Genomic DNA, 144,179 nt, shown 5'->3' on the forward strand with positions numbered 1-144,179 from the left:
TAATTGAAACAATAGCCTCAATATGCTTGCAGATATAAAATAAATTCATAAAAACTAACATTTCTATATTACATCAGTCAAACCTAGCATGAAGAGGCAGAGAAATTCCATTTAAAATTATTATTGTATGTCTGAAATCTTTAGGAGTCTTCCTTCTGAAATATGTGCACCCATACCACTGTTATAGCCAAAAGTGACCAAAGAAAGAAATGATCTTTTATATAAAAAATATTAACAGTTCTTTTTGTGATGACTGAAAACCAGAAAGATACCTATTAATTGAAGAATGGCTGAATGAGTTGTCATATAATGTAATACAATACTGTTGTGCTTTAAGAAATGAAGAAATAGATGATTTCAAAGAAGTCATGGAAAAAATTTATTTTAACTGATGCAGTCAATACAGTGTGATACAATTTGTACCGTAATAACAATTTTCTCCAAATGAACAAGTCTGAGGACTCTGTAAACTCATGAAGAATGAGATGAGCAGAACCAAGGGGAAATATTTTACAATAACAACAACACTGTAAAAGCATCAAGAACCATTATAAATACAATGAAAGGCCATTCCTGTTTCTCTAGGACTGATGATAAAACACATCATCCGTTACAGAGAGGTGATTGATTTGGGGTACAAAATGAGACTTACATTTTTGTATACAGTCATTGAGGAAATTTGTTTTTCTTGACTATGCATATTTGTGATAAATTTTTTCTTCATTTTTATGTGGTAGGGGATTGCCTCTTTTTGTATTCCTAGCAGTGTTTAGCACCTGGTAGGTATTTAATTGATTGTCTCCTGTATTGCTTTCTCCTTGAGCATGCCCAGTAGAGAGAGTCGGTAGTCACTTAGTAGCAAGTAGCAAAGTCTGAGATAAGTAGTGGTCTGGGAAAAGGAGTGAGTACCATTTATTTTTTATTTTTCTATAAACCTCCAAATTTTGTCGAAGAATAAGACCGGTTTTTTTTTTGGTTAGGTACATGGGAGGGAAAGATAAATACAAAATAGTCCCTGCCTTCAAGGAGGTTATATTCTGTCAAGAGAAACAACATGTGCACAAAGAAATATACATAGAATATGTACAAAGTATATAAAACGTATTTTGCCATGGAGAGATACTAGCAGCTGGAGTCATCAGAAAAGGCCTCATGTAGATGTGTTGATTGAGATTAACTTTGAGAGAAGCTTAGGATTCTTAGAGGCAGAGGAAGGAGGAATATGTTCTAGGGAAAGCTGGTGTAAAGGCACAGAGACAAGAGATGGTCAAGTGTGACGAAGATCTAGAAGGTCCATTCAGTTTGAGTAAAGAATTCATGAAGGGGAATAATCTATAATAAGGCTACAAAGGAAGGCTGGATCCAGACGGTAAAAGGTTTTTAAAAGCTAGAATTTTTATTTTATCTTAGAGGCAGTAAGAAGTCACTAAAGCTTCTTGAGCAGAGGAATGACAAGGTGCTTTAGTAATATCTTCATAAAAATATGTACAGTAGAACCTTGGTTTATGAATTTAATTTGTTCCAAGATTCTGTTCATCATGCAATTTGTTCGTATTGCAAAGCGAATTTTCCCATAGGAAATAATGTAAAGTCGGGGATGATCGGTACCACATGCCCAAAAATATTCATATAAAATAATTATTTAGAATTTTAAGTAAGTTTTTTGTCCCTAATGCACCTGAAATAAATAGCAATGATTAGTACACAATATAAACCAAAAATAAAACAAATTAACCTGCACTTTACCTTTGAGAAGAGTCATGGCTGGTGTGAGGGGGGTGAAAGGGAGAAGGAAGAGGAAGGGTTATTTGCTTGGAAGGATAATCTCCTATGAGAACATTGGGGATTTCAACATCAGGAGTGTTCTCTCTTATGCTACTTTCACTAAAAGTAAGACTGACACTACTGCCTTCCCTCATTTTTAGTTTTTTAGAATCACTTTTGACTCATTGATTTTTTTTTCTTTACATTCGCTTCTGATTAGGAATCTGAGGACACGTTTTTATCATTTTTCAGAATGCCACGGAAATGTGACATTGCATTATCGTTAAAATTATTTGTGGCTTTCATTGCTATACTTTTATTTGGGTGATGTTTTTCAACAAAATTTTGCACTTTTCCCCATGTCTGATAAACCTCCCTAATCTCACTTGACATGAGGGATTCCTCTGACCTCTCAACTGCCTTACCATCTAAGCTTGCTGCTTCACCATACTGTACAGCACTGTGGATGCCACTTCTCTTTTTGAAACTATCAAACCAGTCTCAGCTAGCCTTGAACTTTCTTCCTCTGAAAAGGAGATCGGCATGCAATGCCCTTGCCTTCTCTTCTCACAGATGATATTCGTGGTTATGGTATCACCTGCTAACTGCTTCTCGTTGATCCACACGAGAAGCAACTTTTCAACATCTTCTAGAACACATGGTCATTGGCTTTGATATTCTCATGACCCCTTTTGCTGCATCCACCACATTTATTTCATCCATCTTCAAAATGGTGTGGATTGTAGATGCACACTGGTTATAAAACTGTGAAAGGTCAGTCACGTGCATACCACATCCATGCTTCTCAATGATTTCTTTTTTTCATTTCTAACGTAATGGTCTTCTTCTTTGCACCTTCCTTTTCAATTTTCTTCTTCTGTGGGGCCATTGTTACAATATTTTCGTAGACCACAGTCACTACTGTACCCTTTTACAAAGTAATACCATATGTATGCAAACACACATGAACACACTTGCAGTGCTACTGTTAAGAGCAAATGATGCTGCCTTCATGAAGGGTCAACATTGGATGAGGCTGATTAGGCAGTATACCTACCTGATGTTCTTTTGTTTGACATATGAAAGCAAAAAAAAATAATTGCCCTAGTTAAGCATCGTCCCTTCATGAGCTATTCAAATCCAAACATGATGTTCGTACTGCGAATCTTTGTTCATCCAGCAAGACAAATTTTGTGAAAAAATTTTCCTTGTCTAGAAAAGCATACGTAAACCAGGTTACTCATAAACCAAGGTTCTACTGTATTTTAAATACACACACACACATATATACATATGTGGGAGGTGTATACATACATATATATCAGATAATGGTTGCTATACTAACATTTTTTATATATCTGCTATGTGCTGGGATATTAAGTATTCAGAATGTGGGCTATAGTTGCTATCCTTTAGGAAATGTGATTCAAGCTTTCACTTACCTTCTTCTGACAAATACTGATAGATTTATTGCCACATAGCTAATAGGCCTTAATTATTAATTACCATGCTTTGTAAAGTGAGATCTGAACAATACATTATGGATCTCCAGTTCACAAATTTATCTTAAACCTTCCATGAAGCTGTTATATTTAATGTACCTTTCTGGAATTTAGGCAAAACAAGTTACCTAAGTTCCTACCTGCCACTATAAAGCAGAACTTCCTTTAAATTGTTTCCACTCACTTCCTGTGTTTAGCCCAAATATGCCACTTATGAAGTCACTTTTACTTGGATATTTTTTCGCCAAAACAACATTTAAATTGGCAATTAATCAAAAGACATTTATCAAGTACCTACTATGAACCAAGCACTGTGTTATGCCTGGCAGGTACAAGTCCAAAGAATGAAATAATCCCTATTCACAAGTACCTTGTATTCTAACGCAGAAATTTTATATGTAATACTTTTTACATATACACATTTATATGTACTTATATATATATATATATATAGTATAAATATAAAGTTAATATAAATAAATGAAAACAGTTAAATAGGTTGTTTGGGAGAGAGAGATTCTATATGAGGACCCTGTAAGGCAGAAGTAAGAAGGTAATATTTTTCAGTAATAGAGATTAGCTAGTACAAAGCAAAAGGGACATAAAAGTGAGCATTGTATAAGAAACAGAGGAAGATAGTGTGTCTGGATTGTAGCAGGTAAGATAGAAAGTAATGTCCATTGAGGCTAGATAGGTTATTGCCAAGTTAAGGAGGACATTAAAAGTTAAACAAAGTAATTTATATTTTCTTTTTGAGGCAATAGAGAAGTCTCATGGTCAAATATTCACTAAAGTAAAATTACTTGGGCAACAGTGGGTAAGATGGACTAGAGTGGTGAGAGACTTGAGGTATATAGTTACCAATTAGGAGGCTACTGCAATTATGCAGATGAGGTTCAATGAGAGAAATGAACTAACATGGGCACTATGTGAATGGAAAGTAGGGTCCATTCCCAAAACATATGAAGGTAGAAGGAGCAAGATTTGGCAACTGATTAGCTATGTGGGGAAAGAGCAAGTGCTTAGTCCAAGGTAATGCTAAGGTTATAAATCTGGAATACTGGAAAGGTGGAGATACCTTTGACAGTAATGGGGAAGTTTGGGAGGGGAGATATTTGGGGGAGGGGTGGAAGAGTGAATTCAGTTTGGGATGTGTTAGGTTTAAGTTAACTCCAGGACATCTATTTTGAAATGTCCAATAGGCAATTGTTAATGTTTTATTAAAGGTCAGAGGAGAATCTGAGACTTGGTACAAACACATTTGTCTGCATATCTTTGTATGTATATATCCAGTTTGTATGTATATATCCAATCACACAATACACACACACACACACACACACACACACGTGTGTGTGTGTATATATATACACATACATACATACACATATATATACACATATATACATATACACACATATATCTATGAATCATCTGCATAGAATCAATAGTTAAACCCATTAAAGTGAATAAGGTTTCCAAGAGAGAGTGCATTTAGAAGGAGAAAGGATGAAGGACTAAGTATGAACCTTAGGGAATAATTACCATTAGGGAGCATGATATGGAGATTACCCTGTAAAGGAAACTGAGAAGTCAGGCAGGTAGCAAGAGAACCAGAAAGGAGTAGTTTCATAAGAACTTAGAGGATAGTATTCAAGAGAAGTATATTCAACACTGCCAAATATATCAGATATTCCTAAAAGAATGAAGACTGAAAAAAAAAGTTTTAGATATGTCAATTAAGGAATCAGTGGTAACTTTGCAGCAGAGATCAGTATTAGTTGAGCAGTGAGTTCAGAGGCTAGACTGTAAAGGGTTGAGGAATAAGTTAGAGGAGAGGAAATGAATATAGCAAGTATAAACAAGTTTTGTTTTGTTTTTTTCTCTCTAGGAATTTGATTAAAGAAGAGAGGAGAAATCTAGGTTGATGGCTTGATGGATCTAGAAAAGGTTTTTGAAAGATGGAGGACACTTAGGTCTGTTACTCTCTCTAAGTCAGAGAAACTGGGTTTCATGAAATGGGAAACTGACTTTGTAGTATCAAGATTTATGAACTTTCTTTGTCCACCAGGGAGAATTAGCCTGGCATGCACCAGAAAACTGTATTTTCGCTGGAGAGAACATGTAGTATAAGAGCATTTTGTGTAGGTATGTCTATTCCTACATTAATGAGTACTGAACCACATAGAATTTGAACTGGAATCTTCAATCTCTGCTTAGCTGCTAATTATATTTCCATTGCATAGTGGGCAAAATTTGGCCCATTGTGTTTTTTTTTACATATATATCTTATTCTGAACTTAAGAAATAAAACAAGAGGGGGCAGAGCCAAGATGGCCACGTGAAGGCAGCGTCTTACCAGAGCTCTCTCACAAGGTCTGTCAGATTCCTATAAAAAAGTGAATTTGAGCAGATTTGAGAGAGTCAGAAACCGCGAGGAGGCTGCATGGGGCAAATTTCTGAGCCGGGAGAGTCTGAAAGGCCGGAGGCACGAATCTGTAGGCTCGGAGAGGACTCGGTGTGGAGCTGCTCCAGACCAAGGCGGAAGCGGCTGGCCGGGAAATTCACGTGGGAGATGGGCTGGGAGAAAGCTGGGCGCCCGAAACCAGCGGAGATCCCCAGGCCTCCCAACACAGGACGGCAGTCTGTGGAAGCGACGAGAGGCAGTTCAATGCCACTGGCTGTGAAACATCGACTCCTGAGGCTTGCAGCCCAAATGTATGAATCGCAGCTTCTTGAACTTCCGGGAGGCATAATGGCCAGGTAAAGGGCTCTAATCCCTCCCCTCCCCACCCAGACAATTCCTCGGGGGAAAAAAAAAAAGAGCGCTGGAACTGAGCAGAAAGTAGTGGGGCTTCAGTGGTCAAATAGTAGAAGTTCATCAGTTCCAGAGGGGCAGAGTAGGCAGGGGTCAACGCCAACAGCCCAGATGTAACCTTGTTCCCCCAGGGGAAGTGCCAGACATCAGCTCAAACAACAAACAGCTGAGACCATTGCTGATAAGCAAGTGCTGGAGAGCACCCATAGGGAGTGAGAAGCCAGGGAGCCAGACCCCTCCCCCACACCTCAGGAAACTGAAGGCTATAATTCTAGACTCACAACCCCCAGAATAAGAAAGCTGGGACAGAAAGCCCTGAGGCCCAAAGGTAGAAATTCATTGTAAAGTCAGCAAAAGGCAAACCAACATGAAGAAGAACACAAAAAAACTGAGGACAATAGATTCTTTTTATGGAGACAGGCAGGATCAAAATACCAATATGGAAGAAGAAAGTAATGATACTGTAGATACATCAGATACCTCAAAAGGTAATATGAACTGGTCTCCAGCCCAAAAAGCATTGCTGGAAGAGCTAAAGGAGGATTTTAAAAACCAAATTAGGGAGCTAAAAGAAAATATGGAAAAAATGGAAAAAAAATCCACTGATGAAATCAAGTCCCCTAAAGAAATAAAACAAGCATTTCTGTAACATAAGAAAATAGAAAAAAGTGACTGCACATGAAACTGCATGCCTATTATGTATAATTTATTATTCTTTTTAACTGTATAATAAAGTTATCATGTAACTTTATTTTTTCTTTTTTCCCTGCCACTCCCATATAACTTCTACTAGACCCAAATATGTCTCTGTATGTATGTGTGTGTGTGTGTGTGTGTACATCTATTCATCAGGTATTTCTCTGGATGCAAATAATGCCTTCCTTCATAGGTCCTTTGTAGTTATTTTGGGTTTTTGTAATAGTCAAAATTATTTAATTGCTCAAAGTTGTTCTTAAAACAGGATTGCTATTAATATATGCAACGTTCTTTTGGTTTTGCTCATTTCACTCGTGTACCTACCTACGTTTCTGTACTACATATGGCATAGTAAAAAATCCTGATCTGGTCTGAATCTTGGCTTTATCCATTCCTATCTTGAAGATTTTGGGTAAGTTTCTTCATCGAAAAGTGCCAAGGTTGAAATAGTTCTCTGAGAACTCTTTCAGCTTTGAATCTTCTCATCTTTTGATCATTATAGAAGGACTCAATACCATAATAGTAGATGTAGTACTAGCAGGAGCAGCAGCAAAAGCTAGCTGCTCTTTATATACCATTTTAAGTTTTGTTTTATATACACTGTTTTGTTTGATATCCCCATTTTAAAAATAAGGAACTGAGACTGATAGAAGATAAGGACCCAGAGTTACACAGCTAGCAAATGTCTGAACCAGCATTCAGACTTAAGTTTCCTTGATTCCAAATCCTGTGCTTTGCTTCAAAAGGAAGAAAATAAGAGTATAGGCTTTATAAGTTTATCACTGAAACAAACAAACCAAAAAATATTTTGAACATCCATTTACTGGTGATGTTATATGATTACATAAATCATGGAAATCACAATGGAGAGCTATATCGTGGGCATACCTAAAGAACAGCATGTTGTGTATAACAAATTGTCTATAAGGTGGTGTAAAGGATCTCATAAGAGATGTTTAAGTGTGAAGGGTGTATTGAGCGTAAGTTATAACACCAAAAGGTATTCTCACAACATGAAGGCACACAGAGGATTGCGTGTGAAGGTCATGAATGTTTCAGGGAGGAGGTGGGCTCTAAAATATTTATGAGAGGACATGGTCACAAATCACTGTAAGTCATAGTCTGCACAGTTGGAGCTGGTGACTATATTGATAAGATAACAGATCCATTAAATAAATAGTGAAGTACAAACTTGCTTAAATAAATGCTTGAGAAAGTATAGTTAAGATGGCAAAGTGAAAGGTCACAACTGCCAACCCCCCAAAAAGTAAATCTCCTGCAAAATGAACACAAAAAAGCATCAAACAGAATTCTGAGGAGGAAAAAAAAAGTCATAGTTGTTTTTTCCAGCCCATGGCAGCTTAAGAAGATAGAAAAAGAGGTCTGCGGATGCTGGGGTAGGGACTGGCTGGGTGCACTGGATGGCAAACAGCATGGACTATGGGCTGTGGAGCAGCAACACTGCTGAGGGCCAGTAAGGAGATTGAGAACCTGGTCAGAAAGAGAAACCAGAGGACCACTGGACTAGCACTAGAAGCAGGATTGGGTATGATTTGGTAGTTCTGTTGTCCATTACTCAGTTCTACTTCATAGTTCCAGGACTGAGAGGAGTAATCCTAGTCACTAGAATAGTAGAAGCCAAACCTGTGTGAGGACCAGTGTGCACAGAAGGGTAGTGACCAGATCTCTCCATGGATCACACCACATTGGAATCACCAACAACTCACATGCCCTCAGATGGATCTGTGAAAGCAATATATAACAGACAAAAGTTCAGGCCAGTCATTTTCTCCCCCCAGAGGTAAGCTGAGTCCCACTCTAACAAACAGTCAAGGAGTAGACTGGAAAAAAGTCAGGAAAGCTGAAGCAAAAGAAGAGGAGGAGAAGGAGGAGGGGGAAGGTGAGGGGAAGGGAGAGGAGGTAGTGGTGGTGGTGATTGACCGTGAAAAACTACTATTGTGACAGGGAAACTGAAAAGAAGACAGTGACTTGAAAATATCTATAAGCAAATTTTCAAGAAAAATACAGACTGGACACAAACCTAACAATAATTCCTAGAAGCATTTTTTTAAAAAAAAGTTTAAAAGAACAAAGATTAGAACATGATTTTTAAAATTAAATTAAGAGTGGTAGAGGGAAAAATGGAAAAAGAAATGAGCAATGCAAGAAAAATTAATGAAGGGATAATTGGTAGGTAAAAAAAAATACTAAAAGAAAAAAAAAACAAAACAAATCAGAATTGGTCAAATGGTAAAAGAGGTGTAAAACAAAATTCTGAAGAAAATAAATCCTTAAAAATCAGAATTGTCCAAATGGTTAAAGTTCAAAACCTCACTGAAGAAAATATCTCTTCAAAAATTAGAATTGGTCAAATGGAAGCTAATGACTCTGTGAGACATCAAGATACAAGACAAAGCTAAAAGACTTAAAAAAGGCAAGTATTTGATTGGTCCAATATATCATGTATTTATAAATAAGAATCCATAAGTAAGATTCTCATAGGCATTGCTAAATATCCTTGTTGCATTTGCCCTCTTTTCACTTAAAATAAAAGGGAATTTGATAGCATTTAATAAATAACACCCTTGTCCTAATGCATAGAAGCAAAATGTGCAGGTTCAAACTCTCATCCTTTTATTATTTTATTAACTGAGTCAAAGTCAGATGTCACATTTTAAAAAATGAAATACCAAGAATGCGAAGTGTTCCCAAAGCAAGTTTTGAAAATGGCTCACCCCTTCTCCCCCACCCACCCCCATTTGAAATGCATCCTCAAGCTAACTTTGGCTTTGAATTTTTAATATAATTCAATCAGTGTGATGTCACAAAATAAACACCTGTGTACCAGGAAAAGAAACCTTTTCTGAAATTAAAAACAAATACATTTATTAGAAGCAATATTAAATGTATCTTGTTACATACATTTTTTCTCCTACTCCCATATTGAACTCTAGATTGTTCCATATCTTGTCTTCCCCAAAGTCCAGCTTAGCTTATGTGGTAAGATCTCTTGCCATTCTTATTGAGGGACATTATTTATATAGAAACTGAAATTCATTCAGTTAAATAGAAAAAAAAGTTCTTATTCAAGTGTTTCTGCTATGAAGTTATTCTGACATGTTGGTAAGGGAATAAAGAACACAAACAGTCTGGAGGTTATTGTGTACTAAAGGTTAGGATAGTATTCATTTGTTGATTCCACAAACTAGAATGGCATTCACTTAATGAATCCTCTGGAGACATATTCCCATGTGTAGCTGCTTGTGTCTGAGCTTCAAGTGGCTTCAATGAGTTATTTCTTAGATTAATCTATGATGAAAGCCCCACAACCAACTATTTTTCTTGTCTCTAGTTCACTGGGACAATAAACCAATTAGTTGTAGCTGGAAAGATGACTATTTCTTACTATTTGAAAGGCATACTAGAAATACAAAGCTGTTTACATATTTTAGGAGTCAGCATTTCCAGTTCATTATTATTGCAAATGAACATTTCTTCACAAGCAAAGTGTGGTGGTCAAGAAGCCCTTTTACTGCATCTGTTTGAAACAAATGCCAAAGTAACAGGTTTGTGAACATTTGAGAAAGTTGCATTATGGGAAGAAGTGATTGTTAAGTATCATTCACAAAGCACAGTTGGCCTTATCTAACAGAAAATTGCTGATAGTCATTAGTTTTCATTGCTTGGTTGTACTTATTTCTTCTAAACTGTAAAACTGGCCGAATGCATTAATTTTAAGTTTAAAATAGACTTGCTGAGCTTTCATCTCTTGAGCTCAGCTAGTCTCTTTTTGAAGCCCTGCACATCTACCCTCCAAACCAGTATAAGTAATAAGGAAATGTGAATTTCTAGTTTAGTCATTTGAGTTTTCACAAACTTCCATGGGCAAATCTGGCTCTGAGAGGGGTTATCAGAGTCCCACTTCTTGCTAATGTATCTTTCACTTAGCCTATTCATATACTTCACAGAACTTTTGAATCCAGAAAAATGCCAACAACAACACAAAATTTTGTATGAATGTGTAGAATTTCAAAGTCAGAAGAAATCTCGGGTGTTATCTAGCCCAACCCATTCCTATATATAATCAAATGCAAGTCAGCGTGTTTCTTAATTGTGTGCTATATGTGAGGCACCATGCCAAACACTGGGCATCCAAAGATGATAATGGCCTCTGCCATAAAGAACATAATATTTATGTATAGAATTTGAACACACGATAGAATGTGATAAAGGTAAATGAGAGATCTAGAAAACTTTAAAGGAGAGAACCCTTCCAGGGAAGGTTTCTTTGTTAACTTGAATTAGATTTTAAAAGAGTAAAAGTATTAATAGGTAAAGGTGAAGGGGAGGGCAAAAAGAATGTTCAGAGTAAATGTGCAGATGTAGGAGATGACTTGTTGAATCTTGGGAATAGATAGTTGTCCAGTTTGACTGGAATGTCACATTCATATGAAAGGCAGTATGGCTTAATGGCTAGAGAGCCAACTTTAAAATAAAAAATCCTAGGCTCAAGTCCTCCTTCTGACACATAATTGTTGTGTGCTCTCAGGCCAGTGGTATTAAAATCAAATAGAAACAGATCCCTGAGGGCCCCATATTGACTTACAGAATCATAAATAAACATTATCTATGTTCTATTGTGTTTTTATTTACTTTGTTAAATATTTCACAATTACATTTTAATCTGCTGCACTAGGGAGTATTGTTGCCCATTTTGACACCTCTGCCCTAGGCAGCTCAAGAGTGGAAGTTGCAGTTGATAGAGGGAATTCTCTCTTTTGGGAGTTCCCTGTACCAATGAAATCACAGGTCTAGTCTCCAGCCTATAGACTTCATGAAATAGACTTATATGAAATAAGTCTAGAAATATAGGTTGTAGTCAAAATTAAGTACTTACGTAGATTCCCAGAATAGAGGTTCCCCCAGACTCTACTTGAAAGCTTCCAATGATATAGAACTCTACTGCCTAAGGCACTCATTTTCTTTTTTGGGCAGGTCTCATTGGCAGGATTTTTTTTTATTATATCAAATATTCAAATTCAAAAAGCATTTATTAAAGTATCAGATATGCCAAAGTCCTATTGTTGGATGTCATCTGAGTAAATGTATTAAATTTAGTCCTGGTCACTAGCTTTTACAGACATTTATAAGCTAGAGAGTGTCTAGAAGATGACAACTAGGATAGTAAAGGTCCTTGAGTTCATGAAATATGAGAGTTAGTTGAAGAAATGAGCATGTTTAGCCTAGAGAAGAGTTTTGGTAGAGGTTGAGTTTTTTTGTGGGGGGGAATAGAGTCATCTAATTCACAGGTAATCATGAAATAGGGGATTCCATTTGACTTGAGCTTTTGTACCTCTATTTTATCATCAATATAAAATCCAATGTGTTGACTTTTGCCTACCAAACCTTTTCATGTTTGAATACTAATGACCTAGAAGCTCACCTCTCTCTTTGTCATAGTTATGATAAAATAGTAATGTTCATATCATTGGTTCACAAATTGTAAGATCACAGGATTAAGAGCCAAGAGAGATAGTCATTCAGTCCAAAATTTTACAGATGAAACACTGAGGCCTAGAAAAGTTGTCACTTGTCTAAGGCTTATGAGTCTTAGGAGAGGAAGAGTTTTATGCCAGACAAATAGAAGTAGGATGTTACTTTCAAAAGAAGCTCTAGTTTTTCTAGCAGAACCTAAATTTGTTGATACGTATGATGTAGTAGATAATTCATCTATTTAACCTTTGGTAGTGGTGGAATTTGAAAGTTAATTGGTTTTTAAAATATGTAACACTACCCACTAGACTGCTAGGTAACACAGTGGATAGAGCAGAGTCAGGAAGACTCATCTTTGTGAGTTCAAATCTGACCTCATGCATTTACTAGTTGTGTGAAGGGAGTCAGTTAACTTTGTTTTCCTTGGTTTCCTCATCTGTAAAATGAGCTGGAAAAAAATGGCAAACCACTCCAGTATATTTGCTAAGAAATCCCCAAATGGGATCACAAAGACTCAAACAGGGCTGAAACAACTGAACAACAAAAATACCACTTCATATTCATGTTGTACTTTAAGGAGTTCCCCCCATCATCCCCAAACGAATTAGGTAGTGCGAATCCTATCCCCATTTTATAGATCAGAAAAATGAGGCTCAGAGAGTTTCAGTGGTTTGCCTAAGTTGATACACTGATATATGGAAGCTGAATTATCCTGTATCCAGGTCCAGTATTCTTTTTTATAATAGCATCCTTAATACTCCAATCAAACTCTGATATCATTGATGTAGGTACTTATCCCCACAGAGATACAGGTCACAATCCTTCCATACCTTCCTACACTCTATAACTATATATGTAAAAATTATGTTCTTCTTCTGGGCCTCTCAAATTTAGGGGATATAAATGCAATATGTGTTTCTTTTTAATCTCTTTGTGGCTTCATGGTCAGATCACTTGAATTCAAATTCTGTCTCCATGAGTCTCCTAAATTACACTTGCTTCTATATGGTAGCAACCAGTTGCTGCTCCTGAGGATTTAGCCAAATTGGATTAGGATTATCCCTGACGAGGAGTTAAGTAATCAAGATTTGATTGGGTTGATTGGGTTCACCTCTACCATTTGGATTAAATGGAGATTTAGTCTTTTGGAAATCTTTGAATTGTGGTGAAATCACATGTGTTTATTGGGGTTATTGGGTAACAATTTAAGGCTAAAAAATCATGACATAGTAAACAATAAAAACATGACAATTATGTTCCTATTATACAACACAAAATTCTTGAGCCAAAATATTTGATAATGAAGATTATGTAAATAATATGCATGATTGACATTATTTTATGTGGAAGTGGAATTACTGATGATTGGCATATTGATGTGAAAGATGTACTTTTCTATATCTATTTCTGTGTTCAAAATATTTATGGATTATAAGATATAAACTTTGGATGAAGGCACTTAGGTGAAAAAGAAGACAGAAACATAATAAGTATTTTTACTAATGTCCCTAGTAGGATTATATTATGTAGAGCTGGAAAGAACCTCTGAGGTCATTCTCACCTACCCTCTAATTTACAAGTAAGGAAACTGAGGCCCATAGAGGTGGATTGTCAAAAATCATAGAGATAGTTAATGAAAAAATGAGACTAAAATTAATGTCTCCTGAATCAAGATTCAGTGATTATTCCATTTTACTATGCAGCCTCTTATGTTCATTCATTAATTCAGTCAAAAACATTTAAAACCTGCCTACTGTGTCCAGAGTTGTTATGTATTTGTTCTACAAATTCTAGTGGCTTAGCTAACAAATTCCAGTGGCATCTTATACTTTTGACCATGATGTAACTTCTTTAGGCTAAGGAATACTCATTATGAAAACTCCCTCCATTGCTACAGATTAGCAATTTTCATAAGCTATAGTCTTTCAGAGTTGCCTGGGGAGCACTAATCCAATAAGTGTCTTTTTCAATCTAGTTACATAAGTATTATGTGTTAGAGGCATGATTTGAACCCAGATTTTCTTAACTGCAAAGGTGACCTTCTATCTCCTACGCTATGTTACTCATAATGAACTATACTCTTCCAAGTTGTAAGCTACTTTCCTGGGTCAAGCAAATAGGTTTTTGTATTAACTCTTTTTTTGTTGTTGTTATTGAAATTTTAAAAAGCAGCTATTCTGAACTTGGCAATTACAAACATTTACATATACAAAGAAAATTAGGAAAAGTAGATTTTATGTAAAACTGCAAATCATATTATCTATTACATACATATGTATATGTATGTGTGTGTGTGTGTGTGTATACAATTCAGAACCTTGGTTCCAAAGCTCTCATTTGTCTATGTTACTACTGAATTTCCTTTTTACATCTTCTGTATATTTTCTTTAAATACTTCATTGATACTCTTTTTTTCTTCTTTCCTTAATTTGGGGTTGCTATCATTAGCTTCTCTCTCTGCCCCACCCAAAAAAATTCACATGTAACAAATTAACATAGTCAAGCAACACAAACCTACATATTATTTTGTTTTAAGTAAAATAGAAGGGTCCCACTGAATTTATAATCAAAGGTTAAATATATTGACCTAAGAGAAATATAAAATCATTTTCAAAAAGCCGTGAAATTCCCTCTATATTTATAATCCCCTTTCCTATTTTCTCTGTCAATTAAAACTCTACCCACAATAAACAGAGAGTAAATTAGATGTTTATTAACTGCCTACTATGTGCCAGGCTTTTTGCTAATCACTGGGGGTACAAAGAAAAACATAAAATAATCCCTGTCCTCAAGGAGCTCACAGTCTAATTGGGAAGACGACACATAAGAAAAAGCTAAAAGAGGTTGGGGATATCCATCACCAAAGAGATAAATGGTGGGAGGACGATGAAGTCCTACATGTGGAGTGGGTTCTGAGGAGGTGTGGTTTACAGTTAATTTTTTCTTCTAAGATGGTGATTGAAGCAGCAGGACAGGAAATGATAAGGTGAATGCCCAAGGCCTCCCTCTTTAGATGATGGTGAATCTGGGAAGAGTTCTCCATCCAATGTCCACCCTCTACCCTCTCCAATCAGAGAAAAGGAGGAAGGGAGGGGGCCTATAGGCAGGGGGTACTGAGGAGGTAGGAGTTTGAAGGTTGATGCAATCTTGAAGAATGATGAGTTTCTGGAGATCCTGAAGTGGAAGGTAGCAACCAGGTTGGAAATAAATTATTGTGATTTTGATAAATAGCATTTATGTGGATTTTTAAGGTATGCAAACTGCTTTACAACTGTTGTCTCTATTCCTTACAACAACCTTGAGAGGTAAGTACTATTATCACCAGTTTGTGAACAGGGAAACCGAGTCAGTCAGAGCTTATCCAAGTTTCCCAGGGAAGCAAGTATCTGAGACTGAATTTGAACTTAGGTCTTTCTGACTCCAGGTCCAACACTCTGTCCCAATGCCATCCAACTACCTACTGGGCTACCTAGCTTAAATGAAATTTCTACTTAATTTTCCCTAATTCCTTTTCCTTAACCCTCTCCCTGCCATCATTAAACTAGAAGTTGTCTTGTCATTCTGTCAATTCACTTTATTTGTACCTCTCATGCAATTTCATATTCTATTTTGTCTCAGAAACTTCTATATGTATGTCCTATATCTCATAATCTGTTAATTCTTTGAGAATAAGGAATAGTGTCTTACTCTTTCTGTGTCTCTTCCTGGGCCTGCCATGGTACTTTTTACGTACCAGGAATTCAGTATATGTTTCTTGATTGATCAGTTCAATTTATTGAACTGAATAAAAATGTCTCACTTCCTCTTACAAGGTAATATATGCACTAGGAAGATCTGTTCCTTTAAAATACCATTAGCTATGATTTTATTCCTTTAGAACATTCTGGTAGGTCACATCTGTTTAGTCATATTGAGAGGTAGTAATGTGAGTTTTATTTCAGATAGGATGCTATTGACGTGGTCCAAATTTAAAAAAAAAACTGAAAACTTGGACCTGGAATCAATTAGAGTAGATATCTCTGGGCAAAGATATCTTTGGGACTCAATCTCCTCATTTGTTAAATGGAAATTATAACAACAATAACAATTGTTATTACCTTCACTGCAGAGTTGTTTTGAGGATCAAATTATATAAAATGTTTTTAAAAAAATGATAATGCTAGGTAGCACAGTGGAGAGAGCCTCTGGACCTAGTGCCAGAAAGAACTGAGTTCAAATCCAACATTATGCATTTACTAGCTATGTGATCTCAAGCACATCACTTAACCTGTATCTGCCTCAATTTCCTTACCTTTAAAATGGGGATGATAATAGTACCTATCTCCCAGGATTGTTTTGAGGATAAAAAAGATAATATTTGTAAAGCACTTCGCAAACCTTAAAGCACTGTATGAATATTAGCTCTTATCATCATCATCATCATACATTTTTATTATAGCAATTGTGGAAAAGCTCCTCAAATGGGAGCCTTTTGTAGATGGCTAGCAAATTTGCCATTCAGGTTTCTATAAAAGACAAACAGATCATACTATTTCCATCATACTGATGAAAGTGTGTGTTTTTTTCTTTATCTCTGTGATCATATCAAGATGTAATTTAATAAAAGGCAAGCAAGAGAGAAAATGTTTTCTCCAGGGAAGTTAGCCAGTAGCTGTAATTTAGAAATTGCATAAGTTTTACAATTACCCTCAGGGCCAAAACCAGTTCAAAAGTTCAGAATTCAAATGAGACTTCTTTCTCAACACCCCCTCTACTTTCAAACCATCCTCTATTTCTAGTTCCAAATGGTAAAAGGCAGAAGGGAATTCAGTAAATATTCTGCATGTCCAAGGAAGTGAAATTACCACAAGCATTTTCTTAGGAAAGAAGGAATTGGAATTTTTCACTCAGAAGGTTTGTCTAGACATCATTTTGGTTCAGGAATCAGTAGACCAAAGGGGGACAGAAAACCCAGTCTTTTCAGAGATCAAAGAGATCACTGTAATGCTATAATCATCTTTCTGATCTGAAGATACTTGCTCTTCAGTTTTATACTTAGCCAACATTGAGACGCTGAAATGGACTGAGCTCCAGGATGAACTGTTACTTGTTCTGTGTCTCATGATCTTTATTTGCTAAAATATTAATAATTTGAATCTTCCTTTGTGGCAAAACTAGATCATTGGATTTAGAGCTTGGAGATGATCTAGTCCAGCTCCATCTATTTTCAGATGAATAAAGGAAGGCCCAGAGAGATGAAATTCTTGCTCAAGATCACACAGGTGGCAAAAGGCAAAGCTAGGATCTGTACTTTGTTTTCCTGTCCCTTAAAGGAGCCCTATTCTCACAATATTATGCTGCCTCTCTTCATGATACTTCATTAAAGGGCTGGGTTGATTATTTTGTGAAATAGTAATTTGATTGTAGTGGACTTAAGTAATTAAAGCCTAGGAAAATAAATTGTGTTTTGCTTACTGAATGGCTAGGATTTGGGATGGGGTGGACGTTGTTTGTTTGGTTCTTTGCCTCTCTTTTTTGAAGGATCCTCTGGATAGTGCTGCTGAGGAGTAGGCTAGGAAAGTTACCCTCAGACAGAAAAGGAACTCTTTGGAATGACTTTATACCTGTGGATGAAGAAGAATGCAAGGAAATTGTCCCTGGACACTAGTGAAAGTAGCATACATGTCAGATTGGAACTGGATAATACTAGAGACTGGGACATCATTTTAAAATTCTATTACAGATTTGATTAATAAGATAGAGTAGATATTTTCCACATAACTCTCCAATCTTAAAATTTCAAGATGAAATATATGCCAAATCTATAGTAACTAAAGCTCAATGTACAAAGTTAGAAGGCAAAAATACTATACATATAAGATAAAATCCTAATGGAATAACATCAAAGAAGTAAAATATTATCCTGCCCATCTTGCCTACTTTACATGTTAGACACAGCTGATAGCATAAGCAAAACTATAGGCTTGCATTTCACAGTCCACCTGAGGTGGTCTCTAAGTCTCTGGGGGTATATGTCCTCTTGCTCTCATGAAAGTGACTGAATTTTAACCAAACAACACATCACATAGGAGGTAGAAAATATTGATTCTGCCCAGCTGTATAACAAAAAAAAAGAGTATAGCTAGGAAGGAGAGAAGGTACAGCAGCCCAGAGCCATCTAGAGGGAAGATAACATTTATTCCTTAGGAAGAGAAGAAACATAGATGGTTTCTAGAAACAATCTTCCATTTATTTTTTAAACATTAGCCTAGAAATATGAAGAATTTATTGTTATTTAATTTTTCTTTGTTATTCATCTTTTTCTTATTAGTGATCAGTCCTAGTTTTAGAAACTAGGTTATTTTAAAATTCACTTTGAGCTCCTTTGCTCCTTAGAATTTCCTATTCTTTTCGTTTCTATGATTTCCAATTATCCCACTTCCCATTACTCTGAGAATGATCCAGTCTATCCCTCTGAAAACTCCACAACTGAAGAAAGCTATACTGTCCACAGAAGTGGAAGAGTTGGTGGGGTCGAAAAGTTAGGAGGAAAGCCAGAGGCAAGTGCTTGTCAATACAAGTAAAAAAACAAACAGAAAACCTAAACGATACAAAGTCCAACAAAGACAGACTAGATACAAGCCTAGCTCCCAAGCAGACAGACCCAAGTTAAAAAAAAAGAAGTACATATTGAACAGATATTTTACTGTGAAGGAAACTGACAGATTTCAAATTCAAAAAAGTAGAAGAAAATCTGGCATAAGATTAACAAAAGAAAAGAACTTTGAAGGAACACATGCTTTCTATATAAGGCAAAGTGACTGACCTTGAAGACAGACTTACTTAAGAATGACAGGTCTCCTCCATATTCCAAAAAGAAAAGAAACAGAACAACTACAACATTATCAACAAAAAATATCATTTTAAAAACTATTGCAAGAAATAACACTAAAAAATTACAAAATGCAACAAAAAGTGATGGAGTCTGCATCAGCAAATCTGAGTTTAAATCCTACTTCTGCCTATTACTGTCTTTGTGTCCTCAGTTTTTTCATCTTTAAAATCAAAGTATTGGCCTGAACAATTTCCAACGTCCCATCCTAGCTCTAAATGAACAATCCTATGAAGTACTGATTGATTGGATCCATAAATCACTACCAGTGCAAAACCCCTCACATTTGAAACTCCAGGGTTTCTAATGGTTTGATTTCAAAAGAAAGACCTTCAACTATGAAAGAATCTAGATTTGAATAACCTAGGATGATACTACAACCATGAGAAATCATGGAAAAGAAAAGAATAATAAATTCCAAGAAGCAAAGAAGCTTAACTCAAACTCTAAAATAACCTACCTTCTAAAATTGAGACTAGTCAATAATGAGGAAAGATGGATTACCAGGAAAACCTAAGTGAATGGAATCAATTCTCTCATAATTCTAGAATATTCATAAAAATGGATGGAAGATGAAAAAGGAAACAAAAAAGGTATTATCAAGGAAAAAAATCTAAGGAGATAGAGATTCAAGGTAATCTTAAGTCTGGAAAAGCAAAATAGGAAGAACTGAATTCTTTGTGGACCTTTCTATATTCTCTTGTTGGAGGAATACCAAACAAAATTGTTGTTCAAGTCTGGAAAGAGGGAACAAGAGACAGATATGCTAGAGTTGCATATCTACACAGACTTCACAGAGGAAGAGCCTATGGCAGTAGACTTTGATCAAAATAGTATTAAAAAAAAGGAATTAGAGAAACAAAGTGCTGATTTAAAAGGAAATAAAAAAACAATAAAATCAAAACAAAGAAAAGAAAATATAAGCCATAACCACCAAAACTATATGGACTATGGGATCCTAGAAAAAATTATTTAAATTTTTGGTGCCATAGAAATCTCTCTAAGATTGGATCTGAATCAAAAGAGGGAATTTTTGCATTAGGAATTTCCTACGTATATTAAATCAAAGGTCCAAACAAAACCCCAGAACTCCCATTCAGTTATATGAGAATTGTATAACTTCAAATACAATGAAAGACAGTGGCAAAATAAAAAAACAAGACCAACAATTTGTTATTCAGAAAGAATAATTTTTAAAATTAAAAATGCATATAGAATTAAAATTAGGTGAAGAAAAATTTGTTATGCATTAGGTGATCCCCCCCCCCAATTAAGCCTTACAATGATATTTGCAGACAAATCAAAAGTAAAAATTTTCAATATCAATAGATAAATAGTTAACTACATCATTCTTAAAGATATAGACAGTGGATCAATATCAGCATTCAATGTACATGCAGCAAATGTCATAGCATATAGGCAGTGAGTTACCAAACATTGTCAAATGGTTCAACATCAGAAATGGATATGGTTTTGTTAATGACAGTAACATACAAAGTTTCATTATCATCTACCTAGTCTCTGCATCCTAAGAACCATGAGGCCTTTCCATCAACTTACACCTGAAACCTTTATGTGCCAAATCCTTCTGTTAGAATGTGAACTTCTTGAGAGGAGGAGGCTATCTTGATTTTCTATTTGTTTTTCTTTTATCTTTGTGTAATGCTTTGTACATAGCACTTAATAAATGTTTTTATACATTTATTCACTTATCAATAATAAAAAGATAAACATACCTGAAAGAAAGGAGGCGAGTTAAGCACAGTGGCTGGCACATAGTAGGTATTTAATAAATATTCATTGATGGTGACAATAAAAAATAAGTGATATAAAGACTACTAGTTGCTTTCTTGAATGAATGTCCTTGTCTCCCCATCCTTAAAACACCTTCACTTGATCCATCAATCTCTGCTATCATCCTTTGTCTCTCCACCATTTTGTGATTAAATTCCTTGAAACGGAAGCCAACTGCAATAAGCATCTTCCTTTCATTTTCTCTCATTCTCTTCTTAACTCTCTGTGCCTTATTATTCTTCTGAAACTTCTCCAAAGTCATCATTGATCTCTTATTTGCAGAATAAGCGTCTTCAGTCTTCATTCTTCTTGACCTCTGTGAAGCCTTTGACATGATGATGCTTTTCTCCTTGATATTTATTCTCTCTAGTCTTTTCTTTTACTGCTCTCTCCTGATTATCTTCCTGTCTGACTGCTCCTTCTTAGTCTCCTTTGCTGGATCTTCATCCAGTTTGAGCCCAGTAACTTTGGGTGTCCCCCAAATCTCTGTCCTGACTCCACTTTTCTCCCTATATACTATCTTGATTGTTGATTTCATTGACTCCCATGGATTTATTTTTCATCTCTGTGCAAGATTCTCAGGTCTATTTAGCCAGTCCTAACTTCTCTCCAGAACTCATCTCACAGGTCCTCTTGCCTACTAAATATCTTGCATTTCACAGTCCACGTGAGGTGGTCTCTAAGTCTCTGATCTATTGATAGCTTAAATGCAACATACCCCAAAATGAGTTCATTGGTTTTTTTCCCCCAAAGTCCCCCCTTCTGAAATCCCTTTTATTCCTGCAAGGTACCACCATCTTTCCAGTTACCCATAGTTCCCAGCGAAGTATTGTCCTCAACTCATCAATCCTTCAAAACCTCTGCTATTGAAACTGTTGCCAAGTCCAGTTGCTTCTAAATTCATAAAACAAGCAGCAGAGAATTGATTGATATCCTGTTGCATTTCAGCTTCAGCGGCTGCATTGAGTGCACAATCATCTGCAAACAGAAAATCATGCACCAGCACTCCCTCCACTTTGGTCTTGGCTTGTAGCCTTTTCAAGTTGAAGAATTTACCATCAGTGCAGTAGCTACCTTTAATGCTATGTTCATCTTCATTGAAAGCATTTGACAACATGGCTGAAAACATCATGCTAAAAAGCATGGAAGCAAGCACACAGCCTTGTTTCACTCCATTTGTGCCTGGGAAAGCACAAGAGCATTGTCCATTGTCTAGAACCCAGGCAAGCATGCCATCATGGAATTGATGGACAATGCTGATGAACTTTTCCAGGCAACCACATTTTGACAAAATTTTCTATAAGCCCTCATGACTAACAGTATTAAAGGCCTTGGTCAGATCTACAAATATTATGTTCAGGATGCTGACTTTTGCCCTGAACTAAGTGAATGATTGAGATATGTATGATATATATGTGTGTGTGTGTGTGTGTGTGTGTATGTATGTGTGTGTGTGTTTGATTAAAGATTGTTGACCTCTTTAAAGTTGATTTCCTTTAGAAAATCAGATCAAAGAACCTGTTGTAGTAGCCCTCCTGTGTGCTGGTGTTGTTGGTCTTACACCCCCACAGCAGCTGCAAGTAGCATTGTTGTTACAGCCATATAACCTGGAAAATTTCAGTCAGCTTTTGTTCTTTGATCTGCTTTTCTAAAGGAAATCAACTTTAAAGAGGTCAACAATCTTACTTTAGTTAAATACATATGTGTGTACACACACACACACACACACACACACACACACACACACACACATCATTTACTTAGTTCAGGGGAAAAGTCAGCACCACGAACTTCAGAGAAAACACAAACAGAAATTACAAGCACAAATTATATAAACAGAGCAAATGAACCCCCTACCTCGTAAATGTATGAACAGTGAACTCCCTACCTTGTAAATCTCAGCTGGAATAGAATCAACACCAGGTGCTTTGCCACATGAAAGAGCCAAATGGCATTCAAAACCTGTTCTTCAGTTGGAACTTCAGCTAGGGAGGGATTGACTTCAACCTGAGGTAAACAGTCAATGGTCTTAGCATTGATTGATGATGGTCTGTTGAGAACACTGGAAGTGTTTAACCCGTCTCTCTAGGATCATCATATCTTTATCAATAATAAATATGATTTCATCAGTACTAAGTAGTTGAGATGCACCATAGGTCTTTGGCTGGTAAATAGCTTTCAGGACATCATAAAAGTACTTTGGATTATTACTATCAGTATAAAAATGAATTTCATATGTTTTCTTGCTGAGCCAAGAATCCTGCATTTCCTTAAGCTTTGCTTGTACTTTAGTTTTGATGGCATGAAATGCTGCCTTCTTCGAGACGATGAACTATCCTGCTCTTAAATCCTTAAAGTTCTCATTTTTCATTAGAAGCTTCTGAATTTCTCCATCATTTTCATCAAAACAGTCTTGGTGTTTGTGAATGTTCCATCAGTTACAGCAAATGGAGAAGTTTTGAATGGTATGGATAAATTCACTTACCTTGGTAGTGTACTTTCCAGAGATCTACACATTGATAATGAGGTTGACACATACATTGCCAGAGCTAGCTCAGTGTTTGGGAGGCTGTGAAGGAAAGTATGGGAGAGAAGAGGCATTAGACTGACTACTAAACTGAAGGTCTACAGAGCTCTTGTGCTTACCTCATTGTTGTATGCCTGTGAAACCTGGATGGCATACCAGTGCTATGCCAGGAAACTAAATCACTTCCATTTTATTTGTCCTAGGAAGTTTATGAAGATAACCTGGCAGGATAATGTACCAGGTATTCAAACTCTGCTTCAGAGAATGCACCTCTGATGGGCTGGCCACGTTGTTCAAATGCAAAACACATCCTTGCCAAAAAGACTATTCTGTTGGGGCGGAGCCAAGATGGTTGCTGGAAAGCGGGGACTTGCTTAAGCTCTCCCCCAAATCCCTCCAAACACCTGTAAAAAATGGCTCTGAACAAATTCTAGAGCTGCAGAACCCACAAAACAGCAGAGGGAAGCAGGTCTCCAGCCCAGGATGTCCTGGATGGTCACTGGGAAGGGTCTATCGCATGGTGCTGGGAGCGGAGGGCAGCCTAGCATGGGCTGCGCCAGGACAGACCAGACCAGGAATCAACCAGAGCAGGCCTTAGGGCCATGAATCATTGTGCTGTGGCAATTTCCAGACTTCTCAACCCACAAATGCCAAAGACCACGTAGCAGGTTAGTGGGTGAACTGCCAGATGGGGTAAGAGAGCAGTCTGGCCACCAGCCCTTGGGGTAGCAGAGGTGGTGCGGCAGTGGAGCTCTAGTGTCAGCTGCTTCCGGAGTCCCTGGCTTACAAAGTGGAGGAGTCAAGCAGCAGACCAGAGTGGGAGTGCAGTTTGATCTGCTTGGGTCTGGGCCGCAATCCTGGTTGGCGGTTCTTGGGGGAGGAGGAGCACTGCTGTGGCAGAGCTTGTAGTGAGATTGGAGTAGAAGTAGCTCTGAAAACAACAGCACAGCCCCTCAAGCTTCAGACAAAGCACTCTCTACAAGTTTTCATACCCTGACAAAAAGCTCCAAGGTTAAGTAGCTGGCTGGGAAGATGGCCAGGCAGCGGAAAAAAGGATGCAGACTCAGACTCAAACTCTAGAATCTTTTTCTGGTGACAGAGAAGATCAAAACATACAGCCAGAAGAAGTCAACAAAGTCATAGAGACTACATCAAAAGCCTCCAAGAAAAATATGAATTGGTCTCAGGCCATGGAAGAGCTTAAAAAGGAATTGGAAAATCAAGTAAGAGAAGTAGAGAAAAGTTGGGAAGAGAAATGAGAGTGATGCAAGAAAATCATGAAAAACAAGTCAACCACTTGCTAAAGGAGACCCAAAAAAATACTGAAGAAGATAACACCTTAAAAAATAGACTAACCCAAATGGCAAAAGAGCTCCAAAATGGCAATGAGGAGAAGAATGCCTTAAAAGGCTGAACTAGCCAAATGGAAAAGGAGGTCCAAAAGACCACTGAAGAAAATACCACCTTAAAAATTAGATTGGAGCAAGTGGAAGCTAGTGTCTTTATGAGAAATCAAGATATCCTAAAACAGAATCAAAGGAATGAAAAAATGGAAGACAATGTGAAATATCTCATTGGAAAAACCACTGAACTGGAGAATAGATCCAGGAGAGACAATTTAAAAATTATTGGACTACCTGAAAGCCATGATTAAAAAAGAGCCTAGACATCACCTTTCAAGAAATTATCAAGGAGAACTGGCCAGAGGGTAAAATAGAAATTGAAAGAATCCACTGATTGCCTCTTGAAAAAGATCCCAAAAAGAAAATCCTAGGAATATTGTCACCAAATTCCAGAGTTCCCAGGTCAAGAAGAAAATATTGCAAGCATCCAGAAAGAAACAATTTGAGTATTGTGGAAACACAGTTAGGATAACACAAGATCTAGCAGCTTCCACATTAAGGGATCGAAGGGCTTGGAATATGATATTCCAGAGGGGATTAGAAGGAAATAAAGAACATACACCAATAATCAAGATTTGGAAAAAAGAGAAGAGTAGGAGGGTAATGGTGTGGAAGCATAGTGCTTCAATTATAGATCAATAGTTTTGATTATATTTCTTCTCTTACACTACCTTCTTTTTTGTAAAGAGCAATCAGGTACCAAAGAAAGGAAAGAGTGTAAGGATAGAATAGATGGCAGATATACAATTATCAGTCTTATCTATGAATGAGTTGAACTCACCCATTGTAACAACAGTGTTACTTGTAGCTACTGTGGCTTTGTAAGGCCAATTACACAAGCACACAGGAGGGCTGCCAGCATAGGTTCTTTTATCTGCTTTTCTAAGGAAAGGGGTTTACAATCTCACTTTAATTAAACATACATATATCAGGGGAAAAAGCACCCTGAACTTCAGAGCAAATACAAACAGAAATTATACACAGAGAAAATAATACAAATAGACAGGCTTCTCTTTGACCACAGCAATACATATGTAGTTACCAGAAAGAGAAGTACCGTCATCTGAGTTTTCAAAACCAGGGAGCTCCTTAACATCTATCCAAAGTCTCATCACCAACACTCTTCCAATGAGTGAGCCCCAAACAAAATGCTGATTTTAGAGTATTTATACAGTTCTTCAGGGTCAGAGTACTTCATACCTCTCGAGGGTTTCACACCTCTCGTGGCCTAACTAGCAAAAGGTGTAGGCCTAACTACAAACAGGCAAAACTCAATCAAAGGCACTTGATTGCCTTAGTGCTGAGAAGCACTCCAAAACAAAAGACAACAAAAAGTCCCACTTTGCCACCATTATACCCATAAAAGTATAATAATTGAGAAATTGAATGGACAACTTTCATACCCAGAAAATTTTAACAAAAAAGATAAATAAGAAACAAGTAAAGGACCTGAATTAAACTTTAGAAATTCTGATAAGATCTATCTCTGACAACTACTGAATGGGAACAGAAAGAGGCATATACATGTCTCTTAACCGTATGTTATATTTTTTACAAAAGTTAACTATAAGCAATGCTTTAAAATCACAGCTACAAGTGAATGAACAAACATATTAAATACCCTATAGTAATCACAACACATACAAAATTACATTCATTTGAATATGTTTATGTATACTCTTGAATGGAGAGTAAATAATTCAATTTTGAAGAATTGGAGGGCCAAAAAATGTACCATAAAAACAATAGATAATTTCATCAAAGAAAATTATGATGGTGAGAAAAGAAACCAAAACTTTAGTGATACCAGCAGGGATTCACTGGAACCACATCTAACAGGCTTGCAAGCCAATTGTTAAATTTTCAGTGTAAGCATTTTTACTTTAAAAACAGACAAACACTAAAGACCAGGGCTTCATTTATTATTCCATTGATTTTCTAGTAGACTTAAGAAAGTAATGGAGAAAATATTAATAATAAAAATTAAGCTTATGTATATTTGTATGCATGTACATTTTTTTCCAGAAATCCAGTTGTAGCTTTGGAGATAGCTAAAGTAGTCTTTAGGGCAAATTTTATGGCTCTGATCACTTGAATCAACCAAAGAGAAACAGAAGATATCAATGAATTGGACATAAAATTAAAGAAAAATAACAAACCGAAAGAACAAGTGAAACACTTGAACACAAGAGTGAAAATTAAAATATATACTAAAATTAAAAGCAAGAAATGCAAACTAAGACCTTTTTAAATAATAAAAATAGATAAATCATTATTTTATTTCATTTGTAAATAAAATAATAAGACCAAATTGTATATTAAAATTTTAAAAGAATTCAAAAAAAATCAAGGTAAAATTATGGAAGGGATTAAACCAATTTTCCAAATTGTATTACCACAAAATGGTAACTTTAACACAAAGGTAATGTTAATAGAATAAGAAACAGAAAATTTAAGCATAACAATCTCAGAAAATAATATTTTAAAAGCCATAAATGTATTCCCAAGGAAAACACCAGGAACATATGGCTTTGCAAATTAATTTTATAAAATATTCAAAATAAATATAATTCTAGTATTATATAAATATTTTATAAAAGTAGAAAATGGAAGAATCTTATCAAATTATCAAAAGGTGACCTTGACACCTAAGCTACAGAGAAAAGGAAGTAAAAAAAAACTATAGTCAAATAAAGTTAATTAATTTTAAGGAAAAATATTGAATACAATATTAGCAGAAGCTACAATAAAATATTACAAAGATCACATTCTATAACAAGTCCAGATTTATTTAAGGGATAAGTGGTTGATTTAATATTAGGATAATTATAGGTACATATGACAAAGACTGTATTAACCATATGCAAAAAAACTATATATCAAAAGATAGAAAATGCTTTTAACAAACTATAAGAACTATTTCTGTTAAAAAGGAAACATTATTGACATAAGAATAAATAAACATTTCCCCAATATGGTAAACAATACCTCTTTAAAAACCAAAGGTCAGCTTTATATATGATAAAGAAAAGCTAGAGGACTTTCCTTTAAGATCATGGGATAAGCAAGAAAGTTCATCATTATTACTATCAGGTTCTAGAAATGTTACCTAAAATACAAAAATGAAATGAAGGCATACATATATGTAAAGGGAAGACAAATCTATGATTTTTTTAAAAAATCATTTTTTTGCTACGTAGCAAACCCTAGAAATTTAGCTAAAATAAACTGAAACTATAGCATCAGCAAAGTAGCAGGATATGTTACATTTTGAAATTAAATGTAAACTAAGATACAATAAACTGAGCAGGATCAATTTATTAGTTAGGCTAGCAGTAACCTATAAATTGGGTCAATGGCCTTTCTCAAAGAGGTAGGGCTTCCGAGTCTAATCTTAACTTCCACTATGAAATGGATAGAGTACCTGAAATTTAAAAAGATGAAGTGACTTTCTCAATTGTACACAATAAGAAGACAGTTTCAAAGATGGAACCAGAGACTGTATCTCTTAAAATCCTGATTAATAGCTTTTACTTCCTTTAATTGCTGCTGCCTAAAATCTTAAGCTCTTTGGGGCAGGGTGTTTATTGAAAATATCATATATATATATATATACACACACATATATATATACATATATATATATTTTCACACATATATATGCATACATACACACATATACATATATTCTATTTAATTTCTTTACTTATTTTTTGTCCATTGCTTCTTTCTTGACATAGGATATTTCAAAAGGAAATTTCAACTTGCTACACCCTCAAAAAATATGTTAGTAAGAAAAAATTAAAATAGATTTTTTTTGTCTCTCACAAAGTTGTGACTGTGTCTCTTCACAGATAGCAATTGTAATATAACACACCAATCCATTACTTCCAACTGTCTTCATTAATAATATTCATCATTTCAGACAAGTAGGCAAAATTTGTATTGCCTTTACCACAGTTCTTTTGTGGGTTATATATAGACCATAGCACAATGTGAGATAGATATTTTGGCAACAACAAGTTAATCTTTTCCATTTAATGTTAGCTGTTTCATTTGTCTTGAATTCTTTCCATCATTTCCTCTACTTCTTGAAATTGCTAGCTTCCTTCTAAACTCACCTCAAGTGCTATTTCCACCAGGACTCTCCTGATTGCCTTTTATTAATGTTATTTATTATTATTAACATTAGTTAACATCACTTCTTCCTCCAAATTATTTTGCCTTTCCTTTGCCTGATTTATTTATTTATTTATCTGTATATATACCATTTCTCCCAATAGAGACTGAAGGCGATTTCTGTTTCATTTTTTACTTTTTGTATCCCCAGAACTTAGCACAGTATTGTGGCCATGGGAGACACCTAATAAGTGCTTGTTGAATGTTCCATTTCAGGTAGCATTACCCTCCAATTTTCTGTACATATAAACCCAGTTTTATGGCAGTCTCACTCTGCTTATTAATCATTTTGTCATTCTTCCTACCCTATAGGAGCATGGCCCTTCCCCTCCCCCACACCCCAAAAAAGATAAGATTTAAAAAAGGAAAACTGAGCAAATGATGAGTTTAACATAAAGTTTTGATGGAAATTTGGGGAGTCTACACTGCAGATATCAAAGCCAATGTAAGCCCATGATGTTTCTTTTTTTGTCATTGTCTTAGATGATATCATGTATTAGATCTGGAGCTGAGTCTGTTGAATACTTAGATACTGAAAACTCTGAGTCAGAAAGCAATTCTCAAACCATGCATGAATTTTAGTAGCCTTCTGAATGTAAATATTTAAGGCTATAGCACCATAATAAGATATTTTATAGAAATACTTTAAAAAACACTACTGGCGATTAGAAATCATCTGCAGAACCTAATTTTTTCTATAATGCTTTGATCATTTCCCACTCTCTGTTCACAAATACACGCACAGAAAAAGGAACAACTAAATAAAAATATCGATCGCTTAGTTAGAGAAGTCAATTTAAAACTTATACGAAGCAGAGTGAGTAGAGCCAAATAGATTGTCATTGTATTTGTAGTGCCTAATGGGCTACATCATTTATGCTATTGGAGATCAAAGATTAACAAGGTTTTCTAAGAATTTTTAAAACCCCGATCATAAGCTTGCAGATGTAATATATTTTATTTAGCTCTTTCTTCCTTGTAATTTGTTGCACCTCTGAAAATGTGATTTTAGTAAAACTGCTGTTTATCATAATTATTATCAACAGAGTGGTAGCAGAATTAATTTATTAGCTGATGATAGTATTTATAATAATTGATTGTGTGCCAGTTTTGTGTATACATATAATATGAGGAAACCTCTGCAAACACAATATTTATTTTTCTTGTCTAATGTGCCATAGTGTTTCCACTATTGCTGTGCTGAAAAAGAAGGTAATGTTTGATAGGGCACATTGAACTGGTCCCCAGAGATTCCCATGCAATAGCATGTGATAACTTCCAGGGTTACATTTGAATAGCAGTGAAATTTTCTTTAACATTTGCCTAGCTCTAATACAAATTAGGTCCAAAGAATAAAATGTATAACTCTTATTCTGAACCTATTGTTCCATTTTTTTCTAGTGTATCTTTCTCCTGAAATGTACTTCCTCTTAGAAGACTAGACTACTTCTGTAAAATTATGCTTAGCACTTTTTAAAAATCACATTCCTATTTTTGATTTTATATTTGTCATTTGGCACCTTCGGTCTTTATGTAACACAACACAGAATTGGAGGCTTTTGTTTGTCACTTTAACGGATACCTATTGTTTTCTATAGGCAAATGAGAAAGTCCTGGGAAATTGGTTACTGAAAATTGAAATGGGAATGGGAGAATCCATTCTGAAACCTGCCTTGTGGTGTTTACCTCAAAGCATGCGTTGGGGTGCTTGCTTGATTTACATTCAGCAATATCTAAGTGCAAATAGTCATCATACACCAAAGTAAACCGGACTATGGGCAATTGCTTCCCCTGTTTCTTCAATTGCAGTTGCAATCCCATAGATTTCGATCTTGACAGGTAGCATAATTAGAAAATTCTCTTTGTCTTATTAAATGTGACTCTCCTCAATAGAATTCACTTCATTGCAGGCAAAGAACAGAAAATATACTTCAAATCTAAAATGGGAAATCAAGGGGGACTGTTTTATTTTTATCTGTCTTTGTGCAAGCGACATTATTATCAAAGGATATTGTAATGCTGAAAATGTACTTTGGGGATTTAAATCACGTATTAGCCTGGAAAGCAAAAAATGCTGTAGGGCCCATGCAATATATTTTCTCATTAATCTGATTGAAAGATTATCCTTCCTATAGCTATGAAAAGTCTAATACCCATATATCCATCTTTTCTGCTAGTAAAATTCAGCTTTGTGCAAAGTCATTGTCTCTTGTGTCTGAGGTCCGATGCTCTTCTTCATTGCTCTATATAAGCCTGTCTGTATTAAAATAAATTCAGAACAGGCCGCCATTTCATGCACACATTTTGATTATTTCATAAGCTGCTGAGGGAAATGGAAGTATCAGCAAGGCATGCAGTGTGCGGGTAATGTAATGCTGTCATTACCTCAGTGGTCACGTGAAAAAGTTTAGCTATAGTAGTATCGTTGACAAATGTTAAGTGAGTCAAAACAGTGCATTTAAATGAAATGCAGATATGAATGAGCCATTATTACAATCACAACTCCAGCTTAGAGATTATTAAATATGAATATATACACTTGCACAGGAACCTGACATTTGTAATACATAACTAGCTGTGCATTCTCTCCACCCAATCCTCCCCCCCTCCCAACCTTCCCCCAGAGTCAGAATAAAGGAAGTCATTTTGATCAGAGACTGCATGCAGTAATTGAAGACACTCCTGATGATTTCATGCAATCAGAGCAGCATGTTATTTGTGATGAAAATTAAGTAAAAAAAAAGAAAGAATGAAAGCAGATTTATAGATTGCCTTGCTTATGGTCAGTCGTCTTTACAAAAGATGAACAGTACCATTTTTATCCCATCCCTGGCCCTTACAACATATACCCTTTTACACATACCAGACTTGCTGAAAATTTCCCTCTAACCTTAGTCATAACTTGCAGCACTGCATGATTTTAAGCTTTTAATGAAACTACAGAGAAATGTCTCAAACAGAATTATTTCTATTCAGACCTCTTTGAGTGCTGATAGCATGAACAGTATAGATGGCTCCAGCCATAACTGTCACACAGATAATATTCTTTTATGCCTCAAGACACTAAGATGGTGCTGGAGATAACCAAAAGAAATAAGCTGCCTCCATCACTAATCTACAGCTTTGAAACAACTATAGCTTTTGCATGGTTAAGAGAAGGTAAAATAACCTATAAGTGTAATACAGAAATCATTCTTAAAATGAACATGGGGCCTGAGGAATTAGGGTTTTCATATTTATTTTGTAATCCATATGCACTGAGGATCAAATCATCCATATCCCTTTTCATGTGTTTATGTATGACAATTGAAAATGCAAAATATGCTGAAGACTTTATATTCCCCCAGGATATTTTTTTAACTCATGTAGTGAAGTGAAAATCTAAAGAATGGTTGGCCTTAGTGCTCCTTTTAGAGTTTTACTTTTGAGAGCCTAAGTATGTCCTTATGGCTGGATTTGTAATACATGTAACAGACTGGCATCTATTATGATATTCAGCTAGATCTACCTGAGGACAAGTTGGGAAAAATATTGGTTTTTCACCACCTATACCAAGTATTACTGAGGATTATTTCTTTGTTTGTTTTTCACAGTAGTGAAATTTATATTGTATCCCATTGTGTTCTGTGCTTTGTCCAGCTCTCTCCTGTATTATGAGCCTGGGGATTAGTGAAACAAATTGTAACCAAAGTTTGCTGAAGATTTTTGTTTTTAAGTCAGAGTGGGAAATGCCTACCTTGAAATTAATTTATTGCATGCTTTTCACTTCATCTGGAGGTAGGAAATCGTTCTTTCAGACCGCCATGGAGAGTTCCTTCACTAACGCATACTAGAAATCTTATTTTATTTGTTCTTATGGGAAATGAAATTTATCATATCGTAGCATTAAAATATACAGGGGAGAGGGGACAATTTTTAAAACTAAAACAATTTATCTGTGAGCCAGAATCATTTATTCTCCCTAGATTTTTAGATTTTTTTTGCCCACCTTTAGTTTAGAAATCCCTAATCAAAAATCCTATTGTTCTGAGAATACAGTCTGACATGAAAGTGTCAGGGAAGCAGCGAAGGAAAAATGATGACCTAAGCATCAGCAGAGTTGGATCCACCATGAAACCATTTCTTGTGTATTTTTAAAGACAGTGGGAGCTTTTCAGAGAAACGAGAGCTTCTACTTGAAAGTGGAGAACAATATGCATGATTTTTTTTTATTGAACACAAGAACTATCAATACTAATCTGCTAATTTGTGCCCCAAAATGCAATCATATTGTTGGGACAAAAACACAAAGCATGCAGGAAGCTATTAAATGCACAGCAGTATTTGAAATCGAACCACAGTGACTTGTTGTTATGGCATGCTGACATTATTGGTTCTTGTATATAGTTACATAATGATCTCTGAAGCCAGCTTTAAAAACTGTTCTATAAAACCAGTTAACAGATGTCAAAATCTGGCTCTAGAGTCAACTCTCTCAGATCCTTGCTAAGCTGGTCTTAAGATTCTCTTGAATATAACAAATTAAAATGAGTAAATCATGATGTCCTTTATCCTCTTCAAAGAGGATCTGTCTTGCACAAGTGACATTTTTGTATTTATTTGCTATTAAAAATGGAAATGGGATCATTAAATTATATTGTGTGTATACATGTATATACATATACATATACATATACATATACATATACCTTCATAAGCTTTATCTGAGGAGAATATCAACTAAAGTGATGTGGATATGAGAAAAATTGTCTATCATTTATCCTATAAAAGTATATTCCCGTCTTTCATACAAATAAAGCATATGCTTTTTAATATGGGAATAAAGATTGGGGGTGTATTATGTGGGTATTGTTTCATCTATACAAAAGACAATAACATATTCAGAAATAATTATTAACTGCGGTATTTTTACATAGCTTCAATTGTTTCTTGCAGTATGATATCTTACATTATGACAAGATATGACAATGCGAAGGAATCTAGCAGAGGTGATATAATAGACTATACAATCACAGTTAGATATTTATTTTGGGAAGTAATCATTTGACATGAAACTAGGGACTTGGTTCCATATTAGAAATTTATTGGAAAAAATATGAAATTATAAGGGCAAAACAAATCGTGTGACTCCTTGACACCCCTCCCCATTAAAGGTTCTATGTAAGAGAAGTAAAACAACATATGGAAAATAAGAATTTAAAGTTTTCAGCATTTTGTCATGTTTCCAAAGTAAAACAAGATGGCATCCAGAAATAGAATTGCCATCAAAGCCTATTCCTGCTCAGTAAGCCCTCACTAATAAAAATGTGTAAATGAATTGATTCAACTACCCCTATAAACCTACTGCTCCTGCCCTTGCAGCTCAGGGCAATACAAGTGATTAGTTGCATAATTTTTAATTCATATATTCTGAAGTATATGAATTTTATCCTGACATGAGATCACATGGGATACTGAATGACTGGGACTATTTGAGGGGATGGGAGGTCATAAATCATTATGTATGATTTATACAAATATTTACTCAGTTTATATGGATATATTTGGAGGATTGGGAGCTCCTATAAAAAGGAATAAAATCCCACGGACCATAATTTTATTTTATTTTATTAAAAAAATTTTAAAGGCATGATTCACCCCATGGAATCACCCCAAGTTGCTCCCCCCAAATTTTACTATCAGGTAAGAGATAAGTAATTTGAGAAGCCAGATGATATAGTGGGGTTTACTGTCTTAAGACTGGGATTCCAGTCTTGCCCCTGACATTTATTACCTGTGTGTCCTTGGGCAATTGACTTATCCTCTCTTAGCCTCAGCTTCCTCATCTGTTAAAAAGGTTTGTAAATTAGATGACCTCTAAATTATCTCCCGACTTGGAAACTATGATGCTATGACTTCAAAGAACTATATTTTTCCCCCTTCAGTCCCCGTTTAGGAAGGAGTCTGATAGAGCAACTGAAGTCTTTGAAGGAACTTGCTGACTTTCCCAAAGTAGAAAGCTTTCCCTGGAATACTAATGGAACATTTGTGAATTTTAGCTAGGCTCAAAAGAGAGCATTTGCATATGAAAATCAATCATGCTATTTTGGGTTGAACATCAGAATTACTTGCTTAAGGTTAGATCCTTATAATTTCATATTTCTAAGTAATCTTGAAATGTCAGAGAAGTCTTTCTAAACCCTTATGTCTACCTTTCCCCAGAAGGTCTGGCATGTCAATTTGAAGAACTGTGCAAGCTTCAGGAAGTTTTGCAAGGAGCTTCATCATATAATTTAAACTACCTCTTGTATTAGTGTTACCAGGATGCAGTTTTTTTGGGATAGAGTTCATGTGTTTAAGTATAAATCTCTCATAATTGAGCCAAATTAAGATTAAACCACCACAATGCTTATCAGGTGACTTTAATGTTTGATTTCCATAAGTCACACAAAAAAATTTCTCATTATTTAATCTACCAGATACTAGTCACTTTTCAGAACAAATACACTGAGACCACAGTGTTGCACTCAAATTTAGGTCAAAGATCTAGAACAATAGTTCCTAACCTTTTTGGTTTCATGGATTCCTTTGTCATTCTTTGGTAAGTAACAGTCTAGTGATGACCACCCACAATCTGTTCTTCAGGGACACCAAGATTTGAAGTACCACGTTTCTCTATGGATTGCTGATTTTGCTCAGGTATCCAAAAGTGAACAAAAAAGCCCAAGAGATAGATCATGTGGTGGGTTGGGACAGGGCCCCTTGCCTAGACTACAGAGACAACCTGCTTTACACCAACACAGTCCTGGATGAGACCCAGAGATTCATCAACTTCTTATCCATGGACCTGCCTGGAGCCATTTCTCAGGACACCCATTTTTGTGGTTACTTCCTATCCAATGACACCCACATAATCCCACTCTTAGTCTCCACACACTGGGACTCTTCAGTTCAAAGACCCAGCATGTTTTGACGTAACCAACTTCCTTGATGAGAAAGCATACCTTTTGCTACAGGGAAGCACAACAGGCTTGGCCCAAGTGGAGATCTTTCTCTTCCTTACCACTATCCTCCAGCATTTCCAACTGATCCCACTGAAGAAGCCTGAGGACATAGACCTGACCTGTCAGTTCACAGGCCTGGGCCATGTGCCCCTGCCCTGTGAGCTCCACGTGCTAGCCCTCTGAGCTCCTACCCAAGGGGATGCCTGTGATCCCTCCTCACTGTGTCTTTGGTCTAATAACCCTTACCTAAAAGGCAAAAAAAAGTCTTTGGCAAAGCCAGTATACCTTTTCAGAATAATGCTTTTAATTGCATAAAATAAAATACACAGGATTACAAAAGAAACCAAAAGTTCATCAAAATAAATATTTGTTCCCATCAAACTTCATGAACCCCCTGAAATCTATCCATGAACACTATGGAAGTATATGGGCCCCTGGTTAATAAATTCTGATGTCTAGACAATTCTTCTCCAAATCTGGTTGATTAACTTGATATTTCATTTTGTTTTCTTCTTATTTTTCTGGGCATTTACTGCTTTAAGTAAGATTTAGAGTTGGAAAGGGCTTTAAAGATTATCAAGGCCAATCTTCCAATCTCTTCCTTTTTTTAGATGGAGAACTGAAGCCCAAAAAGAGAAAGTGAAAGTGACTTGTCTTGATGTGGAGCTGTTATTCAACATCCTTCTGTGTAATTGTAATTTTAAGGAAATGTTGTCAAATGGAAAGAGCAATAGATTTGAAATTAGAGAATCTTAAGTCCAACTAATCTGTGCTATACACTTAGCTTATCTGGGCTTCTGGATCCTTGACTATAAAACGCAACGGTTGGGCTAGGATCACAGGATTACAGATTTAGAGGTGAAAAGGACCTTAGAGGTCCTCTAGTCTAACCTCATTTTACAGTTGGGAAAACTGCGAACCAAACCAAAGTGACTTACCCAAAATCAAATAAATAATATGTCTCAGAGGTTGAATTTGGACTTAGAATTGACTCCAGATACAGAACTATTGCCAGTGTAACATGTTGCTTCCCTCCATCCCCCTAATGATACAAATTAGCATAAAGAAAAAACTCAGGACTAGAAAGGAATAGGCTAGTATTAAAGGTTATCAAATAAGTAAGAATTCTAATAAAGCTTGGAACACACTAAATTGAATTTCCACTCTAGTTTTCTAGTAACTAGTTTCCCCTAATCATCCAGTGAAGCCTAATTGTAATCAAGTAAACATCAAAGTTCGAAGGGTGATGAAAAGTATTTTTGGCATTAGGTTATTTATTTGCTTGTTTTTTATGTATTTGTTTTTGTGGAGCATCCTGTTCCTAAGAACCTTGTGAGATAGTGTGTATATATGTGTGTACATGTACACACAAGCAAATGCATGTATGTATATATTATCCCCATTTTGCACATGAAGAAAATGAAGTGAGCCTTTAACTGAGGACCTCTAACTCCAGATCCAATTTTTTTTGTACATAATAACCAAAAGAGAGAAAGAATATCAAAATGGTTGTAAGAGTAGTTCTTTCTATTAGTAATCTACTCATTTTACATGTAATCTTAACTAACAGTCTCTGATTTAAAAACAGTGCAGAACCATCAAGAAAAATGTTCAATTCAGGATGAAATTATAGCTAACGATATTCTCACCACAACCAGCTAGGTTGGCTGTGGGGGCTTAAGATCTTCTTGAGTAATCACATGCCTCTCAATCAGATGTGGCCATGAATTAATCAGATGGTACTTTTGGAAGCTGAGATAGTTGAAAAATGGTCAAATTGTCTTGGCTAGCAAGACTTGTAGATAGACTTATGAATCACATGATCAACAAGATAGAGGACTAGATATTTTCTTTAATCCCTACAACCTCTCAAACCTCTTCAAAATAGAAATTATGCACCAAAGGTAAAGCAACTTCAGTGGTCTCCATGTTCTAGGACACTCAGAATCCAAAAGAAAGTTAAAAACACTTCCAGATCCATGAACTAGTTCTCAGTGACCCTGAGCTCAGTTAGCACTTCCTCTGCCACCTCTCACACTACCAGTACTAAGGCTGAACTATTAGACTGAAGGACATGAGAGGCTTACAACAAAACCCACTCCCCAGACTGTGGTCTCTTCCTCCCTCTTTGCAGTGGTATGTAAACTCCAGATTCCAGGCTGAAGAAATTTGCCCTGCTCTAGACAGGTAAGTTGGTGGCCACAGCCCCACAGGAGCAAAAACTAGCCAGGGGTCATAACCCTATAGAACCAGTACTACAAAGCTGTGGCAGATTTCAATTTGACTCTCAGCTGTGCTGGGACAGACAACTCTGTAGCACCAGCAGAACAGAAGCTGGGTCAACAACCATGTTGCACCAGTGTTGCAAAGCTCCAAACTGCCAGTGCTGGGCCAAGAACTATGGAAGAGAGTGAATGGAACAGAATATCAGCAAGTACACTCTGTATGTAGGGAGGGAGGAAGGCTGTGCAAGCACTCCAATCAATTTTAGGGAAAGAGCTGAACATCCAGCTGGGAGCAGTTCTGACCACACAAAAGTCATTTGGTGAAATGAAAACAATCGCCCAGACATAACAATGTTGCATTAAAATTTAAGAACAGTGGTTTTAATAGGTGTAGCATACCACTCATAATCTATAAAAAATACATAGAATCAAAAAGTCTTCAGTGTATCTTTCAGAGAAGATTAAGTCATGAGAGAATAAAATGAGCCATATATCATTCCTGTTATTCAGTAGCTATCAGAATTGTGTTGAAGATGTTTTCTGTGAGCTTCCAGGGGATAAGTTTACATCCTAATACTTTCATTCATCTTCAAAAGGTACCTATTTTATCCACCTGTGCACGAGTCCATAAAAGACTGAATATAAAGGAAATTCTTGATATACTAAATTGACAATTGAAAGTAAAAGCCAAAAGTTTAAAGTGATGCAAGGAGTCAGAACAGTAAAGAAAGGAAAAAAAGAAAAGAAAAAAGAATAATATAAATTATTTAAAATCAATCCAAAACTATACTATAGAGGAAATATTTGGCTACATCCCCACAGCCCTTGCCAATTGTTGGGGCTACATTGCATATGGGAAATTACAGAATTCTATTAATGACCCCCAAAATAAGAAATGAAGGTTTGTCTTTTTAACGGTGATATTCTTCCAGGAATGTTGCATGATTGTGACTCATGTAATACTAGAGTGCCTGAAAAAATCAAAAGTAAATGTCAGTCAAAGGGCAGTGGAGAAGGGAGTAGACTCATATAACAAATAAGGACAATGAAGAAGAAATGGAGTAAGAATGTCATTAAAGAAATGTATGAAAAAAGAAAATGGGGTAGTCATGCAACGAAACCAAGGAGTGTTAGATGGGCCATTTGCTGTTGGAGTATTGACAGCATTCACATGTTTTTTGTTAGTTGTTAAGTCTTTTAACAATTAGTATCTACTCTGCTTATTTTTTCCCATGATTGATAATGCACATTCTGCATTCAATCTTACTAATTCCTCTCAACATTATTACCTATACAAGAAGTCTGAAAATACAGTTCTATTTAGGCTTATGTCACATCTCAGAGACCTACCTGGTCTCAAAACACAAAGTAAATTGTAGATTCTATATGACTGTGCATAACCTGGAGAGTTTCCAAGTTTCACCTTAGCTAGGTATTAACAATGTGGTCATTATTTTTAAGTGAATTTCCCCAATAAAACACTCATTTAAACATAAAATTTAAAAAGTAATTTCAAAGTGAAATATGAATTATTTTCATTTTGTTTACTGTTTCATATTACCAACACTTCCAGTGGTATAGAAAATTAGGAGGTGACTATATAAAGAGTAAGAATATGAATCAGTATGGTGGCTTGCTGGAACAGAAGAAGTATTATAGTAATTTAGCAGAAAATTCAATAGGTGCTTTTGGAGGAAGACAGATTCAGTCTAAAGAAATTGGAACTATGACTCACAGTCTGAGGGCACATGTATTGCCGTTGTTGGAATGTTCTGTTCAACAAGTACTGTTCCTTCCACACAAGAATGTGGAGTAGTTGGAACCAATCAAGTTCAAAGAAGAAAATTTGGACATTGTCTGAAAATTACCTTAAGTTTCTTGATTAGTTTCTTTTCCTATGTGTTTCTGTCCTCAGTCTACCTTATCCTTAGTAGCCAGAATTATCTCACGTAAATGTCATTTTGATTTCATGGTTTCTTTTTTGAGGTGAGGCTGGAGGAAGGGATAGAAATTACCTTGAAAATTGAACTTTAAACTCTTAATTATGATTTCCAAGGTTGTGTCCTATTTGTCCTTTCTTGACTTAATGTTCTCATTTTCTACAATTTAACCTTTCACTGGGGACAAACAGTCTTACCACAGCCTAGACAATGCCGAAGCCAGCTTCCTTCCTGCCACATCTAAAATGTCCAACTCGAAAACAAAGGACAAACACAACCTGTGAGTACACCGAGCTGTCTGAAAGGGGACCCAGCTAGTTGGGTAACTCATCTCGTTCTCTCCCTCTCCCCCTCCTTCTCCTTCTCCTTTCCAATGGAAGGTAAATTTTGATGGCCAGAATTTGCCTATTTAACTTTGGGCTTTACTGGCTAGATTTCTTTCTTTCTCTTTCCTTCCTTTCTCCCTTTCTTCTCTTCTCTTCCTTCCTTCCTTCCTTCCTTCCTTCCTTCCTTCCTTCCTTCCTTCCTTCCTTCTTCCCTCCCTCCCTCCCTCTCTGTCTCTGTCTCTCTCAACCTGAAACCCGGTTCACTCTGAAGCTCATAGATTGGACCACAATAGGTCCCTGCCCAAGCTCCACTCAATGGCTTTATTTTAGACTCTCCTGCCTTGGAGTGAATGTCAATGGAACTTTTTCTCTTTGGAACAGCAACCCTGAGGGTCTTTCCCTCCCAGCTTGATTTTTTTTTCTTTTTTTCTAACTAAAGGGGCCATCTCTTATCTCACTTCTTAAAGAGGCCTATTCACTGAATGAGTATTATTTCACTCTAATTGAGTACATGAAAAGGCCTGAACCTAAAAGGGCCAGGGTCCCGCATTGCATTCTGGGTCATCCCCAGTCATTCTGATGAATATCACATTAGTGGATCTGGATGGCTCTGGAGGAGAAAGGGAGGCTGGTGACCTTGCACAGCCCTCTCTCACTCAAATCTAAGTCAATTGTAAGTCATGTGATCATTTCCCTGATGTCATGGTCCTCTTCGAAAACAAAGGACAAACACAATAACAACAACAAAGTGTCCAACAAGCCAGGATCTTTTTATCCTTTCAAATTTGCCACCTCCACTAAACCCTCTTAGGTTAAACCAAACTGGCTTCTGGTATTTTAGTGGCTACACCACTTGCTTTTATTGATAGCAATATGGTATAGAGTTGTCATCATTGATGTGACCATCATCATCATCATCCTTATTATTATCAAGAAATACTGACTTAGCCAACATTTGCTATATGCAAGATATTTTGCTAGCCACTGAAGATACAAAGGGTTTTCCAACACATATACTGCCCCTAAGTGCTTACAATCTTATTTAAGAACTAGGACATATCTCATCCAAATAAAAAGATAAATAGCAGTTCAAGGTAGAATAATGCTCAATGCCACATGAATAGAATAGACATAAAGTAGAATAGTTTTAGAGGAAGGAAAGGTTACTGTCACTTGAAGCAGTAAAGGAAGACTTCAAGGAGAATTGGAATTGGATCTGGGCTCTGAAGGAAAGGTAGGCCCTAAGTTAAGTAGTGAAAGAAATTAAGGCAGTGAAGTGAACAAAGAATCTGAAATGTGAATTTCAAAGGTAGTATTTTAGCAAAATCTGAATATCACATTAGAATAGAGAAAGATAGTCAGCAATGAGCCCAAGCAGGAAACTATTTTGTTATACCAGGCATGAAGTTATCAATTGGGCTAGAGTGGTAGTAATAGAAATGTAACATGAGAAATGGATTTACCTGTGTTTCTATGAAAATGTCACTCAGCTTCTCTGGGCCTTAGTTTCCTTATCTGTTAAATGAGGTAGCTGGACTAGATAACCTTTAAGGCCCCATTCAGCTCTGGATCTATGATTGGAGATACTTTGAAAAGGAAAAATGTTTACAACTTGATGATCAATGATCAGTTAGGTTGGAAGAGAAAGGGAAGAGTAACAAATAACTCCCAAGATTTCAGCATCTCATGGTTGAGGGGTGAATGTCATTGTTAGAAAGAGTAAGCCTGATTCCTGCAGGAATATAATGAACTTGGCTTTTAGAATTGTCTTCAATATATTGCCTTCAAGACAAAGAACCATTTATGATAGTCATAGTAATATGTTTCTTCTTACAACCATAAGGACATGAATTTCTATAAAATAAATGACACAGGATGCCACAATACTGACTCTCATTCAACCATATTTATACATTCTGAAAATGGTCTAGGAGGAACACAGAAGAAAGTTGATTGGAAGACTAGAATTGTATTACATGAAAAATTCATTCAGCCCAAACCATTTTAGCATTAATTAGTAGGGCACTGTAGATATTTTGATTGGATAAATAAGCTGTGAGGAGCCATGGTTAAATCTATATGTGTCTTCAACCTTTGGAGTCACTGTTAAGCTGATCAGCATTCATTCACTTTATTTGTAAACATGGATGCTTGTCCACTAGAGGCTGAACTCACATCACTAAGACTTTTAGCATAAGCCACTGCACAATCATAATGCAATAATTACTTCCAGATTCTACTTGCTAGAATAGGACTTGAATCTGTGCTTGGAGAGTAAATTCTCTGTAGCCAGTACCAATTATCTGAGTCATTCAGTCTTCAGCTAAAAGATGTCCAGGGCTTTTGACTCCTATGCCAACAAGAATTTTGAGGGGAAAGAAAAGTTAGAAATTGTTTGGTGGTTACTTAAAAAAACAACAATAAAGATCTCTTTTTTGGGTAAGCCACATTACAGATACATTCACAAGGATTATCCATTTAAGGAAAAAGAAAGTATTTTAAGAAAACAAAGCTTTAAAAAACAGACTATACCCAATAATATGCTAATTCTTAAAGGTCAGAGAGAAAGAGGAAGAGACAGAGAAATAATGAGAGAGAGAGAGAGAGAGAGAGAGAGAGAGAGAGAGAGAGAGAGAGTGAGAGGAAGGATATCTACCAAACAAATATTCTATTCTTTGTAACCTGAGTGTTTTCATACATAAAATCCTTCCAAATATCAAATGTTCCTTTTTGAGCCTTTTCTCATACCACTGGGTACATGAATAAAAACCACTTTCTCCTAAAACGTGGCTTTCTTAATCTTTTTCTATGCAACAGTAAGCTCACTGTAGAAAAACACCATTACTACAGTGATTGGAGGAACTGTTCAGTCCTATTGCTATCTAGAGAAGGGAAGGTTGCAAATATTTGGGAATGCCCTACTGACCTAACTTTTAACAAGTAGCTAAAGTAAAAAAAAACAATTCCTAGTTTAAGACAGAAACAAAACAAATCACCCCTTCCAAATACTTGACCAAGAATCAAGTTGAGTTAGTGCCCAAACTGAGGAAAACTGTTATTAAGCATCTCAAATTGTCATATATAAATAGAGTAAGGAATACTGATGGGAAAGACCTGTAGCCAGCTCCTCTGGATATTCCTCATAAGTCATCCTTCTTTTACTTGGATACTTTTATAATAATTTATAAGAAAATATAAATATAAATATTATTTCTAGTTCCTGTTTAATATATTCACCTCTATCAGAAATTCTGTCATATTACAAATGAATTATCATTTCCTTGATTTGTATCACAAGTTTAACAAAATCAAACTGCAATGTTGTGATATGTGTGTACCTGTTTATCATCATCAGTGTGTTTTGAAGCCAATTGCATTATGTCTCTATTTCTTGATTCATGAAAAAGCACATCAATTAGTGTGAAAGCATAGTGTTGATTATGGAATATGGAAGAAACAACATTATTAAAAAGGAAAATATGTAAAGTTAAAATAATAAAAAAGTAAATGGCACCAATTTTTAAAGATCTGTAGTATCACTATTGTAAGCATTCCCTTCACAGGTACAGATGGCAATCCCTCCAAGCTTTTCGTAAATAGTTTAATGAGTTGCTGAAAGTAAAAAAAGTATCCCTGTGTCTATAACTTTCTTATCATCAGTCTCTATAGAAATAGGTTGCTTTAGTCATAGGATCATAGATCTAGAGCTGTGTGGGTAGGATTCAAATTCAAGTGCACTGGCTGTAGAGCCTTTGTTCTTTGCACTGTACCACACTCAGACTCCAGCAATAACATATCATCAGGCCAATTGTTGAATCCTCAGCTTGTTATGACCTGCAAGATCTGGTACTACACTTATTCAGATTATCATCACACCATAAAGAGGCACCAGAAGGGACTGCTTATTACAATATCTTGAATTCATACAGTGCTTTACAGTATACAAGGTGCTTTACTCATAGTAACCTTGTGAGATAAATAATGAAAATATTCTTATCCCTAGAATACAGATGAAGAAACCATGACTCAGAGATATCAAATGACTTACCAATGATCAGGAAGCTACTAAGTGACTCTTGTCTGGGTCTTGATATGAGAGGAACATTTATAACCTGGAGAATGTCAAGAGAAGGGCAACCAGGGTAGTAAAGGGTGCAGAGCTCAACATATATAAGAACTAGTTGAAGGAAATGGGCATATTTGACTTGGAGAAAAGAAAATTTAGAGAGGACATGATAACTGTATTCAAGTATTTGATGAGCTATCTATCAACTAAAGGAGAAATTAGCCCTGTTCTGTTTGGCCCTGGAGAAAAGGTGGGAGTTGAAAAGGATCAACTGGTGCTTGATGCCAGAAAAAAACTTTAATAATTAAGGCTGTCCAAAAATGGAATAAATTGCTTCAAGGGGTGGTAGAAACTCTTCCTTGTAGCTCTTAGGCAGATGCTGCTTGCCCACTTGTCAATGATTTTGTAGTGGAGATTCTTTCATGTTTGAGTTGGACTAGATAACTGCTGAGGCCTCTGCTTATTCTCAAATTCTCTGATTCTGTGATCCTGGAAGGGTCAGGATCAGAACCAAATCTTCCATTTCTAAGTCCAATGCTTTTTTCTTTATACTTTATTCTAATTTTTCATCTTACATGATCATTGCTACAACTTTTCACACTCATTGTAAATAATAGAAGAAGATTTATCACTTTATTCAGATAAATAGAAATAGTCTTACACATAAGGTCCTTTTTCTTTTTCATTACTGCCCTGAGATTATGAAACTCAATCTTATTGGATAATCAGCAGCTATAGTAGAGAGTATAGCAGGAATCTTTCCTCTTGTTTAGTCTCCATTTCTTGATTTCATGGTGAGATTGTGATGAGTGACTCCCATTTACCCTTGAGCTCAGCATTAAGGTAATTACATAATAAACCACAATCAATGAGAACCCTTAAATATGGCCACTTTGTGTTCAGATGTTATTGTTTTTCAAAACACAAATCTTGACAACCAATTCTGGCTCACCCACATATGGAATTCAGAGTGTAAAGGAGATTTGTTGGCAGGCAGGAAACCTGAAACCTGATTTATCTCTGTTATTAGACACTGTATTAAAGGAGATATTTACATTCTCTTGCATAACTGAAGGTTAACACTAAGAAGGATCTGTGTTTAATTTAATAAAATGAGTAAGCAATTGATCACCAGTTCATATTTCTCATTTTACTCCCTTTTGTTTATTTCATTGCTTCTTTTATTTTCCCATGGTCCTGTTGAGGCTTGCCTGTCAGAAAATATGCTCTAAGTATGAGCCAAACCACAGTAAAATGATTCTGCCTAACCCTAAGAGTTCCAGCCATTTCATTTCATATTTTATAATAAGATATGACATGTCAATTTAAACAAAATACACAATATTTGCTGACTGCAGTGAAAAGTTTATATTAAAATAATGTGTTGCCATCAAGGGTGGATAATTGAACATCCAGTAGGTAATTTCTGGCAGAGTACATGAAATAAGTAAAAGCAATGTCTCTTAACAAAGGGTAGATTTGTAGATAATGTTACTATAGTCAGTAACTAGAATTTTACAGTTCCTGATTTAGGTTCTTATGCAAGAGAAAATTAACTAGAAGCATGTATATAGCCGTTAAACTCAAGTTGATCCAAACTCTCACAATAGGACACAACCTTTGATTGGATCCAGTTCCGACTGATATGTGACTACATCAATTTCACTCTGAATTGTAATGAAGTCTGAAAAAGCTCAAGAACTCAAAACAAAATTTAGCTAAAACTGCCAAGTTTTCAGTGTAATTGGTAGGGATTTGAAGCTAGCAAAATTCATGTGTTCTTAAACAATTCTCTCTCTCTCTCTCTCTCTCTCTCTCTCTCTGTCTGTCTCTCTCCCTCCCTCCTCTCTCCCTCCCTCTTTCTCTCTCTCCCTCCCTCCCTCCCTCTCTCTCTCTCTCCCTCACTCCCTCTCTCTCTCTCTCTCTCTCTCTCTCTCTCTCTCTCTCTCTGTCTCTCTCTCTCTCTCCCCCTCTCCCTCTCCCAGCCCCATTTGAAGAACTTACCATATTCTAAGATGCATACCCTTACCCAAGTTTACAGGAAAAAGGCAAGACATAGCATTTCCCCAACAAAGATATTTCTCAAAGCATTCCAGTTGATCCCTTGATTCTGTTCTGCAATTTTGGCTAGTATGGGTACCATTTATCAGCAAGGTGGTCTTCTTGCATCCAGACAAGAATCACAATGCTTTCGATGATCACTGTATAGAAGAGAATGAAAAGTTCCAGCCATTTCTCTAAGGAATCAACATTAAGATATATAATTCATTCAACATTGAGTCAATCTCAGGATATATTTTAAAACTCCTTTTCCTGTTTAGAGAATACCAAGTATCCTATCAGCTTTGTATACTTTTAAAAATTTTGTATTGCTATCTAATGCTTCCTTACCTGAAATGAATGGAAGTGGACACAGTGTTCAATGTAAAGCATTTGGAGAATCCTAGGAAGTAATCTTTATTCTGTGATTACAAAGGGAAGGACTAGAGATACTTTGGAGGAAATAAATTATCTACAGTGTAATGTTTAAAATAATGTCTATCATGTTGTCTTGCGATATCCAAAATTAGCAAGGAGGTACATTAAACTTTCAGTAGCTCTATCTCAAAAAGCAGACTTTACCACTATCCTTAAATACACAACCCTATTTTGCCATTTAAGTCCTCAGTCACAGTCTTTCTGCCTGTTTATACAATTACAACAAAGTCATATACCCTTATGTTTTAGATTGTTTGGGGAATGAGTCAAGAGTTATCTTTCCCCAGAAGATAGAAGCCACATTTGAAGTATGATAGAGGAATCATTCCAGGCTGATTACAACCCTGATACAGAGTATATGCCAGCCAAATCAGTCTTCTTGCTGTTTCCCATAGACAATAAGCCATCTCCCATCTCCCTTTCTTTGTTCAGGCTCTCTCTCTGCCAATATAACGTGAGTGTTTAAGTTACAGTGAGAGACACAGGCATATACATAGACGCAAAATGTAACCAGGTTCACAATGTGAAATGTCATATAATATATTTGTATTATATATAATGTAATATAATATATTTTATATATTCAATGTCATATAATATATTTATTTCATATCTTAGTTGATAACACCTTACTTGATAACTCTACGGTGGCTCATTTACACCAATTGGTCTAGTTACTGGAGATAAACCACCACTACATAGTTACATTCAGACTTTCTCAGAGTCCTAGGGCTAATCCTGATGATGGAAAATATTTGCCCACTTACCACTCTAGCTTTTTGAGCCTCCATTAAATATGAGAATATATATGCATATATAGATACACACATATACGTACACATACACACATATATGGGATATATATGTATACATAATATATGTGTATGTATCTACACATATGTGTATGCATGTGTGTATAAATGTGTGTGTATAAAACTAGTCACTCCCAAGGTAACGTAACTACAAAACCATGATATTTACCCACCAGGTACTCATAATAATCATACTTTTAGATCTTAAACATAACAATTTACTTCACAAAAGGTAAAATAAACAATAACATAATTGATGTCAATGTATTAAAAAGTCAATACATAAAGAAGAAAATATATCACAATCCATATATAAATCTGGATGACATTTTTCCACCAATGCATTCAATATCTATAGTGAAGAGTGGGTGCGTGCCTACAAGAGCTTAGCAGTGGAGAGCACATAAGGAAAGAAGACCCATGAACATAGTGTGATTCACAACTATTGCCTTTAAGCTTCAATATTATTGGTGCATTCAGGAACATCAGTGCCACATGAAATCTCTTCTCTGCTTAACTGCTCACTCTTTAGCTAAACAAATCTTCCTTTCTTCTCCATCAGCTGCTTTCTTCAGTTAGAATGCAGCTCATAGCATCACAGCTCAGGTTGACTTTTTAAGCCAAGCAAATAAATTTACCTACATTCCTAATACCATTGTTGTTGTAGTTTGTCCTTCATTCTCTAAGAGGACCAATGACATCAGGAGGGTGATGTCCTGATTTGCAGGTAAATTGGATTTAAATGAGGCAGGGCTATGCAAAGTCATCAGCCTCAATCCTCCAGGGTCATCTGAGTCCAGTGGCAAGACATAGGTCAAGATGACTGGAAGTGACCCCAAATGCAGTAGGAGACTTTGGCCTTTTTAAGCTAAGGTCTTCCCCAGGTCTCAGTTTGTGTGAGGCAACACCCATTCAGTTTTTAAGGCTAGATAAGAAATGAGGCAAAAGGTGGCTTAGTTTTCTATTAAAAAAAATCAAACTGGGAGGGAAAAACCCTCAGGGTGTCTGGCCAGAACAGAAACAATTGCTATTTTACACTCACTCAGAGCCATCAAAACCAAACAATAGCCAAGTGAGGCTTGGGCTAGGATCTATTATTGGCCAGTCAGTGACTGCCAGAGTGATTTGGGTTTAAGGCATGGTCAAGTAGCTCCAACTGCCAAACCCTTTCTGCTATTCCTTTAGCAGCCAGAGGTGGCAGAAGAGAGTAATGGGCCTTAGGAGAAGCTTTACCTCTCATAAACCGGGTGATGAGGTGTATGTGCTATTTAGGAAGGGCTAGCACCTCTAGTGTGAGGGCTTGATGAACTCTTTTCAGGGTTGCTCATCTACATTTGATGTCCACCTGTCACCCAACTTTCACCTGTGGCTCCCAGAAGCTACAAAATCCTCTATCATACTTCAAATGTGGCTTCTGTTGAAAGATAACTCTTGACTCATTCCCCAAACAATCTAAAACATAAAGGTATATGTCTTTGTTGTAATTGTATAAACATGCAAAAAGACTGTGACTGAGGACTTAAATGAAAAATAGGGTTGTATATTTAGGGATAGTGGTAAAAAGTCTACTTTTTGAGACAGAGCCACTGAAAGTTTAATGTACCTCCTTTCTAGTAGTCATATCCCAGCAAAACCATCTAAGCAAACAGGCTAAACCAGGTTGAGGATAAGCATTAGCTCTCAAACCTGTTGGTGAGTTGGGGGTGGGGGGGGGAAATGTCTACCTCAAGCATTTGAAAACTTCCCACTGCAGAATGGACAGATGAGAGTAATTTGTCCCAATGGATTGTGAAGGACGCTGAGGCAGGCACCGTGGAGAGCTTAGAGCTCAGTTAGACATGAACACTCCAGGGCCATCCACTGTGTCCCAGGCCATCACCAGTTGTCTTGACTTTTGTTTTGCCATTGAACTTTGACTGCTTTGAAAGAGAGAGTGAGGCTACCATCTTTATGCAATTTTCTCTCTTTTTTTTAAATAAATAAAAGATCTTGCTTTGCATCTCGAAAATATCAACCTATTCCCACACAAGTAGGGTATTATTCTACATTGTATATAATGCAGTTTTATTTTTTATATGTATGACATTCACTTGTTTTTCAGTTGTGTCCAGCTCATCATCATCCCATTTGGATTTTTCTTAGCAAAGATAGTTGAGTGGTTTGCCATTTCCTTCTCCAACTCATTTTACAGATAAGAAAACTGGGGCAAACAGGGTTAAGTGACTTGCCCAGATTCACACAGCTAGTATATGTCTGAGGTCAGATTTGAATCCATATAAATCACAGTTAATTTTCTGTTCAAAATTTTGCAAACCTAAGAGTCATACCCATGTATTGGCAGTTTATTTTAAAAAGAAGTAGTTTTCCTATATGATCATGGGAGAAAGGGGCAAGGGAAAGGAATAGTTATTTATAAAGTGACTACCAAGTGCCAGGCACTGTACCAAGAGCTTTTATAAATATGATCTCAGATGATCCTGGGAAGATGGTGGAATAGTTCAGAAAATTCCAAGCTCTCAAGATTTTCCCCCAGAAAAGAGATAAAATAGCATCTCAGGGCAAACACAGCAGTAAAAATAAATAAGATTAGGGGCAGAACAGGGGTTCTTCTAGGATGAAGATCTGAAGAAAAATCCCAGGATGAGGTTTGGTCCCTGAGAAGAATAAACACCTCCAGGGCAGGACCACTTAAACAACAAGCAGAAAGTCCTGGGCTTGGCTGGGTTGGGAAACTGCCTTGGCCCAGCCCCAGGAACTTTTACCCCCAGGACAGTGAGGGGAGTTGGGTATCTGAGCCAGGGAAGATTAAGTGAAACCCTGCTGACAAGGAACACCAGACCCAGCTCTGCTGCAGACATGTGGCCAGGGGCAAGAAGGAACTAGAATAAGCATGTGAATGCAGAATCCGGGAGCTGGGAACACCTCGGGCTGTAGGCACTTACAGGATGCTGAAGGTCTTGGTTTACATTCCAGGCCAGAGGGGAGAACTGAAGGAGGATCTGAGGCCAGAGGCACCACCCTCCATTCCCCATGACTAGAGGTGATTACAAAGACTAAACTACTACAATTTTTTTTTAAATGCACAGGCAAAGGAGAAAGAATCCAACCCCAGAGAGTTACTGTGGGAATAGAGAAGTACAGGGTTTGTCTTCAGAGGAGGATATTGAATCAAAGAAACTCTCTTCTACCCCAGAGAGAAATGTTAAATGGTCACCTGCCCTAAAAGAATTCATAGAAGAACCTTAAAAATCAAATGAGAGAGATTGAGGAAAAACTAAACAAACAAACAAAAATGAACAATCCAAGAAAAACAAGAAGATTATGAAAAGAATGTCAGCCAATTAGGAGAGGAGATCTAGAATCTTAAGGAAGAAAACAACTCTTTGAAATTCAGAATTGGGCAAGGGGAAGCCAGAGAAGGTATAAAATATCAAGAAATAATCAAACACAATATAGAGAATGAAAACATAGAAAAGAATGTGAAACATCTCATAAGAAAAACAACTGCTCTGGAGAACAGATCAAGAAGAGAAAACCTAAGAATAATTGGACTACCTGAAAGCTATGATCAAAAAAAATAATCTTGATACAATAATACAAGAAATAATTAAAGAAAATTGTCCTGAAGCATTAGAACAAGATGGGAAATTAGAAAAAGAAAAAAAATCCACTGATCACCACCTAAAAGATATCCTACCAGGAAAACCCACAGGAATATCGTAGTCAAATTCCAATACACCCAGCTCAAGGATAAAATATTACGAACAATAAGGAAAAAAAAACAATTTAAATATGGTGGTGCCACAATTAGAATCACGCAAGACCTAATAGCAGTGACGCTAAAAGGCCACAGGTCTTGGAACACTATATAACAAAGAGGAAAAGAACTGGAGTTGTAACTGAAAATGTCATACCCATCAAAGCTAAGAATAATCCTGAATGAAAATAAATGGATATTTAATGAATTGTCAGACTTTCTGGACTTCGTTTAAAAAAAAACTTGAACTTAATAGAAGATTTGACAGAGAAATATAAGGTACATACCAAAGACTAATTACAAGGGACTCAATAAGGACAGAATGTTTACCTTTTGTGTGTGTAAAATGTAGAACGTATGTCTAATATTGTTATTAGTAATTGAGTAGATCGTAAGAAAGATTGGGGTAGACTTGTGTATGGTATGACTTCAAAAAGTAAAACCATTTAGGAATAGCTAAAAAGAGTAATTATCTTATACAAATGAGGTATAAGAGGAAGAACTGACACAAGAATTAGATGGGGGGAGAGCTGTTCTGAGACCCACTTTCATTGGGAATGGGTTCAGAGGGAACAATATATACATACATACATGTACGTGTATGTATGTATGTATACACACACACATATATGTATGTATCTAGAAGAGTATAAAAGTCTCCTAAATTCAGAAAGAAATAAAATGCCAAGGGGATAGGGAGCAGGGGGAGTACAAGGGATGGATCTCTAGAGGGGAGGATGAGGGAATAGATCAAAGGAGGGGTGGTATAGAAGGGTGGTTAGATTTATGGGAATGGGAGGTTGCAAGGTGATGGGGAGTAGTAAAGTAGAGGAGTCAGGAAATAAGTGATGTACACAAACATGAAAACAAAGATCAAGAGTAGAACTTGTTAGGGAAAGTATATGTCTATATATGTATTGTGTATATATGTATGTGTGCATGCATATATATTTATATACAAATATATCTGCACTTAATTGTAGCCTTTGGGGGGTGGTGGGGAGGAAAGGGGGAAGAAGAAAAAAGTAAAAATCACATAGCAGAGAACAAAAGAAAACATAGAAGCAAAGAAAATATGGACAGGTTTCAATACCACGTGTAGTATTTATTACGTAGGCTTTCTTGAAATGGAAATTTATTACTATATATTTTAAATTCTCTCTTATGTTCTGCTGTGCATATGACATGCTTTTTTTCTTATTTTGTATTTAAGTTTCAATATTTAAGTTTATAATATGTTTCTTTTTTTCATTGTGCATTTAAGTTTTAGTATTTAAGTCTAAATTTTTTTAAAAGTCAAAAATAAATAAATGTGATCTCATTTGATCCTCAAAGAATCCTACAAGATGTATCCTATTATCCCCCTTTTTACATTTAAGGAAACTGAGTCAAGCAGAGGTTAAGTGATTTGCTCAGGGTCACAAAGTGACCCTGTGTCTGAGGTGAAATCTGAATTCAGATATTCCTGACTCTAAGCACAATGCTATATCCACTGTGCCACCTGGCTACTTTCTATTAGAGATAAAATAAAGAATATATACCCAAAAAAGTCCAGTGGAGCCACATCCTACTGTGTATTAGGTTCTAAAACCACATACAGCAAAGGTATCCCTGGAAATCCCTGAAATCACCCACAAAATATCTTTAAACTGTTACTAGAAAATGACTAGGTCCTCCTTAGTAGATGTTCAGTGTCAGAGAGCAGCAGATTGCAATGGAAACAATGGAATTAGAATGTAAATTTTATCTGTCATCATGGCCAACTAAACTTCTGATCAGGAGACATAAATGAGAATAAAAATTATGGAAACAGAAAAAAAGAAAGAAAAAACAAGCAAGGACAGATGGCAGGAAGACTGCGGATTAGGTTAAAAAAATCTTGAAGGGGCTTTCTAGGTAAGTATCTTATCTTATATGGTGGTCTCTCCCTCTCTCTCTCTCTCTCTCTCTCTCTCTCTCTCTCTCTCTCTCTCTCATCTTATATGGTGGTCTCTCTCTCTCTCTCTCTCTCTCTCTCTCTCTCTCTCTCTCTCTCTCTCTCTCTCTCCCCTCTGTCTCTCTCTCTCTCACACACACACACCATTACTATTTCCTCTTCCTCATTCCATAGAAATGACACAAGGAAGTCCAGAATGAAGCAGAGGCTTTTTAGGTGACAAAAATTCTGGTAATGCCAAAGAATCATATCTTTCTCATTAGCTATACCCACATAAACAGAACTAATGGATGGTAGATATAAAGAGGATATTATCTGGAGTGGAAAGATCCTCACATTAATAAGAAGCTTAGGGGAGAAAAAAAGCAAATTGAAAATCCCCAATTAAATACCAAATTAGAAATACTGAAAATCAAAGGAGAGATTAATAAAATTGAAACCAAGAAAACTATTGAATTAATAAATAAAAGAGCTGGTTTTATGAAAAAACCAATAAAATTGATAAACCTTTGGTCAATTTGATTAAAAAAAAGAAAGAAGAAAATCAAATTACCAGTATCAAAAATGAAAAGGGTGAGTTCACCTCTAATGAAGAGGAAATCAAAACAATAATTAGGAATTATTTTGCCCAATTGTATGCCCATAAATTTGACAACCTTAGAGATATGGATGAATATCTACAAAAACATAAATTGCCTAGGTTAACAGAAAAGGAAGTAAAATTTCTAGATAACTCCATCTCAGATAAAGAAATTGAGCAAGCCATCAATGAACTCCCTAGGAAAAAATCTCCAGGGCCAGATGGTTTTACATGTGAATTCTATCAAACATTTAAAGAACAACTAATTCCAATACTTTGTAGACTATTTGGGAAAATAGGTGAAGAAGGAGTCCTACCAAATTCTTTTTATGACACAAATATGGTACTAATACCCAAACCAGGTAGAGTCAAAACAGAGAAAGAAAATTATAGACCAATTTCCCTAATGAATATTGATGCAAAAAATTTAAATAAAATATTAGCAAAAAGACTGCAGCAACTTTTCACGAGAATAATACACTATGACCAGGTAGGATTTATTCCAGGAGTGCAAGGCTGGCTCAATTTTAGGAAAACGATTAGCATAATTGACCATATCAACAACAAAACTAGCAGAAACCATATGATCATCTCAATAGACTCAGAAAAAGTCTTTGACAAAATATAACACCCATTCCTATTAAAAACACTAGAAAGCATAGGAATAAATGGAGCCTTCCTTAAAATTATAAATAGAATCTACCTAAAACCATTAACAAGCATTATTTGTAATGGGGATAAGCTAGAGGCATTCCCAATAAGATCAAGGGTGAAACAAGGATGTCCATTATCACCCCTACTATTCAATTTGGTACTAGAAACGTTATCTGTAGCAATAAGAGAAGAAAAAGAAATTGAAGGAATTAGAATAGGAAAAGAAGAAGCTAAATTATCACTTTTTGCAGGTGATATGATGATTTACTTAGAGAATCCTAGAGAATCAAGTAAAAAACTATTTGAAATAATAAACAACTTTAGCAAAGTCACAGGATACGAATTAAATCCACATAAATCCTCAGCATTCCTATACATTACTAACAAAGCTCAACAGCAAGAGATAGAAAGAGAAATTCCATTCAAAGTTACTGTAGACGCTATAAAATATTTGGGAGACTATTTTTAAGACAAACCCTCGGCCTATATAAACATAATTATGAAACACTTTTCACACGAATAAAGTCAGATCTAAATAAATGGAGAAATATCAGTTGCTCATGGTTAGGCCGAGCTAATATAATACAAATGACAATTTTACCTAAATTAATCTATCTATTCAGTGCTATACCAATTGAACTACCAAAAATTATTTTACAGAGCTGGATAAAATAATAACAAAATTCATCTGGAACAACAAGAGGTCTAGAATATCTAAGGTATTGATGAAAAGAAATGCTAGAGAAGGTGGCCTAGCCATACCAGATATTAAACTGTGCCATAGAACAGCAGCCATCAAAACTACCTGGTACTGGCTAAGAAACAGAGTTGTAGATCAGTGGAATAGGATAGGAATACAAGATGGAGAAGTCAACAACTATAGCAATCTACTCTTTGAAAAATCCAAAGAGGCCAGCTTCTGGGCTAATAATTCACTATTTCACAAAACTGTTGGGAAAATTGGAAAATGGTAGGGCAGAAACTGGGCATAGACCAATATCTTACACCATATACCAAAATAAAGTCAAAATGGGTTCATGATTTAGGAGTAAAGGCTGATACTATAAGTAATTTGGGAGAGCAAGGCATAGTTTATTTATCAGATTTATGGAAAAGAAAAGAATTTATGACCCAACAAGAGACAGAGAGCATTACAAAATGCAAAATGGATAATTTTGATTATGTTAAATTGAAATGTTTTTTGTACAAAAAGAGACAATGCACCAAAATTAGGAGGGAAGCAGAAAATTGGGGAGAAAATCTTTATAACTAGTGTTTCTGATAAAGGCCTCATTTCTAAAATATACAGGGAACTGAACCAAATACATAGGAATACAAGTCATTCCCCAATTGAGAAATGGTCAAAGGATATGAACAGGCCATTTTCAGAGGAAGAAATTAAAGATATCTATAGGCATATGAAAAAATGCTCTAAATCACTACTGATTAGAGAAATGCAAATCAAAACACCTCTTAGATACCACATCTCTCCTGTCAGATTGGCTAAAATAACAAAACAGGAAAATGATAAATGCTGGAGAGGATGTGGGAAAATTGGAACATTGTTGCATTGCTGGTGGAGTTGTGAGATGATCCAGCCATTTTGGAGAGCAATTTGGAACTATGCCCCAAGGGCTATAGAAATGTTCATACCCTTTGACCCATCAATACCACTTCTAGGGTTGTATCCCAAAGAGATCACACAAGCGGGAAAAGGACCCATATGTACAAGGATGTTTATAGCGGCTCTTTTTGTGGTAGCTAAGAATTGGAAATCAAAGGAATGCCCATCAATTAGGGAATGGCTGAACAAGCTGTAGTATATGAATGTAATGGAATACTATTGTGCTATAAGAAATAGGGATGATATGGACTTCATAACAACCTGGAAAAACCTACATGACATAATGCTGAGTGAGCAGAGCAGAGCCAGGAGAACATTACACACAATCACAGATATATGGATTCTGTGAGGACCAACCCTGACAGACTTCGCTCTTCTCAGCAACACAAGGTACAAAGACAACTCCAAAGGACTCACGATGGAGAATGCTATCTACATCCAGAGAAAGAACTATGAAGTGTGAATGCAGATTGAGACACACTTCATGCTAGCCTTTCCCCCCACCCCCTGCTTTTTTTTTTCTTTTTCTCTCTTTTTTTTTGTTTTTGGGATGGTTTTTTTTTTTTTGGTCCTGTTTCTTCTTTCACATGATTCATTTCGTTGATCACAGTTCTTCTCCATAACTTGAGTAGTGTGTAAATTAATTCAATGCGAAGTTATATGTGGAAGCTATATGGCATTCCTTGACGTCTTGGGGAGGGAGGGAAGAAAATCTGTAACTCAAAATTGTGTAGAACCGAATGTTGTAAACTAAAAATAAAAAAAAAAATAAATTAAAAAAATTTTTAAAAAAAGAAGCATAGGGGAACTGAAGTTGACCAAGAGATCAGCAATTTCAAGTCTCTCTTCTTATGTTCAATCCCCAGATAGTCTCATTGGGTGGGAAGTTGGGCCTAATCTCACAATACTGACTCTTTCTTGCTCGGTCTGTTCTCTCATAAAACAAGGAGGGATTGGCCTGGATGACCTTTATGTCCCTTCCAGTTTCACATCTATGAACAACATCATTGGGAATGGTCATTAACAACTAGGTGGGGAAGGAGTCAGAGGATGAAGATAGGCTTTCTGTAATGGTACTTGAATCTTCAAGAAAGTAAGGTTGAGAAGAAATATATCCTAAGCTTGGCACATACGATGGCACAGAGAGAGATAGAAATGTCAAGTCTAGGAAAGAGCAGCTAGGAGAGTTCGACTGGGATATCAAGTAAAGGCATGAGCAGTAAGCCTGGAAAGGTAGACTAGAGTAAGACTACAAACAACTTGAAATGCCAAACAGAGGTTATGTCTTATCCCAGAGAAAAGGTGGAGCTGCTGGAGGCTTTTTGTACAGGGGAGTGACATGGTTCAAGCTTTGCTTCAGGAATACCATGCTGTCATTTGCATGATGGATGGAATGGAAAAGGTGGAGACTTCTGTCAACAAATAAATTAGGTGACTATCACAGTAGTCCACATGAAAAGGAATTGAGGCTTGTTTTCGACATGTTGATTTTGACATGTCTTTGGGACATGTAGTTGGAAATCTTCAGCAGGCAGTTGGTGTATACCATGTGGGCCTTGGTTATCTACTCTTTCTCTAGAAGTTTTTGTTCTTACTAGAGGCCAGGTGTTTGTGGTTATATGACCTTCCTTCAGTCATTTTAATGCCCTATTCTCGAAAGTGCCCTATGAATCTCAAATGCCCCATTGGTGGAACTTCCCTTTCCAAGCTGGGCTTGACAATGGAGCATATGTGTGTTGTCTTAAATGTAGCTAAATTCAGAAAGGCCATTACCATGTTAGATGTAGGATGGTAATTTTTCCCAACCATAGCAATTTTATGAAAAAAATTGAAATACTCACTTTCATTACACGATTTATTAGTCCTCTTCCTCAGTCAGAAAGTCAACAAGCATTCATTAAGCACTCACTTACTATGGATTAGATACTGTGCTAAGTGCTAGGAATACAAATACAGTTATAAAGATAGTCCTTTCCTTAAAGGAGTGAACATTCTGTTAGGGGAACCAACATAGAAAAGAAAGCTGAAAAAGTCCAAATTGCAGCCTGGATATCCTCCTTAAGCAGGGATTCTTGTGGGAGCCATTTAATCCAAGACAGAGGCTGCCAGGGAAGAGAATATTTTCAAAGTGTGAATTCCAGGACTGGAGTGAAGTTTTGAGATAAAAATCTGGAGTATGTTAGAAGAGGTCTGGAAAGTAGCCCAAAAAGCTCAATGGCTCTTCCTTTTTTTCTAGAACAAAGCTCCTCTCTTATAGTAAAGAGCTATACCTTATAATAATCCCATCCCCATCCCCCAAAAAAGTAAAAGAAAAAAGAAACCTAATCATACTTTAATGAAGTCCAACAGTATATTAAATATTCTCTACCCCGTAGACCCCTGCCTCTACAAAGATAGGAGGGCAGTGTACACATTTCTATTTTTCAAAATCAAGCTTGGTCATTATAATTACATAGTCACTCAATAAACAGTTGTTAAGTACCTACTATGTTCCAGGCACTGTGCTAAGTGCTGGGGATACAAAAGCAGATACAAGACAGTCTCTATTCTCATGGAGTTCATAGTCTAATGTTTAGTTTTAATCTGTTTTTTTGCTCTTGTTTTCCTTTCCATTGTTGTAGTCATTGTATATGTTGTTTTCCCATTTCTGTTTACTCTACTTTGTATCAGTTTATATAAGTCCTTCCATGCCTTCTGTATACTTCAAATGAATCATTCCTTTTGCCATAGTAACATTCCCATATTTTCTACCACAATTTTTTTAACCTTTCTCTAATCAATGAGCATTTGTTTTATTTTTAGTTATTTCCTACTATAAAACATGTTGCTATTAATATGCTGAATTTTTCTTTCTGTATTTGACCTGCTTAGGGATATATATCTAGCAGTCAGACCTCTAACTTAAAGATTATAGCCATTTTTTGACTTTGCATAATTTTAAATTGTTTTCTGGAATGGTAGCATCAATTCACAACTCCACCAATAGTGTATTACTGTGCTTCTCTACCTCAACATTCACTATACCTTTTTTTTGTAATCTTTGTCAATTTTCTGGGTATGAGATGAAACCTTACAGTTATTTTGATATGCGTTTCCCTTAATATTAGTGATTTAGTACAATATGTGGTAGTTAATACTTTGCAATTATCTTTGGACAATATTAGCAATATTAGAAAGTATAGAGTACCCTCTACTAGGTTGTAGAAGGGTTTTGGCCTAAACTGATGGAAAAGTGCCCACAGTGACAAAATCATGTATCATTGAAATGTCAAAGTAAGTTTCTAGGAAACCTGTCCAGTTTGAGTTTGGCTTAAACCTAATGAGAGTGGTGACAATGTGAAGTGAGTACTGTGCAGACTCTCTTCCCTGAGGTCTTCCAGGGAGCAGGACTGTGAGAAGAACATCAAATGGTAGATAGGGGCCCAAATAAAGATTAGAGCTTTGGAGAGATACTGCATTTTATGGTATAACGTCTCTCAGCCTCAGTTTCCTCCTTTGTAAAATAAGGTGGAAGTCAAAAGATCTCAAAACTCTATATCTATGGATCATTAAGTCCCTCCCAAGGACAAAGAAGATGATTCATTTCTCCTAACTCTAGAAATCCCTGCTTTCATTCCTTCCTCTTACCTCTATTACTTGATTACTTTAGTTAGGCTGCAACCACCTCCCTGATTTTCTCTGTCTCTGTATGTCTCTGCCTCTGTCCCCCTCTCCCCTTCTCTCTTGTCAGTCTGTTTTTTAGTATTATTACCTCCATATTTTTAGATGTTTGGTATTAATTAAGAATTTCTTTACCTGTCATTTGTTCAAGGTAAATTGGATATGGTTGTCATTGGCAAAGAAAGCAAATGGCCTCAGTAAGCTTAGCAAAGAACTGTGTTGAATGGTGTCCACAGAATTGAAAGATGGTTTGGGTTCTCTTCCTCAGTGGTATATTAATTAAATAGATGTCAGCTAGGGGTCTTCCTTATGATAGACCAAAGAGTGAACAGAAGGTAGTCCAGAAGATGAGATTACCCAGGTTTCAGAGACAATGTAGTTTATTACAGATCCCTTAGCTTAGACAGGGGTCCCCTCATGTCTTCTGCTCCCCAGCAGGGCAATCAACCTTCTTTCATTCACATATTTGACCTTTAGTATATGCTTACAATATAGAAAGCACTGGGCTCACAGATGATGTTACTCGTTAAATGTAACAATAATTTGCAAGTCATAGTAAACTAAAACTTAATGGAATTTCAGACCAAAAAATTACAGACCAATCGTCTCAAGCTATCGACATTGAATGGCAGTATTGCTTCAGAATAATGTTTCCTCTTCTGTAAAATGAAGGGGGTAGGGCTGGGATGGAGAGTTAGACTGGATTATGTCTCACATCCTTTCCAGGTAGGGCAATCTATGGGCCCATCGATTTTCAAAGCAATCATCAGATTTGCTTTGTATTTTGTCTTTACTTCAGGCACATAAGAATTATTTTTCAGCATTTTCTGTAATACATTCAAATCCACATTAAGCACAATGATATCTTTTTGCCATGGGTGTCCTGTTGACTCCCCTCAAAAAGCTGATACTTGGATTTCTTTAAGTAGAACAGGCCATATGAGGTTGAAGCTCATCATTTTTTTCCCACCTAGCTCTCAAATTCACAGTAGCAATTCACACTTTTCAATAATATTTTTGGTAGAGTAATTCCCTTCAGAAGAATCATTCTTGTTAATGTAGTTATAAAATGCCTATAGCCTTTTAGTTCATAGAGAGCATGGCACTGCCAGTGAGCCCAAGGTCATGAGTTCTATCCCTGATTGGTGTCAGGAATAGACCCTAACTGCCTTCAAAATCCATCTCCTCATTTCCTCTTTCTATACAAATACATTAGTTCCTCACTAGAAAGAAGTAGATTTGAAAAAAAAATTCCTGATGAAATATAAGGTGTGTCTCAGTAAACTGTTATATTAGATTATAAGTTAAAATAAAATGTACCAGCAAGGTGATCTAAGGTTGGAGTTGAAGACAATCTGTAACAGGGGTGAAGTTATTAGTACTTTGTTCAAGAGTGCCAAAATTTAAAGGGTGCTGATAGCACTTATTCTCCTACCTACAGAGCTACAGTAGAGGCACCATGAAACACCAAGACACCCTAAGGGAGAGAAAAGAAGTGGCATGCAGGCAAATCAAACCAATACCACTACCTTGGTAACCACTTCTCAGGTGCTAATGTATACATTCCAGGACCCTCAACCGAAGAGACTTGTAAATAGCAGCGATCTATCCCCTACATAGTACAATCTCTGCTTCCAGCCCGGGTCTTGGAGACAACTTTAAGGGGAGTAATCACTATGGAGAAGGGGCCCACCTTCACCACCAAAATACTGACTAATACCTATCAAATCTGTGGATATCAGAAAAAAAGTTCATGACTAAACCAAAAATAGTAGATCACAAAATAAATGGGATAATTCTGATTATATAAAATTTTTAAAAAACCTTTTATACAAATCTAAACAAGTTAAAATTAAAATGATAACAGTTTACTGAGAAAAAACTCTTTATAGCATTTTTCTGATAACAGTCTCATTTCCAAAATGTTTAAGGAACTGATTGAAAAAGAATCATTACTCAATTGATAAATGATTAAACGATATGAATAGGAAATTTTTGAGGGAAGAAACCCAAACTAACTATAGTCATATTTTTTAAATGCTCCAAATTGCTATTAATTAAAGATATGCAAATTAAAGCAATTCTGAGATTCTACCTAACACCCATCAGAGTGCAAAGATGATAGAAGAAGGGAATGAAATGTTGGGTAGGCTGTGGGAAACCAATTGGTGGACATGTGAATGGGTATAACCATTCTGGAGAGCAATTTGGAATTATATACAAAAAGTTACTAATATGTGCCCTTTGAACTATCTATACTACATATAGGCCTATAACCAAAGAAAGAGAAAAAAATCCTTTTACACACACACACACACACAAATTATAGTTGATCTTTTTGTAGTGGCAAAGCAACAACAACAATGTAAAACTGAAATCTAAGGGTATGCCTATAAATTGAATGGCTTGGATAGTGTGTTATGTGAATGTGATGGAGTACTGTTGTTCCATAAGAATTGAGGAGACAGCTTCACAGAGACATGGAAAGATTTACATGAATGAATCAAGAGTGAAGTGAGAAGAACCAAAAGAATAATAGCATTGATATAAAATGAATAATTTGAGGATTTTTATAAGATTATGAAGAATGAAATTATTAGAACCAGGACAGGATTTCATACAACAATAACATTGTAAAGACAAAGAACTTTGGAATTTGTAAGAATTATCATCGGTAAATACAATGATCTGTCATGATTCCAGAGGACTGAGAGGTGATTAATTTATAGTACAGAATGAGACATATAAGTATTGAGGGAATTTGTTTTGCTTGACTACTTATTTATTATAAGAAGTGTGTGGGGGTTTCTGCCAATCAGCTGGGGATGGGAGGAAAAGTATATTTCTAGTTTGGGGTTTGTTTGTTTTTGTTAATAGAAAGATGGGAGGTGGTGATACAAATGTGAAATGTTCCTTGCACTTTCAGATGAGGTAACTGTATTATTAGTGTCACTTAACTGTTTTACAATCTCTCACAAAGTGGGAATAATAGGTAAATGTTTAAAATAAAACACATCAGTAAAATATGTTTTAAACCACTATTGTTGACTCTTGAAGGAACATTTGAGATTTGAGCTGATAGCATTAGAAAAGCAACATCTCAACCCCTAGGATCCATGGATTAGCTATAATTACTTTGGTAGGTGAGGCCAGAGAAATTACAATACAAGTAAATATATGTATGTGTATGTATGTGTATATATATATATATATATATATATATACACATAATCTCCATAAGATATGTGGATACCTGAGGTGAAGATAAGGTATGATCTGGAACAAGGAGATTTCATTCATTAATTGGTTCATACATTCATTCATTCAACAAATACTTATCACCTATTATGCATAAGGAATAATTCTAGATGTTGGATGAGATACAAATTAAATAAAGCATAGTCTCTATTCTTGAAACAACATACAAAGTAAACAGGCTAGTAGAGAAATGACATGTACATAAATGTAATGCAGAATAGAATGTGATAAATGCATGGGAGAGCTGAACAAGGTGCTTTGAGAATTCTCTGTCAGCAGCTATCACTTCCTGCTGGGGAGATTAGAGAAGACTTTATTTGAGCTGGTCTTTGACAGATGGTTGGGTTTCAAGGACAGAAACACTGAAGAGAATGAAGATAATGGGGTTCTAGTTTAGGTTTTGCCACAGGCTATGGCTGAGACCTTGAACAAGCATTCTACTTGACCTGTCTAGTCAGTTTTCTCATCTATAAAATATAGACACAGTGCTAGAGGAGTCCTTACAGTTATGAAATTCTCTGAGTATATTCCCCTGGCACTGAAACAGAGGGGAAGAATAACAAGCTAGAGAGCAGAGGTCTGGCTGGTCAAGGTGGCCCAAGGATCAATAATTATCAGTAGACAGGGCAAAGTTTCAGTTCAGGAGTCCAGGCAAGCAAGAAGAGAAGTAAATTCAACACCCTAACAGCCTGAAGACTGTCAGATGATCCTTTATTCAGACAAACTTTGGGACCAACCAGAAGCTTCTTATGAGTTTATTGTTTACTTATTGGTAACATTTTAAATCCCTTCCTCTTCCATATTCAATAAGTAATTTAGTCCTGGCAATTCTGGTTCTGTAATTCCCCTTCTATCTCCTCCCTTCTCTGCCTCTGCCCTTGTCTTTCCACCTATTTTATCCTTATTTGGTTTCATATTGGCTTTTTGTTTTGTTTCTTTTGCTTCTAAACTTAATAGTGGCCAATAAAAAGAATAGAATAAACAAAGTGCAAAATCTCAACCAAATTCCCTATTCTTAAAAAAGGTGGAAACAAAAAAAAATTAGCAAAAACAATCAAATAGGATGTATTTAGTGCATCCTTTTCTAAGGCTGGCTGAAACACCAACTTTTTTATGTTATTTAAACTTTCTTCTTTGTTTTTTTTTTCCTTATTTGAAGAATAAAAATAATATGTATAATACCCATGTTATAAATGTATATTACATGTGTACATAAATTTGTAATTAGAGTATATATAGTACTGGTTGTGCTGATTTTACTCTGTGTCATCTCACATAAATCTTTCCATATTGTACATCTCATTCTTTTGGAGATGAGGGGTTATTACAGTAATATAATACTCTACTATAATAATATAATTTATCCAACTGTTTCCCAGTTTTTAGACATTTGAGTTTTTTCTAAAGTTTTTTTTTATTACAGAACAACTATGGACATTTTTGTACAGTTAGGTCTTTCATTCCTTCTTATGACTTATGTTCATATCGACTGTTTGTGCCCAACTTCTGATAGAGTCTTCTGAGCTCGTATTGGTCTGATCAGCCACAGTCAGACACACTGAACATACTGAAGTTATTTTGGTCCTTTTCAAGAATGAAGGACAAAAACCAACCATGACTCTTTTGCAGGGAAGAGATAGAGTTCAGACAATAAATTCACTCACTGAAAAGGTCTGATCAGTTCTGTAATTCATTGTATACTGACATAGCACTTTCCAAATTATTGGCACTATCTGTAATGCTACCATTAATGTATTCGAGTACTTGTTTCCCCAGGGGATAATTTAAAATGGACTTTGCATATAGATACATACTCATATACTTGTAACCATATATGTGTGTTCATAATATTTGCCAGTCTTATGACTGTAAGTTGTAATCTTAAGGTTAATTTTAATTTCTCTTTTTATTGGGAAGTTGAGCATCATTACAGTGCCTATACATAAGAGTCAGAAAAAAAACTGAGGTCAAAATATCCTCAGACACTAGCTGTGTGACCCTGGACAAATCACTTGATCCCTTTCTGTCTCAATTTCTTCATTTGTAAAGTAAGTATAGTATTAGGACCTTCCTCCCGTAGTTGTTGGAAGAAAAAAAGGGGTTAATATTTGTAAATCACTTTACAAAACCTTAAAGAGCTATCTAGATCCTTGTTATCAGTAGTAATAGTAGTAGTAGTTAGCTATTCATCTAATTTTACTGTTTTTTCCTGTGGAAACAGATCATTAGAATTACAAATATATATCAATTTCTTCTACAATGTGGAAACTAAAAACAAAGATATCCTTTATTTAGGTACTAGTTAAACAAACTACAGTGTGGAATATAATGGTTTATAGCAAACTTATCCCTAAAAAAATGGATATGGAGACTACAGAAAAGATTTATGTCATATGCATATATATATATACAAACACAATATACATATATGTGTGTTTATGTACACATTTATAGAAATATGTATTACAGGTATATGTGTTGTAACGACAATTCTGCTTGCTGCTACATTGGCTGTGTAAGGATAATAATGCCAGCACACAGGAGGGCTGCTAGCACAGGTTCTTTGATCTGCTTCTCCAAGGAAAGCAACTTTAAGGGGTTTATGATCTCACTTAAATCAAACATACATATATCATTCTCTTACTTCAGGGGAAAAAGTCAGCACCCTGAATGTCAGAGAAAACCTAAACAGAAATTACAAGCAGAAATTATATAAACAGAGCAAAATAACACAAATCAATAGACAGACTTCTATCTGTCTCACCGTAGCAATACATACACAGTTACCAGAGAGAGAGGCACCAACATCTGGGTTTTCAAAGCTGGGGGGCTCCAACAGCTACCCAGAGTCTTGTCTAGTCAAATCACACAAAACTCTTCCAGTGAGTGAGCCCCCAAAGCAAAACCTCTCCTCCCATAATTCTGAGAGTTCTAGCTTAGTTCTTAGCTATCTCCAGAGTATATATACCCTTTTTCAGGGCCTGAGGGCTTCACACCTCTCAAGGGCCTCACACCTCTCATGACCTAATTAGCAAAAGGGCTTGGGCCTTCCTACAAAGGCAAGACTCAATCAAAGGCACTTGATTTCGTTAGTGCTGAGAAGTACTAAGAAGTACAAAAGAAAAAATGGTAAAAAATAGTCCCACTTTGCTTGGCCTTGCATGTGTATATGCACATCATATATTTATATATAAACTGTGTATATGTGTGTGTGAGTATGTAGGTATCAAATCTTTTCCAAGCGTGGAGTACACTCTACATTTTAGATAATTGCCCTTCCAATATGTTCCTTTTCTTTTAATTTTAAGGATATTTTGTCATATCATCAAAACTAGCTGGTCTCAAACTGTTTTTCTTCCATTTGCTAAGTTGATAGAATACTCCTCCTCTCCTTTAATAACATAAAGATATTCCTTTTCCTTTCAGTTTTTGAGACATACTCATGGGTTTATTTAGACCACTCTTCACTGCTAACATCATTTTGTTATACTATATGGTATGAGGGTGGATCCCAAAATAGTTTTCCTAGCAATTTTTCTTGAATAGCTACAGTGTAACTATTTACTGCATAGATACCTAGAGTTTCCACTCTGCCACACCCCCACCTGCATTATCACCACCATATCATACCTTTATCACAATATTATGACCTGATCTGTTTTCCCTCTACTCACCAATTTATTCTTTCTTTTTAGTTGATCTCTAGTACCTCCTTGGGATGTTGCCATTTTTTTCATCTCTTTTAATTTTCTCCCAAATACTGTCTTCCAAGCTGTCCTTTCTCTTTTGTTCCTGGTATGCTTTAGGTGACCCTGTAGTTTTGCTGCATGATTCTAGTCTGTCTTCTTCCCTTTTCTTATCCTGTTCCTTATAAATACAGTAAAAACCTTTTAGAGCCATAGTACGGTCAGGGATCTCCCACTACTAGGGCTCATTAACACCTATGAAGTCAAATTAACCTAATAGTGTTAGGCTCACGAATTCATCTTTCCTGTTACTCATATCTTGTCCATTTCTGTATAGGCATCTGAAGTCATGAGTATTATTATTGCATACTTTTTGGTTTAGGCTTTGGTTTTCCTGTAAGTTTCTGGACATCTTTACTCCTATTCACATATTTTGGCTACTGAGTATAATATGTAGCTTTAATAGTTCTATGTTGGCAGTTCTCCTTTTTCATTTTTAATTTGAATTTTTTGTTTAAATTTGCAAAACTCCAAACAAATATTCTTACTGTACATCTTATATTCTTTGCTTTGTTTTAAAACTCAGGTCATGCACTACTTCCTACTACGTTCCACAAACATTTCTGAGTCCTCCAAAATGTCAGAACCTTCCTTTCTAGACCTTCTATCTACTCTGTACTTATTTTATACATTCCAATTTATGCATATATTACTTCTTCCTTTAGAATCTAAACTCCTGGAGGGCAGAGACTTAAAAAAAGTCTAATGCTTAGCAGAATGTCTATAACATAACAAGAATTTAATAAATGCTTGTTAATTGATTGATTTAAAGCAGAAACAAACTTTTATCTTTATATCTCTATCAACTTGACTAGTGCTCACCACAGTAGAAAGCACTTTATCAGTGCTGGTTCAATTGAATTGAATTAAATTCTGGATGATGATGCTAATCTTGTGTAGTCTTTAAAAATTTTAGTCAAACTTTATGTAATAAGAACACAGCCCACTGAGGCTAATTATATGATATAAAAAGTAACTGGTATTTTGTGACTATGAAAGAAAGAATACTTTCATAAAGATATTATTATTGGATTAAACTACTTATTATTAACTTATTATTAACTACTTATATAGGAACTTACTTCTTTTGAATCCTTGTTTATTATTTATGGCTGCTAGAGAAATAGTCAAAAAGTATATACATACTCATTGGACAAGAATACTAAAGACTCATGAGGCAAATACACACACACACACACACACAATTTCTTCCTTTTCTTTCTCTCATGACCAATATTACCTTCTTTGTCACTGTATTTTAATTCTTCATTGGAGTGTCTGTAATACTGGGAGGACAAAGATTTGGTCTTCTGTCATAGGACAATTTGCATTATTTAGGAAATGATTTGGTAACTGGGAGGGCTAGGGCAAAGGTCCTGCTGGGCCTGCAAGTCACTTCTAGTGCATCCTGTAATCATAGGATGAATGGCATGCTCATTTATTTCTTCCGAAATACTTATTAGACACAGTAGTAAGATTTTCCCAGGAGCAAAGAGCTGACCAATTTTACTTGTGGTTTAATAGAACTCTTTTGGCCTCAGGGATCACTCTAACTGGGGATTCCACTTGAATAGGTACGTGACACAGCCAAGGAAAAAAGGAAAAGACTAACTGCCTTCACTCATCCAGGTCTAGGTGGGTGACCCCTCAATAAAAGAGGAAAACTGTGTGAAGTGGTGTCAGTTCTTGGTTGACCCAGTGACCAACTGGACTCCTTAGAGAAAAGAGGATATTGGGAGAGATGGTTAAACTCAGTCTCACTTGTTTAGCAGCCCAGGCAGTTTCTCCTATTGGTAAATTATGGACACATTTCATCCTTGGTAAGGTTTGCTTGTTTTCTTCTTTATGATGCATGATAAAATTGGAAGCTTTTTCAATTTGACCAGCCCAAATTTATAAAGATTAGTAAATATAACCAAAAATCTGTCCCTTGTAAGGAGTCATAAAGGTTTTTGGGCTCTGATTTGATCCCACTATTTGCTTTAGCTACCTGGGTCCCTGAAGACCACTACTTTTTGTGGACTCAACTTCCATCTATACAGTCCTGCCTTATCAAACTATTTGCACATACTTGTCTTTATTCAATTATTTCAAACTGGGTGGATTTCTAGTCACTTAATCTCAACACAACCAGAATAATTGCTTACATTTCTCCACCTTACTTCCTTCCTGCTGTCAATTATACTACAATTTAATACTTTTCCAAATAAGGTACTTTAGTGGCATCTTAAACTCCTAAAGTAGATCTCTTTCCATTCATTCATTCATTCCACAAACATTTATTTTGTGCCTTCCTTTTCAAAAACACTATATCAAATACTTGGAGAGATGGCAAAGAATTTGATCTCTGCTCTTAAAATATCATGACCTAGTACAAAGCAAATACCACACTAGAAGGTATATGTGTGCCTGTGTGTATATTATATATATATATACACATATATACATATATATGTGTATGTAGGCATGTGTATATATATTCATAAATGCATTATATGTATGTATTATATATATGCATGTATATATACTAGATAGATAAATAGATAGGTAATCGGCCTCCGACACTTAATAGCATGACCTTGGGCAAGACACTGTTTGCCTCAGTTCCTCATCTGTAAAATGAGCTGGAGAAGAAAATGGCAATCACTCCAGTGTCTTTGCCAAAAAAAAAAACCCAAATGGGGTCACAAAGAGTCAAACACAACTTATATCACTGAACAACGGCAAATATATATGCTTGCAGTGCTAATGTACACGTGTGTATACACATGTGGTTGGTTGGTTGTTGTTCTTTGTTCTTGAAGAGGACCAAACATCACTATGTTAGAGTCAAGTTTCAATGTGTCTCACTGTGACTGATCAAACCAATACAAGCTTGGAATGCTTTATCACAGGTTGGGAACAAACTATTTGGAGTCAGATCTCTAAATTTGCACATCCTTCATCTCCTTTGAGCTGTTTCAATTTTGCTTTGTTAATAGAGCACAGCACCTTCTCTGATATGGGCACGCCATGCTCAGCAGTCCTTGCCAGTGGTTCTCATGTCACGTAATCAATTCCAAAGTTTTTAAGAGAGACTTTGAGAGTGTCTTTATATCGCTTCTTCTGACCACCATGTGAGTGCTTGCCCTGTGTGAGTTCTTCATAAAATAGTCTTTTTGGCAAGCATACATTTTGCATTTGAACAGCATGGCCAGGCCATCGAAGTTGTGCTCTCTGAAGCAGAGTTTGAATGCTTGGCAGTTTAGTTTGAGAAAGGAATTCATTGCCTGGTAGCTCATCCTGCCAGGTGATCTTTGCAATCTTCCCAAGACAATTCAAATGGAAGCCATTTGGTTTCCTGGCATGGCACTGGTAGACTGTCCAGGTTTCACAGGCATACAACAATAAGGTCAGCACCACAGACAGCTCTGTAGACCTTCACTTTGGTAGTCAGTCTAATACCTTTTTTCTCCCATACTTTACTTCAAAGCCTCCCAAGCGCTGAGCTGGCTCTGGCAATGTGTGTGTCAACCTTGTTATCAATGTGTACATCCCTGGAAAGTACACTACCAAGGTAAGTGAACTTATCCACCACGTTCAAAACTTCTGTATTTACTGTAACTGATGGTTCCACATATGGATGTTGTGGTGGTGGCTGATGGAGCACCTGTTTTTACTTGGTGTTAATTGTTAGGCTAAAATTGGCATAAGCAGTTGAGAATCCATCCATGCTTTGTTGCCTCTCACCTTTAGAGGCTGCATTGAGTGCACAATCATACACACACACACACACACATACACACACCACACACGTACATATACGAAAAAGTAAAATAATTCACAACTATTTTACAAAGAGTTTTTGTTCAGAGGAGGTTTCAAATCACTAAAATTTCTATAGGGATGATAGGATTATATAGATTTAGAGCTAGAAGTGATTGAAGAGGTAAGAGTCCAGCTCCCTCGTTTTACAAGACGTAGAAAATGTAAATGACTTGCTTATTGTCACATATTCTACACAGTGGACCATCTAGCTGACTTCATTGTTTTAGCTGTCTCTCCTGCAACTCTCAACTTTTCTTGAAGTTCTTTATGCTCCAGCCAAACTAGACCTCCTCCAAAGACATTGTGTGCTTCACACCTTAACTTTTCTTTCCTGATAACATTCTCCAGACTCGAAATGCTCTTACCCTATCTCTCTCTACTGGATTTGTCATTCAGGGTCCAGCTAAGTGCTAACTCCTCAGAGGTCTTAGTTTCTTCCTCTTTAAAATAAGTGGGTCAAACTTGATAGCTTGTAACTTCTAGAGTAACATCTATAAGATGGGTGGTAGATTTTCAATAACACAGTAACACAATACAGAATTCTGATTTTATTCAATAAGCAGTGAGGAGCTCTTAAAGGTTTATGAACAGAGCCAAAGCAGTGGTTTAGAAAGATCAGCTGAGCATAGGACATAGACTAGGTTGGAGGGGAAAGAGACCATGCCCAAGGTTATCCCATAAGAGAACATTACAATAGGGCCAATAGGAGTTTTTTTAAAAAAATAAAGCCTGAAATGGAGTGATAGTATAGCAGAAATAGAAAGAAGAGAAATCTTGTGAAGATAGAATGAAAAGGACTTGGTAATTGGCTCATGAGTTTTAGGTCATAGGATTGGATAAATAGGATTCACATTATTGGATAAGAAGATTGAATTCTAGGATTTAGGGCTGGAAGGGAAATTCTAGTTGAACTCCCTTATTTTATGGATGATGAAACAAAGTCTCAGGGAGATTGATGACCCACCTACCACCACACAGGTAGTTCGCATCAAAGGTAGGATTCAAACTTAGGGCCTTTGAATCTAAATCTCATTTTTTCTGCTCTACTATATTTACCTCATAGCATTAGACATGAGAGAGAGGAAGAAGTCAAATAACTCATGTCTTGATTTTGTTCAGTTAGAAGGATGATAATAACATTATGCAAAAAAGAGAAGTCAAGTAGATAAGTGAGTTTGGGGAGACAGAAGATGTGATTGATTTTGACGTGTTTAGTTAGTCAATCAATAGGTGCCATGCACCTACAGTAGCAGTGCCAGGCAGTGCAGTGAGTGCTGGAAAAACACAAGTGTGAGACAGAACCTGCCCTCAGAAAGCTTACGTTCTGATGGGGAAGGCAGTGTCTATATAGAATAGATGCAGAATTCCTAAAAAATAATTTTACATCATTTTTTTTACTAAAATAGCTTTTAGAAGATGAAAACATCTTAATGTAAAAGGTAGAACTTTAGCTAAGTTTTTAAGGACATCAGGAATTGTTGAGTTTAAGGTGGTGGTGAAATGTCAAAATAGAGTATCTAGCAAGCATGCAAGCATTTAGAAATAAAGGAATGAAACTATCTGGAATCAGGTCTTCCTGACTATTCACTGGGCCACCTATGTGCTTCCTATTCCAAAGAACTTTGAGAGCTAGCCCATCCAGGTGCCATTCATCTTCCACATTTACTATGTAAGGCTTCATTCAGAATGATTTATCATGACTCACTTTCCCTAGTAGGTAAGTTTTTATTATAAATGTTTTATATTACAGACATATCAACATAAAATTCCACACACATACTATTTCCACCATAAAAAAGAAAAGAAAAGCCATCACTTATTTCCCACCTCACTCCAACCCACACAAGCTTCATAATAAAATCCTTTATTCTGCCTCTGATTATATCCTTGCTGAATGACTACCATGCAATCTTCTACTTTCTAGTCTTACTCCTTTCAGAATAGCTCTTCAACTTCTAAATGCTGCTATCAAAATCATCTTCTCGGTCTGCTGCTTTAATCACATTATCTCTGCCTCACTTTCCTCTAGAACTGACTGTGCAGTGGTTTGTTCCCCTTCACTCTCCAGATCAGGGTCAATATTTTCAATTTCTTCTTCAGAGCTCTTTGCTAGGACATACTGGACTCATACTCTCATTTATCTGTGCACTCAGGTCCACTCTGTCCAAGCTCCCAGCTCCTAACTCCCAGCTGCACAATATGAAATGAGAGTGAGGGAGGTGGAGTCAATGCACCTTCCATATACATTGCTACCATGGTGAGAGATCTCTGCTTCTTGAACAGGTTTTGTTTCAATCATCCCTGCCCCAGACCCCTCTCATGCTCATTTGTCTACCCCTGACATAAGCACTATTTCGGATTCTTCTCATGCCTTCCCTCTAGTCTATCAAATAAAAAACCAAACACTGTCTTCTAATAATTGTCTCTGGATTCTTAGGATTATTGGGGCATAGATTTAGAACTAGAAGGGATCGTAAAGGTCATCAAGCTCAGGCCTCTTATTTTAGAGATGAAGAGACAGATGAGATTGAGTGGTTTGCCTAGGGTAACACAACTAGTAAGTGTTGTGGGTTTTGAATGCCCTGTTCCACAAACACAGTCAGTCAACAACCATTCATTAAGTGTTTACTATGCTAGACTGTGTGCCACAAGATACAAGGATACCAGAAAGGTCAAAAGACTGGCACTGTCCTTAAGAAGCTCATATTCTAATGAGAGAGAGACAACATACAAATAACTATGTAGACACAGGACATATACAGAGTAAGTGTGAGATCATCTCTGAGGGAAGAAGAAAAAGGAGGGGCCAGGATTCTTCTTCCTGACCATCTTCCTACAGATGATGAGATTTGAGCTGATTCCTGAAGTAAGACATGCTGAGAGGCCAAGGTGAGTAGAGAAAGCATTCCAGGAATAGGGGATAACCCAGGCAAAGGCAAGAAATGGGAAAAAGAGTGTCATGTGGAAGGATCAATAAGTAGGCCAAGGTAGCTGGATCCTAGTACGTGCAGAGGGGAGTAAAATGCCAAAAGAATGGAAATGTACCAAGTAGTTGGTTGTAAAGGGTTCTAAGAGAGAAACAAAGGATCTTCTGTGTGATCATGTACCATACTTTGTTCGCTAGAGCCCCTTTTTTTTGTTCATAAGACTTCAGCAGCCTAGTTATTAACTGATTATTTTAGGCGTAGCACTCCATCTTCCCAGCCGCAGTGTTCACTGAGGAAATACAGTGAGATAATCTTCCATGGCTCTTCATCTCTTTGTTTTAATTCTTCAGAATTTGTGTCTTGAAAAGGCTTATTACCTATGATGATGCTACATCAGTCTGCAAATATAGACATACACCTATCATATTGCTGATAGTCATTGAATAAGATGTAGGGATTATATTATCAACTTATCAAGTTCCAAAGTTACTCTCTGCTCTTCCCAAGTGTTTCACTGTTCTTGGAATTCTTTTTCATTCTTTTTCTTGTTCTCTCAAAACATTTTCCTTCCACATTCAGAGACCTCTTACACAGTATGATACAATTTGGAGCTAGAAGACCTGTTTTTAAATTCTGCATCTTTCCCTTATAATCTATGTGATCTTGGGCAAGGGATCTAACCTTTTTGGGCCTTAATTTCCTCACCTGTGAAATTAAGTTCTTCCTGACTCCAGGCCCAGCAGTCTATCTGTTTTGCTACCTACTGGATGGGGATAGATTTATATAGGGCTTTAAATGCCAAACAGAGAATTTTGTATTTGATTCTGAAGGTGATAAGGAGCCACTGGATTTTATTGAGATGGAGGATAGGTGATATGATTAGACTTGTACTTTAGGAAGATTAATCTGAAGTTGAGTAGAGCATGGACAGGAGTAGGGAGAGATTTGAGACCAACCAGAAGGCTACTAAAATAGTCTAAGTGTGAGATTATCAGGGACTAAATCAGGATGATGGAAGGATAAGAGGAGAGAAGACATATTATATGACAGCTGGTAGAAAGATAGAATCAACTAGATTTGCCAACAGATTAGATGTGGGTGGAGATGAGAAAGTGAGAATTGAGTATGATACCTAGGTTAAGAAGACTGGGTGACTGGAATAATGGTGGCACCCTCAACAGTAATAGGAATATTAGGAAGAAGGGAAGGCTTGGAAGGAAAGATAATGAGTTCAGTTTTTTGAAATTTTAAGTTTAAGTCAACTATTTTAATATAGCTAGTTCAAGATGTCCAATAAGCAGTTGGAGATGTGAGATTGGAATTTGGGAGAGCAATTAGAGCTGGATATGAAGATCTGAGAATCATCTGCCTTGTGATAATAATTGAATCCATGGGAGTTGATGAAGTGAAATTGTATATAGAGAGGTCACAGGACAAGATATTTGGAGAATACTTAACAGTTAATGGGCATGATATGGATGAAAATCCATCAAAGGAGACTGGGAAGGAACAATCAGACAGGTAGAAGGAGAAAGAGGACAGAACGGTGTCATAAAAACCTAGAGAGAAAAGAATGTCAAGGAGAAGAAAATGATTAACCGTGTCATTTGCTACAGAGAAGTCAAGAAGGATGAGGACTGAGAAAAGACTACTAGATTTGTCAAATAAGAGAGATCATCGGTAACTTTGGAGACAATTGCTTCAGATGAATGATGCTGTAGAAGTCAGACTGCAGGGCATTAAAAGTGCAAAAGGAAAGGGGGTGAAGGTTCTGAGGGTAGATCATCTCAAGGAAAGATGTGGAATGACAGTAGAATGGACAGATCAATTAAAGGTTGTTGGAGAATGAGGAAATTATTTGTAAGCAGTAGGGAAGCAACTAGTAGACAAGTAGAGATTGAAGATTAGTGAGAGAGTAGACATAATAAAAGGGTCAGTCAGTCTGTTAGAGAAGATGTGATTATCTTGTAGGATCATTTGTGCATGTAAAAGTTTCTGCCTTGGCAATGAGAAAGGCAACATTTTCATTTTCGACAGATGTGAAGGAAGAAATAGTGGCATAATGTATCTGAGTAGTATAGAATGAGGAGGAAGAGAAAAAGGGGAACTCTTACAGTTTTTTTCAGCAATGATGCAGCAAGGTTCTCAGATTAAAAAAATGGGATGGGAAGGCATGAGAAGTTTGAGGAAGGTTGAAACAGTTTGGCACAGATACTGTGTCAAGTGGGATAGTGAATAGAATATGGATATATGAAAAGTTTGTTCTGGACCTACTCAGTATAGATTTATGATTTTCTCCAGCTTTATTCATTAACACATGAGTAAGTAGCAGAGACAGGATGGAGAGAGTAACCAAAGGCTTAGACTTGGCAGCACAAGATCTGAGGTCACGGTGAGGATAAAGAACAGAGATCGGGGTTCCAAGGCAGAGGGAAGAGTGGAATGATGATACATTGTGATCAGATAAGGAAATTTCACTGTACAAGAACATGGAAATGGAATACTTAAGGTTGATGGCAAGATCAAGGGTTTGACCATTTCTGTATATAGCTGCAGTAGGTTGGAAGAGTTCAAGGGAAATAAGTAAGTTGAGAAACTGGCAGGTTAGGGTATTTGAGGGTATATCAATACATATGTTTAAGTCTCCTGGTACGATGGCAGTAGACTGAGCCAGGTACTGAATTCATTGAGGAAAAATGGAGAAAATCCTAACAGCTACCAGATTCTTGATTGGGTGGTAAATATGGTCTGATAATGAATAAATCTGGATTTGTGATGAGTGACAATGTTCTAACTCATGCACATGAATCCAGGGGTATAGAAGATATGAATTATGTGGCTCCAAAAGTGTTATGAGAAGCCAATTTTCATTTGCCCAAAGCCTTCCAATTTTATAAACATTTCATTTGCCTTAAACTGGTGTGTGTGTGTGTGTGTGTGTGTGTGTGTGTGTATGTGTGCGCGTGCATGCGTATGATTTATTTCATCATAATTGATCCTTTTCTTCTGGAAGAAAGAGGAGGAAGGAAAATGATGCACTGAGGTTAAAGTTCCTAGATAGGCATTTACAGACGTACTAACAGTAAAGTTTCTAAAAATAGTGGAGGAGGAGCCCAACTGCCTTCTCCCTGCCCAGAAAATTCAACAAATCATAGAAAGAGGTTGGGGCAGAGGGCAGTGTATTGTGACAGCAACAGACTTCAAAATTTGCCAAGTGATGCTTCAATATTTACCAGTAAATCCCCACCTACTGACTGGGGACCCCAAACCCAAGAAAATGAGCACTAGTCCATTTCTTCCAAGGGCCTAAAAGAAATAAAGGTAAATATAATAAAAATCATCCAGCTGACCTTAATGAACTCTAACAAGAAGTCAGAAAACTTTAATATTCCCTAGCTCACCTTTTAGGTTCCTCTTCATTGCTTTTCATGTGCATTTGAATGTAAGGGAGCAAACTGAGTATTCCCTGTCAGTAAATGCTTAGTTTTTCTTAGCATAAGAATATGGGGGAATGGTAGGAAGAAGTGGTGCATTCATATTTATGGGTAAAACTAATGCAAAATTTCTGAATGCAATGGAATTTTTATGACCTCAAATGCGTTGTTTTATTTAAAAAGATATGTCTTCTCTTAAAGCATACATGCATTTTAAATTCAAATTATTTTTGGTGGTAAAATGAAATTTAATCTAAGCCCAACAACATACCATTAAGTTTTGTAGTTCTTGTAACCCAAAACTAAACAGAATGCAGAAGGTTCTTGAAAGCAACAGTATTTACACGTCTCACTCGGAGGTCTATACTTTGAATTCTGGATGGAAGAAGAAATGACTGAGGGCAGGGTGGCTTGGATTATGAATATTAAAATGCTTGTAAATGGAGAGAAAAAATAATGTCAGAATTTAGATGATACAAATTCTAAGACTATTATTGCAAAAGCACATATTATAATTCCATTATGAGATACAAAAAAGTCTCAACACATTATGCATTGCATAAAGTATACTAAACAGAAGTTGACTAAGAATTTAATATTGCCACAACTATGTTAAAGTTCTTTTGAGTTCTTATGACTACAATTTTTTCAGTGAAATTTATGTTTCCATCCTATTCAAAGTACCTAAAAGGAAGTGCAATTGGAGATTTCTGTAGGAAGACTATATCCTGGGAAAGTATGGATTCTCAAAAGGTACATAAAATCCTTTTCAATATTCAAGGAAGATAGTTGATAACATTTTCTTCACTCTTCTACTCAACAAATTCCAGTGGCTGCTTGTTACTTCTAAAATCAAATAGAAACTCTTCTGTTTGACATTTAAAATCCTTCGCAACATGGATCTGACCTTCCTTTCCAACCTCTGTAGTTCTGTCAGAATGGCCTTCTTGCTGTTCTTTACATGCCACATTCCATCTCCTGTCTCTTTGACTTCCATAAACAATCAGTTAATAAACATTTCTTATGTTCATACTATGGGCAGGCATTGTGCTAATCACTGGGGATACAAAAAGAGGCAAAACAGAATCCTTGCCTTCAAGGAACTTAAAATTCATTTCCATCTAATGGAGGAGATGACAAGCAATTATATACAGGATAAAATGGGAAATAATTGAAAGAAAAGCTGCTAAAATTAAGAGAGGTCGGGAGAGGTTGTTCATCATGCTTAGAATGCCTTCCTTCTCATTTTGTCTCTTTGAATTTCTATTTTCCTTAAGCTTAGCTCCAGTACCACCTGTTATAGAAAACTTTTCCTGTTTTCCCCAGTGTTCACATACTTTTATGTATGCATGTTGTCTCACCCCCTTCCCATAGAATATAAACTACATGAGAATAGGGTCTATTTCTTTTTTGCCTCTATAATCCAAGTACTTATGTATATACCTGTTGGTTGATTGACTGAACATGATGTTCTTCCACGATCCGTGATATGGGGCCTCTGAATAGTAGACATGAAAATTTTTTGCAAACTGAAAAACACTTCACACATAAAAGATATCATTATGAAAATCATGGTTTATATGTACATTAGATTTATTTATGTTGGAAATTCTTACATTCTTACCTTTAGGGTAATTAAAATAATAGAACTAGAGGCAGAAGGTTTGAATTCTAGGGCTATCTCTGCTTGCAACATACCATATAAACCTGGCACATAGCTTAAACCCAATTTCGTCATCCATTAAAAAAAGAAAATGAGTTAATGAGAACTTAGCCTCACATAGTAGGCACTTAATAAGTATTCATTGATTGGTTGCCTGCCCACCTCACAGATTTGGTGTAAAGATCAAGTAAGATCTTCATTTGTAAAAACACATTGATGATTTTAAAGCATTAATGTCAGGTATAATTACTAAAAATGTATTTGTCTACATATATATTAGAAATAATCATAGTGTAGGCTGAGATTTAATTAAAAAACCTACACTAAAGATGCTAAAGCTAAGTTACATGGATGGGTGGTTGATGGCTATTTTATAAAACATTTTGTTCAATATTGTCAAATACGGCACTAAAATCGAAAATAATGAAGAATGTAAAGGAGCTCTGATCATTAACTAATAAGACTCAAGAGATCTTCACCTAAGTGGAAGAGAGCATTTCTTAGCTGTGCCTGAGATGGAAATTAAGTTGGAAACAATCAGAGAGATTATTGTTAGCAAGGTGATTGGAAAGTTGAGAACAGAATCTCTTTCCAAGAACATTACTCAAAAACTGGATTTACAGAGAACAGTTAGCCATGGAATGTAAGCTGAACAGAGGGTTGATGAGATAACAGAACAGTCTGAACTTGAAAATTTGGGGGAACTGTACCAGTCATAAAGAGGTCATTAATGGCTACTTTGTGAAAAGAGAAGTTTAAAAAAAATGTTCATGTTCTTATAAAGGAGGCTGTTACTCATTAAAAGAGATGAAAAAACAGCTGAATGAATACTAGGAAGTGTATTTAAATTTTACAGACATTGTATATAATGAACATTAGATGACAGAAGCATCTCCAAGTATGCTGTATGCTTTTAAAATTATAACTGTCTCCCCCACCTACACAGCATACCTAAAAAAGCCAACAAGCAGCACTTATTGCTGGAACAAGACACATCTTCATAATGTGATTTACTCTTGTCCTTCTTTGTCCCCTCGCTTCTGCCTGACTAAGTGGTCATCTCTATACATCTAGCCAGGAGCTCTCTGACTCATCAGAGGGCAGGTTTACCAAGAAACTTTTGACATTTGTCCAGATTAGATTCTTACCACATGATATTATTTTGATTGACTTGGCCCACAAAACAAAACAAACAAACAAACAAACAAGAATAGTGATAGAGGATGTGATTTTTATGTAATAGCTGGGGTTTTCTTTAACAAATACAACAGAATATATACATCAGAATTATGTTGTCCAACAATTTGATGTAATGTTTTCTTCCTGTAATGAAGCAACCTACCATTGCTCAAATTATTTTTTGGAACTTCTCTTTGGAAAAATCACTCAAGGTCCATTTGTAAGCCACATACTTAAAAATAAGAGCCATTCTTCACTTAAAAAATCAATTTACTCATGAAGCCTAATATATAGGTCATAAACAGAGCTGAAAGGGGTCTTAGAGGTAACCTAGTACAAGTTTCCCCCCCCCCCCCCTCTCTCTCTGCATATGGAGAACCCAAAGCTCAGAGTCCCATACCCAACAAGTTGTCTCCTAAAGCTTTTACCTAGGCCATCCTACACTTACGTTCTTGATGCCATCATCAGTCTCATGACTTTCACTCTCATCTTTATATAAATGAGTCCTATTTCTATACTTTTATAACCTATCTTTATATATGTGTGTGTATAAATACACACATACACACCCAGATACAGACAGACAGACACACACACACATGTACTTACACACACATGGATAGAACCTTTCCTGAGCTATGGTCCCCACTAAATAAATTCCTGTTGGACATCTTCAAATGCATGTCCTATAAGCAACTCAGACTCAATATGTCCATTATCTTTCTTCAAGTAAACATTCCCATCTTCCTAACTTCCCCATTTCTGGCAAGAAAGAAAAGAAACAACCATTTATTAAGCACCTACTATGTACTAGGAATTGTACTTAGCATTTTACAAAAATTATCTCATTGTACCATTTCCCTTCCAATCACCCAGGTTTATAATTTCAGTTACATGTGCTTGTTCCCTCTCCCTTATGACCAATGTCCAGTCAGTTGACAAGTCCTGTCAATTCTACCTCAGTGACATTTCCCCAGTCCTTCTCCTTTTGCCTACACACATAGTCTCCAACCTACTTCAGATCCTTCTGCCCTGGACTACTGCAATGACCTTCAAATTGATCTCTCTGTCTCAAATCTCTTCCTTCTCCCAGCTATCTATACTTTATACAAATGCCAAATTGGTATTACTAAAGCAGGATTCTAACTATGTCATTCCTTATTCAACAGACCTCAATGGCTCCCTAGTCCCTGTTGGATAAAATACAAATTCAGCTGTCTGGCATCTTAAAATCTTCACAAAATGGTTCCTACCTGTGTTTTTAAAATATTTTCACATTATTCCCTTCATATTCCCTACATTCAGTCAAAGGAACCAATTTGATTTTGTTTTATTTTTTTATATGGACTCAGAAAATGGGAAGTAGTCAGGTAATAGAGAATGAGTATGAGATGATCTATAAAAATATTATCAGGAAAGCTAAAGTTCAGCATGAACTCTGGCTGGTGACAAAAGTAAGGAAAACAACAACAGCAGAAACAATAATTTGTATAGATAAATCACAAGAAAAAAGGAGAACCAAAGAAAGGCTAAGACTATTCCGCTTTGCTTGCAGTGGATGGGACTAACTACAGAGAGAAAATAGCTGCTCATTTATTTCTTTGTTTCTGTTTTCTTTGCAAAGGGAAAAGACCTATGTATTAGAAATGATCCAACAAAAATGACTAATGAGACTCTAGTTTTCAAGTAAGCAAAAATAATAGAGTGTATAAACTGAAGAACTTGACTTTGGTTCCTGGTAAGATCTAGAATGGATCATAAAAGAAATGACTGGCAAATAGAAAAGGATGAGGTGGTTACTAAGAGCCAATATGACTTCATCATCATCAACATCCAATCTAATAAACATCTATTAATCACCTGCTATGTATGTGTCAGGCACTGTGCTAAGCACTGGTGATACAATTAATAGAAAGTTCCTGCCCTCAAGAAGCTTACAATCTAATGGAGGGGACAACACACAAAAAGAGGCAGAGATGGGCCAGGGGTGGGGAGGAAAAAGGGTTGGATTACTCAGGACTTCCTGGAGTGGGGGTACCTTGTTCTGCAGTGTTGAAATAACTAGACAGGGCAGTAGATGCAGAGTAGAATAACCCCAAAAGCTTCTGCCCTCTATAAAGAAAGGCATTGAGAGGAGTTTGGTACTCCACAGTCCAGCCCTTCTGTAAGAAGGCAGAGGAGGTTAAGGAAGGTGGTATGAGTCACTGCTTTAGTTAGAAGCTTGGTGATGAGATTAGAGGTAATGAGCTTTACCAGGAAGGACATCTTCTGTGGAGTTGAAACAAATCAGGCCAGACCTTAGATCGAAGATGCAGAGTAGAATGAACTGGTCATTTCAGACAAACCTCATTTCCTTTTGCAGGGGATTTACACCCCCGCCCCCACCTTCAAGTGGCCAAACATCATAAATAGGGGCTGGAGTCATTGGCAGAGAACTCCTTTAGGGTAGCAGGCCCCAAGCCCGTTATGAGGCCCCTGGGGGAGGGGTGAAATGTAATCTATGTGGTCTTCCAACCAGTGAGGGCCAAAGTAGTCAGTGTTTCACTTTTTTTAAAAATTTATTTATTTAACATATTTAGTTTTCAGCACTGATTTTCACAAGAATTTGAATTACAAATTTTCTCCCCATTTCTACCCTCCCCCCCACTCCAAGATGACATATATTCTGGTTGTCCTGTTCCCCAGTCAGCCCTCCCTTCTGTCACCCCACTCCCCTCCCATCCCCTTTTCCCTTCCTTTCTTGTAGGGCAAGATAAGTTTCTATGCCCCATTGCCTGTGTATCTTATTTTCTAGTTGCATGCAAAAACGTTTTTTTTGTTTTTGAACATCTGTTTTTAAAGCTTTGAGTTCCAAATTCTCTCCCCTCTTCCCTTCCCACCCACCCTCCCTAAGGAGTCAAGCAATTCAACATAGGCCACAAATGTATCATTATGTATAACCCTTCCACAATACTCATGTTGTGAAAGACTAACTGTATTTTGCTCCTTCACAACCCATCCACCTTTATTGAATTTTCTCCCTTGACCCTGTCCCCTTTCCAAAGTGTTTGTTTTTGATTACCTCCACCCCCATCTGCCCTCCCCTCCATCATCCCCCCCCCTTTTTTATCTTCTTCCTTCTTCTTTCCTGTGGGGTAAGATACCCAATTGAGTATGTATGGTATTCCCTCCTCAGGCCAAATTTGATGAGATCAAGATTCACTCATTCCCCCCTCACCTGCCCTCTCCCCTCCTCCCACAGAACTGCTTCCTCTTGCCATGTTTATGTGAGATAATCCACCCCATTCTATCTCTCCCTATCTTCCTCTCTCAATATATTCCTCTCTCATCCCTTAATTTGATTTTATTTCTTTTAGATATCTTCCCTTCATCTTCAACTCACCCTGTGTCTGCTCTCTCTCTCTCTCTCTCTCTCTCTCTCTCTCTCTCTCTCTCTCTCTCCCTCCATATATACACACATACATATATGCATACATACACATTCCCTGATATATATATATTCCCTCATATATATATATATATATATACACACATAAACATATATATATATATATATATATATATATATATATATATATATATATATATGCATATTCCCTTCAGCTACCCTAATACTGAGGTCTCATGAATCATACACATCATCTTTCCATGTAGGAATGTAAACAAAACAGTTCAACTTTCTTGCAATTTCTTTTTCTTGTTCTTTTTCTTGATTACCTTTTCATGCTTCTCTTGATTCTTGTGTTTGAAAGTCAAATTTTCTATTCAGTTCTGGTCTTTTCACTGAGAAAGCTTGAAAGTCCTCTATTTTATTGAAAATCCATATTTTGCCTTGGAGCATGATACTCAGTTTTGCTGGGTAGGTGATTCTAGGTTTTAAACCTAGCTCCATTGACCTCTGGAATATCGTATTCCAAGCCCTTCGATGTCTTAATGTAGAAGCTGCCAGATCTTGGATTATTCTGATTATGTTTCCACAATACTCAAATTGTTTCCTTCTGACTGCTTGCCTTGTTTTCTCCTTGACCTGGGAGCTCTGGAATTTGGGGACAATATTCCTAGGAGACTTATTTTTGGGATCTATTTGAGGAGGCGATCAATGGATTCTTTCAATTTCTATTTTGCCCTGTGGCTCTAGAATATCAGGGCAGTTCTCCTTGATAATTTCTTGAAAGATGATATCTAGGCTCTTTTTTTGATCATGGCTTTCAGGTAGTCCAGTAATTTTTAAGTTATCTCTCCTGGATCTATTTTCCAGATCAGTGGCTTTTCCAATGAGATATTTCACATTGTCTTCCATTTTTTCATTCCTTTGGTTCTGTTTTATAATATCTTGATTTCTCATAAAGTCACTAGCTTCTACTTGCTCCAATCTAATTTTTAAGGTAGTATTTTCTTCAGTGGTCCGTTGGACCTCCTTTTCCATTTGACTAATTCTGCCTTTCAAGGCATCCTTCTCCTCATTGGCTTTTTGGAGCTCCTTTGCCATTTGAGTTAGTCTATTTTTTAAGGTGTTGTTTTCTTCAGTGTATTTTTCAGTATTTTTTTGGGGTCTCCTTTAGCAAGTCATTGACTTGTTTTTCATGATTTTCTTGCATTCTTCTCATTTCTCTTCCCAATTTTTCCTCCACTTCTCTAACTTGCTTTTCCAAATCCTTTTTGAGCTCTTCCATGGCCTGAGACCAGTTCATGTTTTTCTTGGAAGCTGTTGGTGTAGGCTCTTGCACTTTGTGGACTTCTTTAGGCTGTATGTTTTGGTCTTCTTTGTCACCAAAGAAAGAATCCAAAGTCTGAGACTGAATCTGCCTGGCCATATTCCCAACCAACTAACTTGACCCTTGAGTTTTTCAGCGGGATATGACTGCTTGCAGACTAAAGAGTTCTATGTTCCACGTTTGGGAGGGATGCGCCAGCTCTGCCACACCAGCATTCCTCCTTTCCCAAGAACCCCCAACCCGGACTGGGCTTAGATCTTCAGCAGGCTGTGCACTCCTGCTCTGATCCACCACTTAATTCCTCCCACCAGGTGGGTCTGGGGCCGGAAGCAACTGCAGCTGTAGCTGCCCCACCTCTGCTGCCCCGGGGCGGTGGCTGAACCTCGAACTCCTTCCACTCCCGCAGCTTTTCCCAGTAACCTTCTCCTCTGTCTTTGGTGTTTGTGGGTTGAGAATTCTGGTAACTGCTGCAGCTCACTGACTGAGGGTGCTAGGGCCCGCTGTGCCCGGCCCCTAGCCTGGTTAGTCTGCGCCGCTCACGCTGGACTCTGCTCCGCTCCGCTCCCAGCTCCCAGCTCCCAGCTCTGTGTGGGATAGACCTCACCCAGAGACCATCCAGGCTGTCCTGGGCTGGAGCCCTGCTTCCCTCTGCTGTTTTGTGGGTTCTGCAGTTCTAGAATTAGTTCAGCGCCATTTTTTATAGGTTTTTGGAGGGACCCGTTGGGGAGCTCATGCTAGTCCCTGCTTTCCAGCTGCCATCTTGGCTCCGCCCCAGTGTTTCACTTTTTTGAAAGGATTATTACTGGCTCAGTAGATGAGGAAAATTCTGTGGATAAAACTTTGCTAGATTTTAGTAAAATCCTTTATAAAAAAATCTCATATTGTTCTAGTGCAGGATATTGATATATGTGGATTAGAGGGAAATGCAGTCAGATTCAGAACTGTTTGTATGTCCAGATTCAAAGCATAATTGTTAATGTTTCAATTTGAACCAGACAGGAGGTCTCTAGTGGAGTACACCAGGGATCTATACTTAGTCATGTGTTACATAACATGCTGATCAATGACTAGGATGAAGAGGCTTGAATGGTAGACTACTTGAATTTTCTAATGACACAAAATTTGGAAGGACAGTAGGTGCCAAAATCAATATACAAAAAATTCAACAGGCTGGAGCATTGGTTTGAATCTAATAAGATGAAATTCAGTAGGGTTAAATGTAAAGTCTTGCACTTGGATACAAAAATATTATCAGGTTGGGAAAGTAAGAGTAGAGAGCAGTGGCCTGAAAAAAGATCTTGGGAAAGCTAGAAAAATGCCTCTTAGAAGATATGTGTCTTATGCAAGATTACACAGGTAAGTAAGTAGCATGTCAAAGATCTGAACTGAGGTTCTCTTTCCCATGCTGATAAGTACTGCCTCTCATTTATCTTTCCTTCTAGAGCCTAGAAAAACAATGAACTTGGATAGTTTATTAATATTTGGTGAATGAATGGATGAGTGACAAAGGATAGCCTGGTATGGTTGGTGACCAAAATTGGTTATTAGGTGAATAAGGATGCTGACACAATTAATTGTTAATAGAGCAGGACTGGAGGTAAAAGAATATTATGATGTATAGGGTATTGGAGGAAGTGGGGAGATGTTTCCACCTGTTTCAAGCCTTTCCCTTCCTGCTTCCTCCTAGACTTTGATTTACTCATTATCCACTCTGTTTCCTGTAACTTCAAAAGTGCCTTTTCCTCTGGCTCCTTTTTTTGTGCCTATAAATAATCTGTCTAGGTTTTTCCTATCCTAACACACAATCAATTATTCAACCAACCAATCAATCAATAACGTTTATTAAGCACATGCTCTGTGCCCTCCCCTCCCCTGCCATACACACAAACAAAATACAGTGCCTGGAACATATTAGGTGCTTAATAAAGTTTATTAACTGACTGACTTATACCCTACATTCCCTCAAGTAAATTAAAATTACTAAACACATCTAAATTCCCGCAGACCCTTGTTTTCTCAGTTTAATCCACACCATTCTATTGAAATTGCTCTCTTGAAAATCACCCAATGATCTCTTGGTCACCAAACGTAATGATCTTTTGTCAGGTTTCATCTTCCTTAAACTCTCTGCACCATTTGACACTGTGAACTGTCTTCCTTCCTCCCTGAGCTTCCCTGACACTGGACTATTTTGGTTCTATCTCTCTCAGTGGTAATGCTCTTCTTACAGTAAGTCAAGCTTGAAAACTTGGAGTCAGCTTTTATTCCTCCCTCAACCCACTACATCCAATCAGCTGCCATGCCCTGTTGATTTTCCCTCCATAAGCTCTCATATTTATCCCCTTTGTCCTGTTCCCTTGCCATCACCCTAGTTCACTCATTTATTATTGCTTTCCTAGACCATTGAAAAAAGTGCCTAACTGGTCTCCCTGGCTGCAATATCTCCCTGACACATTCTGTTGTACATGTTATACATAGACCTGCCAGGGTAATCTTCCTAAAATATTGCTTTGATTGGGTCACTCTCATGCTCAAAAACTTTCAGTGATTCCCCATTTTCTATAGAATAAGACTTAGATTCCTTATCTCCAATTCAAGGCCCTTCACAATTTGGCCCAACTTTCTTTTCCAGACATGTCCCTTACTGGTCACCTATAGCCAAACAAAATTAATTAACTAATTAATTAAAAATAAAAAAATAGCCCATCTAGATTACTTACTACTCCCAAAACATGCATTTTGTCTTCTCATACCTTTGTTGGTCCTGTTCCCTCTGCTGGTAATATTCTACACCACGTCTCTTCTGCCTATCAAAATTCTACCCATTTTTCAAATCCTTGTTCAAGAGTTATCTCTTCTTGGAAGTGTTTCCTGACATACCCCATTCCCTTAGATGAGAATTATTTCTCTTTTGACATAACATAGTAATTTGTATATTTTATGAGACTGATCACAAACTATCTTGGAATAAAATTACTTGTGTTCATGTCATGTCACTGTATATTGATTATAAGTCCATATAGAATGGAATCTTGTCTGTAAAATTTTCACTCAAAGTGCTAGGGGCCCAAAGTCCTAATACATACCAAAGTATTTATAGCAACACTTTTTGTGATTGCAAAAAAATTGGAAATAAAATAAATGTCTATTAAATGGCTAATGGCTAAACAAATTGTGGTTCATGAATCTAATGAAGTATCACCATGATCTAAGAAAGGATGAATGTGATGAATACAGACAAATATAATTAAGAATTAAATAACAATTAAACATTAATAAGATGTATTTGATAATAATTGCTAGCATTCACATAGTGCTTTTGGGTTTGCCAAGAACTTTATGGAGGTTATCTCATTTGACTCTCACTACAAACCCATGATGTTATTACCCACCTTTTACAGATGAAGAAACTGAGGGAGATAGGAATTAAGTGACTTGCCCAAAGTCACACAGCTTGCAAGCTTCTGAGGCTGGATTTGATCTCAATTCTTCCTGACTCCAGTTCTAACTCTATCCACTGCACCTCGCTGTTCTGTCAGTGTAATCTGAAGAACAAGAGAAAAAGAAACACTGAAGGCCATAAGCAAAAATAAAAGGGAATAATGAAAATTTCAACCTGATGAATGATATTAATATCAAGGACAAAAATTTGGTCAGCTGTGAGAAGTGATTTACCACTCCTTAAGCAGAAGTGAATAAGAGCATACTTCAAACAGAAAGAAAAAGTCAGTTGAAAAAATGGTCACAGAAATTAGTATAATATGAATTATGACATATTACCAGATCTGTGATTCAAAGTAGGAAAGAGGGGGATCAAAAGAAGAGAAATTATGAAAAAAGATTATGCAAAAATAAATGGAGAAAAAATTAAAATTAATCTGAGAAGTCACTACAAAAAACAATCTAAGTGGATTTACTATACCTAGGCTAGATTAGGATTGATTAAGAGATGAAAAACTGAAGGAATGATGTAAAATGCCAAGAGTCCATTGTCATCTAGAGCACTGAGCTATACGAGCCCCAAAGTTTCTACATTAAGGTTTGCCTCAGCTTCCTCATCTTTAAAGTAAGCTGGAGAAAAAAAGGGTAAACCACTCTTAATATCTTTGCCAAGATAAAGCAATAAAGCATTAAATCTTTTGAAAGAATTACAACATGGATTAGACCAAAAAATTTTTTAAAAATCTATGATGTGATAAAGGAACTGGTTGTCTTGAAAAATAACTTGGTGGTTTTTTTTGGGGGGGGGGGCGGTGTTGTCATTGTTGTTTTGATAGTTCAAACCTCAAGGAGTTCTTTGGCAATCTGTTTTGTCAGACGGATTTTTGTACTTTTCCTCTTTTCATATTAGCAGAGTATAATTCCTCCAAATGTGACAGAATAATCTTTAAACCTTTAGATTAAAATTTAAGTGATTTTGGAAAAGATCTGAGTACAGCTTTGCTCTCTGCTCAGAGCAAATTCTCAAACATAAAGTTAGAGCATTAGTATTGTGATCATTCAAATTAATCTCAAGTTCTCATGCTGGAAAAGGAAAATCCTATTTACAGCATCTCTTTACCTAGAGATTTTTATTTCAGATGGAATCTCCAAATCATATATGGAGGAAACTGAGTATTATGCAAAATACCTTTACTGCAAGTCAACCTAGTATTCTTGGCATCACATAGAAGTCACTCACACTTTCTTCGGAGTACTCAACCTGTAAGGCTTGATTTGAAATTCATGCTTCTTCATAAACATGCCCTACAAAAAGATTATTCTCCTATATTAACAGGATAGGGGAAATAGAGAACTGGCTAGGTACATGTAGCTATAAAATATTTTCAACAGATGATCAATAGTCAATATGGTTAGACATGTTATATAATACAGTCTATGGAGAGAATCTGAAGTTAATTATTATAATGAAGAAATTATAATAAATTCACTTTAAAGACTATCTCATAGTTCTGTGAAGGGAAAGATCATAAGCTTGTATTTAAATAGGAAATATAGGACTGGTTTTTGGAGGCAGATCTTTTAATTTTAGTGAGGAAATATTTGAAATAAGAATTTACCACACATATTTTTGTAGCAAAACACTGGTGGTTTTCCTTTCCTATAATTTTCACAAAATCTGTAGAATACATGCCCCTTTTCCCTACTAATCCCTTCCTTTATCAGGTGTGCATAACTAAAAAGTACTGACTTTCTGACTTTGAAGGTACCACTAAAGACCTGTAATCCAACTGGTGCCTAACTAAGAATAATCTCCCAAACATGGGAGGCTATAGTGGTAAGATTAGAAAAGTTCAGGAACTTGTACAAGTCACTTCACATCTCTTTTATTTTTCATCTGCAAAACGAGGAAGCCGGACTAAATGGTCTTTAAAAAGTACCTTTCAGCTCTGTGTATGATCCTGAAAAGTAGTTATCTAGACTTTGTTTAAAGACCTCCAATGAAACCACTTTCTAAGGTAGCCTATTCTACTTTTTCTTTCTATAATTTCATTCCACTGTTTTTATTTTTGACCTTGAGGCCAGGCAGAAGAAAAGCATTTCCCCTTCTACAAGACAGCTCTTCAAATACTTGGAGACAACTTTCAAGGCTCCACTAAGTCTCATCTTTTCCAGATTTTTTGAATCAATCCTCATATGACAGGGTCTTAACGCCTCTCACCATGCTGAGCAAACTCCTCTAGACACACTTGCACTTAATAATGTCCTTTCTAAAATTCAGTGTCCATAAAAGTGGTCCCACACTAGGGACATTACACTTGTCAACACAGCCTCCCATTCCGCACCATTGACTTATATTGAGCCTATAGTCCACTGAAGGTATAAGATCTTTTTTACAGGAACAAATCAATTAGAGTATAACATCCTTGAAAGAATAGAGGTATTTGTTTTTGTCTCTCCTGTCTTCTCAATATGGTACTGTATTTCATACAGTAAAGCCCTTGTTTTAATGGGTTGAATTGCATTTTTTTAATGTAGCAATATAATACATGAAGGAAAAAGTCAAACATTTCTGTGGCATCAATTTAATGAGAGGGGGTAATAATAGCTAAAGTGAGCCCTAACAGAATTTTGTGACTTTGAAAATATTTAACAGCAAATACTCCATGATGGCACCCTTCTAAATGATAAAAGCATAAGAATATGAACATATACTAATTGTTTTTAAAAAATTATTATTATGGATATTTTAAAGATACTGTCGTATTCATTTAATTAAATTAAATTTGTTGATGTTTATTATGAAAGATACCATAAAAAGAGCAGCCAGGTGGCACAGTGGATAGAGCACTGGGCCTGGAGTTCAAATTTGCCCCCAGTTACTTACTAATTATGTGATCCTAGGCAAGTTACTTAACCTTGTTTGCCTCAGTTTCCTCATCTTTAAAGTGAGCTGGAGAGAGAAATGACAAACCACTCAATATCTTTGCCAATAAAACCCCTAATGGGGCCACAAAGAATCAGATATGACTGAAGAGTAACAACAGAAAACGAGACTTGAACATGTGTATTCCTTGCCTCTTATCACTTATAATCAAGCAATACAAAAGAATAGAACTAAAGAAAGTGAGCAAATAATTTAACCTCTTTGTGATTCAATTTTCCAATCTCTAAAATGAGACTATATGATCTTGAGTCTCTAAACTATTTAAGATTTTTATTTCTCTTTCAACCCTCTGACATTTTATATTTCTCTCTTCAAAAGTTAATCTTAGCAGTGGGTTGTTGCATGGTCAACTTATTCTTCCAGGAACTGATCAAATTAGCAGTAGTCTACATATGCCTCCTCCTAGCTGACAACATTCTAGCTAAAAATATTGCAAAGTGCTTTTTGCTTCGGCATACAAGAAGGTTGATGTCACCAAAAATTACGAAGTTTATTCTTTTTTTTAAGCATTTTAAATAAAGATGCTTTTATTTAGGGATTCACTTCAGTGTTTTTTGGAGGGGGATGGTCATCCCTCTCCTCCCCCACCTCAGAAAAAATCAAAATAGGTATGCTATATTATAGCAAAAGTGACATGTACTGAACCACTAGTTAAAATATCATGTTACTGGCCATGAGGTTCATGAACCAAAGTTAAATTCCTGGGTCAGGCATGCATTTGCTAGTTCTTTGATAATTGGCAATAATTTACTTCAACTCCCTGAGCCTCAATTTCATCATCTATAAAATGAGAATAACAACAACAGCAATAATTGACAGATTTCTCTTTAAGACTCACAAAACACTTTACATATATGATTGCATTTGAGCTTCACAAAAGCCCTCCTGGGAGGCAAATAGGTCACATATAATGACGCTTGCCTCATTTACCTCACACAGCTGTGAGGGAAACACTATAAATGCTAAATAAGTGATTTGCTACTATTTATAGACATTCAGAAAATATATTGATAAAAATCTGATGCCATTAAGTTTTATTTTGTGAAAAATTTAATCCAACAATAAATTTGAGATATTTAAGCCCTCTTCATCAGAGCTTAAATTGGAGTCTAGAGATCTAGTTTTTCCCTAGTAACATCTTTTGGTGGATGTAGGAAAAATGGAAGGAGAAATGTGTGCCCCTTCTCAGGTATGGCGAGGGGGGTTGGGGAGATTTCCATTGTAATTTTTCACCATCAAAGCCCTGCTGTTAGATGAATAGAGCCCACAAAACCCACCAGTAGTCAATTTGTTGATGGGGACAGTTTAAGGAGTGATTAGATGGGCTTTGACTTTTCCTTTTTAATTTTTGCTTCAGGCATTTTTTTCTTTAGTTTTATAGCTATTATCAACATCTTGGTCACAGGAGTGGGGCGAGCTAGGAAATGAAATTAGATTCTCATTATTACTCCATAGGAAGTCAATTTCCTACCTGCACCCCCAGCCTCCCATGGTTGATCTTTTTCTCTGACAAAATAAATAAGACTGAACAAATGAATAGCTCATCTTCCTCCTCCTTCCATCCTTCCTCCTTAGTGAAAGCCTTGGGTTTACTATTTTGAAATGGCTTAGTGCTTTCAGAAGATATTTTCCTTCCAAAGGTCTTTTTGTTCCCATTGCCCTTCTGGTCAAGAGAAACACTCTCAGCCCTAACAAGCTGCTCTCCTACTGCCCAGGAAACCTTGAATGTACCTTTCCCTTTTAAGTTGCTGTAATTGTTGCAAATATTGATAAAATGCCACTCGTTTGAGGCAAAGTCCTATCCTCTGATATTTGTGGAATATACAGAGTAGGACATATGTCAGTAGGTGAAAACCCATTTAATTTATTTTAAGGACGTTAGCTTGGGATCTGAGTGAAGATAGATCCAAGTCCCTCAGATTGCAGACTAATAAGACAGGAGTAGCAACCCAAGGGCAGGATCCTCAGTGGCTCACTATGTGGTCTTAGGCAAGCCATTTAACATCGTGTATCAGTTGCTCCATGTCAAACAGAAAGAAAATCAAATAATTAACCAGAAATGTTATAAAGATAATTAACTGGTGATCATGTGGCATTTAGAAAATACACAGTGCAATGTAAATCCACTACCAAAACACCGTTAGAAACATTATCTGTTTTCTTTCACTCCAGTGTATTGTTAATTAGGTAGGCCTCAAGTCAGAAAAAAGGTGATGCATACCAAGGCTAAGGCAAATAGTCCCAAACTCTTCATTATTTCCCTCAGTAAAATTTGGTACTTAGACAATCTCACAACCTATAGCTCCATTGGATTATGTTGAGATATTTAAAAATATATCTATTCAATTATACATACTGCATCCACTTCAACAACTGAGGATCAGGAAGCATGCTAACTCTTCCTGACTGTCAAGTGTTTCAGTATGAGAAAGGAAGCAATCAGTTCTGCAAGGGTGCCAAGAAATGTTCACATTGAAAACTAACTCTGACCCTTTGCATCTCCCCTTGATGTATTATATTCCTCTATTAGAATGTAATCTCCTTGAGATAGGAGTGGGATTTTTTGCTTGTATTTCTGTCCCATTTGCTTAGTGCAGGTAAACAATCACTTAATAAAGGTTTCTCTTGTCTGCCTCTGTGTCTGTCTCTCTGTGTCTGTCTCTCCGTCTCTGTCTGTCTCTGTCTCTCTGTCTCTGTCTGTCTCTGTCTGTCTCTGTCTCTCTGTCTCTGTCTCTCTTACTCTCTGTCTCTCTGTCTCTCTGTCTCTCTGTCTCTCTCTCTCTCTCTCTCTCTCTCTCTCTCTCCCTCCTTGCCTCCTAACCTCCCCTCCTCCCTCTTTCCTGCTCTCTCAGAAATAGGAAGGGAAAAGGGTTATCTCCTGGATATGAGATGTATCTCAATCCCAAGAGCTACAGTTACAGGAGGCAGTGATTTCCTACCCATGTGACATTGAGAGCAACAAATAGAAAGAAATTAACGAGGCTCTGAACTTCTAATTATAATGATGTTCAAATGCCAATGTAGAAACTCTCTTAGGTGAATCCCTCTTGGTTTCAGCAGGGAAGGAAGCTGGGATGTCGTATTTGCATAATAATCAATAAGCATTTCTTGATCACCTTTGATTAACAATGATTCAGGATATGTTTTCCTAAACTTCTGCAACTCAAAAAACAAAACAAAAACAAAGAACAACAAAAAAGCTGTTATGAATGACATATAGAAGAAGTAAATTAGAATCTATGAGATAAGAAGGTACTTGGAAGGTAAAAAAAAGGTTCAAGGTAAAAAAAATAAATGAAAACATTTAATATCATCTAATCTCAAGGGACTTAAATATTTAGGATCCTTAACCCTAAACCTCTATATACTCCCGGCTTAGGCAGAAAAAGAACAATCTCATGTTTGTTCTTCAGGGTTGGCTCCCAGCCTCTACACCTCCTGCCATTCAGTCTGATCTTCCCCTCAGGCCCCAGAACACTAATTCTACCAAACTGTGCAAAGGAAAGGGAGAATAACTAGAGAAGGAAAGAAGAAAACATGTCTCTTTTTAGCTAGCATCTATGTAATTTTTAAGATTTACAGAACACTTTACACACATTACCTTCACAAATACAGTGTGAGATAGGTACTATTATTGTCCCTATTTTAAAGATGAGAAAACTGAGGCTTTGAGAGATTAAGTGATTTGCTCAGAGTCAGACAGCTGGCAAGTATCTTGATCAGGATTGGACTGAGACCTTCCTAACACCAGGTCTACAACCTCTGTTGCATGGGCCACATAGATTAAAAGAGCCTCCATACTCCAGAGAAAGAGGAAACCCATCCAGGCTCAGTCCTTGGGAGTTTGGCAAGGACCTGGACAAAGACCTTTCTTCACAAATTCAAGGAAGCTGAGAACAACCAGCAATAAAGAATCTATTGCAGTGGAAGGGGGAGGAGCAAAAGAGTGAGGTGAAAAAACAGAGATAATTGAGAAATATGAGAGAATAGATAACTGATAGATGACAGATAGACATAGATGATTAGAAAGATAGATGATAGATAGAAAAATGATACCTAGATTATAGATGATAGGTGCCTTGATAGATAGGTGATAGCTAGGTGACAGATAGATGATAGTAGCTAGCTAGCTCTACAACGTTTATTAAGTACTAATTATGTACTAATGACTGTGATAAGTCCTAGGGGTATCACAAGATAATACTTGCATTCAAAGAGCTTACATTTCCATGGGGAAAACAACCCATAAATCAGAGCTGGAAAGGCAATACAACGTGGAGATGGTAGGAAAGCATCAGAGGCCTGGTTCAGTGAAAGACAGGTCATAGTGTCACAGCCAAAGATTGGTGCTAGGGGTAGAAACCAAAGTTCCTGCTGATAATGATGATAATGATCAGAATGGATCAAAGATTAAAAGGCCTAGGGGAAAAAATCTGAGTAATTATATAGTTCACAAGCAGATTAATGTAAAGGCAGAAAGAAGAATAAGGGGAAAAAATGGAGAATGCAGAATAAAATGAACAAGTGTTATATTTTGGCAGCCAGATGATGCAGTAGATAGAACCCTGTACCTGGAGTCAGGAAGACCTGAATTCAAATCCATCCTAAAACATTTACTAGATGTGTGACCATGAGCAAGTCATTTAACCTCTGTTTACCTGTTCCCTCATTTGTAAAATGGGGACTATAAAAGTACCTACCTCCCAGGATTGTTGTGAGGATCAAATTAGATAATAATTATAAAGCATTTTGCCCAGTGCCTGGCACATTGTAAGCACTGTATAAATGTTAGCTGCTATTATTATCATTATTAGATATATAACCAAAACTGTAAGGAAAATTATGCTGACTCCTTAGATCGTAGAACAATGGCTAGAAACTCCAGAATGTCTCAAAAAAAAAACCCCAAACAAACAAACAAACCGTAAAACTGTTAAACTATGGTATTAGGGATACAACTAGGTTGGTAATCAGAACTCTCAGAATTTAGAAAAATAGCAAGATAATGGAATTTAGAAGACATAATGGATATTTGAGAGGCTCTGAAAAAGAAAACGATAGATGTGGAACACAAAAAATTGAAGTGCAAGAAATGTTGGTAAAAGAGGACCAAAAGGCAACCATATTAAAAGGCTACTTGGATGTTGTACAAGCTGAAGCAACTGACTTTGAAAACAGGATGCACAGAAATATCTTAAAGATCATAAGTCTCTCAAAAGAACAAAACAAAATTAAGAGAAAAACCCTGAAAAACATAATAAAGTAAATAAATTAAGAAAACTCTTCAGAACTTTTGAATACAGAAAACAAAGTACTTTTTGACCACAGATCACCAGGAGGAAAATGCAGGCACAGATACACACTCACTTGCAACTCTAAGGTATGTGGTGATCAAATTTCATAATTTCAATAACAAAAATACCCCAAAAACCACCACCACCACCACAAGTTTTGGAAGCTGCCAAAAGACTTTCAGCTTTGAAGGAGCACCAACTTGATAAATCTAGATTTCTCTATAGTCATGAGAAATCAGGGGAAGAAGTTAAATAGAACATTCTAAAAAGCAAAGGAGTTAAAGTTGTATCCTAGTGAAAAAAGATGGACTTTAAATAAGAGTCATATCTGGAAAAATAACAACAGAAGTAAATAGAATAGTAACTTTCAAATACACCTATCACAGATAGATGCAAATTATAAATATAATCATGCAAAAAGTAAGTAATGAAATAAATTCTCTCACATTTATAGACTATTAAATAGTAGGTATATGACCCAGGGGTAGAAGAAAGAACAAAGAAGGGTGTCAAGGCAACTTAAAGAATCTGCAGAAGGGGAAGAGGAATAGCTGAAAAAAATACCCCACAGTCTCATGTCCCCTTATAAGTAAATCAATATATTTTATGGGAGGAATAACACAGTGGAAAGTTTTAGGAATGGAGAGAGGGGAGGTAACAGGCAGAGGTGAGATGCAGATGTACCCGGTCTAAGTCTACAAATAAATATTTAAAGGATAATGATGTATTTGTCCTGGATATCCTATAGACATCTTAAACTCAACATGCCCCCTATTCCTAACTTTTGTGTTACTATCAAGGGGCACTGCCATCTTCCCAGTCACCCAGATTCACACCTAGGTGTCATCTGTGTCTCCTCACACTCTTTTACCACCTCTCCTCCCCATATCCAAACTGTTGCCAATCCTACTACTTTCATAAGAGCTCCTCATATGCCTCCTTCTCTCTTCTGATATTTTCCACCATGCTGGTGCAGGCCCTAATCAAGTCATGTCTAAACTATTGCAGTAGTTTTCTGTGGTCTTCTTGCTTCAAGTCTCTTTCCCATTTCCAGTACTCACCATCAAATTGTTCTTGTTGTTCAGTCATTCAGTGTCCAACTCTACATGACCCTGTAGATGTTGTCCATGCTGTTTTCTTGACAAAGATACTTGAGTAGTTTGCCATTTCCTTCTGCAGTGTGTCCCCAGTTTATAGATGAGGAACTGGAGCAAACTGGAGTTGAGTGATGAGCTGTCAAATAAACCTTCCTAAAGTACCTATCTGACCATCAAACTTCTCCATTCAAAAACCCCTTTGCATCCAGGATAAAATATAAAATCCTCTGTTTGGCATTCAAAACCCTTTCCAGTCTTCTTACACCTTCCTCACCCCTACTTCCTTTTTGCTACAATGAGCCTGGCCTGTCTCCTTTTCCGTTCATCACACTCCATCCTTTAACCATGGACCGTTTTACTTGCTATTTCTCATGGCTGAAACTCTCTCCCTTCTCATCTCTGTTTCCTGACCTTCCTTGATTTCTTCAACTTCCAGCTAAAACCCCATCTTTTATAAGAAGCCTTTCACAATTTCCCTTACTGCTAGTAGCTTCCTCTTGTTGATTATCTCAGTTCTTATCTTTCATTCTCATAGAGGACCAAAATGATGTCACTATGTTGGAGTCAAGTGTCTATGTGTCTGACTGTGGCTGATCAGATCAATACAAGCTCAGAAGGCTCTACCACAGTTAGGACACAAATAGTCTACATGAAGATTTGGAGTGGAGACGTCTCTTAATTTGCACATCTCACGTTTCTTTTGAACTACTGCAATTCTGCTATGTTCATAAAGAACAGTGCCTTCTTTGATGTTGGTATGCCATTCTGGGTGACTCTTTGCCAGTGGAAGGCACTCATTTTGTCAAATCATGGCTGAATTGTAGTTGGCTACAGATATAAAAATTCATAGAAACCTTGAGAGTATCCTTGTATTGCTTCTTCTGACCTCTGTGTGAGTGTTTGCCTTGTGTATGTCTCCATAAAATAGCCTTTTAGGCAACTTATATTTGGTGTTCAAACAAATTTATCTTCTATATGCCACAGAAACCTCTTTAGCTGGAAAACTGATTCAAAGTATTCCTTAATTACTTCACACATTGGAAGTCTTCTCTGCCCTGAGAACTTACCTTCTGATTGGTTGGTTCCTTCTATACTCTCCAATTTAAAGAGGAGACCTAAGCCAAAGATTTTTTCACCCCTCTTTGAGCTGCAACACTGATTCCTCTCCATAGTGCTTTCTCCGTCATGACACAGGCACTAGGTACCTTTCTGTCACTGTTTTCAGTTTCCTTTTATGTTTCCTCTTCACCCATTAGAATATAAGCTCCTCCAGAGCAGGGACTATCTATCTTTTTGCAAGGGCTGAACACGATGCCTGGCACATAGTAAGCTCTTAATAAACACTTATTAACTGATGACTATATATTTTGTGCATTTTGCATTTCTCTTCCATATTAGATTATAAGCTTCCTGAGAGGAGGGATTGTTTTTGTTGCTATTTGCTGTATCCCTACTGCTTAGCACACTGCCTGGCACATAGTAGATGCTTATTAAATGCTTGTTGAATTAACTTTAAACATTATTTTGGGTAAAGTGAAAAATGGGGTAAAAAAGGAAGGATGGAAGAAATTGGGATTAGGATTAGAAAGGGAAAGGAAAAGTTATCACCAAAAATCATCCCTATAGCAAAGAGATTTTATGCCTTTGATAAAAAAAGTAATTTATAATGAGATTACTCTGTGGGAAATTTAGACATTAGGAAAATTCCTTCTCTGAGGATGGGTTGTACCCTACCAAGACTGCACTTCACCCCACCCCTTGTGAATACCTAAGGACAACCAGCATCCAGAATATTATGACAAAAACTAGAGATCAAATGACTTGGCTTTAGGGTAATCATGGTCATATCAGATGAAATGACCTGGTGTTATGACTTCAGGACACAAAGTGAATTCTATCACATAACATTGCTTCCATGTGTCATTGCTTCCTTTGTCAATTGATATTTTTAAAGTGACTGACAGCCAAAAATAGGAGGATAGGAAAGGGTAAAATTTGTAAGTGCAGTAACATTGAAATAGGATATGAGAAAGTTCAAATCTGGCACTTCAGAAGCTTTAAACTCGTTACAGAGTATACAGAAGGAAAGTATGTACAAGTAAAAGCATATAAAACCATGAACTAGAGAATAGAATACCAAATAGATCAGAATGGAAGAGAAATGGTGAGGACAAAAAAAAGGAAAAAATGGAAAAGAATGATGCAAAAATGCTGTTTAAAATGGGATGTGAAGTGGAAGCGGGGAGGGGGGTTGAACCATATATTTAATTTAATTTAATTTAATTGGGAAAGTAATTGGTCAAAAGAAGAGGAGAGAGAGAGAGAGAGAGAGAGAGAGAGAGAGAGAGAGAGAGAGAGAGAGAGAGAGAGAGATTTCAAGGAATTTGAAATGGGTCAAGCAAAAAAGAGTTAAGTGAAAGAGAAAAAAAATGAATAGGAATACAAAACCCTACAAATTTGTAGCATAAAAGAAGCATAATTAAAAACAAAGACACCTGCAGAATGAAAATTGGAGGATTAAACAAAATTTACCATATATCAAATGATTTCAAAAAAGCTGGAGTAGTAATCATGGCATCAGACAAAACAAAAAAATTAAAAAATCACAATTTTGAATTATCAGAATGAGTAAAGTGTTGAAGCCAGCTCATTACCAACTTGTAAGAGCTAATAATTAATTTTTCAGATATTTTGTGAGTTAGTCATTGAAGCATAGTTCAGGCAGCCCTTGAACCATTAACATCTGCTTTAAAAGAACTAGTGTCAACTATAAAAGAGTATATTTTCAATAAATTACTGACTATGTTAAATGGTTGTGCTTCTAATAATGAGTATTTGAAAGTGGATGTAATCAAATTTTATTCTAATGCTATCTGTGCAAGACAAGGAAAAAAGTCTGGAGTAGCTATGAAATTGTTAGAAAATTTTCCTAAAATCATCATTTGGCACTTTAAATCATTGATTGCAATTATCACTTGATTATTCAATATCTGAAGTAAAACACCTTAATAGTTTTTAAAATATTTCTGCATAAGAGTCATTCTGTTTATCACTAATCTAATAATAATAAAAATCAAACTAAGCCAGAAACAGTAGCTAGAGAACTTGATTTTGAAATTAATAAAATTGGCTTAGTACTCAGGCTAAGATGGGAGGTATGTGCTTTACAAGTTGCTACTATTTTATGGCATGAATATTCTGATTATATATGCATTGTTTTCTATCTTCTTATTCTTATTTGGCAAAGAGGTTAGTTACAATTAATTTCTTGTAGGACCGTGCTTTAATGATTTTCATTCTTGAAGAATTTCCATTACTCTCAACTTGATTGCAGTCAAGATCAACTAACATTCAGAAAGCACAGAAGTTAATCAAACATACCATACAAGTTTTGAAAATTTTAAAGATTGGTACTAGAGACCATGAATCTCAAGATGAAGATTTGATTAAGTCAGATAAGTTTAGGGACATTCAATATAATAAAAATAATAAATTTAAAGCACTTCCTAGGAATGTGTTACTAGAAAATTTAACTCAACACATGAACTTAGGTCATTAATTGGACAGACAGAACAATGAAAGCATTTTATTATTTTGATTTATTAGAAACATCTACTTGACTTTATGAAGAATAAATTTAACTGTGGATAACTGCTTTTAAAATGTGTCATTTAAGTAAAATTTTAAAGCATAAAAATTATTTGAATGATTCTCAGGATTTTTTAGAAAATAGTGTGACAAATAATTTTCCAGTTCGTGCAACTAAACAAAAAGCTAAAAATACTATTGTGGTCAGTAGTACCAATGCTTAAAGAGGTTTTAGTTTAATGAATATAATCTCTGTGAGGATGAGAAATAGTGTAATGGCAGGTCATATATCAGATTTCATGACCATAAATTTATTGGGGAAAAATTTAGCAGATTGGAAGGCACTCATTTTGTCAAATCATGGCTGAATTGTAGTTGGCTACAGATATAAAAATTCAGCAGAAATTGACAAAAAGCATTCTGTAAGAATCAAAAAAGAGTATTGCAAATTTTGTCATTATTATTTGCAAATTGTGTGCTACATATCATTTATTTCACTAAAATTTATAATTGTATGTACAGTATACACACACATATACTTTTTTCTCCTTGAGAGCTGATTGTTAAACATTTATCAACATGCTATTGAAAGAACCTGTAATATACAAGTGTATACTATGCAGTCCAATAATTTAAAATAAATGTAAAATTACCAACATAAATATAAAATATCCACTTTAAGACATAAAATACCATGCTTAACCAATTGGATCTCATAAAATTAAATTCCATTAGCTGTAAAAGAATTACCAAAGTGCAGAGGCGGAGAAGCACTAGTAAAGACAAATGTATAGGTTAAATCTATCAATCATTTAATGAGCAACTTATGCCTATGCTATACAAATTATTCTTTAAAATTAAGAAAGAAAAAAAAATCTGTGAACATTTTATGAGACAAATAGTTTTAGTACCTTAACTACAGAAGGGTAAAGTAAAATATGATACTGTTATACTAAAAAAAAAATCAATGCAAACATTTAAAGTAATACCATAGCAAAAACACTATAAGAATACATGCAAAAAATTATTCACAGTGACCATATTGAAGTCATAGCAGGGATTCAAGGATAGTTCAACATGAGGAAAACAATATAAAAATAATATTAAAAATAGAAACAGCCATATCAAAAGCTCATGCTAATAGGAGAGTAAAGATGATGGAGTAGAGGCAGGAACTCACCTGAACTCTCTCAACATTCCCCTCCAAAAAACTTTAAAATAAAAGCCCATATCTAATTCTGGAGTGTCAGAGTCAACAAAAGGTCAGGGTGAAACAACTTTCCAACCCAAGACAACTTAGGAGATCAACAGGAAGGTCTGCGATGGTGGTCAGGCCTGGAGCATGACACAGGCCGTGGAGCAGCAATGTCAGCTGCTGGCCTTGGAGGCAGTTGCAACAGGAGTAGGAGCAGCTTCAGGAGCTCACAGCCCACAGAGGGTAAGAGATTATAATCAGAAGGAGATTATAAGGTTGATTACAGCCAGAAAGAAACCATTCAAATATTGTGGATCCATAGTCAGGATCATGCAAGATTTAGCAGCTTCCACCTTAAAGGATTGAGGGGCTTGGAATATTATATTCTAGAAGGCAAAGTATCTAGGATTACAAAAGAATAGCTTACTCAGAGAAACTGAGCATAATCCTTCAGGGAAAAAATGGATGTTTAATGAAATAGAGAACTTCAAGCATTCCTGATGAAAAAACTAGAGCTGAATAGAAAATTCGACTTTCAAATGCAAGATTAAAGAGAAGCATAAAAAGGTAAACATGAAAGAGAGATCATAAGGAATTCATAAGGTTAAACTGTTTATATTCCTTCATGGGAAGATGATACGTGTAATTCCTAAAAAAAACTTTTATCATTATTAAGACAATTAGAAGGGATATATACAGAGGGCACTTGTGTGAGTTGACTAATGATTTTTAATAAAAGAAATGAAATGGTAAGAAAGGGATGCACTGAGAGAAGGGAGAAAAGAGGAAGAATGAGAAAAATTATTTCGCTTAAGCATTGCAAAAGAAAGAGCTTTTACATTGGAGGAGAAAATGGGAGATAGCAAGCAATGCTTGAACCTTAATTTCATCAGAATTAGTTGAAAGATAAAATAATATACTTTCTCAGTTGGGCATAGAAATCAGTCTCACCCTACAGGGAAATAGGAGTAAAAGAAGATAAGAGAAGGGGTATGCTGATAAAAGGGAAGGGATATTAAAGGAGGCAGTGGTCAGAAGCAAAACAAGCTTTTGAGGAGGAACAAGGTAAAAATAGAGAAGGATAAATGGGGAAAATAGGATGGGGGCAAATTCACAGTTAGTAATTATTACTGTAAACATGAATGGGTTTAACTTACCCATAAAGTGGAGTGGATAGTGGAATGGATCAAAAGCCAGAATCCAACAATATTTTGTTTATAGGAAACACACTTTAAACTGAGAGACTCACACAGAGAAAAAACAAGAGACTAGAGCAGAATCTGTTATGCCTCAGCTGAGGTAAAAACAAGCAGAGCTAGAAATCATGATCCCAGACAAAGCAAGAGCAAAAATAGACCTGATTGAAAGGGACAAGCAGGAAAACTACATCTTGCTGAAATTAACCACAGACAATGCAGCAATATCAATGCTAAACAAAAATGCGCCACATGGCACCCAAATTCTTTTTTTTAGAAGCAGTCAGGGTTAAGTGACTTGCCCAGGATCATATAGCTAGTAAGAGTCTAAGGCATGATTTGAACTCAGGTACTCCTGATTCCAGGTATGGTGCTCTATCCACTACACCACCTAGCTGCCCCTAGCATACAAATTCTTAAAGGACATGTTAAATGAATTACAGAAGGAAATAGTAAAACTGTAATAGTGGGGGACCTCATCTCTCCCCTCTCATAACTAGGTAAATCTAACCATGAAATAAATAAGAAAGAATTTGAAGAGATGAATAGAATTTTAGAAAAGTTAGATGTGATAGACCTCCAAGGAAAAATTGAATGGGATTAGAAAGAAGTATACCTTTTTCTATGATGTACATGGCAACTTCATAAAAATTGACCATGTTATTAAGACATAAAAATCTCACAACCAAATGCAGAAAAGCAGAAATATTGAACTCATCTTTTGCAGACCATAAAAATACATTCAATAAAGGTCCATAGAAATGTAGATTTTTTTCTTGGAAATTAATCTAATCTCAAAGAACGAGTGGGCCAAAGACCAAATCATAGAAACAAAAAATAATTTTATTAAAGAGAATGACAACATTGAGACAATATGCCAAAATTTGTGAGATGCAACCAAAGCAGTACATAGGGGAAAATTTACATCTCTAAATGTTTAGAGGAGATCAATGAATTGGGCATGCAATTAAAAATAATAGAAAAAGAACAAATTGAAAATATTAAATTAGACACCAGATTAGAAATCCTGAAAAATCAAAGAAGAGATTAATAAAATTTAAAGTAAGAAAACCATTGAACTAATACATAAAACTAGAAGCTAGTTTTATTAAAATAAATAAAATACATAAAACATTGTTTAATTTTATTTTAAAAAGGAAAGAAGAAAACCAAATTACCAGTTTCAAATATGAAATTCAGCACCAATGTAGAAGAAATTAAAGCAATAATTAAGAGCTATTTTGCCCAATTGTATGCCAATAAATCTGACACTCTTAAGTGAAATGGATGAATATTTACAAAAATATAAATTACCCTGATCAACAGAAGAGGAAATAGGATATTTAAATAACCCTATCTTAGAAATAGAAATCGAACAAAACATAAATGAGCTCCCTAAAAAAAGAATCTCTAGGTCCAGATTGATTCACAAATGAATGCTATCAAACATATAAAGAGCAATTAATCTCAATACTATATAAATTACTGGAAAAATAGGCAAAGAGGGAATCCTGCCAAATTATTTTTACAACACAAATATGGTGCTGATACCTGAACTAGAAAGAGCAAAAACAAAGAAAGAAAACTATAGACCAATTTCCCTAATGAATGTTGGTGCAAAAAATTTAAATAAAATACTAGCTAGGAGAGTATAGCGATATATGACTAGGATCATACACTATGACCAGATGGGATTTATGCAGAACTGGTTTAATATTAGGAAAACTATCAGCATATTTGACCATATCAATAAAAACAAAACAATATAAAACAAAAATTATATGATTATCTCAATAAATAGAAAAATAGCTTTTGACAAAATACATTAATCCAATTTTTAAAAAAAAAACCATGCACTAAAAAGTATAAGAATAATGGAGCTTTCCTTAAAATAAGTTGTCTCTAGTTAAAACCATCAATAAGCATTGTCTGTAATGGAGATAAGCTAAAAACTTTCCCAGTAAGATCAGAGGTGAAGCCAGGATACACATTTTCATCACTATTAATCAATATTGTACTAGAAATGCTAGCTTTCATAATAACTGAAGAAAAAGAAATTGAAGGAATTAGAATAGACTATTAGTATTCAAAGGATACAAAACTATTGCTCTTTGCAGATGATATCATGGCATACTTCGAGTATCCTAGAGAATCAACTAAAAAACTACTTGAAATTATTAACAACTTAACAAAGTTGCAAAATAAGCCCACATAAATCATTAACATTTCTATATATTACCAACAAAGTCCAGCAGCCAAGAGATAGAAAGAGAAATTCCATTTAAAATAACTGTGCACGATATAAAATATTTGGTAGTCTACCTGCCAAGACAAGCCCAGAATTATATGAACGCAATTACAAAACATTTTTCTTACAAATAAAGTCAGATCTAAATTAATGGAGAAATATTAATTGCTTATGAGTAGGCCAACCAAATAGAATAAAAATGACAATTATGCCTAAATTAATTTACTTATTTAATGCCATACTAAACTACCAAAAATGATTTTATTGAGCTAGAAACACTAATAACAAAATTCATCTGAAAGAACAAAAGTTCAAAAATACCAAAGCAATTAATGAAAACAAATGTGAAGGAAACAGACCTAGCAGTACCAGATCTCAAATTATATTATAAAGGGGTAATCATCAAAACAATTTGGTACTGGCTAAGAAAAAGAGTGGTGAATTGGTGGAATAAATAGGTATGTAATAAACAGTAGAAAATAACCATTGCAGTCTTGTTTTGACAAACAAAAAGATCTAAGCTTTTAGGAAAGGAACTCACTATTTGACAAAAATTGCTGGAAAAACTGGAAAAAAGTTTGACAGAAACTTTGTATAGACTGACACCTCATACCATATGGCAAGGTAAGGTCAAAATAGGTACATAATTTAAACTTAAAATTACTGGTGCGAAGTGAATTGAACAGAACCAGAAAAACATTGTACAGTAAGCAATATCATAAAGATGATCAACTTTGATTGGCTTAGCTGTTCTCATAAATACAATGATCCAAGACAATTCCAAATGACTTAAGATGAAAAATGCTATCCACCTTCAGAGAAAGAACTGGTAGAATTTGAATGCATACTAATATATATATATACATAATATATATGTGTGTATATGAATGTATACATATATATATATATACATATGTATGTATTTGCTTTCTTTATGTTTCTTGGGTTTTTTGTCTGTATTTTCTTTTGCAACATGGCTAATATAGAAAGATGTTTTGCATGACTTCATATGTGTAATTTATATCAAATCACTTTTCTTCTCATGAAGGGGGAAGGGAAATAATGGAGGGAGTGAATTTGGAACAAATTTTTTTTACATGCATTTTAAAAAATTTGTACAGGTTATCAAGAAATATTCAATGAAATAAATAAAAATATACTGGGAAAATAAAAAAATACCCTGAACTATATGGTGATCTCCTCTTTTTTTGGAGGGGAGAAGGCAAGGCAATTGGGGTTAAGTGACTCGCCCAATGATTTTCTCAATAGCTGCAAATAAAACCATCCTAACCTACATAGTTACATTAATAAATGTGGGCAGGATAGTCTTCAAATACATAGCACTCCTGTATGCTAAAAACCCAACAAAGTTAGCTCATTAAAAGCCCAAATTTTAGATATATGATAAAAATTATATATCTAAAACCAAAAGTTATTATTGTTGATAATAGAATACAGTGGCAGACTTCCAAATTAATAAAAGAGTAAAACAAGTATTCATTCTCTTCCTACTATCATTTAACATTATTCTATAAAATAAAGAAATTTGGTGCTTAAACAGCAGCATAAAAAAGACTAAAGTATCCTGATTTCTAGGCTTGAAGATTGCAAATTAAGACTGTAGTTTCTTTTCTAATTCTTCAGAGTTTTCTAAGCATCATTCATGTTTACAAATAAAGATATTTTGCAATCTTCAAGTCTAGATATTTAGGCATTTAATTTCTTTAGTAAAGTAGAAAGATAAAATATGTGATAAGTTTTTAAATAGTTTCTATTTAGAAAAAAAATATAGTCATTCAGCAATTTCCCTTTGTTACCATGTCTTATCTGCCTTCTAATCCTCAAACTTCCCTTGTTACCCAGATAACTCTTACGCCGAAACATCCTTCAAACATGCTGGTTCCCATCTCCCACTGATGAATTCCATCTAAGGTCTCCATTAAAGCATAGGCTTAAGGCACCAACCATGCTTTATTCTTCTCTTGAATATGATTCTGAGGCTTTCAATTTCTTTACCATATCCTTCTGTAAGTTCTTTCTCTACCACCACAACATCCCGTCACCTGCAGTTTTTCAATTATCATTTATGTGTTTTCTTTCACCAACAGAATATAAACTCCTTGAGGGCAGGGTCTGTCTTTCTTTTTCCTTTTCTTTGTACCACCAGTGCTCAGCTTTGTTTCTACCATTTAGTTTTTAATAAATGTTTATTCCCTACTGCCTTCTGTCAATAACAAAATCCAGGAGGAAATAACAGAAAGGGAAATCCAAATTTACCTACTCTCAGACACATCATAGAAAGATAGATAGGTAGATGATATAGATGTACACATGAAGCTGAGATGCAACAAAATATGGGTCAGTTCTCTGTGGCTTGTGCTAATTTTGGCTTAACAATTAACACCAAGAAAACACAGGTGTTCCATCAGCCACCACCACACTATCCGTATGTGGAACGATCAGTTACAGCAAATAGACAAGTTTTGAATGCTGTGGATAAGCTCACTTACCTTGGTAGTGTACTTTCCAGGGATGTACACATTGATAATGAGGTTGGCATATGCATTGCAAGAGCTAGCTCAGTGTTTGGGAGGCTCCGATGGAAAGTATGGGAGAGAAGAGGTATTAGACTGATTACCAAACTGAAGGTCTACAGAGCTGTGGTGCTGATGGTTTTTTGCCTGTGAAACCTGCATAGTCTGCCAGCATGATGCCAGAAAATTGAATCACTTCCATCTGAATTGTCTTAGGAAGAGTCTGAAGAACACCTGGCAGGATAAGGTACAAGACACTGAAGTCCTTACTGGCAATAAACTGCCAAGCATTCAAACTATGCTTTGGAGAATGCAACTCTGATGGGCTGGCCACATTGTTCTGATGCAAAATGTATGCTTGCCAAAAAGACTATTTTATGGAGAACTCACACAGGGCAAGCTTTCACATGGTAGTCAGAAGGAGTGATAGAAGGACACTCCCAAGGTCTGTCTCAAGACCTTTGTAATTGATTGTGTGACATGGGAGACACTGGCACAGGACCTCTCAGCATGGCATGCACACATCAGAGAAAGTGCTGTGCTCTATGAGCAAAGCAGAATTGAAACAGCTCAAAGGAAATGCAAGATACGCAAGTTTGGAGTATTCACCCCAAATGTTCACACAGACTATTTGTGCCTGACCTGTGGTAGACCATTATGATTTCATATTGGCCTGATCAGCCACAGTCAGATGCATTGAATCTTGACTGAAGCAAGGTGATGTCATTTTCGTCTTCTTAGAGAACAAAGGACAACAACCAACCAACCAACCAACCAATCATGTATATCATTCATATATATGTTTTTATTCAGTCACTTCATTCATTCAATCATTCAGTTTTGTCCAACTTTTCATGCCCCGTGGACCATGCTGACAATGAGGTTTAATGGGATTTTCTTGGCAAAGATATTGGAATAGTCTGCCATTTCTTCCTCTAGTGGATTAAGGGGAACAGAGGTTAAGTAACTGGCTCAGGGTCATACAGCTAGTAAGTGACTGAGACTGGATGGGACTGGATTTGAACTCACATATTCCTAACTCTGGGCCAGTGCTCTATCCACTGAGCCGTCTCGCTGATGTATGGATACACACACACACACACACACACACACACACACACACACATATATACACATATATACACACAGATATATATATATATATATATATATATAACACATATATACATACACACGTACATGTATGGGTTTTAAAAGCATATTTCTAGGCATTTGCCAGATAAATACCAAGAACAGGTTATTTTACACTTGTATAGTACTTCATGACACACTTTCACTTGCATTTTCCACTGATGTAAAATCATTATCATTTCTTCTTTTTTCCACACACAGGGAAATTAAGGCTCATAAAGATAAAGTGTGTCACACAGCTAATTGGTATCTAAGTCAGGATTGAAAACCATATCTCTCTTAACTATAAACCCAGCACTCTTTCCACTAGGCCAAACTGCCTTTCATGAAGCCCGCTAAATGACGTGTTATTATATGTGTTGTTCCCATTTGGGATTTAAGGATATATGGATTCAGAAGGATTTGACCAACCTAAGCAAACAAAGCAGGCCAATTGCTTCAGAGGTTGCATGGGTCAAAACTCAGAGCCAACCCGAAATAGTTTTAGCCCCATATTGGGGGATGGGGGGCAGAATTAGACCAAGCATTGTTATTTCAATTATCTAAGTTACTTAAAAGCCCCCATCAAATAAGTGGCTTTTTAGCAGCTGTTTATATTTTGAAGAAGTCAAATGTTGAACAAGAATTTGAGGACCTGAAACTAATTTCTCATGTAAAAGTATTCCCAAACACTATTAGTATGATGAAGAGTCCTTCTTCCTAATCATATGTGCATTGTAAATGGAGACTTTTCCTTGTTTACTTAGACTCAGCTTATTCATGTTGATGCAAATGAAAGAATTTGAAGATGATAATTCTGTAATGAACCAGGAGTGAGTGATATGAACAGAACTATGCTAATGCAGTCACAGTAGGACCAAAAAAGAACTTGCTGAGAATCTGTGAACAGTGTAGGGGCAGGATTACATAAATACAAAAGAACTTTCTTAGAGGATAGAGGATCACAGATTAAGGCCAGAAAGGGATCTTAAAGACTATCTAGAACAAAACCCTTATTCAACAGATAGAGAAACTGAGGTGCAGAGAGTGGAGTGACTTGGCCAGGGTCACACACAAGGTCATATGTGACAAAGGTGAAAGAGAAACAGGATGAAATTAACTCAAAGCTGAAGATATGGTGGGGAGCCAAGAGGATAGCAATTGGAATAGATTATAAACATGGACATAGCAGCAAAGGATTGAGTAACATCAGAAGTAGCATAAAAAACTTCTAAATTCTGATCCAGGATTTGGTGTAGGGTTGGGAGGAAAGAGATGAACCTATCTAGGTAGAGAAATTTTTTAAAGGGTTTTGAGCACAGAATTCAGAATCAAGCTAGCTTAGCATTCAAGAGACTATAGAAAATAGTATTTGGGCTTGGAGATAAGAATGAAACTTAAAGCCCAATAAGAAAGAATTAAGTAACCCCAAGAAGCAAGGTTAAGAGGAAACTGGCTGAGTTGAGTATGAAATAGGTTAGTTCTATAAAAGCCAAACTTGTGTTCCTTCTTGCCAAATTCAACTAGGTACCAGATTATATAGCTGACCAATCTCTAGATGACCCATTTGTATAATTTTTGTTTTCCATAAAGTCCTGTTCAGACATTTTTTTTGGAACATAGAGGTGACTATTGGTTTTTCAAGGCTATACCAGTGAAGTGTAAACTCTGTTAGGTACTAGCCAGCTGGAAAAAAAATACGGTCATAGATAAGCACATAGAGTGAGTTGAATATGAGGGCACACACTGGCACACTTGGCCTAAGCAGTATGCCTATATGAATACCTAGAATATAGTTACCATACTGGACTGTCAGTAGAATGGGAAATTATATATATGGTTCACAGATGAATATTAACACTGCCACTTGGTAGCTGACTTGTGACAACTCTTTGCATACTAGGTGCTCAGTTTACTTGTTATGTATTGAAAGAGTGCACAGCGAAGGGAGCAAAACCAGGAGAACATTTTGCAGAACCACAGACACATTGCTTCTGTGATGACTAACTTTGATAGACTCGGCTCTTCTCAACAATGCAAGATTCTAAGACAGCTCCAAAAGACTCATGATGGAAAAGGCTATCCACATCCAGAGAAAGAATTATGGAATCTGAATGCAGACTGAAGCAAACTATTTGTTCTCTCTCTCTTTTTAAATTTTATTTTATTTTTGGTTGTGTTATATCTTTCTCATGGTTCATTTCATTGATTACAATTCTTCTTTACAACTTAATTATTAGGAAAATAAGTTTATTGTGAAGGTATATGTAGAACCTATATCAGACTACATGCTATTGTGGGGGAGGCAAGGGGGGAGGAGAAGGAGGAAGAGAAAATTTGGAACTCAAAAACTTGTAGAACTGAGTGTTGTAAACTAAAAAAAATTTAATTTAAAATAAGAAAGCGGGCACAGTGTTAGTGTCTTCTGGCAAGGTCTATTTATAACTCTGGGAATATGGCAAGATAGTATGGAGTTTAGCCACAATTCTAAGGTCACAATCTAGAGGTCAATTAAAGAAAAGAAAAGAAAGGAAATCAAATAACCTTCTGTTTGAAGATGCCTCTAATAGCTTCATAATAAAGTGCTAGGATTATATTTGATATTAAATTTAAACTGAGTTCTTAAATTTGAGGGAAACAATATAATTTTCCTCAAATTATAAAATAGAGGTTGGATGTGATTATCTAGACAATTTAGGAGAAGGAAGTGCTTTGATTTTAATAGTTCTTGACTGAGTTATATTTATCATTTTCTGTTTAATAATAATAGCTAGTATTTATATATATATATATTTAAAGTATACAATGTGCTTTATATACATTATCTCATTTAATTCTCACAATAACTCTGTATTCTAAGTGCTATTGTTATCAACATTTCACAAATGAGGAAACCAAGACTGGCAAAGGTTAAGTGACTTCCCAGATAGTAGTGGTGAAATGAATCATTCTAAATCCTGCAGTCCATACACCGTACAACCTGGCTGCCTCCACGCTAGAATGAATCATTTATAAGATAAAATTTATTATTTCTTTATAGTACTTTTCCTCCACCCATTGCCTTTCAAAACTTAGAGCAAGCCTAAGAAACACTCCAGACTGGTATATTGGTAAGCATAATCTGTACTACAGTTATTAAAAACAAAGGAAACTATCTGATAAATAATGCTGTTCACAGAATGTTGAGCACCAGCCTCTAAGGTCAAACCGTGTCACGCTCTACCAGCCTTTCATCCTTTGTTCTACAAGCAGATCTTGGTGCTTCGGTGAGCTGTGATTTCACTAGTGGAGGTGAGGAGGTACCCAACATGTGGGCACGGTAGGGAAGTCAAAGAAGTCTAAAATGAATGCAACCGGGTAGGGAGTGAAGAGATGTCCAAAAAGATGTAAGAGGTGGCATAGTATACAGTAGAATGAGTACTGGTCTTAGAGTTAGAATATCTTGGTTCCGATTATAGCTTGGCCACTATGTGACCTTGATCGAGTCACCTTGTCTCTGAGTAACAAATTTTCTCACCTCTAAACTGAGGGGATCAAACTTGTAAGGCCTATCCACCTCTGTGTCTATGATCTTATTAATTTCTCTAAAATAATCATATCACCTGATTCAATTCAATTCAAGGAGGATTTGTTAAGAACATATGTTGGGGCAAATACTATACTGGGTGGTATGATTCACAGTTATATCATCACATGGATAATGCCTAAAGCCTTCAGAAAATCTTCATATGGTGTTTATGTTATTCATGTGATGAAATCAAAATGTGCTTCTATTATTCATTCACTCTTTGTATATGCATATCTGCAAAGAAATCACCATATAAAAGCAGCAGATTTCTTACATTTCATGTGGATTTTACGTTTCCAGTATTCATCTAAAACTATTCTTGACTTAACTGGTTCTCCATAGACTGATTTTCTCCTTAAGTGGGTTTCACTGTTTTGGAAGGCAGACAGTAGCAGTCTTTTTGAGATAGATCTCTGTAGACAGAGGTCTTCAACGACTAGAAGCCTGAGTTCCTGGGAAATATAGTTTAGAGGAACAGCATTGTTTTTTCTCATCTGGGAGGGACTGAGTCACTTCAAAACTCAGAGCTGGGCATAGCTTTAGCATCATAAACAGCAGAAGTTTGGACTGATTGGTTTTTGGTTTTGGAAAGAGAGAGTCAGACAGACAGTGAAAGAGAGGGGAGAGAGAGAGAGAGAGAGAGAGAGAGAGAGAGAGAGAGAGAGAGAGAGAGAGCACTCTACTAGCAGGAATATTTGTGGTATGAGTGAAAATGCTAAGTGGTGAGGCAGCAGAGTTGCCTTTGAAGCCTCTGCCCAAGGTCTGGTGACTTCAGCTGCTTCCACTTTCAAATGGAAGAATGCGATAGATAATAGGCATCAAGAAGAGACTGCCTGAGTTACCTGGGGTAGCTAAGTTTCCACTTGGGAGAACCAGATTATAAAGTACTTTCTCCCCTTACTCCTCCCTCTCAGTCCTTGTGGGGAAAAAGCTGATTCCAAAGATTATCTCTATTTTCTAAATTTACCTTTGCAATTTCTATTTAAGTAGTGCGAATTTTCTGGCTAAATAAAACCTAATCAACCACAAATGCTTTTGGTCTCTGTATGGCTTTATTTGCAAAGGGGAAAAGTGTGGGGATGGACAGTAGAGGACTCCAAAAGAGAGATACATTGAATAACTTGTGGTATACTGAAATTTGAAAAGGAAAAACAAAAACAGGGTAGAGACAAAACTTCTGTTCAAAAATACCAGGCTTTCTCCTGACTGAAGGCTTGATCCAAGTGAGAAAAACTCACTGAGCTTTTTTTTTTAAAAAAATTATATAGATTTCCTAGGTGAGGCAACAAATTGGGCCAATTTAGACCACTGATCATAAGCAATTCCTGATCCACGCATAAGAAGATTTTAGTGGCAAAAGAAAGATTGGTGAATAAAAAACAAGAGATAACTCCTAGGAGTCGGGTGTCTCAGGTAATTCAATATGAAGGCTGCTCTGGTCCCGAGTGGAAACACTAAGGAAAAATCACACCCAGAAAGTGTCAGCCAAGGGATGACTATAAGAAGGTGTGGCTTCATCCACGTTCTGAAAGAGGGATAGTTTAAGAAGGAACAGCTCTTTAGTCAGAGAAACTAATCACTGCCAACTCTAGTTAACAATAGTCTTTCATTCTACTCTTCCATGATATTTATTAATAAAAGTATTTCCTAACCAGTGCTTCTCAAACTTTTCCACAATTGCAGAACCCTTCAATTTAAACAAAATTTTGGCAGAACTGTTGAAGTAAAAATTATACAAAACTATTTTAATTCCTATCAACAAACAACATAAGGTTCATTTTTTAAAAATCTGGGGAGTTTCAGAGTTTCTTGTAGCACATTTTTTTTGAATCACTATTTTAAACCAATATTACTTTGGCTGCTGTTACTCTGCTTGGGGAGATTTGCTGGCTGAGGAACTTTCTGAGCTTTGTTTAGTCTCCTCATTGTGGCAGATGTTCTTCATAAGTTAAATTTTTCTAGGAAATGATGATACAGTCAATGTCTACTACACCATGTCTTTTACATAGTAGGCATTTAATGAATGTTTGGTGCATTGAATTGAAATGAATTATCTTGACTTTGTCCATTTCCCACTTTTCAGAGTTAATAACATATTTAAATAGATTAAGTTGCTGCCATAATCATGTCTTTTTGTCATCTTTATTCTAATTTGGTATTTACTTTGACTTTCATCCTAATCAGTCAGTGATTTAAAGGCACTCAGACAGCTTACATAAAATAACCACAATGCCAGTAAGCAGTCATCACTTGTCTTTTGAGATATAGTTAATTTCATTTTTTTTTAAATGTCATTTGGTACTCTCCAAGTAAGAAGCCTTCCAACTTTCTTCTTGAAAAAAGTATTTATCATTTTCATGAAACTTCTGAGTTGTCTGAAACCTATGACCTCTTCCATGTCTTGATCAGAACTGTATTTTCCAATATAATTTTTATTATTCTCAACTGTGCCCACTTTCACATTGAAGTCATTGAATATCTAGATATATGTTTTAGTTCAGTGGCTTTTTTCCTTCAAGTTATCTATAATTTTTTTTCTTCATTCACTTTATAGCTGTTGTCCCATATTCATAATTGTTTTTCTGAGTAGCTTTTTGCTTATGCTTATTATGAGTAATGCAAAGTTGAATGACCAAGTGTTCTGTAAAAGTATGTTTTCTTGTTGCCTATAGGCACATGATTAAACTAACTGTTTGCCTTTCAAAGTAGAACCTGTAAATCATTCTTGTTTTTAACTGTGCCGCCTTTACATTCCAGTTTGATTTATAGCAATAATATATGCGTATGTTTCATGCCTTCTGACAGTATGTTGACTTGTCTGTCTTTGGACAAGGATGAAACATTTGAAGCACTGACAGTTTATGCTTGTAGACCATATATAATCTATAACACTCTCTTCTCCCTTTTCTTCACTGCAGCATTCTCTATAGAAACAGAAGCCTGCTATAGAAGGCTACTGGTTATTTTGAGTCTTTGCCTATTTTGTTAATTGACCAAGCCACATTTTGACATCTGGTAGGAAACTTCACAACTTTGAAACTCTCCATATGTTGATAGCCAGGTGATTCAACAAGAAATACACGCTGTATAGCTGAATCTTAGGTTGAAGCCTTTCCATCTTGCCAAGACTTGCCAAGGGTTTGCATTCCACCGGCATATCCTTTGAGAATGTACAGATACACCATAATATGATATTATAGTGGGATGTGAATGTAGAAACTTCAACTAAAAAGAAAACTCTTACCTTTTATAGCTATTTTAAGGGCAAACCTATGTCTATGCTGATATTTTCATTTTACTGTAAGCTTGCAGTAGATAGCTCTTTATTTTTAAATTAACATTTATAGAGAAATACACTTGGTATAATCAATCACAAAATCACCAGAAATTTATTAAGCAAACAGTATGTGTTGAGCATTGTATTATGTGCCAGAGATAGGCAAAAAAGTAAGGTTATTTCCAGCTGTATGAGGATACAAAACAGTCCCTGCTATTGAGATTGTTTTTAATCTGCTGCGTTGTTTAGGGGGAGATATTTTCTCTCTCTCTCTCTCTCTCTCTCTCTCTCTCTCTCTCTCTTTGTCTCTCTCTCTCTCTCTCTCTCTGAATATATATATATACACACATATATACATACATATATAAATATTCACTTATAAGTACATATAAAATAAGCATAGACAACATGTATGTAAGAACATGAAATGTAATAAAGGGGTACAAGCAGCTGAGAGAATCAGAAAAGGCCTAATGTAGGAAATACATGTTGAATTGAACTTTAAGAACATTAAAGATTATTTTTTTAAAGAAAGAAGAAAGAAAACAATGGATTCTAAAAAGCAAAAGTGAGGAGAGACATGAAACCTAAGCATGGGTAACAGTCTGTGCAAAAACAAGGAGATGGAAGATGGAATGTAACATTTTAGGAACAATATTAAGGCCTGTTTGGCTGGACCATAGAGGGAAGTGATGTATAATAAGGCTGAAAAGCTAGGTTGGAAGCAGGTTAGGAAGGATTTTAAATGCCAAAAAGTAGAGTTTGTATTTAATCCTAGAGGTAATAGAAACCCACTGGAGTTTATTTAGCAAAGGAATGACATGGTTCTTGTCCTTGAGGAAAATCATTTTGGCAGCTGTGTAGATTGGAGAGAGGGGAGACTGGAGGCAGGGGAACCAATTAGGAGGCTATTGCAATAGCCCAGGTGAGAAGTAATAAAGGCTTAAACTAGAGTGGTAACATTGTGAGTGGAAAAAATGGAAAAGGGTGAGAGGTGTTATGGATGTAGAATCCATAAGATCTGGCAACTTATTAAATATATTAAGTATCAGGTACATATAAGAGCTTATCATTTGATTAATGAAATTCACATCTGACCCATAGTGCCATGAATTAGAAACAGGTTCGTATTAGTTGGGTTCTCATTTGTAATATGCTACAATGATTCTTAACAATTCATGGTATTTGTAGTATAGCAATATTGGGTTCAACATGAATGCCCAATGTTTGCAATCCCCTGCCATGGATTATCAGCTATCCATGCTCAACATAGTAAAAATGAGTTTTCCATGATGGCTATAAGTGAACAAGTCTTAGTCTGGGAAAAAAATCTTTAAAAAATTAATATTTAGTACTTGCATTAGGATAGAGGCGTTGCTTGGAAATTACGTGATGAATATAAAATTACTTGTTAAATCTAAATCTAATCTCTTCATATTATTTTTTGGAATAACAGTATTTAAAGAGTCAGTGTGTGCCCTCTGCAAAGAACATCTCTGTGGGAGCCCAGTAAATATTATTTAAGAACACATTGTTGAATTGGTTTTATGATTAATTGTGGAGGAAATATTGTTATTGGAGCAATAAAGGAAGCAGGGGAAACTACACTTTCTAAGCAGACTTGAAAGGGCACTTGAAAGGATTCTACATAACCAAAATAACTCCTTTAAAGTGTTCAAGTAATGCATTGTAAATGGTCTTTTTTAGATTTTGTTAAATAACTTTCATGATAGCAGAGCGGGTGCAGATTCCTTTAGTCTTCCTTTAGTCTCTCACCAAGGTATTTAGAAAACCTCGTCTTTCTACACCTCCAGCCTGTTAGCCAAACATTTTTCAGTCCCTTCTCAGCATGTGCTCAACCCCATTGTAGCAGCTCTCTCGCTTCTGTTTTTTGACTGTCATTTTTATTGGAAAATAAAAGCTAAATTGGAGTTACAGAATATCTTCCATTTAACTATTTTAATAAACCAGGAAAGATAAAAGCAACCTAGCCACAAGAGGAAGTGTTTTTGAAAGCTGCACCTTGGACTTCAGTATTGCAAAAATAATATGCTACTTCAAAAATAGAGACTCCTGGCCTGGCCCTGGCCCTTTGGGCCTCTTCTGCTTTTAACTTTAATTTTTTATTCAAAAAGTTAAATGGGAGACTTTAAAAAGTTTTGTGTTGGACAAACTCTGAGTATAGATATCCCAATAAAGGAAAAAATGATCCAAGTGATTACTTTTTAGTTTATTATTCTCCAGTCAATCAACACCTACTACATGACAGGTCCTGGGTTCTAAGAATAAAATACACAATATGAAACAATCCCTGCTCTCTAGGGTCTTAAATTATTCTTCAACTGACATTTTCTTATCTTGTAGCAGTTTGGAATGGGGGTTGGAAATGGAAATATAGTAATAACTCATCATTCCCCTCTTCAACTAGAGCCAAAAAAAATAGGGATCTGGAGAAGTAGATGGCAGCAAGTCTTGAGACTAACTCAAAATAACTTTCTGTTAATAAAATTCCACTTTCTTTATTCTAAGTCAATTTGTTCCTTAATAGAGGGAAACACCCACCCCTATTGGCTCTCATACCTGATAAAAGGCTTAGACTCTAAAGGTATGATTATACCTCCATGCCTTTTCACTAACTGTCCCCCCACCCCATTCCTGGAATGCTCTCCCTCTTCACCTCTTTTTCTTTGACTTCTTTGGCCTCCTTCAAGACTTAATTCAAATCTCTTCTTTGGAAAGAAAGCATTTCCAGGTGGGTAAACATCCACCCCCACTTCCCCAATGCTTTCCCACTGAGATGACTTCTTATTACTCTGTATTCATCTTGTATGTAAACAGTTACTTGCATGTTATCTCTTCCGTTAGAATGTGAGCTATTTGAGGGCAGAAACCATGGTTTTGCTTTTTTAGTGTACCCAGCACTTGACACACTATCTGGCGTGTAGTAAGTGTTTGTTGACTAATTGGCTGATGGACTTCCAGCTTTCTTTAGACTGAGGAGAAGACTTTAGACATTCTAGTGAGAAGATAATCACACATAATGATGGTTAACATTTATAAAATACTTAACTAACATTTATACAGCATTTTAAAGTTTGTGAAGTACTTTGCCCATATTATCTCATCTGATCAGCACAACACTTCGAGGTGGGTTCTATTATTGTCCTCTTTGTGCAGATGAAGAAACAGGTTGAGAGAGATTACCTGACTTGCCCAGGGTGATAAATTTTGTAAATATCCAAGTCAAGATTTGAACACATATCTTGTCCAACACTGAACCTAAATACATATGATGTGACTAGAACAGAAGAAATTTGCAAAGCTAAAAGATGCTTTTATCTCTTGTCTTTGGATCTTTCTTGGTATGGATAGTAACAGATTGAAGCTCTAGCCCTCTGCTTTCTAGGTGGTGTGGTGCTTCCACTCTCTGCTTTCTCCTTTTCCTTCTGCTTTTCCCTGTCCCATTAGTTTATTCCTTGGATGCCTATGTTACTTGGTAACAGATTAGGTAATTTACTGTCATTCATTAGTTTATGTAAATTGTGAGCCTGCTATACGAACACATCCTAGGGTGAGCATTACCATTTGTCCTTCTCCTGCCCCCCATGGGATGAAGAATAAGGGCAAGAATGCCCAGGATAAAATATATAAAAGGTCCCATTTGTCTTTGAAGAAAGATTCAGTCCTAATGCTCCCCCCATGGTATTCAGACACAGGCTATGTAAAAATCTTGTTTTTAAAAAATGCTAGTGTACCTACATGTCTTATAACTTTAAAGCTTCTCTTAAGAATCATATCCCTAATATAAGAAATAATTTCTGATAGATTTGCATCTTTATAAGGGGCTAGAAATTTCTACAAAAGTCCATATGCTTCCTGACCCCAATTAAATATCTTTCACCCTCTCCCTCCAATAAAATGTTCTACATTCTTTGTATTTTAAGTGGGGTTCAGCCAGCCAAACATTCTGTTTTCTGCTGCATAAAGTATTCCAGTGACAGACTGGAAAGAATGGAGGTCAGTTTTGCCCTAGCAAATCCCTTTTTTAATTTTTATTTTTCAATTAGTAAGTATTTTATGAAATGGATTACTATTGTGCTATAAGAATTGATGAAACAATGATTTCAATGACACCTAGAAAGACTAGTATCAAATTGATACAGAGTGAAGTGAGAAGAACCAGAACAATTTATACAATAATTCTAAATTCATTCTTGAAGGCATGCCCTGAATTAGCTAAAAGGAAGGGAATAATAATCACTACTTTTTATCTGTAGACAATAGTGCTGGCATTATGGAAATTTGTGCCATCTATTTACAGAATTAATGAGAACTTCCTACTCATACTGCTAAAATCATACAACCAGCTAAGAAATCAACCATTTACAAATAGTCTATTATGAATTCAATCATGTATTCTGTATTATGAAATCTTAATTTTAAATGGCTACCATTAGACACAAATATCTATATGTGTGTGCGTGTCATACACACATATGTGTAAAATCATTCTACACTTATTTCTATTTATCAGTTCTATCTCTGGATGCATATAGTGTGTTCCTTCATATGTCTTTAAAGTTAATTTGAGCATTTATAATAGTCAAAATGACTTACTCAAACTTGTTCTTAAAACAATATTGCTGTTACTGTATGCATTTTCTTGGTTTGCTCATTTTACTCTTCATTATTTCATGCAAGTCTATCCACATTTTTCTTAGATCATTGTTGGTATCTTATTTTTGTTTACTTACAGGATGCTAAAGGTGAAAAGAAACATAGTAGTTATCTCTCTACTAGTCTTCTCATTTTATGGATGAGGGAAGCCCATAAAGTAAGTCAAAAGCAAATGTAGGACTAGAACCCAGACGTTGCTTCCCAGTGAAAGATTCTTTTCACTATTCCAGATAGCTCAAGGTAATTCCCTTAACATTGTAACGTGTCCAAATCAGCAGTCTTTCACCAGAACAATGACATATCTTCAGTATTCCAATATAACTGCAATCAGAAAAATGTAGAGATTCCTTCCCACAGTGGAGACCCATCCACATCTTTTTATCTTTAACAATTCTTGTCCATGTTCTCCCATAGAGCTTTCAAAAAGAATTAAACCATATTTGAGGGGCTGTGAGAAAACAGGCACTTTAATGACTGCTGCTAGAACTAAGAGGTACATCCACTCTGGAAACCAACTTGGAACTGTGCCCCAAAAGTTAAGAAGCTATTCATACCACTTTTAGGCCTACATTTCTAAAGAGATCAAATAAAGAGGAAATGTGTCCATATGTACAAAAATATTTATAGTACTTCTTTTCTTAGTAGCCAAGAACTAGAAATTTAAAGGAGGATGATCATTTTAGGAATGGTTGAACAAATTATGTTCAAAAGCAATGGGATATTGTGCTGTAAGAATTGGTTTCAGAGAAACCTGGGAAGACGGAATGAACCAGAATCATGATTTTTACACTAACAACAAAGACAAATTTAAAATATTTAGGAACTCTGATCACTCTTCAGTGGACAACCATGATTCCAGAGGACCAATGATGAACCATGATACCCACTTCCTGGTAGAAAAGAAATGGACTCAAAAGGCAGAGTAGACATATCTATTTTTAGACATGGGAATTTGTCTTCCTTGCTTATGTATAATTGTTGCAAGGATTTTGTTTTTCTTTTTTTCTTTGTTTTTCCTAATGAGGCCAGGGTAAGGTTTTAGGGAGAAAAAATAATTTTTTTTGTCCACTGAAAAAAATGTAAATTTTTAAAAAGAATGGACCCATTGTATTGAAGTCCTTTTTCTATTGTTACTAACATTCCATGATTGTAAGTATAGTAAGGCCTGTCCATTTCTTATCTCTCACTTTTGCTATATGGCCAGCTCATCTTATTTTCTGAATAATATAGCTTATATTACTCCAAATCTAAATCAATTCTAAGTTACAGTCTATGTAGGACTACCATATATTTCTCTATTATACTTTGAAATACTTGCAATTTTAATTTTTCTGAAGCTATCGTCTTCCATGATTCGCACAATAGCTATATAGCTTCAATGGAAGAATGAACTAGTGTTCAGAAAATAGGTTTTTGTAGTATAGAATTTTTTTGAATCCTTAAAATTGCTATGTGATTTCCTAAATGAAAGCCATTTGCTTTCTCTTTCCTATTCTATTATGGATCAATTTCATTGTCCATCTCCAGTACCCATCTAATGTGTACTAAATGACTATATATATAAACTAAATTTCAGTTTACATTATCGATATTTGTGCCTCTCAGAATCTTTGTCTTGGTATATATATCTAATTCTAATTTATTCCAATAGGATAAGAATCATGAACTTCAGGTCGCAATGTATTCCACCAAGTTTTATAAGGTCAGTGACCCCAGCTATAAGAGATTTTGAGAACCTCTTCTCCAGTAAACTCATGTTCATGTAGCATGGTATGATGGTTACAGAGTATTGGACTTAACCTTAAGCACATCTCATTGTCTCTATAATCTTCAGGTTCCCTCAACTATGAAATGAAGGTTTGGAGTAAATGAAATCTCAGATTCCATACAACTCTAAATCCTATGATGCCATGAGTTAGAAGACTTGAGCTTGAATCTTGGTTCTAACACTCAAAATTTTACTGCCCCAGCCAACTCACCTAACCTTTCCAAATCTTCACCCTCTCCTCTATAAAGTATGAATAATACTTCCTGAACACTTCAAAGGGGTGCTAGGAGGATCAGTTAAGGTGATTCATGCTAAAGTGATGCTTAACTGTGAAATAATCTGGAAACATGAGCTATTATTATACTAGTGAAGGCAATTAAAATCCCAAATTGTACCTAAACAGTAGCAAATTGGCTTTCTATCAGTCTGCCAATAAGCATTTGTTAAACTCCATGGTAAGCACTGAAATACAGAGAAATGTAATAACCAAAGAGGAGAAAGGGGTTGTAATGTATCATAACATTCTTAAATAGTTTGTAAACACTGACTTAATTCTTTTTTACTCTAAGTGTGAGATATCTGTTCAATGAGCAAATATGCATAACCATGTTTTATTAAAACCTCTAGAATAATGGATAGATCTTTTATGGAAGGTTTAGGAGAGGATATGGACAAAACTTACACATATTGAGAAGATATGGATGCATTACAACCAAAACAATTGGAGGAGGCAATTAATTCTATGATATCAGGAATCCATTGAAGAATTGAAATACAAAGATCATTTAAAGAGTTTTGTCTCATACCTTTGTAATCTTCCATCACCCAGACTAGACAGTTATTTCACAGAAGGAATATTGGGAAAAGTTGATTATAAAAATAAATTAGAGTTAAATTATATATGTGTGTATACATATATGTATATATGCATATATAGACACATACACACATGTGTATATTATAATCAGGTTTCCAAAACACTCCTGCTGAGAACACTAAAATGATATAGCAGAAAGTATGCTGAATTTGAGGTCAGAAGACTTGGGTTCTAAATAAGTAAGTCTAGTAACATCTCTTACTACTTAAGTGACTTTGGCAATCTGCTTAAACTGTCTGGATCTCAATTTCCTTATATCTAAAATGAGGAGACTGAGTCAGATGACATAGGAGGTCCCTTCCAGCTCTAACCCTATGATCCCATGATTATATGAGACAGAATATTCCCCTCTCCCATAAGACATTATGAAACTGTCTGCTTTGTTCCTAACACTATGTTTAAAATGCAGTTTTTCTCATAAGAAAATCAAAGAAGCCTTGCTTTACTTTTCTCCAAACGCTGCTGTCTACCTTGACTATCCAGGCAGCTCAGCCACAGAGACCTAAATAGAGTTGATAAAACTGTGACTAAACGTGAGGGTGATTGGGCACACTGTACAAAATAAGTGAAAACGGGTGCCATCAACAACCTTAATACACAACTTTGAGATGTATTTATAATTAAGATACTTTATAGTGAAATTACTCAGATACCCTAAATACACAAATGAAGACATTTAAAGATATAATATCATAAGAGAGTGCAAACCACATGTGCTGCCAATGAGACAACTGAGTCAAATGGTAGAAGGAAGAGGGAGATGAAGAAGTGGTGGTATCAATGTCTTAGAAGAGAAAGCAAATAGCTCTGTTGTTTTAAGGAAAAAGTTTGGTTTCATCTACCTAGTAGATCTAAGAAACAATAGGGTCTAAATGTAGCTAGTATGACTAAATTTATGAATTTAATTCATACTGTTAAATATTCCATAAAATGAATACTTTGTTTCATTGTTTCTATCACATTCAGTTAATATGCTAATGAAGATGACTTTCTAATGCTTTTGGTACCATTTGACACGCTAATGGAAAGAAAAAGAGATCCTTTTTTTTGTTGTTGGAGCTATTTTCTTGTTATTCTTTTAAGTCCTTAAGCATAAAGAGATATAATACATATTTTTCCAACCCATTATAGACATTTGGTACTACTTCAGTCAATCAAACGGAGAATGGAAAGTGAAAATAAAATGATCTTAAGTATATATCCCAATGAAAGTTAGTACTGATGTAAGGTGATTTGTGAATGGCAATTACTTTTAACTATGCTTAGGTTATGAGAACTGTGCTAAGAGCATTCTAGGGGGGCTTCAGTAAAAAACTGTCTCACTTTTCTGGCCACAGTATTATTTTGAATTAGCTTTTAATATTTTATCAAATAACACCCAGCCTTAAAAAAAACCATCACTTTCCACGCTGGCTGAAGTCCTATTTCATATGACTATGTTACAAATAAGTCACATAGATGAGCAATGGATTAAATAAAATGGTTTATGTAATAAATAAAGGTGGTGAGTGGATTCAGGGTAACTTTTATTTTGTTGTATTAATTCATTTGACAAGTATGAATATAATTATTTTCCCCCCAATAGTACAAAAATAAAACAAACATCACTATTGTCTTTTACTTTTCCAAAGGTTATAACTGATCTGACCCAGGTTGTGATCTTTGGCAAATGATTTTGGTTATTTAAAAGTTCACTTATTTTCATGCTTTACTCTACTTTGGCTTGTACCTTAGGCAAAAGCAAAAAAAGATAACTTTGAAGGCACTAAGTTACATTTTTGTTCAAGTATTCATAGGTACTTTTTTGCATGCAATAACATTTTCCTTTGAAAAATTCAAGTGAGGTAAGTATACTTGCTTCATTATTAGTCTAATATCTTCTGGTTTAATTTGATATAAAGTTCCAAAAGGTGGTATAAGGACTTCTACATTTTCCCCCCAAAGGATACCTTCAGCTGAAATACAATGTAATTACCCATTTTCAAGATAAGTTGAAATGAAATTCCAGAAGACAGCCTCCTAAACCTTTTTCTATTTTTCTTATCCTTAAGTTACAGCATTCTTTGAATAAAAGTTACTTTTTTAATGTATGTTTTAAATTAATAATAACTGTACACTAAAAAAACAACTCTTCCTACCATTGGTATAGGCACAAATAAGCTTTATGTGTTCATTTGTGCATGCTTCCTTGTTTTAAAACATTTCCTTAAAGAAGAAAAACAAGAAGAAGGGGTTGAGTGAACTAATTGCTGGTTGCAAGTGCAGATTAGGGGATATGCTTTCCTCTGCTTACAAAATGTGTTTGGTGAGATTCAAACTCATCAGTAAAGAATAAACACATTCTGTAATTAAGCAGCATTTACCTTTGACATAGGTCCATACTAACTAAGAATATAAACTCACAGCCAATGGCTCAAAACTCTCTAGGGGAAAGTATCTCTTGTGAAAACAGTGATAATATGTAATAGGATAGAAGCAAAAATAGGTTGTTGTTTTTTCCATTTCATTTCTTTCATATTACTCTTCTTTTCTGTGCTTGGGAAGAGTATTCTGAATGTATGTGGTGAGGAGAGCAGTAACAAATGTAAAAGAGGTGCTATGCTGGGGCAATTGGGATACAGTGTTTCATAATTACTTTGGAACTCCTAGTAATAGAATAATAGAATTTCCCATTAGTATTTTGATAATTGTATGAATTTTGATGCTCTTGCAGTTTTCCAAATAGTTTTGATGCAGTATGCTGAAGGCCTTCTCTTATTCCATGAAAATTGAAATGTCTTAATTGAATTCAATCCAATAAGCATTTATTAAATGCCTGCTGTGTACTGAACATTATTCTAGGTATACAAAGACAAAAATAAAAACACTCCTTGTCCTCAGGGGAATTATATTTCACTGGGTGAAAATACCAGGTATACAGATAAATAAGTCAAATGGACTTTAAAAAAAATGGCTGTGATTTCCCTAGAAGATAGACAGATAATGCAAGAGAGGAAAATCCCTCTAATTTTTCCCTAGAAAGGTAATGGTTTATGTAAGTGAAACCATTTGAAATAGGGAATTAAGCACAGAATCCGGGTGGCCTAAGTACCAAATCTAACCCATTAAGAATAAGGAGTAAAGGGGCAGAGCCAATATGGCAGAGGACAAGGACCAACCCATCTGAATACTCCCAATTTTCCTCTGCAAATTACTTTAAAATAATGGTTCAAATCAAATTTTAGAGAGGCAAAGCCAATGAAAGGTCAGAATGAGCCATTTCTTCAGCATAAGACCACTTAGGAGGTCAGCAGATCTCTGTGAAACCTGAGTGAGAACCAGTTTAAAGTGCAGCAGCAGCAGCAGCAGCAGTGGGCCTTGGAGGCACTTGCAACAGGGGCAGCAGTAGCAGCAACAGTATCCAGACCTCTCAGCCCTGAGAGAGTAAGGGATCAGATAACTGGTCAGAATGAGATTACAGGGAAACCTTTCCTGGCACTGGTTGTAGCTGGTGCTGATTGGCAACTAAAGGTAGTTCTGGTCATAGCTCCAAGGCAGAGAAAAGTACTAGTGCTTGTGGCTGCAGAGGAATAGGGACCCTACCTGGCTAAAGACCAGAGCACAGACCGGGACAGTAGTGATGACATGTCTCTCCATGTCATACCATTTTGGAAACACCAAAACCTTGCAGACCCTAAGAACTAGCTTTGAAAATAGCAGCATAACAAAACCTGAAGCTTGAGAAAGTGCTTCTCTACCCCAAGGGGAGTAGAGCCCAACTTGATCATTGAGTTCAAAGTCAATAAATAGGCTGGAAAATGAGCAAACAACAACAAAAAAAGAACGTGACCATAAAAAGCTACTTGATTGTTTTCCTTTGTAACTGAAGAGGACCAAAATTATATCACTACATTGGGGCCAAAATGCAGTGTGTCCAAGGCTGATCAGACCAATATGAGCTGAGAAGGCTCTACCACAAGTTGGGCACAAATAGAACATACAAAAATTTGGAGTGGAGATATCTCTAAATTTATACATCTCATGTGTTTTCGAGCAACTTCAATTCTGCTTTGCTTATAGAGTACAGCACCTCCTTTGATGTGGGCACAACATGCTGAGCAGTCCTGTGCCAGTGTCTCCCTTGTTTCACAATCAATTCCTAAGTTCTTCAGAAAGACTTTGAGAGTGCCCTTGTACTGCTTCTTCTGACCTCCATGCGAGAGCTTGTTTGTGCAAATGGTCTGTAAAATAGTTTTTTAGGCAAACATACTTTTGGCATTTGAACAACATGCCCAGCCCATTGGAGTTGCACTTTCTTCAGTAGAGTTTGAATGCTTGGAGGCTTAGCTTGATAAAGGGCCTCAGCGTCTGGTATGTTATCTTGCCAGGTGATCTTCAGAATCTTCCTGAGACGATTCAAATGGAAGTGGTTCAATTTTTCTGTCATGGTGCTAGTAGGCTGTCTAGTTTTCACAGGCATGCAACAATAAGGTCAACATGACAGCTCAGTAGACCTTCACTTTGGTAGGCAGTCTAATGCCTCTTTTCTCCTGTGCTTTCTTTGAGAGCCTCCAAACATTGAGCTAATTCTGGCATTCATGTGTCAATCTCATCATCTATGTGTACATCCCTAGAAAGTATACTGCTATCTATGGCAAGTAAACTTGTCCATAGCCTTCGGATTTTTCCATTTGTTGTAACTGATGGTTCCATATACGAATGGTGTAGTGCTGGCTGGTAGAAAACCCGTGTTTTCCTTGGTATGTTAATTGTTAGGCTGAAATTAGCACAAGCAGCCTAAATTGATTCATACTTTGTTGCATCTTGGCCTGAAAGGCTGCATTGAGTGCACAATGATCTGTGGGAAAATTAATCATGTACCAACTCTCTCTCCACTCTAGCCTTTTCAAGTTAGATAATTTACTATTATTATGATAGCTGATGTTGAAGCTGTTTTCATCCTCATTGAAGGTGTCTAACAACATTGCTATAAACATCATGTTAAAAAGCATGGAAGCAAATACACAGCCCTGCTTTACTTTATGACTGGGAAAATGCGTTATCCAGATCCTGTGTAGGCATGCCATTGTGAAAATGATGTACAATACTGATGAACTTCTCCAGGCAGTGAAATGTTGCCATGATTTTCTACAAGTCCTCATAACTAACTGACAGACATTGTCTATAGACCTCTGTTCTGCTCCTGGCATTTCTCCTGGAGTTGTCAAACAACAAACACCATATCGACCATTCCTTGGCCCTTTCTGAAGTCATGCTGGTTCTTAAGTAGATGACCATCTTCTAGGTGAAGCATCAGCCTGTTAAGAAGGACTCTGGCAAGAATCTCACTGGCAATGACTGAGAGAGACTCCTTTGCGATTATCACAGGACAACCCATTTCCCTTTCCTTTATAGAAATGTACAATAGAGGCATCCTTGAATTCCTGGGGGATAGCCTCCTCTTGACAAATAAGCTGGAAAATTTCAGTCAGCTTTTACATGAGCAGTGGATCCTCTGACTTGTAAATCTCACCTGGAATAGAATGAGCATCAGGCACTTTGCCATATGAGAGGAGCTGAATTGCATTCAAAACCCCCTCTTCAGTTGTAAGTTTATCTAGAGAGGGATTGACTTCAACATGAGGTATATAGTCAATGGTTTCAGCAAAATACTATGGAAGTGTTCAGCCCATTTCTCCAGGATTATGTCTTTATCACTAAACCATGTGACTCCATCAGCACTGAGTAGATGAGATGCACCATAAGTCTTTGGAACAAAAATAGCCTTCAGGGCATCATAAAAGTGCTTTGGATTGTTACTATCAACATAAAATTGAACTCATCAGCCTTCTTACAGAGCCAAGAATCCTGTATCTAAGTTTTGCTTACACTTTATTTTTGATAGAGTTAAATGCTCCCTTCTTAGAGAGGGGTGAACTATCCTGGTAATAAACCCTGTGGAGTGCTCCTTTTTCATTTATCGGCTTCTGAATTTCCCCATTTTCATTTTTCATTAAATCAGACTTAATGTTTGTGAGTGTTCTGGCCCAGATGTGTTAATGTGATACTCCACAACAAATCTCTAAAAGCTGACCACTCCTTTTCTGCTCTGCTGTTGCTAATCACATGTTAGCTCAGCTTTCTCTCCAAGTTAGCAATGAACTGTTTAAACTTGGAGAAGTGCTCTAATCTGTTGATATTATATCTTCTGGTAGTTGTCTTGCCTTGGGACTGCCACTTTTTGAGAATGTTTACCTCAGAGAGTATAAGCTTATGATCAGTCTAGCACTTTGTGCCACACATTGCCTTTGTCATTCTAACATCCAATCTTTTTCATTGTCTTACCATGACTTAATCTGTTAAATGTCAATGTTTACTGCTACGGTGTATCAACAAAATTTTATTGTACTTAGCTAAGTGGAAGACATTGTTGGTGATAAGAACAAGGATTCCCTGCCATGTCTGATAGTCTGCACCTACTCTGGTGTTAAAATGATCCAAAATTGCAAGCTTTTACTCTTTCAACACATTGATGATGAGGGTCTCCAGGTCTTCATAAAATTTTTCTTTGGCCTCATCAAGGTTCATCAGGGTGGGAGCATGTGCACTGATGATGGTAGGCTGGCACTTTCCTGCAAGTAGCAATCACATTACCATGAGTCTGTCATTCACTCCTTTTGGGAGGCATAGAAGCTTGTTGACTATTAGTTTTGGTCACAAAACCTATGCCAGCTTCATAATGCTCCCCATCACTGTGGCCACTCCAGAAAAAAAATGTATCCAGATGTGAGTTCAGTAAGCTGGCCTTCATTTGTCAGCCTTGATTCACTCAGGCTGCTATTTGGATTTTGTACCTGCTGAGTTGTCTTGCAACAAAAGCTGTTTGTCCTTCAGGTCTACTGGTGAGTGGAATCATTTTCACAAAAGATTTTGTACTCTTTTTTGACTGCAAGGTAGGATTCTTGCCTGCCACAGTAGGTAGGCCAGGGTTGGATGAAGCAGACACTGTTTAGGACACCTTTTTTGGCTCTACCTCATGCCAGGAGGTGAGCAGTGTGGTCCTTAAAAAGGCTACTGAGACACTAGGCAACTGCTGAATCCCACTACTGCTTCATTCAGTGTATCTACACCTAGTACTTAGTCAGTTGCCTGTCACTGTAGGACTTTGAGGTAGGTAAAAATGGTAAAATAGTGATGTCTTAACAGCTTGGTAAAAGAGTCAAAAAGGTACCTTAAAAGAAGAAAATAATACCTTAAAAATTCCCAATAAGATCAGGGGTGAAACAAGGATGTCCATTATCACTCCTACTATTCAATTTGGTACTAGAAATGTTAGCTGTAGCAATAAGAGGAGAAAAAGAAATTGAAGGAATTAGAATAGGCAAAGAAGAAGCTAAATTATCACTGTTTGCAGATGATATGATGATTTACTTAGAGAATCCTAGAGTATCAAGTAAAAAACTACTTGAAATAATAAACAACTTTAGCAAAGTTGCAGGATATAAAATAAACCCACATAAATCCTCAGCATTCCTATACATTACTAACAAAGCCCAACAGCAAGAGATAGAAAGAGAAATTCCATTAAAAGTTACTGTAGACACTATAAAATATTTGGTAGTTTATCGACCAAGACAAACCCAGGGTCTATATGAACATAATTATGAAACACTTTTCACGCGAATAAAGTCAGATCTAAATAAATGGAATAATAGCAGTTGCTTATGGTTAGGCCGAGCTAATATAATAAAAATGTCAATTTTACCTAAATTAATCTATCTATTCAGTGCCATACCAGTTGAACTACCAAAAATTATTTTACAGAGCTGGATAAAATAATAACAAAATTCATCTGGAAGAACAAGCGGTCTAGAATATCTAGGGTATTAATGAAAAGAAATGCTAGAGAAGGTGGCCTAGCCATACCAGATATTAAGCTGTACTATAGAGCAGCAGTCATCAAAACTACCTGGTACTGGCTAAGAAACAGAGTTGTGGATCAGTGGAATAGGATAGGTACACAAGATGGAGAAGTCAATGACTATAGCAATCTACTCTTTGATAAACCCAAAGAGGCCAGCTTCTGGGCTAATAATTCACTATTTCACAAAAACTGCTGGGAAAATTGGAAAATGGTAGGGCAGAAAGTGGGCATAGACCAATATCTTATACCATATACCAAAATAAAGTCAAAATGGGTTCATGATTTAGGAATAAAGGCTGATACTATAAGTAATTTGGGAGAGCAAGGCATAGTTTACTTATCAGATTTATGGAAAAGAAAAGAATTCATGACCCAACAAGAGATAGAGAGCATTACAAAATACAAAATGGATAATTTTGATTATGTTAAATTGAAATGTTTTTGTACAAAAAAAGCCAATGCAACAAAAATTAGGAGGGAAGCAGAAAATTTGGAGAAAATCTTTACAACTAGTGTCTCTGATAAAGGCCTCATCTCTAAAATATACAGGGAACTGAGCCAAATATATAGGAATACAAGTCATTCTGCAATTGAGAAATGGTCAAAGGATATGAACAGGCAGTTTTCAGAGGAATAAATTAAAGATATCTATAGGTATATGAAAAAATGCTTGAAATCACTACTGATTAGAGAAATGCAAATCAAAACAACTCTTAGATACCATATCTCTCCTGTCAGATTCACTAAAATGACAAAACAGGAAAATGATAAATGCTGGAGAGGATGTGGGAAAATTGGAACATTGTTACATTTCTGGTAGAGTTGTGAACTGATCCAGCCATTTTGGAGAGCAATTTGGAACTATGCCCAAAGGGCTATAAAAATGTTCATACTCTTTGACCCAGCAATACCACTTCTAGGGTTGTATCCCAAAGAGATCACACAAGCGGGAAAAAGACCCATATGTACAAAAATATTTATAGTGGCTCTTTTTGTGATAGCTAAGAATTGGAAATCAAAGGGATGCCCATCAATTGGGGAATGGCTGAACAAGCTGTGGTATATGAAGGTAATGGAATACTATTGTGCTACAAGAAATGGGAATGATACGGACTTCATAACAACCTGGAAAAACCTACCTGACATAATGCTGAGTGAGCAGAGCAGAGCCAGGAGAACATTATACACAACCACAGATATACGGATTCTGTGAGGACCAACCCTGACAGACTTTGCTCATCTCAGCAGCACAAGGTACAAAGACAACTCCAAACGACTCATGATGGAGAATGCTATCTACAGCCAGAGAAAGAACTATGAAGTATGAATATGAATATGAATATTCCCCTCCCTTTTTTTCTTTTTCTCTCTTTTGTTTTTGTTTTTGGGTTGGGTTTTTTTTTTTGGTCCTGTTTCTTCTTTCTCATGATTTATTTCATTGGTCATAATTCTTCTCCATAACTTGACTAGTGTGTAAATTAATTCAATGTGAAGTTATACGTGGAAGTTATATGGGATTCCATGCCATCTTCAGGAGGGAGGTGGGGAGGGAGGGAAGAAAGTCTGGAATGCAAAAGTATGTAGAACCAAGTGTTGTAAACTAAAAATTAAAAAAAAAATAAAAAAATAAAATTATTGTCATGTCTGACGCATCATGACACATTTATAGTTTTCTTGGCAAAAATACTGGAACAGTTGCTATTTTCTTTTCCAGATAATTTTATAGATGAGGAACTGAGGGAAACAGAGTTAAATTACTTGCCCAAGGTCACATACATGTCTGAGGCAAGATTTTAACTCAGATTCTCCTGTTGGCCAAAAAGAGGCACAAAAATCCACCAAAGAGAATGCAGCTAGTATAATGTTGGACTCTGATTTCTAATCCATTTTGCTATCTGTTTCCATTTTATGGGTGAACTTATGCCATTCACATTCACAGTTATGATTACTAGCTGTGCATTTCCCTTCATACTTTTTTCTTCTGTTTATCCTTCTTTCTCCCTTTTAGCCTATCCATTCTCAAAAGTCTGTTTTGCTTCTGACCATTGCCTCCTTTAATTTGCTCTCCCTTTAATTTTTCCACCCCTTCCCCTTGCCCCACCAGATCTCTTATCCTCTTCCTTTCCTTTTTCCCTGTTACGTAACATATTTCTGTACATAACTGAGTATATCTATATATTCTTCCCTCTTTGAATCAACTCCAAAGAGAGTGAGGTTCAGCATTGCCTGCCACCCCCTCTCCCAAAGTACAATAGGCTAAATAGAAAAGGAGGTACAAAAATTCAAGGAAGAAAATAATTCCCTAAAAATTAGAATTTGGCAAGTCAAACTAATAACTTCATGAGACATCAAGAAATGAGAAAAACAAATTTTAAAATAGTGAAAAAAAGAAGAAAAATATGGTGTCTCCTTGGGAAAAAAAATTGACCTGGAAAGTAGATTGAGGAGAAATAACTCAAGAATTATTGGACTAAATAATTATTGGACTAATGGATATTTGCTATATTCACTTAAGAACTGTATGAGAAAGTTAAAGGAGGAGGAAACGAAAACTGCTATTATGATGAGAAACATAGATGCATTCTATGATACTCCCTTGGGAGTCTCTCATAGAAATTTAATAGTTAATACAGCTCCTCCTGCCTATAAACACCTAATTCTGACTCTGCTAGTTGGGAAGTAGGGCACCCTCTTTGGAGGTGCTAGATAAGATTTCACAGTTAAGTGATTTAGGAAACTGGAGAAAAGATAAATTTCCTTGAGAGAGAAGAGTGAATAACCAGCAGATTAAATGTCAGAATAGAGTGACAAGAAAAGCAATGTTTACTGCTCTACTGAAAGCGGGGGTAGATTTTGAAACGATAGATGGTATTCCAACTGATGAGCTATACAAAATGTACTGAGATAAAGGGCTTAAAAGCAGACAGAATAGAAAAGTAAGAACTGTCCCTACAAATCCTACAGATTTTTACTCATGTATTCTATCATGAATGAAGCTATGATTGTTTTTGTTTGTTTTTGGATTTTTTTTTCTGTTAAATTTGTTTGTGAGAATTGTTTTCTGCAGGCTTAGTACCAGCCACCTGCAGGTGCCTGATCGCTGAAGCCAGATGTCACCTCTCAAGTGTTCGTATGTCACCCCTAGACCTATCCACGACTGTGATGTGTCATCCCTGGACCTGGTGTCGACCAAGCTTCAGATGCCAGCTAAAGAACTGACCTCTCAAATGGGACTCTTGACCTCTTGGGGGAGGGATAGCTCTACATCCAATTTCAGCAGAGAGAAGCTACAGAGGACAAGACCTTCACCTGTTACCCCAAGATTTTGAGCCCCATTTGTTCAACAAAGGGAATGATGACATTGTTTTATATGCTTATCTTGTGTTATCCCTGTTATTGTTGTGTAAAGTTGTTTTGATACCAGTTATCCCAAAACTCTTGTTGCCCTGTGTGATAGATAAGAAAGATCTTGGGGCCAAATGTAAGAGCAATTTAGATTTGAAGATCTTTCCCATCCATTAATAGGCCATGTGACCTGCTTACATCACAGGAAGCCTAAGTCACATGTGGTGGGAGGAGCTTGCTGAGAGGAAAAGGAAGTTGTGTCACAGGAAATGCTGAGAGAGCAGTTATAACAGAGCTGAGGGAAAGCGAGCAGACATGTAATAGCTGTGCTGTAAGTTTGCTTGTTAGTGGCAAGGCCCCAGCAGGGGGCAGAAGGTTGTAAGATGGAGTGGGTCTCTGCTACAATGTTGTGTCTTAAGCTCCTTGCTATTATGATAAAGTGGACTTGTGTGGGAATAAGATTACTGTTATGTTGAGATGGACTTATTGGTTTCAGGAACTGGTTATTTGATGTCTGAATAAATGTTTTACTTCTACCTTCTATGTGCAGAGCCTCATATATTTTGTGATACAGAACCACATAGGCATTTTGACAATTATCATCTATATTGTGATTATTGCCTTGCTGATAAAGGGTTACAACCCCATGTGGGGTCATGACCCACAGTTTAAGAAGTGCTGTGGGCATAGACAATGAAGTAATATCAAAAAATATTACAGGATATTTCTCGATAAACAACTTATTTTTTAAATATATGGAGAACTGACCCAAATTTATAAAATAAAAACCATTCCCCAATTGGTAAATTTTCAAAGGATATAACAGGAAGTTTACAGATGAAGAAATCAAAGTGAACTCCAGTCTTATTAAAATGCTCTAAACAACTATAGATTAGAAAGAAAATGAAAACAACTCTGAGGTATCACCTCACATCTATCAGAAATGATAATTGCTGGAGAGGATGAGGGAAAAGTACAATAATAAACTATTTGTTCAGTTACAAATTGGTCCAATCATTCTGGAGAACAATTTGGAGCTATGTCCAAAGGACTACAAAATTGTACATATCCTTTGACCCAGAAATACCACTACTAGGTCTGTATCCCAAAGAAATCAGAGAAAAGGGAAAAAGGACCTATTTGTACATATATATATATATGTGTGTGTGTGTGTGTGTGTGTGTGTGTGTGTGTGTGTGTGTGTATACATATATACATATATATATGTGTGTGTGTGTGTGTGTGTGTGTGTGTATATATGGAGAGAGAGAGAGAGAGAACATTTCTTTTTGTGGTGGCAAAGAATTGGAAATTGAGGGGATTCTCTTCAGTTGGAAAAATGGCTGAACAAGTTGTGACATATGATTGTGATGGAGTTCTACTGTGCTATAAGAAATGATGAGGGAGGTGGTTTCAGAGGGAAAAAAGAGCTATATGAACTGATGCAAAGTGAACTGAGAAGAACCAGAACATTACTGTGCACAGTAACAGTAATGTTGTTATGATGATTAAGTGTGAAAGACTTGTCTACTCTGATCAATGCAATAATACAAGATAATTCCAAAGCACTCATGATAAAAAAATGCTTTCCACATCCAAAAAAAACTGATGAACGCTGAGTGCAAATTGAAGTATAATTTTTTCACTCTTTTTGTCTTTTTTTATAATATGGCTAATATGCAAATATGTTTTACATGATTTCACATGCCTAATTGTTCTCATTTTGCTTGCCTTCTCAATGCATGGGGAAGGGGAGAAAATTTGGACCTCAAAATTTAAAAAGAAACAAATATTAAAATTAGAGAATGAAATTTAAAAAAAAAAGAGCCAGGAGCTTCTCTTCTTGCAGTCACCTGGGCAGTCAGAATGACAAACACAAAGGCAAGGAAACTGAGCTCAACTGAAACAATGACACGTTCATTAGAACGTAAATTTGGGGAAGGGCAAGTTAGTTTTGTGTCTTGTGTGCTTAGCAGTGTGCCTTCCCCATAGTAAATGCTTAATAATACAAGGACTAATTGTGTCCTCACTAAAAGTCCTTTCTATCTTAAAATTAAGAAAACCTCTTTTTTGTTGTTGTTGTTGATTGCCAGAAATTCTACAAGTATCTTACTTTGTTTCAATCTCAAATCTGAACCACCAAACCAGTCTGAGTCAGATGTGTCCTACAACACTAGGTGAATACTTTCTTGTTTGTCAATATGCAGTAGGTTCTTTAACTTGAAAGCTTCTCCTCACTATAAGTAGCTAGACTGTAATTTTTTTATGCATACTAGAGATCTCTTTTTCTATTTTTGTTTCATCAAATGCATCATTAGCTAGTAGTGTCATGGAATGTTAAAACCAAAAGGGGCTATCTAATCCAAGAGTCTCCCTTTATAGATGAGAGATCTGTGGCCCATAGAGATTAATAAGAAATTACCAAGACATAAGGAGCCATTATCAACTGAGAGTATCATATAGCTGGATAGATAGAGCAAGAAAAGGCTCAAACCCAGGTAATCTGATTTCTACCCTTTTTTTTTTTGTTTGTTTTTCCAGTGTACCATGCTTTAATTCATTTAATACCAGACTATGTGTTATAATAACACAGATGACTTTGGTGGGTGAGAGGCAGGGGTTAGAAGCCAATTTCAAGTAAAGCCAGACAAGGAATGGCCCTGATTCTGAAGAAAAGCGTAGGACTCGGTTCATTTTTTTGTTTGGTTTTTGTTTGATTGATTTGGAATGGCCCTGATTCTGAAGAAATGAGTAGGATACCTGGGGCAGCTAGGTGGTGCAGTGAGTAGAGCACTGGCCCTGGAGTCAGGAGGACCTGAGTTCAAATCCAGCCTCAGACACTTGACACATGTACTAGCTGTGTGACTTTGGACAAGTCAATTGCCCTGCCAAAAAAACAAAATGAAAAAAAGTAGGACTCTGTTCATTATTTGTTTGGTTTTTGTTTGATTGATTTATAGCTTTTAAGAAGGAAGAATCTTTGATAATAAATGTTTTGCATACTGGTAAAAAATTTGATACTACTAGCCTATGTCTATGTATCACCAGTTATAAAACACTGGACTAATAGATATTTTCAGGTGGTATTTTATTTAGAAAAATAAAACCAGGCTTCATCTCACTCTTTCAGTCACCATGGTAGTTATTAAAGTTGTCACTAAACCCATGGGAATAGATAGGTGTGCAATCTCTATGAGGAATACAGAATAAACATTGTGACCTCCAATCTTGTGGGTAAAATGGGAAAACTGGCGAGCGAGGGCCCAGTTCTTTGAGCATGCTCAGATTTGGCCTTCTTGTAGATTGTACAGACCGTACACAGATATTCCCTGCTTTGTTTCAATCCAGGAGGTAGAGATTTGAGATGTTTGTTTCCAATCATGTGCTCAGTGAGAGGCTGGTACTGTATAATGGCCAAAAGTCTCCTAATTGCCTGAGAAGCTGCAAGGACTGATGGCTCAGGACTGCTGAGCTGGAACTCAGTTTTCACATAAAAATGAACATCCCTGTGTACCTTTTGGGGAGATTCAATTCAATAAACTTTTATTAAGTGCCTGCTACATGCCAGGAACTGTGTTAAACACAGGAAATACAAATAAGAAAAAGACAATCCATGCTCTCAAGGAGTTTACAATCTATTGGGGGAAATACATAAAACAAAACTGAAAAGGGAGGGAGATAGGTTATGATGTCCTGTGATGATGAAAAGTGGAAAGTTAGAAAGCTTAGATCCTAGCCCTCTCTACAGGAAGATTTGGGGAAGAGTTTAGTGCTCCAGCCCCGAGTCCTCAAATCAGAGGAGAGAGGTGACTGACTCAAAGACTGAGTCAATCATCATAGGTAGTGATGAGATTTCAGATGACCCTGGGTAAGGCATGATGTTCTATGTAGCCTCAAACCAAGCTCTTCCCACTACACTCCAACAGTTCTGCTGTAGTTCAGAGGATGTCTGTTTGAACCCTTTCCATTTTCTATACTAAGTAGAATTGATGTTCCCAAAGGCAATGAAAATGTTAAATTTTTACTTGCTTCCTTAAGGTATGACTTTTCTTTGAAATCAGTCAAAAGAAGAAAAAAAAGATTTCTGGGTGCCATCCTTCGTATTTCTAGGGGACAATTTCAGGTTGGAAAGGCTTATACACCAATGACTTTGGCTCCAAACCAGCAGCTGAATTTAGAGTTAGCTTCCTTGCTGTTATATTTCTCTCCTAGACACTTGGCAAAATATATACACATATACATAAAACATGTGCACATATTAATTTATGTACAAATTCACATTTCTTCATTGAGCACCAACTGAATACATATTAGGCAGGGGAGCTTGCATTCTCATAGGGAGTTATCACTAATAATTACTACACAAGATCATATGAGATAAATATACTTAAGAGGTATAAATCAAAGTATACAAGACTTGAGGCGGAAAAATCATTACCAATTAACGAATCAGAAAGGTTTTCATGAATGAGATTACCTTTCAGTCGAATTTTAAAGAATGAGTAGAAATGTACTAGTCAAAGAGGGAAACGGGAGATATTCAAGGCTTAGGTAAGAGCTTGAATGAGGTTGCAGAGGCACTAGTAGTTAACAGTTCAAGGGCAAAATGGTAAGATATCTCCAAAGGAGTGAATGCCTGAAGGAATCTGTGTTTGGGTCTGTTCTGTGTAACATTTTTCAATAATTTAAATAAAGCTATAGATGGTGTGCTCATCGAGTCTGTGTAGACCACAAAACTAAGAGGAATAACTTAAGTGCTAGATGATAGAGCAAGTAGCCAAACAGGTATTGATGGACTAGAACATTTATTTGAATCTAATAAGATGAAGATGGGGTTTTGTATGAAAAAATACCTAGGAGTTTGGGTGGACTGCAATTCAATTTGAATCAACAATGTGATAGATAGGTGAACCATGCAATAAAAACTAATGAGATACTGGACTGCTTTTAAGAAAAGTATAATTTCCAGGAATAAGGAGGTGATAGTCCTATTGTACTCTACTCTGATTGGACTCTATCTGGAGGTCTCAGTTCAGGATCCTGCATTTTAGAAAGGGGAGTTGGTAAGCTTGAAGAGCATACAGGAGGATAACCAGGACAATAAAGGGCCTTTGATATCAAATAAGGACATTTAAGTTTGAGGACCTAGAAATCTTTAGCCTGGGAAAGTATGAGCAAAATCACAGAGGTCGGAAGGCATAGGTCACGAAGGGGAAAACAATTCAGTTTGACTGAAACATTGAGTATGTAGACGGGAGTAATTTTGTTTATGACTAGAAAACTATGGTGGTGTCAAATCTTGGAAGGATTTGATTACCAGCCCAAGGACTTGACTCTTCCCTTTCCTTCACCTCCTCCTCTTTCTAATCAGATGACAAGACTTGACAATTCAACCTCTATAGATGGTACAGTGGATAGAGTACCAGCCCATATGTTAGAAAGATGGATCTTCCTGAGTTCAAATCTGGCCTCAGATACTTGCCCTGGGCAAGTCACTTAACCCTTTTGCCTCTTTCCTCATCTGTAAATGTAAGGTGGAGAAGGAAATGGCAAACCACTCTAGTATCTTTTCAAGAGAGCCCCAAATGGGGTTACAAAGAGTTGGACACAACTGAAAATGACTAAACTGACAATCAGTAGATATAATCCACATAAGCAAAAGATCCTTTGAGATCTCTGTTAATTTGTAAGATTGAAAAGGGGTCCTGCGACCAAAAAGTTTGAAAGCTAGTGTCCTATCACATTTCTTGCATCGGTTATTTCTCTCCACTTGCATGAACGACTACCATTCTAGTTTGTGCCTCACCACCTGCCACATGAACTTTGTAATAACTTCTTGTTGGCATCCCTGACATATCTCCACCATCCATCACAGCCCCCATAACACTCATAGATTTCTATATTTCTAAGCAAATCTACCATGTCACTCCCCTGCTCATGAAATTTCCAGTGATTCCTTATTGTTCTAGGATAAAATGCATATCACTCTGGCATCTGAAGCCCTATGAAATCTGACTCCAGCCTACTGTTCCTGGCATTTTATACATTACTCACTTTTTGTATATTTTAGTCAAACTGGATTATTCAATATCTTGATAAACAACATTCCATTTTTCACCTCTGTGCCTGGAATGCGTTCCTTGTACCCTCTAGTTTTTTTCAAGTCTTAGTTCAAGTGCTATTTTCTATACAAGACTAATCCAGATTCTCCTGATTTCTAGTGCCCTACTGCCCTCGCCATATATTTATTTTGTATTTATTTTTCATTTATCTGTGAGTGGGTTGATTCCCCACAGTGGAATATAAGCTCCTTGAGGGAAAGGACTATTTAGTTTTTATCTTTGTGTCTCCATTGCCTACCATAGTATCTGGCACAAAATAAGACCTTAATAAATGCTTATTGAATGGATGAATTCATAAATGTTTGGAGGGATTTGGGGGAGAGCTTAAGCAAGTCCCTGCTTTCCAGCTGCCATCTTGGCTCTGCCCCCCCTGAATTCATAAATGCATGAGCAATCTGGCTTTTATTCAGTAAGCAATAGGCAATAATTGAAAAATTGTAAGCAAAGAGGGCATGATTGGAGCAGCATATGGCAAAGGGAAGAATACTGGGTTTGGAGTCAGAGGATCTGAGTCCAAATTCTAAATCTGGCACTTATTAACTTTGTAACTTGAGGCAATTACCTCAGTTACCTCATCTATTAAGTGAAGGGGTTGGACTTGTTTATTCTTTTCAGTTGTATCCAACTCTTTGTGACCCCATTTAGGGTTTTCTTGGCATATGAGGAAACTGAGGCAGACAGAATTAAGTGACATACTCAGGGTCACAGAGCTGTTACAAGTCTGAGGCCAAATTTGGTCTTCCCGAGTCCAATCCTATTGCTCTATCCATTGTGCCACCTAGCTAGTTGCCCCAGGATTGGACTGGATAATATCTCAGGCCCCTTCCAGCTCTCAGTCTGTGATTCCTTGAAGCTTTGTCTGGCAATAATACCAAGAACATAATGGAACCACATGGGGACCCACACTCCCAGAGAGGTGAATGATTTTCAAGGTGATAATAGTCTTTAATTCCAAGTGAAGCACTGACCTGAAGTTTTGGACAGGTAGATAAAGAAAAGCAGAAGGAACAAAAAAGACCAGGCCAATAGGACTAAATAGTACAGAGATCATAAAGTTTTATCTCATAGCATGTAATCATCGTCCCCAAAAGCAGCTTCAGATACAGCAGGTAACAACTGTACAAACTCTAACAGGTACATATTACTGATATCCTGGGTGTAACCATAGGAGAAATTCCAAATAACAGCATCTTTTAGATGTGGCCTAGTGTTATCTACACTGCAGTATGGTCACCTATCAAATTACAAAAGTATTGGAACTTAGCACATGAAGAAAGGTACAAAAAAATGCCACTGCCAGCTCCCTCCCAACTCTGAGATTGTCCGCTCAGGTCCATGAGGTTTCTATCACTGGTTTATGATTTTCTAGCCAGTAACCAGTTAGAAGTATAACCTAGTGGAAAAGCTTTTTTGATACTTTAATAATTCAATAGGTCTATGATCTGTGAACCACCCTGGGCTCCAGTGAGTGAGTTTTTTGCCTTATCTTTCTTGGAATAAGGTTTCCTTCTTACTTTTGTTCACTAACTCCAAACCATGCTATTCCACTGTAGCTTTCATTCCCACTTCTTTCCCATCAGAACCTTGGACACAATGCTTGGATCCACTCTGTGCTGTGATAGGTGAGTTTTCACTTTCCCTTCCCAGAAACAGGCCTCCACCTTAATATCTTGCCACCAGTTTCATATTAGACTACCATAACAACCTCCTCTCCTCTTCCAATTCCTGTTTATATCCTCCACTCTCTTAAGATTGTATATTCCTTGAGGACAGAAACTGACTTGTTTACTTGTCTTTGTAACCCTGGTACAAGGCACAGTACTTGGTATATGCATTTTTAATTAATATTCTATTGTCTATCTTTCTCTATCATACTTTTTCGCTTTCTTAATCTTTCCTTTTTGCCCCTTTTCTCTGTGTCAGCCTCTCTCTCTCTCTCTCTCTCTCTCTCTCTCTCTCTCTGTCTCCCTTCTTTCAGTAAACAAAACAAACTCCAATCTTGGTCTCTTTGAGAATTAAATCTATTTCATGTCATATCATAATTCTATGTCCTAAGATTGAATTTCACCAATGCTTCTCTTAGAAGAACACAGAGAATATCAGAATCAGTACCCTTAAGGATTGCAGTAAACATGTATTTTGATAACCATATGTGTTAACCACCCAAAAAGCATATAAGAAATGAGAAATGAGGAAGAAAAACCTGTGTTACTCAAGTTTTTTTTCCTCCACAATGAAGAATTATGCTTTTATTCTTCGAAGCAAAACAAAGCTTATTAAAATAATGCTCATTTTAAATGGAAAATCAGAGATACCATAGATGAGCCATCGAACTAATGACACTGGTAAAAAATAAGGTATATGTATACCTTAAGAACTCAATTAAAATCAAGTTAATATTATATTTAAATAAGTAAACACATGCCTATTATAGATGTGCAAGGGTACTTATTGGGTAAGAAATTTTCATGCTTGAGATCTCTCTAAAGAAAATGGAGATTAGGGAAAAAAACCAAGTAATTGAGTATTTGGATTTATGTATTTGGATTATGAAGAAGAAATAAATAAAAAGCCAATTGGACAGTAAAATGGCAAGAAATCAAGAAAAGCAGATTCTCCAATTGCCAGGAAGAAGGAGGGGGAAAGTTCTTTAGATACATTAGAAAGGTGTAAATCACACTGCAAATTAAAATTCAATCTTCTATAAAAAGGGAGAAAAAAGGTAGGTGTGTATTTACCTCTGAGTTTTATCCATAGGACATTTGTATCTGTGACAAATGGCTGTCTAGATGTCACAGCCAATTCAAATAAAATCACTTCAAAAGCACATCTTTCAACAAAATGAGAGCGTGACAGAGATGGAGTCTTGATGACGGCTGTTCAGAAATGGTCATTTAAGAGAATGGTGAGGGAGACAAGGACTGGCAGGGAACTTGGCCAAGAGTTCTGAGGTAGGTAGAGTCCATTATAGGACAGTTGGTAGGGAGTGGGGAGCTTACAAATCAGAAAAAGGAATAGAAAACGTGTGAGCAGAAATATATTCAAGTCATCCACCCACTAGTTTGGGAGCTGCAACTCTTCATATAAACATTGCCTCTTCTATCTTGGGTTTTATTTATATAGCTTCACTATAGATACAGATCAGTAGCTGAAA

The sequence above is a fragment of the Trichosurus vulpecula genome, chromosome 1 (genome assembly GCF_011100635.1).
Source record: "Trichosurus vulpecula isolate mTriVul1 chromosome 1, mTriVul1.pri, whole genome shotgun sequence".
Classification (NCBI taxonomy): Eukaryota; Metazoa; Chordata; class Mammalia; order Diprotodontia; family Phalangeridae; genus Trichosurus; species Trichosurus vulpecula.